Raw genomic sequence first — 144,179 nt, forward strand, 5'->3', positions numbered from 1 at the left:
TCACCCTCAACATCTCATCCTTAACACCTCACTCACCCTCACTCATCCTCACTCACCCTCAACACCTCACACTCACTCACCCTTAACACCTCACCCTCAGTCACTCTCAACACCTCCCCCCCTCACCCTCAACACCTCACCCTCAATGACCCTCCCTCACTCACCCTCACTATCACTCACCCTCACTCACCCTCAACACCTCACCCTCACCCTCAATAACATTCAACACCTCACCCTCACCTTCACTCAACATCACCCTCACTCACCCTCAACGACTCACCCTCAGTTACCCACACTGACCCTCAAAAACGCAACAGCACTCTGCCTCTCCATCATTCACACACTATCCATCATTCTCCCACTATCCATCATTCACCAACTCTGCATCATTCACCCACTCACCATCATTCACCCACTCACCATCATTCACCCACTCTCCATCATTCACCCACTCTCCATCATTCACCCACTCTCCATCATTCACCCAATCTCCATCATTCACCCAATCTGCATCATTCACCCACTCTGCAGCATTCAACCACTCTGCAATTTTAGGAATGTTAGGCCATTTTCATACACATAAAAAAATTTCACAACGGAAAACAAGGGGGTCGACGGAGTACTGCATCAGATACGTTAGACACAAAAAATACTTAACATAATTGACCTAAAAGGATGCAAGGATGTTAATCAGGCTTCGGGCCAAAAAGTAAATCTAATTCGTACTATATTACAACAATATTACTACACAAAGGAAACAAATACAAATATGTGGCAGGAACCGAGGACGAGGATGTACAAAGACACAAGTGAAACAGCCAACTTTTTCGTGGGGCAATAAACAAGCACTATTCATCCGGAGAATGGGACGGATTAAAGACAATAGTCAACAGTTACACTAAAAACAGTACGCATACAACAATAGCACTTCTTCACACGGAATTCCATCTAATATAAAGAAAATATTACGAAAATACAACTATTCGGAAACAGTCAACTTTTTCTGAGGGCAATAAACAAGAACGATTCATCCGGAAAATGGGACGCATTAAAGACAATAGTCGACAGTTACACAAAAAGCGATACGCATACCACAATAGCAGTTATTCAGACGGAATTAGTTCTAATATAAGAAACATATTACGAAAATAGAACTATTCATTCACAAAAAGCAAACAAAAAATACATTACATCACTGTACATGTAATTCATACATTGCTAAGAATACTAAAGTCAGCAAAGAGACAAAGTTTCATTTCATACATCAAGTACGTCAATAACATATTATCCGACTACTTCAGCATCACACGAAAAGAAAATGCAAACACAACTTACATCAATATATTAAAAGAAATTTAGCACTTCAAAGTTCAACAAACAGCTTTTGTACGTCGAATTGCCAAAAACAGCAAAAAAAAACATTACATTACAGTTTAACAAAACATATGCATTACATATCGCCAATAAAAAACTAAACTTTACGTTACATTACACACATTTACAAATATTACGAGCGAAATAAATACATTTCGCAAGTATTTAACTTAAACATAGTATATATACTACATTACATTACATTAAAAGAAACTTAGGATTACATTCTTACCTGTCAAACGACGCAGCAACACCACAGGAACAAGAACACGCCTTCCGCGCACCAACATTCTCGATCTCTGGGGAATTCCACGGTTGACGTATGCAAATCGGAACGCTACGTCAAAAACGTCGCGCTCCGATTGGCTAAAAATAAACGTAAACAAAAAACACACACAACTCAAAAAAAAACTAGACCGCTAAACATAGCCTACGTCGACGTGACGCAATACGTCGGCCATTTTGAAAAAAAAACAAAAAAGGGACTCCACAAACACGTTAACAAAATAACACACAGTTAGTACAAAACATACACACTTACATTACATACTAATATACACATAAGACAGAAGGAATACAAAGGGGACATCTGACACCTTTTGTTAAAAACAACACATTACTTAATTAATATTAACATACACACACTCATAACATCACCCTCACACAACAAAACTATCACACTCCTTCACACACGCTCAATAACGCTAACACAACATCTCCCTCATACACCATCACACACCTTCAGCCTCACACACACTTACTCACCCTCACACTCACACACTCACACACTCACACCCCCTCACCCTCACACCCCATCACCCTCACACCCCCACTCACTCCCAATGACTCAAATTCACCTTCACACACCCTCACCCTCACACACCGTCAAACACCTTCAGACACACTCTGAATAACAACTCCTCACACACCCTCAATCACCCTCACACACACACACACCCTCATCCTCAAACAACATACCCTCACACAAACACGCTCCCCTACAAATCATCACAACACTCTCACACTCACGACACTTCACACACTCTCTGACTCAAACAACATCACTCATCCTCACACCCTCACACCCCCTAACACTCACCCCCTCACACTCACCCCCTCAACCTCACCCCTCACACACTCACACTCACTCCCTCAACACCCCACCCTCACCCCCCTCACACCCCCTCATTCACCCTCATTCACCCTAACACACCCTCACACTCGCACACACCCTCTCACACACCCCTCACACACCCCATCACTCACCCTCTCACACACCACCTCACACACTCCCTCACTCACACTGTCACACACTCCCTCACTCATCCTCTCACACCCGCTCAGTCTCACCCTCACTCTCCCTTACACTCCCTCACCCCCTCAACATCCCTCACTCTGCCTCCCCTCCCATCACACTCACCCTCACCCCCTCACCCTCAAATCCCTCATACTAACACCCCTCATACACAACACCCTCAACACTCACACCACTCACCCACACCCTCACCCTCACCCCCCTCACCCACCCTCAACATCTCACCCTCACTCAGACTCAAAGACTCACCCTCACTCACCCTCACTCACCCTCAACCCCTCACACTCACCCTCACTCATCCTCACCCTCACTCACCCTCACTCACCCTCACCCTCACTCACCCTCGACACATCACCCTCACTCACCCTCACCCTCACTCACCCTCAACGACTCACCCTCAACCCCTCACCCTCAACACCTCACCCTCAACACCTCACTCACACTCACTCTCAATAATCCTCACTCAACAACTATCAACAACACTCACCCTCAACACCTCACCCTCAACACCTCACCCTCACTCACTCACGCTCAATGCCTCACCCTCAAACACTCAACCTCACTCACCCACCCTCAACGCCTCACCATCACTCACTCACCCTCAACACCTCACCCTCACTCACTCACCCTCACTCACCTTCAACGCCTCCCCTTCAACTGCACACCCTCACTCACCCTCACTCACCCTCAACCCCTCACTCACACTCAACACCTCACTCACCCTCACCCTCACTCACCCTGACCATCACTCACCCTCAACTCCTCACTCACCCTCAACACCTCACTCACCCTCAACACCTGACTCACCATCACTCTCACTCATCCTCACTCACACTCAACACCTCACCCTCACTGACACTCACTCAACCTCACTCACTCTCACCCTCACTCACCCTCAACGCCTCACCCTCAACGCCTCACCCTCAAATCCTCACTCACCCTCACTCTCACTCATCCTCACTCACCCTCAACACCACACACTCACTCACCCTCACTCACCCTCAACACCTCACCCTCACTCACTCACCCTCAACACCTAACCCTCAACTCCTCACTCACCCTCACTCTCACTCATCCTCACTCAACCACCCTCAACCTCACTCACCCTCAACGCCTCACCCAACACCTCACCTTCACTCACCATCAACATCTCACCCTCACTCACCCACAAAACATCAGCCTCAACGCCTCACCCTCAATGATTCACCCTCAACCATTCACCCTCACTCACCCTCCCTCACCCTCAATTCCTCACCCACACCCTCAACACTTCACCCTAAACACCTCACTCATCCTCAACGCCTCCCCCCCCTCACTCACCCTCACCCTCACTCACCCTCAACACCTCACCATCACTAACACTCAACCCCTCACCCTCACTAACTCTCAATCCCTCAATCACCCTTCCCCTCACTCACCCTCAATACCTCACCCTCACTAACACTGAACCCCTCAATCACCCTCACTCTTACTCTCACTCACACTCTACACCTCAGCCTCACCCTCACTCACTCACCCTCAACCCCTCACCCTCACCCCCTCAAACCCTCACCCCCTCACCCGCACTCGCCCTCACCCTCAACCCCTCACCCTCAACCCCTCACCCCCTCACCCTCAACTCCTCACCCTCAACACCTCACCCTCACTCACCCTCAACCCCTCAACCTCACTCACTCACCCTCAACACCTCACCCTCACTCACTCACACTCACTCACCCTCAACCCCTCACCCTCAACACCTCACCCTCAACCCCTCACCCTAAACACCTCACGCTCAACACCTCACCCTCAACACCTCACCCTCAAACACTCACCCTCAACACCTCACCCTCAAACACTCACCCTCAACACCTCACCCTCACTCACCCTCACTCACACTCACTCACCCTCAGTCACCCTCAGTCACCCTCACTCACCCTCACTCACCCTCACTTGCCCTCAACCCCTCACTCACCCTCACTCATCCTCACTCACCCTCAACACCTCACCCTCACCCACCCTCACCCTCAACCCCTCACCCTAACTCACAATCACCCTCACTCACCCTCACCCTCACTCACTCTCACTCTCACTCACCCTCAACCCCTCACTCACCCTCAACACCTCACTCACCCTCAACCCCTCACTCACCCTCACCCTCACTCACCCTCAACACCTCACCCTCACACAGTGCAATAGGTCTCGGAGGATTTTTAGTTAAAGCTTTTACAATTGTTTATGGCTTTTTTTATTTGTAAATCTTTAGCATTGGCTACAAGAAATAAAAATGCTAAAGATTTACAACAAAAAACCCATAAACAATTCTAAAAGCACTAACTCTAATGCTGCGAGACCTATTGCATTTCTAATGCTTGTTGTTCAAGTTGGTAGGTCTGTAATGATTATGGTATGTAATCTAGACATTACAGTCCAGGTGAAGTTCTCCTGAGACTCACTTTGCGGTCCCATTAGTTGACACGTTGAGAAAGCAGTCACTTTGCAGACACAGCATGAAGAACCAACCTTCAGAAAGAAGCATCATGTTGTAGATGAGAGAATGACATTGTGTTCATAGTATTCTTCACAATATCTTTTCATACTTTGGAGACACAGCGTGGAAAGGCACAGAGGAGGCGGGTAAGAATGAGGTGCGGACGGAGCAAGAACCACAAGGCCTTCATTACTCATGTTCAAATAAACAGAATATTCCAGATTCATTGTGCGTGTACGGTGGTAATGCAAGGATGTGTTTTCATTAAACCTTCTGTACCGAGGAGCCCAGAGCAGCCTGGAGAGTAAAGGAGAGGCAAAGGGAAAACACACAAAAATGTGGATGTAAAAATGTGAGTAAAAACACTGATAAACCGCAAGATGGATGGTTTCATAATCAGAAAAGTAACTCCCAGGGCAGGGAAAGTCCGAGGAGTGAGAGGAGTGAACAAAAGTTCCAACAGCGCCTTTATTTGCAGTAATTGTGGTTGGTGATCGGCGGGCGCATAGCTACAGAGCTCGAGGTGGGGCAGCGCCGCGGGGCGGGGGTTTCCACCCCAGGTGATGTTGCAATCTTGCACATATTGATTCTGCAGAACCGTACAGTATGCGTGCCCTGCTGCCAGTGACGTCAGAGCTCCGAGTGCTGCAGTAGGCGCTGTGGACGCAGGGGGCGCTGCTGCCCCGACCATGCCCACAGGAGAGCGCCTACAGCACCGGAAGGCGGAAGCGAGGCGCTGCAGCCGGAGTCGGGGTGCACGGGAAGGAGAGGGGCGCAGGACGCGGCGGGTGGTCGCCCTGCAGCATGGTGACGTCCAGGCTCGCCCCTGCAGCGCTCACCCTCAAACAGGTACTGTGTCTGTCTGTTTGTCCGGCAGGGACTGCGGGGCTGTGAGAGAACGAAGGCCTCAAGGCGCTGCTAGAAGTGCCAGCTGCTACCTCTTGGACACCCTCTGCTACCCCCTGTCACACCTCTGCTACCCCCCTGGCACACCCCTGCTACCACCCCTGCTACCCTCCTGGCACACCCCTGCTACCCTCCTGGCACACCCTGCTACCCTCCTGGCACACCCCTGTTACCCCCCTGGCACACCCCTGCTACCCCCCTGCTACCCCCCTGTCACACCCCTGCTACCCCCCTGTCACACCCCTGCTACCCCCCTGTCACACCCCTGCTACCCCACTGTCACACCCTGCTATCCCCTGGCACACCCCTGCTATCCCCTGGCACACCCCTGCTACCCCCCCGGCACACCCCTGCTACCCCCCCCGGCACACCCCTGCTACCCCCCCCCGGCACACCCCTGCTACCCCCCCGGCACACCCCTGCTACCCCCCCGGCACACCCCTGCTACCCCCCGGCACACCCCTGCTACCCCCACGCACACCCTCTGCTACCCCCACGCACACCCTCTGCTACCCCCACGCACACCCTCTGCTACCCCCAGGCACACACTCTGCTACCCCCAGGCACACACTCTGCTACCCCCTGGCACACACTCTGCTACCCCCTGACACACACTCTGCTACCCCCTGACACACACTCTGCTACCCCCTGACACACACTCTGCTACCCCCTGGCACACCCTCTGCTACCCTTGGCACACCCTCTGCTACCTCTGACACTACCCCTGGTACACCCTCTGGCACACCCTCTGCTACCCCTGGCACGCCCTCTGCTACCCCCGGCGCTGCCAGCCCCGGGTCTCCCCGTTTTTAGGGGGTCACTAAGGCAAGAACAACAGAGGGGCCTCCAGGCTTTTTGTAAACAGGCCAGCCATCTTGATATGGCGAGGCCTCCATGTTACTAAAGGTTCTAATGTTAAGTGTCAGTGCATGTTGTAATACATGAAGACACCACACGAGGAACATGAAAATCACCCAAGCCCATGTGTGATGAGCTGTGAGTCCTGTTTTTTTTTTTGCTGTGCATTTTGGGACTTGTAGTCATATCCCCTTTACTTCATCACACGCTACTACATTCTCTGTGACTTCCGCCTTGTCAGTATTATGACCACTATTTATCCCCTTCACAAACAGAATCACACTGGCAAATGGCACACATGACCATTTCTCTGGGCGCACTGCAGAGATGCGTGAACTTGTTTTTAAAATTTTTATTTCAAAACTTTTTATTGAGATTTTGTATAAGCCGGATAAATTAACCACACTAAATGCACTGGGTGGGAATATTGTGATACTGCCTAATATTTAACATTGCAGGGATTGCAACCTCAGTGTTTTCTGAGAGAATCAGTGTGTTTTTGGCAAAGGCAGGAGTTTTTTGGGTGGCTGAGCTAAACTTAATAACTTTTATGTCGTCAGAATTGTTGAGAAGTGTCGATAAAGGATCATTGGCCAACAGGAACAGTAAAGGAGAAAGAGGCAACCTTATCGGGTGCCCTGGTGGAGCGGGAAGAGATCCGAGAGGAAGCCACTGATTTGAACTCTCGCTGGCGGGGTTTCATACAGAGCCATAACTATGTTAATGAAAAAGGAATCTAGATTGTAAGATTGAAGAACCGCTGCTAAATGAGGACAAGATACTTTATCAAAGGCCTTCTCGGCGTCAAGGGTGATAGTGGCTATGGGAGCGGTGATGGTTTTGGCCTTTTCAATAACATGGCAGGCGGCGCCAGCAAGTCGTCTTTTAGAAGTCCTGATTGGGATTTATGAACCAATCTAACGGTAATCGGCTCCAGGCATTTAGCTATGCTTTTTGCATATTTTTTAGCTCTCAAGTTAATGAAAGAAATTTGGTAATTTTTTTTACATCTGTGTGATCCTTGCCCTCCTATGCTAGCCTCTGCAGTAAAAGAGACTTTACCATTTAGTGCCGAATAGCTCAGAGCGGCTTCAAGTGGGGATAAAATGTAAATCCGTATTTGTAAAGCGCGAACTACTCACCCTTACAGGTCTCTAGGCGCTGGGGGCCGTCGTGGAAATTAAGTGAGCTATTGCCCAGAGTCACATGGTGCTGGGCTGAGCTGCGTCCGGAGCCATGGATCGAACCATGAATTCTGGGCTCCGAAGTCAGCCACCCTGGCCGCTGCGCCACACCTCTCCACTCCAGAGTGTGTCAATCATAGTTTTGTAGAAGACCTTGGGTAAACCATCTGGTCCAGGCGCCTTTTCAGTCAGGATGGGTCTAACTGCTGTGGCAATCTCCTCCCTCATATTGGGTCTATTGAGCGTTTCCCCATCAGAGAAGGAAACCGCATTAGGAGGCAGGTTATCGATTAAGGAAGTCAAGCCCTCGTCTTTGAGGAATAAGCGCTAGCTTTGGGTTTAGAGGTGTCCAGAATTGTGGGGTGCCTGCGTTTGAGACCATAGATATTTACAACATAGAGATCGCTTTCACCATGCTAGGTAAGGGTCAGCGATCTTTGTTGTCGTGTTGATACAAGATGATTGATTAAGCCAGATATTTTAGAAATGAGATTGATGACCTCGTTTTTCTTTAGCGGGCTATGTCTTCTACCCAGCCAGATCTTGAAGAGACGGTATCTTTATTGGTGATTTTGGTTTCCCGCAACATATGATTTCCCCCTTAAGCTTGTTACAATTTCCGCACAACCAGGAGTACCGGGTTGGAGTGAGTGTGAAGAACGTTTTGTGGCAAAAAATACGATTTTAACTGGACGAGAGCCCATTATTAAAGGGATCTATTAATAGTGTGGGAACACGGCCAATTTAAAACTCCCCTTAACTGGACGAGGAGCTGATGCTTACCTTGGTGTTCATAATTTACGCACCAATTTCAAATTACAATAATTCCTCCATTCACAGTGTTGTTGACTTTCTATCCACACTGTCATAACTCTAACTCTTCCATACAATCAATCAATCAATCAGTGACACTTATAAAGCGCGCTACATACCCGTAGGGTCTCAAGGCGCTGGGGGGGGGGGGGGAGCCGCTACTGCTCGAACAGCCAGGTCTTCAGCTTCTTCCTGAAGGAGAGGTGGTCTTGGGTCAGGCGCAGGTCGGTCGGGAGGGAGTTCCAGGTCTTGGCGGCCAGGTAGGAGAAGGACCTTCCTCCTGTAGTCGCTCTTCGGATGCGGGGGACGGCGGCGAGGGCGTGGTTGGCTGATCGGAGGTGGCGTTTGGGAGCGTAGAAGTTGACTCGGCTGTTGAGGTAGCTCGGGCCTTGGTCGTGTAGGGCTTTGTGTGCGTGGGTGAGGAGGCGGAAGGTGATTCTTTTGTTGACGGGGAGCCAGTGAAGGTCTCTCAGATGTCCGGAGATGTGGCTGGTTCGTGGGATGTCGAGGATGAGTCTGGCTGAGGCGTTCTGGATCCGCTGGAGTCTCTTCTGGAGCTTGGCGGTGGTACCGGCGTAGAGGGCGTTGCCGTAGTCCAGTCGGCTGGTGACGAGGGCCTGGGTGACGGTCTTCCTGGTCTCGGTGGGGATCCACCAGAAGATCTTCCGTAGCATGCGTAGGATGTTGAAGCATGCCGAGGAGACGTTGTTGACTTGCCTGGTCATGGAGAGGGAGGAGTCCAGGATGAAGCCCAGGTTGCGTGCATGGTCTGTCGGTTTGGGTGCGGTGCCCAGGGCGGGAGGCCACCAGGAGTCGTCCCAGGCGGAGGGAGAGGAGCCCAGGATGAGGACCTCCGTCTTGTCCGAGTTCAGTTTCAGGCGGCTGGTCGTCATCCACTCGGCTACCTCTTTCATCCCTTCGTGCAGGTTGGCTCTGGCGGGGTCGTTGGTCAGGGAGAGGATCAGCTGGGTGTCGTCGGCGTAGGAGATTATGCTGAGGTTGTGTTTGCGTACGATGGCCGCGAGGGGGCTCATGTAGACGTTGAAGAGGGTGGGGCTCAGAGATGATCCTTGGGGGACGCCGCAGATGACTTCGGTGGCCTCTGACTTGTACGGTGGTAGGCGGACTCTCTGTGTTCTTCCGTCGAGGAAGGAGGTGATCCATTCCAGCGCCTTGTCCTGGATTCCGACGTTGCTGAGGCGCCGTACTAGGGTGCGGTGGCAGACCGTGTCGAATGCCGCGGAGAGGTCTAGGAGGATGAGGGCCGCTGTTTCTCCGTTGTCCATCAGGGCTCGGATGTCATCGGTGGCGGCGATGAGGGCGGTCTCGGTGCTGTGGTTGGCTCGGAAGCCGGACTGTGAGGGGTCGAGGGATCCGTTCGTCTCGAGGAAAGCGGCCATCTGCTTGTTGACGGTCTTCTCGATGACTTTGGCTGGAAACGGGAGGAGCGAGATGGGGCGGTAATTCTTGAGGTCGGTGGGGTCCGCTGTTGGTTTCTTGAGTAGAGCGCTGAGTTCGGCGTGTTTCCAGCTCTCAGGGAAGATGGTGGTGTCGAAGGATGTGTTGATGATGTCTCGCAGGTGGGGTGCGATGACAGCGTCGGCCTTGTTGAAGACGTGGTGAGGGCAGGGGTCGGTCGGTGATCCGGAGTGGATGGAGTTCATCGTGCGGATGGTGTCTTCGGTGCTGATCGGGGTCCAGGCGTGGAGGGTGGTGGTGGGGGGTGGTTGTTCGGTCATGGTGTGCGTTGGTTGGTTGTTGAAGCTGTTGTGTATGTCCGCGATCTTGTTGTGGAAGTATGAAGCGAGGGAGTTGCAGAGGTCTTGCGATGGGGTGATGTCGTTGTTTCCTGCGCTGGGGTTGGAAAGCTCTTTCACGATGTTGAAGAGTTCCTTGCAGTTGTGTGCGTTGTTGTCCAACCGGTCCTTGAATGCTGTTTTCTTGGCGGCGCGGATCAGCTGGTGGTGTTTCCGGGTGGCAAGTTTGAAGGAGGTCCTGTTGTCCGGTGTCGGTTCCCTTCTCCAGACTTTCTCGAGGGCTCGGCAGTTCTTCTTGGAGCTCTTGAGTTCGTCGGTGAACCATGGGGCTTTCTTGCTGCCGGGTCTGCTGGGCGGGGTCCTCAGTGGGGCGAGTTCGTCCGCGCAGTTGCTGATCCACTTCGTGAGGTTGTCGGCGGCCTGGCTGGGGTTCGCTGAGCTGGCAGGAGGGTGCTGGCTCAGGGAGGTGGCGAGCTGGTCTGCTGTGATCTTGTTCCAGCTTCTGCGGGCGGCCTGTTGCTGGTGGTGGTGGGTCGTTGTTTTCTTGAAGGTGAAGTGGACGCAGCTGTGGTCCGTCCATTGAAGCTCTGTGGCGTGGCTGAAGTCGATGTCCTTGCTGGATGAGAAGACAGCGTCGAGTGTGTGTCCGGCGAGGTGGGTGGGGATGGACACCAGTTGCTTGAGTCCCAGGTTGGCGAGGTTGTCGAGCAGGGTGCTGGTGTTGCGGTCGTTGTTGTTCTCCAGATGGAAGTTGAGGTCTCCCAGGAGGATGTAGTCAGCGGAGGGGAGGGCATGTGGGCTGACGAAGTCGGCGATGTCCTCGCTGAATTGTGTGCGTGGTCCAGGGGGTCCGTAGATCAGGGTGCCTCTGAGGGTGGTGTTCGGGTTGGTGTGGATCTGGAAATGCAGGTGTTCGGCGGTGGTCAGGGAGTTGTCGGTGCTGGTCGTGAGACGGATGGTGCTCCTGTGGATGATGGCGATGCCTCCTCCCATCTGGTTGGCGTTTCGGTCCCTCCGGACGATCTTGTAGCCCTCTGGGATGGCGATGGCGATGTCGGGAGCTGAAGAGGCGTTCATCCAGGTCTCCGTGAGGAAGGCAACGTCTGGAGCTGTGGTGTCGAGGAGGTTCCAGAGTTCGATGGCATGTCTGTGGACGGAGCGGGTGTTGAGCAGGATGCACTTGAGGTGGGTGCTGCTGGTGTTCGGCTTGGTGGGTGCTGGTGCGAGGCAGGTCCGGATGCAGGTGAACTTGCAGGCGTGGCAGCTGAAGGGTCCGTGGGTACGTCGTGGAGTGGCTTGATGGCATTCTGGGAGTCGGCCGGTGTTGAGAGCGGTGAGGGTGGCGGCGGAGTACGTCAGGCGGGTCGGTCGGGGTCTTCGTGGGCCAGGGGTCCTGGCACTGGGCGCGGTCCAGGCGCGGACGGGCGTAGACGGGCTTACCTTTGGCGCGCCTTCGGCGCACAATCGGCGCGCCCGCTGCGCGTGACCGCTGCGCGTTCGCACGGTCGCCATTTAAGGCGAAGTGCGCGGGTGGGCGGAGCAGCTGGGAGGCGGGAGCGGGGAGGGTACAGAATAGAAAAAGGGGCGGGGAAAAGCGGCGGTGGCGGGAAGGGAGGGCGGCGAGGTAGGCGGACAACAAGGAAGGAAACCACAACACGGGGGAAATAAAAATTAAACAGAACAGGCACAAATTCTCGACAAAACAAGGAAAAAATCAGTTATACAAAACAGGCACAAATTTTAGACAAAACAAGGGCAAAAACAACCGCAGCGGCGCCAGCCGGCAACCGGCAAACGAGGCAGCAGCGAGGCAGAGGGCAGGCAAGGGGCACACGCAGCAGCTGGTGGCCGTGCGGCGCGGGGGTGTCCCACAAGTGGGTCACACTCACCTGCGTCGCACGGTCGCCATTTAAGGCCAAGTGCGCGGGTGGGCGGAGCAGCTGGGAGGCGGGAGCGGGGAGGGTACAGAATAGAAAAAGGGGCGGGGAAAAGCGGCGGTGGCGGGAAGGGAGGGCGGAGGGCGGCGAGGTAGGCGGACAACAAGGAAGGAAACCACAACACGGGGGAAATAAAAATTAAACAGAACAGGCACAAATTCTCGACAAAACAAGGAAAAATCAAAGTTATACAAAACAGGCACAAATTTTAGACAAAACAAGGGCAAAAACAACCGCAGCGGCGCCAGCCGGCAACCGGCAAACGAGGCAGCAGCGAGGCAGAGGGCAGGCAAGGGGCACACGCAGCAGCTGGTGGCCGTGCGGCGCGGGGGTGTCCCATACACACAGTTCTCACAAATGATGTCATTTGAGATGTCATCAGTGTTGCTATGAATGTCAAAATTTCACGTGGTATAACTGATGGAATATGAAAGGGAATAAGCAGTGCATCCTAAAGGTGAGATTTATAGTAATTTGAAGGTGGTGCGTACATCTATATCTATACTACTATTATAAAGAGAGACCTGTGACCTTTGAGCCAGGTAAACTCGAAAACTACACCACCAATCCAAACACCCAATACATGTTTGAAAACGTCAGGACAAGCAGGAGGACATAGGCTATATAATAAGGTATATATATATATATATTTTATATAGCCTATGTCCTCCTGCTTGTCCTGACGTTTTCAAACATGTATTGGATGTTTGGATTGGTGGTGAAGTTTTCGAGTTTACCTTGCTCAAAGGTCACAGGTCTCTCTTTATAATAGTAGTATAGATTTAAAAAATTTACGGTTCAAAAAAAGTAGTCCCTTGGAAGTAGCGCCGGCCGGCCGCGACGTGCGTGCTGACATCAGCAGCGCGGGGAGGAGCGGCGTATAGGAGCCTGAGGAACAGCGGTGGACAGAGCGCGGGGAGGTGCGGCGCTGAAATGTCTCCACAGAATCAAAAGGGAGGAGCGGTGAGCGCGGGCGGGGGCCATGAACACGGACAGCTCACAAGCCTTTTGCTCCCGGACAACGTCGGGACGGGCTGCTATTCGTTTTTAAAGCGCATAAAAAGCACCGACGGGCCTCGGGTGTATTAATCAGGCAGTACGAAGAATTAAGCTAACTTTGAAGTGATTTTAAAAGTAACTTTTTGAAGGTGTTTTAAAGTCCTGGTAGATGTATTGATGTCAGTCCTTTCGGTTGCAGCCAATTTAGGGGCACGGAGGACACACCTTTGAATCCCGGCGGCCAGACTCATGCTTTCATCTTCACAGAGACAATGATACGGGCACTATCGACCTGAGTATTTATAGCACCTAAAACAACAGAGCGTGTAACTATGCACTATATGAAGTCACTGCTCTTGTGCGTCTTTCGCCCATAAAGCGCTTCATGGACTTTTAGGCGCTTCAATTTAATGAAAAGTACACCTCTCAAAGAGACCTGTTTTCAAACCCCCTCTGAACGCAATCTGTCTGCAAGTAAAAGCAAGGTTTTCTTTGGACACTGTAGTAAGTTGCGATTCATTTAAGTGCAGGTAAAGTGCAGCAGGAGCCTTCCACCGTCGGGAGTCCCTGTGGTAAGTGTCTGTCAGTGATTGACAGCCCCGTTCCCTGAGTGGGACGGAGAGCGCCAAGAGTCCTTGCGCAGCGCCCAAGCCCTGAATCTGCCTGCAGGAGGTAGGGGCGTGTGTGGGGGGTGGGGGGAGAGAAGGCAGGAGGGGGGCGACTGAGGGGTCCATGAAAGAACCACAAAACGCGCAGAGATTCCTGTGATGGTGTGTATTCACAAGCATTGTGAACGGGTCTCCTACCTTTTCAACACAAGTCCATCTATTCCTGCCGTTTCACATCCAGGAGTTACTTCTATAGCGCTTGATATCACGGCTTGTCGTTTTGGTGGAATGTAAACCAGAACCTCCTCTTCCCCCCCCGTGTCTGGGACACCCTCCCCTCTCTCACTCGCCCCCTATCGGCGATACCGACAGTGAACGCAATCCATTTATATTGGCTGAAATTCCAGTCGACCAGTTACAAGTGGTTCCGAGTGGATCCAGGTGCTGAGCGTGGAGTGTTCGAAATTCTGGCGCTGCGTGTCAACAGAAAAGTACAATAAAGTTGTACTCATGAAAAGCAAACATTGATAGTAAAAACACAACTGAGAGGTTCGTAATAATTTTAATAGCAAAGCGGGGTGCTTAAAAAGAATAAAACGGGACAGAGCAGGGACGCCTCCGGACCCCGGAGGGTGTGAAATGGGGGTTCGGCTGGGGCAGTGGGGACGGGGTGGGGAGCGCCCTCCAAAGTGGGTGCTTTCTGGGTCGACAGAAGTCACGGCGGGGCCATCATGGGGGGAGGGGAGGGGTGTTGCAGTGAAGAGACGGCAATAAACCCTGGCTGCCAGGAACACGGGCAGAGGCACAGTGAGGCTGCCTTGGGGACCCTGGTGCAAAAAAAAGGACAGTCTGGGCCCCGGTGCCACTGATCCTGCCGCACATTAATTGGTTAACACACATAGAAGGAAGTGGAGGCGAAAGCAGGCCGTGAGCTCCTATTTACGAGGAACGGGACATGATGGTTTTGGAGGGACGTGTGTCATAAACAACAAACATTTGACTCGGAGCCAGAACCGACTTTGAGGTGACTTCTTGGATTTATGTCACTAAACCAATCCCTTGGTTTCATAAAACTATAAAAAGAGTGATTTTTCTGCATTTGCAGAATTCAGTCAAAGCTTAATTTTCCCCGGCGGCTCAGCAGTGAGCCACCCTCTTCTTGGGGCTCTACATAACCACAGCTGAAACTAGCCTATGCAGCAGTAAGCCTAATGTAACCAAGAAGGCGCCAAGAATCAATGTACTGCCCTAGCATCACTACTGTACTGTAATGGAAATTTTCTTAATAAAAACTCTTGAAATCAAAAAAAGAAGTGCTGCTTCCACCCTGGCTCTCACTGGCACCGCCCCGAGGATTGATAAACATGGAGGGACACGCCTGCTTCGGGGGAGAGCAGACCAGCGGGATGCTAGCGCCGAGAAGCCCTGTGACGAAGGATGCGCCTACCATGTAATCAGAGGTCGAAGTGCATTAAAAAGTACGGGAAGTGTGGGGGTGGAGTGAGTGAGGGGCAGGGTCAAATGCGTGGGTTAAAATAACAAACAAACTATTCCATAACGTTTTTCTTTTTTTAATATCCCGGGGTGTACATATAAACTAGCGCACAGCGTAATCTATACTACTATTATAAAGAGAGAACTGTGTCCTTTGAGGCGGGTAAACTCCAGAAGTACACCACCAATCACAACACCCAATACAGCGTTGGAAAGGGGAGGTCCAAGAGATGGACAAAGGGTATACATCACCACACCATATACATTAGGGCGGTGGGGGTAAGAACGTTAGGGGAAAAGTAGTCCAGGCGTATGCATACAGTGATAGAACGCGGCTAGGCGTGTGGGCGTGGCGTTAGGTAAACGCGACGTCATGGGCGTGTGTATACAACGCGGCCAGGAGTGCGGAACCGACACCCGACGGAGGCGTGTGGCCGATGGCTTCAGGACATGGGACCTGCCCAGAGGTAAGAGCGGCCAGGAGCGCGGGGAGGAGAAGGTTCTGAGAGGCACCACGGCCAGGGGCGCTAAGGCACTTAGGAGCAAGCCACGGCCCGAAAGTTACAGTTATGCCCGCTAAAGTAAAGTTATGCCGTGTTTGAAAGTGAAAGCCGGCATGGAGAGTAAAACACGTCAGCCCGCAGTAGGAGAAACCCCTTTAAACAAGACTGTGGGTATTTATGCGCTAGATGCAAAAGGCACGCTCTTCTAGGCGAAAACCAGGCACAGCCACTCAAACCATTATTATACGGGGGAGTGATTCTGATGTCCGGGCTGGAGGGAGGGCCCGAGCGGGGAGACGCAGAGTGCTGGTATCACTACCCACCGCTTTCACAGACACACGGCTCAAGGCAATAACATGATTTCAAATAATCCTTTTGCAGCAAAATGGCAGCCGTGGCCGATCCTGATGACACTTAGCACGGCTTTGCGCCTTTTAAGGGAAGCCGTCAGTATCTGAGCTTCACAGGCAGACCGAGTCCGGGGTGCGCGATGCTGGTGAATACCTTTCACCTCGCAAAGCCTACCCGGACAACGTCGGGACGGGCTGCTAGTTATAAATTAAAGGTATAACTATAGCCTTAGAATCCTTAACGTTTGTGTAGTTTTAAGATTGGTTTGCATAGGAAAAATAAAGTTATAGTAATTAGACGGTGATGTGTAAATTATAAGCTTAAAGTATAACTATAGCTTTAGAATTTCTATTGTTTGTAAAGTTTAAGTTGTGGTTTGTATAGGAAGAACAAAGAAAGTTATACTAATTTGAAGTTGGTGCTAAAATTCAAAATTTAATATGCAACTAAACATTTCTAATGTTCGTGTAGTTTAACGTTATAGTCCGTTATAGAGAAAAAACCTTAACTTACAGCAGGGTCGAGTCCATAGGGCCTACCATCGAGTAACCCCTGCGATGCTGGCCCAGGCCGCCTTGGATCACCCTTGTCCCCTCTCAGGCGACCTGGAGAGGGATCTGGAGGCCTTGCAAGTATGGCTGTTAGACAGGCTAAACGACCTTGCCCCGGAATTGACACCCCGTCTGACACCGAAACGGGTCTCCGCGTCTTGGTTCACCGTAGCACTGTCGGCTTCGCGGCAGCAGTGTAAGGTGGCCGAAAGAGCCTGGCGGGCACAATACGATACTGCGGCCAAGCTGACCTATAAGACGGTGGTTAAGGCCTATCACCGGGACATCCGCCTGGGAAAAAAAGCCTACTTGGCAGGGAGAATAGAAGCCGCTTCCAACTCCTGTAAGGAGATTTTCTCCATTGTGAGAGAATTTATATCCCCACGGTCCAATACCTCTGATGAGAGGCCATCTGCTTCCTGGGCTTCGGATCTTGCTGATTTTTTTACTAGCAAGATCCAACTTATACAGGATTCTTTTCCTTCGGCTGTATCTGTGGGCCTGTTTAAACCTGAGGCCAATTTGTCCCTTCTGGCTTCGCCAGGTTTGACGTTGGGCGTGTTCCCACCTATCTCGGCCCCTGCCTCTTTAGCACTCATGGGCAATCTCAAATCGGGCTCGCCTCTGGACCCGTGCCCCGCTAAATTTCTGGCTAAAATTGCAGAGGTGATTAATCCGCTAGCGAACCCGCTATTGAATCTCTCGCTGAGCCAGGGAGTGGTTCCGCCGGCCTGGAAGCAGGCGATGGTAATTCCGCTGCTTAAGAAACCTGGTCTAGATCCGAAGGCCCCAGTCAACTATAGGCCGATCTCTCTGTTGCCGGCTCTCACGAAAATTGTGGAAAAGCACGTTCAGACGGTGCTCTCCAATTTTCTAGAGACAAATGAGATCCTGCACGCCACCCAGTCGGGTTTTCGTCCACATCTCAGCACAGAGACCGCGCTCCTTGAGGTATCAGAAACCATTAAAGGGGTTCTGGACTCTGGGGGCAAAGCCATGCTGGTGATGCTGCATTTGTCGGCGGCTTTTGACACCGTCCCCCATGATGGCCTTCTCGTAAGACTCTATGAGATAGGTCTGCGGGGGACGGTGCTCAGCTGGTTTTCCTCCTTTCTAGCTGGCCGCCGGCAAACGGTCTGGGCCTCGCCAGATTCCGCCGTGATGCCGCCTGTGGGAGTCGGGGTCCCACAGGGCTCTATTTTGAGCCCAACCCTTTTTAACATCTTTATGACCCCTTTGGCGGCGTTGGTGGAGTCGTTTGGGGCCCAGATCGTATCCTACGCGGACGACACCCAGCTCCTCTTCTCGTGTAAGAGAGGAGGAGACTTTGACGGGGAGAGTATCCGGAATTGCCTTGGGGCTGTTTTTCAATGGTTCCAACTGAACAGCCTCAAGTGCAATTCCGATAAGTCCGAGGTACTCTTCTTTGGGTGCGACGCGGAGCCAGATTGGCAGGCTTGGTGGCCCTTCAATATGTTCCCTCCGTCTGGTTCATCCCCAATTGCTAAGAACTTGGGGGTCAAGATGGACAAGGGGCTAACGCTGAATCCCAGATCCTTGGGGTGTCGGGCACCTGCTTCGGCCTCCTTAGGATGCTGCGGAGGTTTCTTCCCCTCTTGTCTGAGGAGCATAGGAAGCTGACTGTGCAGGCCCTGATCGGTTCCAGGTTAGACTATTCGAACGTTCTGTACCTGGGCCTGCCAGAGTATCTGCTCCAGCGGCTCCAAGTGGTGCAGAATGCTGCCGCGAGAGCTATCTTTGGTTTGAATAGACGTGCTAGTGCAGCGGGCCTGCTGCAGACTTTGCATTGGCTTCCAATCTGCAAACGGATCGCCTTTAAGGCTTTGACTCTGGCCTATAAGGCCCTCCATGCGGTGGGAGCAAAGTACCTCCAAAAGAGACTTGTCTTTTATCATCCGGCTCGTTCTTTGAGATCGGAATCCCTGTTCCTGGCGGTTGTCCCGCGAGTGAAGAGAGCTCGCCAGGGAGGTCGCTCTTTTGGACTACTGGCGCCACAGCTGTGGAATTCTCTGCCGCTCACACTTCGGGGAGCCACCAGCCTACTTGCTTTTAGAAAAGGTCTTAAAACCTGGTTGTTCACTCAGTAGGACGCTTTTTGTGTGCCCCCTCTGCCTTATGTCCTCTTTTTTTTAACTGTGTTATGTTATTGTGTTGCAGCCCTCCTTACTTAAAGCGCCGGGACACTCTTTTTGAGTAGCCGTGCGCTATATAAAAGCTAATATAACATAACATAACATAACTTACATTAAAAAAATAGAAATTAAAAGAAAAAGCAAAGGTTAAAGGGACATTATAGTTAGGTAAAAATGACAGTCAATGTGGCATTTGAACTTTAGAAAATGGTGAAATTCGCCAGCTGTATTTCAGTGACCTATAATTTATCCCACCATGCACTTAATTGTCTAAACTTCCCTATGCCTCCTCTAACCAGGAGAAGTGTGGCTCACTGGTTAGAGGAGGCAGACCCGGACGCTGAGATCAGACCCGGGACCAGGGTTCAATTCCCGACGCGGCAGGGTCTTGAGCCCAAAATGTCCACGGACTCGGTAATTCTCGCTTCGGTGCCTACTCGAATCACAGGTTCACACTCTGCAACTCTGGGCATTAAGCTTGCTTAATCTCCACTACGGCCCCCCGCGGCGGGATGCCTGGCTTTCACCTTGGGGATACCCAGTAGGGGCTATCTCACAGGGAAAAACCAGGACGGGTTCCCAATGCAAAGCGCTTTGAGACCTGGCGGTGATATTGCGCTATATAAAAACCTATCCATCCATCCATCCATCCATCCTATGGAAATTGCATGGGGGGGAAGCATTTGGAGACCTCAGTTTTTCCTCGGCCCCCGCTTGACGAATCTCCCCAAACCTTTCAAGTACGTATCTCATCTGGATGAACATTTTGTTACATTTTCCATGAAGATTCGTTAAACAGGACCAAAGTTTTATTAGCCTTGGTAAAATAATAATAAACCAGTCCCACGATACTGAGTACTTGTACTGTGGGACCCTTTCACAGGGTGCAGGCATGCCGTTGCTGAGAATCTGAGCTCTGCTGGAACACTGCGCTTCGATGATGCGGGAGCTTACACGGCCAGTGGTACACCGCGTTTAGTTGACCTCAAGAACGGACTCGAATGGGTACATATGGTTCATCGGAAAGATTTGACATTTTCTGATATGGGGCACTAAATTCGATCATTGCTTGGTGAATAATTGGATGGTAATCATACAACACCTCCCACTAACATTGCACACTTCACAGAGTGAATGACTCATTGGCTCACTGCGGTCACCTACCCTGAGCCTGTTTTGTAACTTTTACTGGGACCTTAACTCTGACTCAAAGCCCTGAGTGGCAGGTGTAAGAGCCCTGTTATCTAGTGTGCAGTGCCACCATTTTATGCTCCTGAATCTCTATTTAGAGAAGGTTTTATCTAAGTCTACACCACTATCAGCAAGGTCACACCATATCTCAAGGTATATCTGTTGGACTTGGCCCTTTTTGGCAAGTGCACCCCTAAACTTTTTGCCTTTTCTGTGACCTGGTGTTGGTGGCTTTAGGCCTCTGAGCACTTTAGCACTGTGGTCCAGTGTAAAGTGCATGCGCACTCTGTGTTATATTGGTGAGACTGGCCTCCCATAGGAATGCTTTGGGGATTCCCTGATCAGTGGGCGTCATTGGTAATTCCTGTTATGAGAGGAGCAGTGTGGTCAAGTGTGGTATGGTTGGAATTGTAATAATAAATGCTGTGCAATGGTGTGCGCAGATTTAGTATGACCATTTGAGAAATGCCACTTTTAGAAGTTGCCATTTCTGTGTGCTATGTGTCTGCCTGTCTGATGTGAATTGCGTGTTTGGCTTTTGAGTGACAGGGGCTGGTGAGGTGTGTGTGGCTCCAGGAGGGGCAGGGTGAGTCAGCACTAGGCCGAATGGGACATCTACATTTGGAGTAGGTGGGAGGAGAAGTCCCTGAATAGGATGGTGCCTGCCCTAGTGAATGCTGGCTCCGCCCCCCTGGGGTGTGTCTAATGAAGAGCCTCCACCTAATAATGGGGAAGAGGAGCCCTGTCAACAGAGTGCTCCAAATCCCCCCTGAACCAGTTGCATCTGGTTCCCCCAAAGCTCTGTGTTGGAGCAAACAAAGAGAAATGGTGTATAAATACTGGGGCTGTGAGCCCATGAAAAGGTGCTGTACCTGACTTGGGGGCGTGCTGCTTCTGGGGCCCAGGAGGAACTGCCATAAGGGCTTCCCTCCCTACTGGAGGGCCCTGCGTGCTGGCCTCCCTGGGCCCAGCTGTGCCCCTGGACCTAGGGGAATATTTTGCGTGGGCTTGTTCTTCTCCAGGACCTTCAGGACTTTTGGTTGAGGAGCTGTGACATCCTGCGCCCTGTGAGCGCTACGTCTTGATGTTACCCAGAAGAGGAGTGCATAGGTTTTTGCAGCGCTGAGCTGCTCGTCCTGATGGAGGGAATCCCGGTGTTAGGGATTCCCCCTAGATGCCTAAAGCGGCGGGTGCCCACCCGCTTATTTGATATTTAAATAGTGGGTGCCCACCCCACGTGGTCACTTTTTGTTTATTTCTGATGCGGGTGCCCACCCCGCGTTGCTTACCTTAGCGGTAGCACACCCCGCGTTCTACTTTTGAAAATCACCAAGCGGCCCGAGCCGCTAAAGAAATCTTCTCCGGGCCGCTGCTCATTGCGACCCGGAAGTCAGGCGTTGCCTTTGCCTGGTTGTGGGCGGGGCCTCATGGTGCCCGGAAGTAGGGAGTCCTGAGCCTCGCAGGCTCCACATCCAAGCCCAGGGGACCCGTGTGAAGTGAGGACAGGCGGCCAAGGCCGCCAATTGCAGCGCGGGGCTCCCGTGAATGAAGCCACGCGTGCAGGATAAATGCTGGCGTTGGTCGGCGGGGCTCTCGTAGCGAAGAGAGAACCCTGCATATTGCTGAGCCAGCGAGGGAGGCGACCGGGAGGGAAAGGAAAGCGGCGCCTGCCTGAGCAGGGCTCCCGTGTGTGGTGGGAGCCCTGCCTGTTCCCAAAAGGAGACTGAGACCCGGCAGCAGGAAGGAGCCCATGTTCAGGCGTGCAGGAGGACGGGAGCCTAACCCACCTCCGCGAGCTCCAGGCAGATTTCCCGTTCCCAGGAGAGGTACTGGGTGAAGAGCAGAGTGACCACCAGCCAGAGGAGCAGGGTCCTCCCCCAAGAACCCCGGTGAGTGGTGGGATCCCTTTGGGAATTGCCTGCACGGAGCCCCAAGGAAATGGAGCTGGGGCCATTTGATTTGCAAAGTCATGGAGTGGGGCTTGGGGGCACTTTTACCTGTAACCAGGAGAAAGGGAGTGTGTCGGGGCACATTGTCAGTGCCCTCCCCCTGGGGTCGTCCTAGGGCACAGAGGTGCCCGTGCCTCTGTTTTCTTCACAGCTGCACCACACCAGCGCGGGCAGCTGCAACGTTTTGGGCACATTGTTTTCAGGGCCCCAGAGGGGGTCCAGAGGTCACGTCAGTGCCAGTGCTTCCCTTTTGGTTTCTCAGTTGTGCCACCGTAGTGGGCAACTGCAACGTTGGGGCACATGTTGTTTAGAGAATCCTAGTGGGGACCCAGAGGGCGCATTGGGTGCCAGTACACACATCTTTGCCAGCACAGCTGCACCGCAATTAGCGGCAGCTACCATGTTTAGGCCTACGCAATTGCACACTTTTGGGATTCTGCTGCATTGCGGCCAGCCCTGACAGTTTGGGACAGAGGGCATTTGAACCCCAGCGAAAGGCCAGTTGGCCTAGGGGTCCGTTGTAGGTTGGTAGGGCGCAGGGCCCTACTGTGATTTATGTATGATGTGCCAAATGTGATTTATGCACCCCGATTTATGCCTCTGATGTTTAGGCTCATGAGGTTATTGCATAGTGTATTTATGCTGGTGAGGCCTAATGCGTATTGTGTTTATTGTTAGGAGGGTGTCTAACGCTAATGTGATTTATTGCCTAATGTCATGTTATGATAGTTTAGGATGGTGTCTTATGCATAATGTATTATATGCCATGTGATAATGCTTAGTTCATTATTGTACCAGTAGTTACAGGTTGTGTTTTACATTTACTTACCTGCAGCTTGATGGTTCTGACCGTGGCCCGATTGACCCTGTCCTGTATATAGTCCCCGGTGAATATTGCCCATGCCAGTTGGCACAGTGTAAATGTGTGATTATGTTTCTAATGTGTTTATGAGAATACAAAGTCTATTTTTTTTATATAACCTAGTGTGGAGTTTTTTTTGTGGTGTGCCTAGTGTGTTGCTGCTGTGTGTGTGTTGCTCAAACGCTTTACACATTGCCTCTGGGATAACACTGACGGCTCGTGCCAAGCTACCAAGGGGGTGAGCAGGGTTTATCTTCAGCGTGTAACTCCCTTGCCCTGAATAGAGTGGTGGTTTCTGCCTGGCTTTGGCGCAAGCCTCTGCCAACCAGAAATCCAATTTCTAATAATATCCAGCTATGGACAATGGTGACTCTCAGTGAAAGAGTAGAATATAAACTTTTGTATATTCTTAAGAGCTAAATGCAATTTCTCAGAAATCAGCTCATGAGAAGGTGGTGCACATCTATCGTACATCTACGTATGTATTGTAATTGCACTTATATTGCGCTTAATACCCCTGATGAGGTGTCCAAATGCTTTTTCGGCGAGTAGCATGCTAATCTCGAACTCATAAAGGATTAGTCGTGAATTTATATAATGAAATATGAAAGTAATTTGAGTGATGGATATGTTAGTCTGTTTTTGGTTTGAGAAGGATAGTGGAGGGATAGAAGAGGGAAAAGGTTTGCATTTATATAGCGCTTGCTACCCCTGATGAGGTGTTGAAGTGCTTTTTCGGCGAATAGCACGCTTCTCCGGAACCCATAAAGGATTAGTGGTGAATTAGTATAGTGAAATATGAAAGTAATTTGAGTTCTGTTTTTGGATTGAGAAGCATAGTGGAGGGATAGTAGAGGGAAAATGGTTGCATTTATATAAAGGTTGTATTTATATAGCGCTTGCTCCCCCGATTAGGTGTTGAAGCGTTTTTCGGTGAGAAGCACGGTATCTGGAACCCAAACGGGATTAGTGAGAATTAGTATAGGGAAATGTGCAATTAATTTGAGTGGTGGATATGTTAGTCTGTTATTTGGATTGAAAAGGAGTAGTGAAGGGATAAAAGATGGAAGAGTCTAGAATTTTTTATGTGGAGTTTATAGCCGTAGGAAGGGGTTTGGATGAGGGAAGGGAAGGTGGAGGGGGAAGAGTCAGAGGGAAGGGGTTCGGAAAGGCTTGTGTGGGAGATCTAAATAGTAAAAGTGGGGTGAGGTGATGCAAGGAGGGGTAGAGTAGGAGAGAGTCAAGAAAGGGTTCTTTTGGGGATCATAGTAGTGGTATGGGGTTTGGGATGAATGAGAGAGTAGAGGTAGAGGATATATTGATAGAGGTACCTGGTGAGAAAAAGGGTAGTGCATCGGAAAGAGTAGTAAAATGAGGTTTGAGATGAGTCAGAGTTGCAGATAACGTCTGAACTGTTAAGACGGCCATAACATTGCAGTTGAACAGTGCCAACATCAAAGAGGTTTGTTATGGAAATGTTGGAGAGGTGGGGGTTGAAGAGGCAGAAAGAACTTAGTGATTGGTTCATAGTGACAAATTCCACTTAAATATTAACCCTCAAATTAACACCCAAAGACAATAAACTTGTTGCTAGCCCGGCCAAAACGAAACAAAATGTGACCAGGGACTCTGCATATCAGTTGTCTAAGTGTCCAAGAGGGGGAACAGGCCCAACAAACTGCCCAAGGTAAGAAAGGAGAACGCTCAAAGCAGGTAGTCCTTGAGGAATAATGACTGAAACAATAGCGACGCATATTTTAAGCAGATACTGGTCCGAGGAATGGATACACCCAAAGCACTGTCACCTACCAGCCACCGCTTCTTCCCCTTTGGAACACGGATAGAAATGGACAGGTCGCTTTCGGTAGCATTCAGTATTACCTGGTTTTCAGGGATCACTACACTCATGCAGCCATAACCATGAGGGCGGAAAGTGGCGTTCGAAAGACCTTGCAGGTTCGACCGTGTAACTAAAAGATAGCACAACTAAATGCCGAAGGTACGTTGACTGATGCCTTAAGAGTCCCCTAAATTTACCTATGCATGTATGTGCAGAATCATTAGCCTATTTCCAGAAAGGATCTTGTTATTTGGATAAAGTTAGATTTTAGCTCCTTTTCACTCTTTAGATGTTTGCTAAACAGTAGAAATGGCTTTGTGTTGGAGCAGCTTTTGTGACAAGTGAGTAATTCAGAATTGATTTCTGCATAAACACATGGGTACATCCTGCTAAATTGGGTGAAATTAACAATAGTTTATCTAAATCATAATGTAGTAAGTCTGTATTTGGTGGTCTGAGGCAACTCCCCTGTGACAGAAGTGGTTATGTCAATAATCTGGCTTGTAGAGTATCCGGAAGCAGTTGGGAGTGGCCTTGATCGATTGAGCGAGGAGCAGGGTGCAGTGGTGGCGGTGAGCGATGAGGTCCCGGACAGCCGCACGGGATAGCAGCACCAGCCAAGGATAGCCGACCCGAGTGGCGGGTTCGAGGTAACCTCAGCGGGGTGCCAGCTCTCGACCTTGCATCCACGCTGCGCTTGTGGGCTGCATACCATTGTCACCGCCCCCCTCGCTGCTCCTTACTCCGCTCTCCTCTCTCTCTTTCAAGTTGTATCGGAGCATTGATTTGGCTCTTTAGTCCCTAGTGAAGCCAATTGGGGCACTAAAGTGACTTCGTATAACGAGACATTAGGCTGCAGTCCTCTCGACGGTGGTCCAGAAGCAGTCGGCAATAGGCCAGTGTGGCTTGCACTACGCCGAGTGGCTGGCGCACCCATACGCTTTCCTCTGCCACTGCATTACTGCCTCCTGCAACTTTAATTAACCACCTTCTACAACAACAATCATTTTAAACTTTGAGCAAGACCTGCCTACATTGATCGCCTGGTGCGCTTGTGCCCCCTGTGACGTGACTCATGGCATAAGGTGCATACAGGTAGGTAGCACTTGTGCTGCATGGATAAAAGCCTTATTTAATTAAGCTGTACTATTTTATTCTTTTTTTTTATATTCTTTTTATTGAATACACCACAGAAAACATAACAAAATCTCAGCATTACAGCAGGTGATAGGATAACTTGTAGGGTACATCACGTGTTCATTGCATTGGGAACTGCCCTTCTGGACATTTCCAGCTTCAATGAGTCTCTCCCTCCCTGCACGCTGGATCTCGCGACCCTTCTTCACTTCTACACAATTCGATAGTTGGAGACCGACAGATCTCACCCCGATATGCATTCCACGCCGCCCACTTTCGATCCCACTTTTTGGGGCATCCCCTATTTTTAAAGACGTCTTATTCTGCTGTCATAGATCTGTCCATGTCAGCCACCCACCTTCCCATTGTCGGAAATTCCTCAACACCCCAGTTTTGTGCTATGTTGCGTTTGGCTAGGGCCAGTCCCAGGGTAACCTCAGGATTGTTCAGTGGTAGTGAGATCGGTGGCCTCTCATATATTCAATAAGCAGAGCTTCGGGCAGGCGGTGACCTTTTTTCCATCCACCCTTTCCAATTTGGAAATCACTCTTACCCAGTAAGTCTGGATGGTTGGGCAATCCCACAGCGTGTGGAAAAGGGTTCCCTCGTGTGAGCACAGTCATAGGCAGTGTGTGTCTGTTCTGCTCCCCATTTTGACCAGGGTTCCTGCCGCTAGATAGGCTCTGTGCAGGATTTTGAGTTGGACCAGGTTTAGTCACGAGGGGAGGCCAATGCGGCTCGCCAGTCTTCTTTTAACTCCCCCACATCTACCTCCCATTTTTGCTTAAGACGCGTTAATGAGCCAGGTCTGTTGCTGATCAATTTTTTGTAGATGAGGGATATGGCATTCTTGGGAATGGGATCAAGTAGCAGTCTGTCTTCTAGCGGTGATGCCTCTGGGAGTCTCCCCCACGGGGATTGCGGCCCTTAGGGCATGCCTGATTTGTAAGTATCTAAAAGTTTCAGACTGTCATAATTGGTACTCCTTTTGCATGTCACCAAAAGAGATGAGCCAGTTCTTCTTCCACAGGTCACCCACCGATGAGATACCTATCAAATCACACTTGTCAAACCAAGGGCAAGATCCCAATCCGCCGGGCCACTCCGGCTCCCAGAGAGGTGTCAGCTGTGTGATTTTCTTGTTCCACCCTAATTTTTTGTTTATCGCGTGCCAGATTTCTACAGTACGGGCAATAGGGCCGGGGAGGTTGTGGTGCTTAGGGTTCGTATATAGAGCTTTGCGGTACCCACCCTGCCCCATTAGCCAAATATCCATCCAGTGACCTGGATCAGTGTGGGGGCAGTAGACCCAGCACTTTTTTACAGTCAGCTGGGATGCCCAATAGCACAGTTTGAGATCCTGCCGTCGTACCATCCCCTGGTCAATTTTTGCAGTGCGAGGCGACCTCCCATCCCACAACAGAGCCTGCACTGCTCTCTCGATATTTGAAAAATAGGAGTCTGGGACTCTGAAAAGGGTATTTTGGAGTGCGTACAAAATAACAAGGCAGTGCTAGCATTTTGAAGAGGGCTGCCCTTCCGAGGAGAATCAAGGGAAGGGTCCGCCAGTGGCAAACATAGGCATGTAAGCGCGTTAGGAGCCCTTGCAAATTGGCCTCATAGAAGAGAGATAAGCTTGGGCTCACATAGATTCCCAGGTAACGGAATCCCTCTGTTACCACAGGGACCTCGCATCTCCTAAGTAGTGTTTGGTTTTGGACCATGTATGAGAAACAGTATTTGGCCCAGCTTATGCTATACCCTGAGTGAGTGGTTGCCTAATATGCGGAATATGTGGAGGATGCAGTGGACTGATGCCGTCGCGGCCGCAAGGTATAGTAGTATGTTATCTACATAGAGGGATATTCTGTCCTCATGGTGTTCTGTCCATTTTAAACCCCTTATAAAGGCGACAGGGGGCAACTCTGGCGAGTTTCCCCTACTCAGTTGAATGGTTCGAGACATGTGGCAGTTCATTACTATTTGCGCTGTGGGGTTTGTATAAAGGAGTGTTATCCATTTCATATATTTTGGTCCGAAACCCTTGTTTTCCAGCACTGCGAACAGGAAGGGCCACTCAATAGTGTTGAATGCCATTCTGGCGTCGAGCGAGAGCAGGGCCGCGTCTTCCTGTATTTTGTCTGCTCTATCCATCACTCCATGTAGGCGGCTGAGGTTAACAGCTGTATTGCGGCCTGGCATGGAGCCTGATTGATCGGGGTGTATCAGTTTGGGGATTACGAGGATCAGTCTGTTCGCCAGTACTTTGGCAAGAATTTTAGCCTATGCGGTAAGCAATGAGATTGGTCGGTATGACCGCATTCCTCAGTTGGCTTGCCTTGTGTTTAACCACTATTGAGGCAAGTCTGATCCCTTTAGGTAGTATGCCTTTTTAATAGCTATCTAGCTACATTTCACGGAGGTTGGGTGTCCCCTTAGTGGCCATGAGTTTAAAGAGCTCAATAGGGAGCCCATTGAGTCCCATGGCTTGCCCGAGCAAATATCCCGGATTGCAGCTTGCAGTTCTTCTTCAGTTACGTCTCCCTCCAGAGTCTCCCGCTCCTCGGGTGAGAGGACAGTGACTGGGATTGTTGCTAAGAGCTTTTGGGGCTCGTGAGCGTGGGGTGTGGTGGTTGATATGTAAATTGATTCAAAGTGGGTAGTGAACGCCTCCATTATCTCCAGAGTGTCTGTCAATTTCCTCTATTGACCCTCTCAGAAAGCGATACTATTTTTTATTGCCATCTGCCCCGGCAGACAAATTGCTTCCAGCCCTTTGGGTGCTCCATCACCCGCCGGTGTGCTCATGCCTCCTCTGACCCATGCATGGTGCCGCTAGAGGAGGCTTAATTGGCTGACAACTGCTGATGGCATTTTCTTCACATCGAAACCATTGTTTGGTGGGCCAAAGGTGGGGTTAAGGGGTCAGACAAGCTCGGTGGAATCAATCCTCTATATTGACATAATTTTAGTGCTAAAAGCTTTGGAATACTACAAAAAATGGATGGTTGGGTATCGATTGCGCAGAGTTCTGATGTAGTCAAATTCAAAGTATCTGGTTGCTCCAAGGATAAGGTAATGGCCACCCACCAAATACCAGAAGTGTAGACCAAATCTACACCATTTATACAAAAGACAGGAAATATATCTTGAGCATATTCCACAACAGTCAATTAAAGTTCTTAATGAGTCAACACCGATAGTCTTCTTTATCTTTTTTTATTTCTTTATAACTTCTTCAAGAACAGTCCTAGCCGTCAACACGTGTTTCTTCTCTTTGTGGTGTAAGCCACAGACTTCCTCAGGGCTAATATTTCCCAATGTTCCGAAAGTAGCAGCAAAAATTCGAAATTTTAATGAGTGTACATTTGTCATGTTTCCAAGAACTAGCTAGATGCCGTACTGCAGGAATTACTTTTGACCACGCTGCTTTTCTATATCGGCTACCAGATGGGTTTTTGACACAGAAGAGAAGTTGGATAGACTTCACTTTTTGTCTCGAGGATCGGGTCATTGATTAGTTCTTGGAAACATGACAAATGTACACTCATTAAAATTTTCGAATTTTTGATGTTCCTTTTGGAACATTGTGAAATATTATCCCTGAGGAAGTCTGTGGCTTACACCACAAAGAGACAAAACACTCGTTGGCAGCTATAATTGTTCTTGAAGAAGTTATAAAGAAATAAAAGAAGATCAAGAAGACTATCGGTGTTGACTCATTAAGAACTTTAATCGACTGTTATGGAATTTGGCTAAAAGCTTTGGATACAAGATCTGAACCAGGTTGGTGTGACTACAGCATTAGTGATCATTGCACTAAGGTCGAGCAGGTGCTGCGTTGGGCGCCTGTCTGACACAGTCTATCAATAGCAAACACTCAAATATCCCTTCATTGGTTGTTCCAAATAAGGATCTATACGGATTCTAAATGTTCTGTTTTGCCCTCCTCCAGCTTAGTGGCACTCGTCCAACAAACTTGTCCAACTATGGTAGTTTGTGCTGTCCAGGATAGATCGAAACTCCATCTCAGTCTCAATAATAGTGACAATTCGGTAATATGTCTGCACGATATTCTACCAATTCAAACATCTCATAAGAATCTAACGATACCAAAGCATCATCTCAGTATGTGTGAAAATAATAGCCCAGTTATATGTTTGGATGTTAACCAACAAAACTAAAAGGCCTCTGAGAAGCTGAAGCTTAAGATATCACCAACAAAGTTAACAAACAACGTTAAGGAACATTGAACCTCAAGCCCAGACAAACCTATCGATCATACAAATTAAAAAAACGAAATGGACCCCTTCAGTCCAGTGTCTACAGTAAGTTTCAAACACTTCAAATTAAAACGAACATTAATACCACAAACATTGATTTTAATAATGTTATAGCAACCGACCAATTCCCCACAAAGTTAGATCAAATGGATAATTCACTAAACTCTGCTGATCTTTCCTTTTTGGATAAATATGATGCACTTAACTTTGAAGAAGTCAGATCCCCCAAAGACCAACGCTCTTCTGATGCAGGAGTTTGGGAGAATTTATTAGGTACAATGGATGCTTTATCATCTGCTTTAAACTTCCGCTCTGACAATATAAACATCCAGGCAGAGTTATGAAATGCATTTGCCTTGTATGTTGCGGAATACTAAACTTCACAATCTAATTAGTTTGGTCATAAGAGCTCAATCTGATGTAAACAATCAATGAATAAACAGCACTTGTTTACGTATACTAGACAATGTCTTAGAACTTCCAACTATATTAGGTTCCTTAGTTGATGAGGTATAAAAACTGGCTCCACAACTAAGGTCTGAGTTACCTACACCATGCTTACCAAACTCTGGCCTGGGAATAGTCGAGGGCTGTGATAAAAGAAACCCAATGTCTCAAACACTTCAACCTGATACTTTTGAAAATGCTCAAAATAAATAATCTGTTGATGTACCAGCACATTGTAGACAAAAATCAACTGGGAAGAGCGAACAAACCTTGGGGTCAGATGTTTTTGACAGTGAAAGTATCCAAGTTTTAAATACTTCAGGTCCCAGCAATGGTTCTGACTCACAACCTCCTCCCAACAGAAAGAGCTAAGAAAAGGTTACTCAAGACAAGGAACAAAACGCAGAAGGCACCAGAAAATGTAATTGAAATGAAGCCTATGGATTGATTTCCAACTTTAAATTAAGCGGTCAGCCCAAACAACAGTGGGTGCCACCATCAATGGATACAGGGGTGTCCACGGTAGAGTATAGCCACTTAATCAGCCTAAATCTTAACCCTGTCCGCAGTTAATGGAGCTTCGAAAGATTGACGTACAGGTAACATCAAGTAATAGAGAGGTCTGCCAATTACAAATTCCTAATGTATTAGCTGTGAATATTGAGACGGTGAATGCACTGCACATTGACCCCCAATGCTATTAAATATTCTACCTCTGGGTGCAGGTTGGATAATGGAATTAATCCTGCAGTTAATATGATTAGTGTTTTGACCAAAGGACTCCAGGATAGTCTAGTGGTGGATTCCCCCAATGTACGAATCCTGCGGAATGCATGACATTTTGAACCCGGGACACACTTCTATCCCTGAACTGTGCTTTATCCCGTCAGTGGATCTTCTGTATGTACAATATAAACACGTCTCACCTAACTCTCTAATTGAATCTACTATTTGGTGCAACAATAAAATTGCGTTCAAAATATTTGCCTACACCTCATTTTTTATAGAATGAGGCATTCAGGTTAAGAAATCTTCCCCCCCCTAACGTCCAACCATACACCCAGAACGCACACAAAGAGCGAAATGTGGCACACTCTAGACAACTACTGTCCTCACACAAACCACCCTAGGATGGCAATCGCGAGGCCAAACACACCCTTCCGCGTCACAGGCGGAACAGACCGGGACCAGACTAATGTACCCGAACCCATGCAAAGTGTGTGACAGACCCTGCACAAGACCTTCTTGTTCCTCCTTTCTATCTTTCCTTTCTCACCACCGAGGGGGATACAGACAGCGGCTGCCATGTTTTAAAAAAAAAAAAAGGCCGCATGTAACCAAACCGGCCCACGAGTTCTTGTTGTACTTCGCTATGCCAGGCCTCCACCCGGGGGCTTTTGCTAACTGTACCCCCTGTACGCTGTGCCCTGTATACATAAATCTCTTTTTCAATAAAAAATTACTGAAATAAAAAAATTTAAAAAAAAATCTTACCCCTCAAAATATCCTTGTGTGCTGGAATTGGTAACTCCAAAACCAAAGGAAGTTATACAAGATATGCAACCACTAAGAAACTAACTCCCCTTCTTCGACAAGCGAATAGTCGCCTTAACAATCCAATAAATGCCATAGGCCTCTCAATCTCAAATTCTTTAGGAGTTCGCACCCGCGAATTACTCACTAAAAATAAAGTGACATAGGGAGATTGGGCTTGGCTTCTGGATACTCTTACTAAAAAAACATCTGGCAGTGGGGACTGAAGCTTGAATAATATCAACAAGGAAAATACGCAAATTCGACCCTGATCTTGGAATGTTCATGGTCTAGCTCGGTTGTTGACTGACCCAGATCGATATCCTTTTAAAAAACCTTTGAAATCTTAGTGTTTCCGGAAACGTGGAAAGAGCACGATACTCCATTGACCGGTTACAAGGAGTTCGACCTCATAGCCCCGCGTGCAACTAATCGCGCCAAGGGCGGCCTCTCCGTTTACATTGCAACATAATTGAGCATTCATGGAGAAGCTATTGACCTCCAGCTGCCATGGTTACAAGGGGTGCTTTTACAGTTTGCTTTCCAGTTAATCATATTAAACATTTCATTACGTAGGAGAAGAATCATTAATATGACCCAACTGTTTACTTTATGGGACACGGTTAAAACTTTGGCACTTCCCGCAGGTTTAATCATCTCCGGTGATTTAAATATACATCTTGTGTTGCCCAGATCATCAGATAAGTCAAGTAAGGGGGTAGCCAAGTATTGTTGAGATAACTTTCAGCAGCTAGGCCTAATAACGCTCAATGAGTTCTTTCCAGCTAAACTGAAAGATAAAGCCACATTCAAAGACTCGAAATATGGTTCAATCATTGACGACAATCTTATAACAGAAGGATTGGGCCCAAAAATGACTGACTATAAAGTCATTCCAAGTGGTAAAAGCAATCCTAACCCTCAGTCACTATTGCACATCTGCAGGTATGTTGTTCGAAAAGGCAATGTGCTTGATCAGCCTGTCCTTTTGGCTTATATTCTGACAATGCTGGTCTGGCTCTCGGATAAACAGTCCGAAATATTGGAATTTGCTGATTTATTAACAGCAGTAGTCCGGGCACGTCAAGTGGCGTATGTATGGTGGATAAGGGGAACATTATTTCCACAACACTTGTGGAAACATTTACTGCAAAAAAAATCAAAGTTCGACTGCTAACAAGAGTTAGACCCCTATGCCATTAATCAATCTATCGCCCCCTTAAAAGGTGAGGTCATTAAGTATGACCCAACAAGAAGTTTGCAAGGTGAAGGTACAGTACCAAGAGGTGCTATTAAATGCCACCAAGCCTAACCATGCTAAAGCTTTTTGGGCAGTAATCAATGAATTGGGAAAAAAAGGAGGTAATAGAGCCCACAATGTCAACATAACTGAGAATGTATGGGTTGAGTTCATCATTCATCTGTATTAGCCCAACCCAATTGACCCAGCAAGGAACGATCCCCTTGTGAAGAATAATGTGACGCCAGAAATAAGTTGCCATAGTCAACCTTCGTCTATATATAAGTCTGAACCTAGTGGCCCAAATGGTCGTCACAATGCTATATTTCGAGCCAATTCTGATCTGTGAGTAGAAGTCGTGACTCCCCTGTACAATAAAGTTATAGGGGACAGGAGTTGGCCTAATTGCAAGGGCGGTCAACCTCGAATCTGAGGAACCGGTTTCGAGTCTCGGCAACGACGCTCCACATCCTGGTATTCTGGGCAAATCACTTAATCTCCCCGTGCCTAACAAAAATGAATGTGTCCTCATGTAATGCAACTGGTGCCATGTAAAGCGCTCTGATATCGGTTTGCGCTATATAAAACTCTGTAAAAAAAAATAAATAATAATAATCATTCCAGAGCCCTGGCAAGGAAGCCTCCTGCAACCAATCTACAAAGTGACTCAGTAGATAACCCTTCAAACAATTGGTTAATCGCTTTAACTGATGTTAAGGCAATGGATTTTGCTTCCTTTTTACTGGTCGGCTTGAAAGAATGAGCAACAACACAGGAGCTAATTCAAATTAACCTTTTGGGATTTCAAAAAAGCCAATCTGCTATCGCTCATTTACTGACATTCACCCTGTGGGCAGAGTGAGCTGTTGTAAAAAAACAAAATGTATAGATCTGTTTTATAGATTTAAAAGCTGCATTTGATTCTGTTCCATAAGCTATACAGGGGGATTCCCTAAAACCTTTGGGAATCTATCATACTGTTGTACTCAAATACATTTGTACAAGTTAAATTCGGGGATGGCTTCAGTCTGTCTCAGTGAATTAAAACTTGTAACGGCCTTAAACAAGGTGGTGTATTGGCCCCTTGTCTTTTTAATATTTTTATGTTAGATTTGTTTCAGCATCTAGAAGCCATTAATGCTCACCCTCCTAAACTCGCCAATTTCCCTAAAAAATATTCTCAGTATTCCAATGATATAATTTAGCCAAATCCCTGTAGGATTACAACGGCTAATCCCTGCTTTTGATGAATAAATTACAGCAAACCGTTTGGAACCGACTATAAAAAAAACTAAGGTAATCGCAATATGTTCATCGACTTCTAAATCTCGAACCTGGCGAGCTAGAGGAAGGCCAATTGAGATTGTACGGTCATATAAATATTTGGGCATCCTATTTGATAATAAAGTTTAGTTTAAAAGCCATTTTAATGTATGGAGAGCGAAAACTTAATCTGTGATATTCACTTTTAAGTCATTACGAGATTCTGTAAAATTCAAATCGTATCGAATTCAAATCGTATCGTATTAGAATGGGGCTTTGCAGGGGGTGGCCGACCGGAGGGAGGCTCGCCCCCCCGGGGAGCTTTGGGTCCCCGGGAGAGGGGAGGGGGGGTTGACTGGCAGGAGACCGGGCCGGGCTGTTTTGGGCGGGTTTGGGCTGGTTGGGCTGTCTTTGGGCGGTATTTGGGCTGGATTTGGGTCCTTGGGCTTGTGGGGGTACTTAACCGGCCATGTCAGGTCACTGTCCACCATTTTAGGGACAATGACACGGCAGCCGGTGTTTAGGCAGGGGCGATTTTGCCCACCCACCCTCCCTATATCGCAGCACTTTGGGGGAGTGTTTGTGGTTTGTTATTCGTCTGCTTTTGGCGGGTGATAGCGGGGTAGCGGGTCCCGGGGGAAGGGGTAACTGTTGGGTGTTTTTCTTGGGAGCAGGTGTGTCCGAGGGCAGGTGGTAAGATTGGGTTTCATGTCGCTGGAACAGGTGCTGGTGGGATGGTTGCTTTAATGGCGCTTTTTCCTAGTCTAGGGGCGAAGGGGTCAGGATATGAGGACTGAGGTGTTCCTGGACTGAGGGGGGGGAGAGTGTACATATGACAAGTATATAACAGTTAGCCAGGCATGGTGCAGTTAGCAAATTATGTGTATGTTGTTCTTCGGGGGGAACCATTTTAGGGGAGGGGGTGGGGGGTTGTCAGGTAATGCATATTTAGTTAGGCCTAGTTTTGTACGGCACAGGCCAAGGGCTTTGGGCATGTTAGGATGCACCTGCTTCCAATAAAGCGGCCTTTGTCACACTTTAAATTGGTCTCCGGTTGGTTTGTACCCCCCCCTTTCCTGATGGGCCCCAATCTTTTCATATTTATCGCAGCCAAGTTGCTCCTTACTATTTCCGATGGCTCTCCTGTCATTAAGGAAAAGAATGCCAAACTATTGGACATATTGATAATAAAGGCCTACAAGTCGGTTTTTAAAATTCCAAAAGCTAATGGACAAGCTGAAATACGTCAGGAATTTGGACTCCGAACACAAACTATAGTGAGCCAGGGGTCGTTCTTGAAATGTATGCATTGTTCTTTTTTTTATCAGAAGTTGGTTCTTTAACAAATAATTTCTGGTAAGAAATTAACCATTCTGAACATGCTGGGGCCTGGAATTCTTGCCTGTCATGGTGCTTCCAAAGCTTCGATCTACAGTCGGGGTTCCCTGATATGAATAAAGCCATATTTTAAACAGTTCCTAAACAGAAGGATAAAAGTGAATTGTCTCTAACAGACTTGAATGATTTCCATATGGCGCCTTGATGCATTGTTTATCTCTGATCAATTTCAATGTATGGCACTGTTGGACAGGCCCCAGAAGGGGGCTCGCTCCCTCCCCGCATGACAGAGCCAGGGCACCAACCCTCCAGAAGCCACCCACAGAAGCCACCCTTAACCCGTCCCGCACGGGACGCCTGCCCCCGAACAGCTCCATATCACCGGCCTGGGCATCCACCAGCACCATTGCCCGGGCCCAGCCGCCATCTTGGACACTGCACCACGAGGCCGCGTGGCCTCAGCTCGACCCTAACCCTGGGCCTGGCCAGGCCCCGACATCCCGGCACCACCATCCACCCAGGAGGTGAACGGACCACTTGGCAGGTCAATGGGAGAAAGAAGTGTCGATGGCTCCCCCCCCGCCAGGTGCCGATCGCCCCCAGCCTCCCCGGGCGCTGGCTCCACCCCCCTGCTGGGTGTCTGGACTCCCTCATCCCGGACCTCCAAGTGCGAGGGTCCGGACATTAAAGGGCGCCAGACCTATAACTGGGGCAGCTCCAGAGCAGGAAGGCAGTTGTATCCTGGAGTCGAGAGACACCGCAAAGAACTCATCCTTGACGGACTGCTGGCGCTGCCGCAGCCCTGCCTTGTGAACTGTCGTCCTGCCCGCTGGCGCTGCCGCGGCCCTCTGCAACCTCCATCCTCGTCGGGACCTGCTGGCGCTGCCGCGGCCCGTTGTAACTACCATCTTCGTCGGGACCTGCTGGCGCTGCCGCGGACCGTTGCCACCTTCGATCTCCTCGGGACCTGCTGGCGCTGCCGCGGCCCGTCCTCCTAGAACGCCGAGCTCGAGGATTGTGAGCTACCCATCATCTCATCGCAACTGCCAGATTGGTAACAAGACTGTCCCGCTACCCCCTTTTCCCTTCCAAGAGACTAGAATCGAGGGGACCCCTGAGTCCTGACCTCCTTGTACCATTCTACCGTACTTCAAGATTGCTTATAAAGAACGTTAAACCTTATCTTTGTGTGGTGTCCATCTGTGGGGGGGAAGTTACTTGTCTGTACGATCGCTGGAGACGGCTCTCCCCGGAGACCTCTCCCCTTGTCCTCGGCCGACCCTCCAGGTCCCGTCTAACATTGGTGGCAGCGGTGGGATCCGAATCAACGCGTACCGTACAGAGAGTAACTCACCCCACGACTAAACCACGATGACAACCAAAGAGAGCGGATCCACAGAGAAATTCCAGATGGAAAAATTGGAAGAATACAGCCATCGAGACTTAAAACAGTTCTGCATAGAACTAGGCATTGCTACCACCGGTCTGAGCACGAAAGACTACTTCAAGCACGCCATAGAATCTTGGGCGGAAACCGGGGCCGTCAGACCCCGGGACCAAAACGTCGAAGCATCAAAGACCAACACCACTTCTCCCGAAGAACGGAGAGCGGGTCTCTCACAGGAAGAGATCCAAGAGAGAGAAAAAAAACAGACTCCACGAATTAGAGTTGGCACGGCTCAAAATGGACGGAGAGCTAAAACTAGCGGAACAAAAACTGAACTTAGAACACTTACGGCTCCGAGAAGAGCGGGAAGAAAAGCAAAGACAAAGAGAACTCGAAGAAAAGAGACTGGCATACGAACACGAGCGCAAGCTAGCTAAAATCGAACTACGAAAACAAAACCAAGAACTAGGGGTGCCCGAGCAACCGCGCACCCCGGGCGCTACGGAACAAAAAGTCCACATCCCCAAGGACGTCGTCCGAGAATATTATCGGAACGACATACAACAGTGGTTCAAGGCCTATGAGATCGCCATGACCTCCCACCGGATCGATCGAAGTGACTGGGGAGCCGGTCTGTGGGGGAGGTTCGTCAATGAAGGTCGCGATGCCTTGCTACAGCCCCCGGACCACCAGATGACGTCCTATGATCACATGAAGGCCGCCCTCCTCACTCGATATGGACTCACACCCGAGATGTACCGCCAGAGGTTCCGCGACTGCACCCGGATCCCGGGTACAACTTGGGTGGAATATGTGAACTATTTTAGCCGAGCCTTCGAGGGGTGGATCAAGGGCAGCCGAGTCACCACCTACGAGCAACTCTTCAACCTCATTGTATGGGAGCACCTCTCCAACAACTGCTTCGTCGAGCTCAGGCAGCACCTCCTCGACAGTAAACTGACTGACCCTCGGCAGGTCGCCGCTGAGGCTGACCGTTGGGAGAGCACCCGCGTGGCCCGGAGTGGGCCAAACGAGCAGAACCGGAACAACCAAGGTCACCATCGTCCCCGAGGAGGAGGAGGAGGAGGCCAGGGCCGGGGCAAAGATGCCGCCCCAGCAGCTCCCGTCAACAACACCCCGCCCCCGGCTGGGCGGGGGAAACCCCCGATGCGCCCAGGGTTCCGAGCCAATGTCACGTGACATCGGTGCCAGCGGGTCGGACACTATGCCAACAACCCGAACTGCCCCAAGAACCAGACTCCCGGGCCCCGCCAGGTTGCGGCCGCCGCCCTAGGAGTAGAACAGACTTTCAAAGAGCATGAAGAATACGACCAGGAGCAGCCCGAGTGGGAACCTGCCGCCATGGTCCTGGCTTGCCTAGGGGGGAGAGACATGGTCCCGCGGGTCCCCCTACCCGCCAACAACAGAAAATACAGCCAGTGGGTGAACATCAACGGACGCAAGGCCGAAGCTCTGCGTGACACCGGGGCCAGTGTGACGGCCGTCCGCTGTCACCTGGTGACCCCAGAACAAATCCTGCCAAACGTCCTTTGCCCTGTCCGATCAGCGGACAATTCTGAGAGCCTATGTCGAATGGCCTGTGTGCCCTTTGAATGGGGAGGAGTGTCCGGCATGCTGAAAGTGACTGTCCGCGATGATGCCCCCGTGGACTGCCTCCTGGGAAACGATCTCGAGAGTTCCCCGTGGGCGGCCGTTGAGAGAAGAGAGCACCTGGGGATGCTGGGCCTCCCAGACTGGGCATGCGTAACAACCCGGTCCATGGCCGACCGTGCCATCCCCAGACCCGAAGAGCCCGTATGGCCAGCACCTCCTCCCCCGATCACTCCAGAGGAAGACGCCGGCCGCCCTGACCCCCCAGAACAAGCCCCGGAAGAGCCCGCTCAGCCTCAGGACCTTCCCGACCTGGCTCAGTGGCGTCAAGAGGGGGGGCCCACCCAAGAACAATTTCGGCAAGAGCAAAAGACCTGTCCCTCCCTCGAGGGACTCCGACAGCAAGCCCTCGCCCAGAGCGCGGGAGACCCCGCAGGGGCACACTGGATCTACTGGGACAACGACCTATTGTACAGCGAGCAGAGAATTGCAGAATTGGGGGCCAGTCGGGTACTGGTGGTACCCCTCCGTTTCAGAGACTTCCTTTTAAACTTGGCCCACGATGTCCCCCTGGCCGGGCACTTGGGGCAAGATAAAACCTACAACCGCCTGGTGACACACTTTTACTCGCCCAAGATGCGAAATGACGTTTCCAACCACTGCCGGGCCTGCCCCACCTGCCAGGCCAGCGGCAAGAGCGGCCGAAAACTCAAGGCCCCCCTGCAACCATTCCCCGTTGTCACCACTCCGTTCGAACGAGTGGGAATAGACATTGTGGGGCCCCTAGACCCCCGAACAGCACAAGGGCACCGATTCATCCTGGTCCTGGTGGACCACGCCACCCGTTATCCCGAGGCCATCCCCCTTCGAACAGTGACAGCACCAGTGGTAGGCCGAGCCTTGATGGGGATCTTCTCGCGAGTGGGCTTCCCCCGGGAGGTCGTCAGTGACCGGGGCACAAACTTTATTTCGAAGTATATGAAATCCCTCTGGCAGCAGTGCGGGGTCACCTACCGTTTCACAACCCCCTATCACCCGCAAGGAAACGGACTGGTCGAGCGGTTCAACCGCACCCTCAAGGGAATGATTATGGGGCTGGAGGAACCCCTGCGCCGCCAGTGGGACGTGCTGCTACCGGTGCCTCCTCTTCGCCTACCGAGAAGTCCCCCAGAAGTCCTTCGGTTTCAGCCCTTTCGAGCTCCTGTACGGGCACCCTGTCCGAGGTCCCCTGAGCCTAGTAAAAGAAGAATGGGAGATGGCCCCCCTGAAAACCCCTCCGGATGTCTACAAATACCTCCTGACCCTCCGCAACCAGACCAGGCGATTCAGGGAGATCGCTAAAGCCAACCTAGAGGCCAGTCGGGAGGACATGAAGAAATGGTACGATCAACATGCCTCCTCCATTGAGTTCGAACCTGGTCAGCAGGTGTGGGTGATGTCCCCCACCGAACCTTGTGCCTTGCAAGATAAATGGACAGGACCCTTCAAGGTGGTCGAACGCAAGAGCCCCGTCACCTATCTCATCGACATGGAGTCCCCCCGAAACCCCCTCCGGGTCCTCCACGCCAACAGACTCAAACCACACTTTGTGCGCTCGGAGCTCAGCCTCCTGATGGCTACAGACAGTGGGGCGGAAGAAGACTCCAAGCCCCTCCCTGACCTACTGAGGACCCGTGAGAGGGATGGTTCCGTGGATGGGGTCCGACTCTCCGATGCCCTGACCCCGGAGCAGCGCCAAGACTGTCGGACCCTCCTGTTGCAATTTGCGGACCTGTTTTCCCTCACCCCCGGGGTCACCCCCTGGTGCCTTCACGACGTGGATACTGGGGACAGTCCCCCTATCCGACACCGGGCCTACCGAGTCCCGGACCGGGTGCGCGCCTGCATCCAAGAAGAGGTCACCAAAATGCTCGCACTCAGGGTCATCGAGCCCTCAGACAGCCCCTGGGCCAGCCCGGTTGTACTGGTACCCAAAGCAGCCGTCCCGGGCACCACCCCCGAGCTCCGGTTCTGCGTTGACTATCGGGGTCTGAACGCTGTCACCCGGACCGACGCTCATCCTATCCCCCGAGCAGATGAACTGGTCGACCGCATGGGGGCTGCCCGCTACCTAAGCATCTTCGGCCTGACAGCGGGCTACTGGCAGATCGGCCTCACCCCCAGGGCCCAAGAACGATCTGCTTTCTCCACCCCGGATGGGCACTACCAGTTCACTGTGATGCCCTTCGGTATAAAAAACGCTCCAGCCACTTTTCAAAGACTTGTGAACCAGGTATTGGCGGGCCTCGAAGACTTCAGCGCCGCCTACCTGGACGATATCGCAGTATACAGCCGCCACTGGTCCGACCACCTCTGCCACCTCCGAGAGGTCCTACAGGCCCTTCAGCGAGCTGGCCTCACCATCAAGGCCAGAAAATGCCAAATCGGCCAAGGGTCCGTAACCTACCTTGGACACCAGGTGGGGAGCGGTCTGGTGGCCCCTCTCCAACTCAAGATCGCTGCCATCCAGTCCTGGCAGCCCCCCGTCACCCAAACCGAGGTACGAGCCTTCTTGGGGCTCACCGGATACTACCGGAGGTTTGTGAAGGACTATGGCAGCATTGTGGGGCCCCTCACGGAACTCACATCCAAAAAGCACCCCAAAACGGTCAACTGGACCCCAGACTGTCAAGCGGCCTTCGAGAAACTGAAGGCCGCCATGTGCACCGCCCCGGTGCTCCAGGCCCCCGACTACAGCCGTGAGTTTATAGTCCAGACCGATGCCTCGGACCATGGCATTGGGGCCGTCCTCTCGCAGCTCAACTCCGAGGGGGTCGATCAGCCAGTGGCCTTCATCAGCCGACGCCTACTGGCCCGAGAACAGCGGTGGAGTACCATCGAGCGGGAGGCCTTCGCCGTGGTGTGGGCCCTCAAGAAACTCCGGCCCTACCTCTTCGGTACCCACTTCCGGGTACAAACAGACCATCGCCCCCTGCAATGGTTAATGCAGGTGCGGGGGGAGAATCCCAAGCTGCTGCGATGGTCCATCTCCCTGCAAGGGATGGACTTCACTGTGGAGCATCGCCCTGGTCAGGATCACGCCAATGCGGATGGCCTGTCACGCTTTTTCCGCCTCGACAGAGAGAGTCCCCAAGAGGATGGGTGACTCTCCCCGCCTTCAGCTGGGGGGGACGCATGTTGGACAGGCCCCAGAAGGGGGCTCGCACCCTCCCCGCATGACAGAGCCAGGGCACCAACCCTCCAGAAGCCACCCACAGAAGCCACCCTTAACCCGTCCCGCACGGGACGCCTGCCCCCGAACAGCTCCATATCACCGGCCTGGGCATCCACCAGCACCATTGCCCGGGCCCAACCGCCATCTTGGACACTGCACCACGAGGCCGCGTGGCCTCAGCTCGACCCTAACCCTGGGCCTGGCCAGGCCCCGACATCCCGGCACCACCATCCACCCAGGAGGTGAACGGACCACTTGGCAGGTCAATGGGAGAAAGAAGTGTCGATGGCTCTCCCCCGCCAGGTGCCGATCGCCCCCAGCCTCCCCGGGCGCTGGCTCCACCCCCCTGCTGGGTGTCTGGACTCCCTCATCCCGGACCTCCCGACCTCCAAGTGCGAGGGTCCGGACATCAAAGGGCGCCAGACCTATAACTGGGGCAGCTCCAGAGCAGGAAGGCAGTTGTATCCTGGAGTCGAGAGACACCGCGAAGAACTCATCCTTGACGGACTGCTGGCGCTGCCGCAGCCCTGCCTTGTGAACTGTCGTCCTGCCCGCTGGCGCTGCCGCGGCCCTCTGCAACCTCCATCCTCGTCGGGACCTGCTGGCGCTGCCGCGGCCCGTTGTAACTACCATCTTCGTCGGGACCTGCTGGCGCTGCCGCGGACCGTTGCCACCTTCGATCTCCTCGGGACCTGCTGGCGCTGCCGCGGCCCGTCCTCCTAGAACGCCGAGCTCGAGGATTGTGAGCTACCCATCATCTCATCGCAACTGCCAGATTGGTAACAAGACTGTCCCGCTACCCCCTTTTCCCTTCCAAGAGACTAGAATCGAGGGGACCCCTGAGTCCTGACCTCCTTGTACCATTCTACCGTACTTCAAGATTGCTTATAAAGAACGTTAAACCTTATCTTTGTGTGGTGTCCATCTGTGGGGGGGAAGTTACTTGTCTGTACGATCGCTGGAGACGGCTCTCCCCGGAGACCTCTCCCCTTGTCCTCGGCCGACCCTCCAGGTCCCGTCTAACAGGCACCTTGATGTAAGATGTTTTTTAACGATTCATGATTTTTATGTATATAATGTTTACCCGCGCCGGGCACTTTGTATAGCTGTTTGTGGGCTCCTATAGATGCAGCTTTATTTTTATCGTGATAAAATCTGTATGTATTGGTATTATTGGACTATTGAATAATTTCACGTGGCACTTTGATGCATCGCTAACTTTGATGAACGTTTACGCATATAATATCTATAAGCACTTGCCACTTTGATGTAACCTGTATGGTTTTTTTATGGGCTAGAACAAATGTAGCTTTATTTTTGTATGGTTCATACAGGAATATTATATGTTTAATCATGTAAAATGTATTGTAATGTATCTCTTTGTGATGATTTTAATTATTCAGGCAATACATTTATTTGATTTCATAATAAGGTAAGGGCATGGGACAGCAGGGATTTTGTTAACTGTGATACTGTTCTTTTAAAGTGTCTTGTGGATTGAAGGATGTGGGTTCATGTGGCCTTAAATTGAAAGAACAACATATGGAACTTCCTCAAGGGCAAAGAATGGCCTCCTGGTTCGGAAACCGCTGCTCCCTGCGGGATTCCAATGTTGGTGATCTGAGAGGCTTGATTTTAGAAACTGAAGAAGGACTAAGAAGGAGGCATTATCGAATAAACTCAAGGGCAATTAAGAATTGAAAGATGTTTATTAAGACGCTGTTTTAGAGGTTTTGTTAGTGTCAAAAACTGCACCTCTTATTTTTAACAAAGGGTTGATAATATTTTGAGCACTGTTCTGTACTTTGTCTGCTGGTGGAATATAATATTGAAGTACATTTAAAAATAAATTAATTCTTGGTACTCACCGTGCCTACATCCCTGGGATATTAAATAAATAGTTGGTACTCACTGTGCCCACATCCCTGGGATATTAAATAAATAGTTGGTACTCACTGTGCCCACAACCCTGAGATATTAAATACATAGTTGGTACTCACTGTGCACAACCCTGAGATATTAAATACATAGTTGGTACTCACTGTGCCCACAACCCTGAGATATTAATTACATAGTTGGTGCTCACTGTGCCCACAATCCTGAGATATTAAATACATAGATGGTACTCACTGTGCCCACAACCCTGAGATATTAAATACATAGTTGGTACTCGTCGTGTCCACAATCCTGAGATATTAAATACGTAGTTGGTACTCACTGTGCCAACAACCCTGAGATATTAATTACATCGTTGGTGCTCACTGTGCCCACAACCCTGAGATATTAAATACATAGTTGGTACTCACTGTGCCCACAACCCTGAGATATTAAATACATAGTTGGTACTCGCCGTGTCCACAATCCTGAGATATTAAATACATAGTTGGTACTCACTGTGCCCACAACCCTGAGATATTAAATACATAGTTGGTGCTCACTGTGCCCACAATCCTGAGATATTAAATACATAGTTGGTACACACTGTGCCCACAACCCTGAGATATTAAATACATAGTTGGTACTCACTGTGCCCACAACCCTGAGATATTAAATACATAGTTGGTACTCGCCGTGTCCACAATCCTGAGATATTAAATACATAGTTGGTACTCACTGTGCCCACAACCCTGAGATATTAATTACATAGTTGGTACTCACTGTGCCCACAACCCTGAGATATTAATTACATAGTTGGTGCTCGCTGTGCCCACAACCCTGAGATATTAAATACATAGTTGGTACTCACTGTGCCCACAACCCTGAGATATTAATTACATAGTTGGTGCTCACTGTGCCCACAACCCTGAGATATTAAATACATAGTTGGTACTCACTGTGCCCACAACCCTGAGATATTAAATACATAGTTGGTACTCGCCGTGTCCACAATCCTGAGATATTAAATACATAGTTGGTACTCACTGTGCCCACAACCCTGAGATATTAAATACATAGTTGGTGCTCACTGTGCCCACAATCCTGAGATATTAAATACATAGTTGGTACACACTGTGCCCACAACCCTGAGATATTAAATACATAGTTGGTACTCACTGTGCCCACAACCCTGAGATATTAAATACATAGTTGGTACTCGCCGTGTCCACAATCCTGAGATATTAAATACATAGTTGGTACTCACTGTGCCCACAACCCTGAGATATTAAATACATAGTTGGTACTCGCCGTGTCCACAACCCTGAGATATTAAATACATAGTTGGTACTCACTGTGCCCACAACCCTAAGATATTAAATACATAGTTGGTACTCACTGTGCCCACAACCCTGAGATATTAAATACATAGTTGGTACTCACTGTGCCCACAACCCTGAGATATTAATTACATAGTTGGTACTCACTGTGCCCACAACCCTGAGATATTAATTACATAGTTGGTGCTCACTGTGCCCACAACCCTGAGATATTAAATACATAGTTGGTACTCACTGTGCCCACAACCCTGAGATATTAAATACATAGTTGGTACTCGCCGTGTCCACAATCCTGAGATATTAAATACATAGTTGGTACTCACTGTGCCCACAACCCTGAGATATTAAATACATAGTTGGTGCTCACTGTGCCCACAATCCTGATATATTAAATACATAGTTGGTACACACTGTGCCCACAACCCTGAGATATTAAATACATAGTTGGTACTCACTGTGCCCACAACCCTGAGATATTAAATACATAGTTGGTACTCGCCGTGTCCACAATCCTGAGATATTAAATACATAGTTGGTACTCACTGTGCCCACAACCCTGAGATATTAAATACATAGTTGGTACTCGCCGTGTCCACAACCCTGAGATATTAAATACATAGTTGGTACTCACTGTGCCCACAACCCTAAGATATTAAATACATAGTTGGTACTCACTGTGCCCACAACCCTGAGATATTAAATACATAGTTGGTACTCACTGTGCCCACAACCCTGAGATATTAATTACATAGTTGGTGCTCGCTGTGCCCACAACCCTGAGATATTAAATACATAGTTGGTACTCGCCGTGTCCACAATCCTGAGATATTAAATACATAGTTGGCACTCACTGTGCCCACAACCCTGAGATATTAAATACATAGTTGGTACTCGCCGTGTCCACAATCCTGAGATATTAAATACATAGTTGGTACTCACTGTGCCCACAACCCTGAGATATTAAATACATAGTTGGTGCTCACTGTGCCCACAATCCTGAGATATTAAATACATAGTTAGTACACACTGTGCCCACAACCCTGAGATATTAAATACATAGTTGGTACTCACTGTGCCCACAACCCTGAGATATTAAATACATAGTTAGTACTCGCCGTGTCCACAATCCTGAGATATTAAATACATAGTTGGTACTCACTGTGCCCACAACCCTGAGATATTAAATACATAGTTGGTACTCGCCGTGTCCACAACCCTGAGATATTAAATACATAGTTGGTACTCACTGTGCCCACAACCCTAAGATATTAAATACATAGTTGGTACTCACTGTGCCCACAACCCTGAGATATCAAATACATAGTTGGTACTCACTGTGCCCACAACCCTGAGATATTAATTACATAGTTGGTACTCACTGTGCCCACAACCCTGAGATATTAATTACATAGTTGGTGCTCGCTGTGCCCACAACCCTGAGATATTAAATACATAGTTGGTACTCACTGTGCCCACAACCCTGAGATATTAATTACATAGTTGGTGCTCACTGTGCCCACAACCCTGGGATATTAAATACATAGTTGGTACTCACTGTGCCCACAACCCTGAGATATTAAAAACATAGTTGGTACTCGCCGTGTCCACAACCCTGAGATATTAAATACATTGTTGGTACTCGTCGTGTCCACAATCCTGAGATATTAAATACATAGTTGGTACACACTGTGCCCACAACCCTGAGATATAAAATATATAGTTTTTTTTTTGAAAATTCTTTTTATTGTTGCATCAGACGAATCATAATTGCAAAAAAAACCAAGACATCGCGGAGGAGCGTCAACATTCCGCTCTCCCCGTCATTTCGCAACTTTTTTATATCAAGACACATCGTATTCATCATGTTGAACTTATTTTGCATTTTTACCCGAAACTCCCCCCCCCACCCCCCCATCAACTGCAAGAAAAGACGTCAACTGTGGAACACCATTTTGAAGACCCCCCCCGCCCCTCTCCTCCCCCCCCAAGTAGCGTGTCACCCTTCTCCACCACCCCAGACCCGCGAGTCCACTTCAGCCCTCTATTTCTATGCAACATTTGATGTAGTCAATCCCGTGGCCCGAACCCTCTGAGAGTAGTTATACATGCATCACTAGGAAAACGCACCACCCCGATATCCCACCCGACATCCCGCCCTCCATTCCTGACAGTTTCTAGCCTCCTACTCCAACCCATGGTGGTGCCTCCACTTGGCCCATATTTTTCGGAATTTTCGAGGGCACCCTCTAGCTTTGTAGGTAACCCGTTCAGCTGCCATGTACAAATCCAATCCCCTTCTCCAGTCTTCCAAGTTAGGTTTCCCAGGCGCCCCCCAGAGTCTCGCTATGTCTCTCTTCGCGACTACCAGAGCCAACAGCAGGAAAATGAGTAGGTGGCGTGTGAGGTCCACCTCTGTTGACATGCCCAAAAGCGCCAGTTTGGGGTCCTTATGCACATCTACCTCCAGTATCGCACCCAATTCACTGAAGACCTCATCCCAGTATTCCTGAATCACTTTACACCCCCAAATGATATGGAAGAAATCGCCTGTTTGGTGGTGGCATCGTAAGCAATTAGTGTTGGCGATCCTCCCCATCCGAAAGAGTCTCACCCTGTCAAAATAGGCCCGATGAAGAACTTTAAACTGTATGAGACGGAGCCTCGATTTTATGGCCACTTCTCGCGGGTGCATGAGGATGAGTTCCCAATCCAGGTTCTCCAGGGTGCCCACATCCGCCTCCCACCTCTCCCTAAGAGCCTGCAGATCACCCAACATGTTATTCGTCAGTGTTTTGTATGTCATAGACACCGCCCCCCTCTGTATCTGTTCCTGCAGTAAACGGCCCTCAAGTGGTGCAAACTGTGGTATGCCTGTGAGAGATATGTTCTGTGCCCCCCACGCATGCCGAAACTGTAGGTATTTGTAGTATTGGGTTTTCTGGAGGCCAAAGTCGTTCTGTAGTGCCTGGAAAGTTTTTAATTCCCCCCTTGCTATTACATCCCCTACTGTGGAGATGCCGATATCGTCCCACCTTTGAAAGCCTCTCAGTTTGTTCAGCTCAGCCAGCCACCTACAAGACCATAGTGGTGTTTGGCGGGTGGGCCTCTCATTCCAGCCCATTCTTACAGTTGCTCTGCGCCACGCCGACAGGGTAATCCTGGTCGCAGGGAGGAGCTGGTGGCCCCCCTTCCCCCCATACAAGAAATGCAGCACCGTCTTATTCCCCCATTTGGATCTCTCTAGTGCATAGGTAGGGTGATCAGCCGGGGCATGTATCCAATCATTGATCGGGGTAAGGTGTTCTGACCAGTAGTAGGCCTCCAGATTAGGAAGCGAGATTCCCCCACTATATTGGTGGCGCTGTAGAGTCGTGAGCGCCACCCGGGGCTGCTTCCCCAGCCACAAGAAGGAGCGGAGATCGGCGTGAATTTTGTTCACGGTCATGGCGGCAGGGGATAATACTCATTTTGGAGTGCATACAGGAACTTCGGTAGCAGGATCATTTTATAGAGGGCAGCACGGCCTAAGATGGTGAGCGGGAGCGGTCTCCACCGATCCATCTCCGCCTTCGCTGCCACCAATACTCTATTGACATTGTCTGCGTAGGAGCGTTGCCTATCTAGGGTGATAAAGACCCCCAAGTACCGAAAGCCTTCCGTGGTGTGTATGAGTAACTCAGGCAGGCACTCCCCCCGTGGAGCACCCTGCGGGTCGTAGAGGACCGATTTGTGCCAGTTTATAGTGTGTCCGGCTACTGCCCCAAAGTCGCCTAGTTCCTTGAATAAGGCCGGGATTGTCCTAGCCGGGTTTGTCACGTATAGCAGCACATCATCTGCATACAGCGAGATCTTCTCCTGGTCAGTGTCCGAGTCCCCCCAATGAAATCCAGCTATAGCTCAATTACGCCGGATAAGGATCGCAAGGATCTCAATCGTGAGGGTAAAGAGGAGTGGGGATAGCGGACACCCCTGGCGGGTCCCCCGCTCTATCGCGAACTCTCTCGACATTCGCCCGTTGACCCGCACTCGAGCCCTAGGGTTCGAATATAAAAGCCGCACCCAATGCTGGAATTTGGGCCCAAACCCGAAACGTTCAAGGGTCCCCGTCAGGAAGGGCCAATGGACCGCATCGAATGCCTTCTCTGCGTCCAGGGAGAGGAACCAGTGCGGCTCACTTCTTTCACAAACTTCCTGGAGCCAGTTGTGGGTACGCCGTAAATTAAGTTTGGTAGCCCTGTCCGGTAGGAAACCGGACTGGTCCGGATGTACTAATTCCGTGATGACCTGCCGTAGGCGTCTCGCCAGGATAGTGGCCAGAATTTTAGTCTCAATATTCAGAAGGGAGATCGGGCGGTAGGAGGAACAGTCCTCCCTGGGCTTGCCCTCCTTGTGGATCGGGACTATGGTAGCTAAGACCAGGTCCGGCGGGAGACTCCCTGAGTCATACGCATCTGTGTAGAGCGACTTCAAGTGGCGTGAAAGGAGGTCTCCCGTCCGCTTGAAGAACTCCGCCGGAAAACCATTGGGTCCCGGGGATTTCCCCGGTTTCAGCGCAGCCATCGCCTCCGCGATTTCATCCAATGACAGGTCGGCTTCCAGAGCCTCACTATCTTCGGTAGTCAACTGCGGGACTTCCATGTCGCCCAAGTACGACTGCACCACCTCGCAATCCCCCAGGTCCCTAGCCCTGTAAAAGTCCTCGAAATAGGTCGCAAATGCGTCTGCTATGGTGTCATCCGATGACGCCCGCGCACCGCCAGGGAGCTCGATCCAATCCACCCACCTGGCCGCTCGCTCCCGCCTACTCAACCATGCCATGAGTTTCCCGGATTTGTCGCCGACATCATACAGGCGATGTAGGGTAGCCAGCGCCTGTGTACGCGCTCCGTCCGTGATTAGTTCCCAGTACAGCCTTTGAGTGTCCAGCAGTTTTCTAAGGCGTGCCTCCCCCTTCATTCTGTGGTATTCGGCCTCTCAAGTCAAAATGCTTGCCTCTTCATTTGCTATTGCCTCAGTGCGTTTCCTTCTGGCCTCCCCCACCCTGGATTGGAAGCGGTCCCTCAACACGGTTTTCATGGCTTCCCACAGTGTAGCCCCGGACTGCACCGATCCCTCGTTTTCCGCCATATAGACTCTTATATCCGCTCTAATGCCCCATAGAATCTCAGGAGTTTGTATATCCCATGACGACACATGCCACTGTGCCTGTCCTCTCCCCCTTTCCCGCCCAATGTGTGCGAACAGCGGGGAATGGTCCGAAATACCCCTCGCCCTGTACTCTGCTGAGTCCCCCGCCGAGAGTTCCTGTCTAGAAGTGAATATATAATCTAGCCTAGAGAAGACTTTGTGGGCCCCAGAGTAGAAGGAGTACGCTTCCTGCGTAGGATGGAGCCACCGCCACACATCGGTGAGACCGATGGTATCCATTCTACGCGCCAGAGCTGTCTCTGCACCCACTGTGTGAGGGTTCCCAGATCTATCACGTGTCGTGCACATCACATCATTAAAATCCCCACCCATGATCTGAACCGTGTCAGCCGTGTCTAGAAGTATGTTCGTGATCTCCTGCATCGTTCGTGATTGCAATTTGGGTGGAGCATAGACTGACAACAGCGTGTACCTGCGCCTCCTCCATGTCCCCTGTACCCCCGCAAATGTACCCTGTGGGTCCAACCATGTACGTGTCACTGTAAAGGGCGTCGTTTTCCTAATGAGAATTGCGGTTCCCCGGGAGTCCATAGTGTACCCTGCGTGTGCCAAGACCATGTACTGCCCGCGTGCTATAAAAGCACAGTGATTCCCCCTCAAATGGGTTTCCTGGAGGAAAATGATGTCCGGTGCTAAGCGCTTAATATAGGCAGTAACCAGGCTTCTCTTAATTTTGGAACCCAGGCCGTTCACATTCCAAGTTAGCGCCGTAACCCCAGCGCCATTCAGGCGTGGTTCAGCTAGTGTACTTGCCATTACATTTTACGAGTACCATCGAGTACTGGACCCCAGGGCCAGGGTGTTAGCAAGGGCAAACTGTTTCGAACTCGCTGCTTCACACACAACTTTCTTTCCCCCCTCCCCCACCCCCCCCCCAACTTCCCCGCACCCATAAAATACATAGTTGGTACTCACTGTGCCCACAACCCTGAGATATTAAATACATAGTTGGTACTCACCGTGCCCACAACCCTGAGATATTAAATACATAGTTGGTACTCACTGTGCCCACAACCCTGAGATATTAAATACATAGTTGGTACTCACTGTGCCCACAACCCTGAGATATTAAATACATGGTTGGTACTCACTGTGCCCACAACCCTGAGATAGTAAATAAATAAGTAGTTGGTACTCACTGTGCCCACAACCCTGAGATAGTAAATACATGGTTGGTACTCACTGTGCCCACAACCCTGAGATATTAAATACATGGTTGGTACTCACTGTGCCCACAACCCTGAGATAGTAAATAAATAAGTAGTTGGTACTCACTGTGCCCACAACCCTGAGATAGTAAATACATGGTTGGTACTCACTGTGCCCACAACCCTGAGATATTAAATACATGGTTGGTACTCACTGTGCCCACAACCCTGAGATAGTAAATAAATAAGTAGTTGGTACTCACTGTGCCCACAACCCTGAGATAGTAAATACATGGTTGGTACTCACTGTGCCCACAACCCTGAGATATTAAATACATGGTTGGTACTCACTGTGCCCACAACCCTGAGATAGTAAATAAATAAGTAGTTGGTACTCACTGTGCCCACAACCCTGAGATAGTAAATACATGGTTGGTACTCACTGTGCCCACAACCCTGAGATATTAAATACATGGTTGGTACTCACTGTGCCCACAACCCTGAGATAGTAAATAAATAAGTAGTTGGTACTCACTGTGCCCACAACCCTGAGATAGTAAATACATGGTTGGTACTCACTGTGCCCACAACCCTGTGATATTAAATACATGGTTGGTACTCACTGTGCCCACAACCCGGATATATTAAATAAATAAATAAATTTAAATATTTGGGAGTCGCCGTGCCCACAACCATGAGATATTTGCAGGATAGCTCCAGCTGCTATTGAACAGAATAAATGTAAAGTGATAATTTAAGCAGTGGGGTTTCTACTGATGTGCTGAATAGAGTTAAAGTCTACACAATCTTGTTTGGTGCGCGCAAGCAGAAGTGACAAAGTTTATGTTTTGTGAAAAAGTCTTGAGATGAGTCGGCATTAGAATTACTTTGGCAGGGTCGGTAGATGGTCACGAGAAGTGAGTCAGTGACGGTGGATCGAAAAACACTATAAAGGTAAAGGATTTAGAATTAAATCTGTGTTTCATAAGTTGAGAAAGATAATCAAATTTGTCTCGGATATATTGTCTAGCGGGCATTTAAATGACCACAAGCAGATAGTGTCTTTCAGCTGCACCTTGTCATGTGGTTATTGACAGGAAGTGATGTAAGCAGCGTGTTGGTGCAGTTCATACATCATCAATGCTGGACGAGGCGCTATGGCAGTGGGAAGGGAAATGACGCAGTGTTGCTGCTGGGCTGGTTATCTGTGTGGTTTTAACTTTCTTGTGTTTCTTTCTGCACTGTAACAACAAAGAGTGATTTGATAACATGAGGTTTGTTACTGTTGGCATTGGTGCACATGAACTAGTTTAAGGTTTCTGCCCTTCTGTTCAGAGTGATTACAGGATGAACCAAAATCCCACTCCTTTTGAATTTACGCGGGTCCAGTCCCCCCCACTTCCTACCCAGACGAAATTGCTCCTGCAGCTTTGTGCTATGAGTAATTAGTGTGTGCAACAAAACATTCACACACCTTATTCCGAACTGGTTATGGGAAAAGACATCCAATAACGTGCACATGTGCCAGTGCTTAGTTTGTAAAAATATTGTCACTTCAAACTGCAGCTTACATTTGAAGGTTTATAATTTAGAAAAAAAAAAAAATATATATATATATATATATATATATATATATATATATATATATATATATATATATCGTTTAATGCTTCACCAATGAACCTTGCTTGAAAATACGCGCACTGCGCCCAGAAGTGGTGGTTTCTCAGAAGTCTGTGCCACTGTTTACAAATAAGTGCTGGTGCTCAGCAATGGAAAACACCGGCACAAATTAAGCACTGCGTGTGCCACTTATGAGGGTGTTTTTTTCATTTGTTGTAACTGGACAACTTGGACTAAAGCTCTTTGCGGTGTCAAATGTTGGAGATTTTGAACATCATGGCCCCTCCAGGGGTCTGGCCTACTTGAGTTGAGTGATAAATGTTGGTGTCTCTGGAGCTAAACATCTTCTAGGCGTGCACTCAACTTACAAGATCATTTATACAAGATACCTCAATGTTTGGATTGATTTGACGAGCTGCGAGGTTGTTGTTTACCTTTGAGAAGAGAGTCACCCTTCCGCCTGTACCCAAGGTATCTCTGACGTCACCCCAGCATTCTTTCCTTTGAATACCCCTCAGCTCCCCATGAACAGCTGCGCCGGCCCATATTTTATGGGTGTGGACCCTGCAGGTGATGTCCGGTTATTTGAATTCCCACCATGTTGCACCCCCCACCGATTCCCACCAAGAGCACACAGACAGTGGAAGTGTGCTTTTCTGTGCATAAGATACAAAATGTTTACTCACTTGGAGACTTTTCTACAAGTATTAAGTTGGGTCTGGAGGCTTAGTGGTCTAGGGGCCTGTTTTCATTCTCATTGTCACTGGTTCAAATCCTGGCGGGTCCACTCAGCTTGTCATCCTGATGAGCTCGATAAAATAAGTACCTTTGAGTTGGGTAACAGTTAACATCTGTTATTCAGCGCCAAGATACCCTTCGTGTTGAACGAGCGCTTTACAAATAATACACGTCTAGTTATGCTTTGTGTAGTAATTATTCGGTTGAAAGTGAGACTGACTCAGTGAAAATGTCAACCACGAGGGTGTCATGTTTGTTTGAGAAACTCATGACAAAGTCTTTGCAGTGTGTTCTCTCCACCTGCAGCATATTTTCTTGCGTTTTTACCTTCTATAGCATTAAATACTCTAGCATCCCTTGTAAAATAAATTGTCCATCCAACAACACCTTTACATTTATAATAATGACCGGGTTTAATTTAAAAGGATCAGCGATTTATAAAATGTTACTGGAATAACATTAGATAATATATAGCGTGGTGTTTAAATACAGTCACCAGAAATCTCTGGGTTGCACAGGCGTTGCAAACATGCAAGGAATGCACAGACATACAGGAAGTGCTGAGAAGAGAGAGTTTGCTGTTTCCGGTGGCATCAGTGCCAAGAAAGTTTTGAGCACTTGCCAGCTGTTGTGCAGCACAGGAACGAGGAGTTGTTAAAGGACCGAGGGGTCGGGGGAAGGGGGCTATTACAGAGGGCAGAGAGGCGTTTGTGCAGGCCTCCGAGCCTGCTGGTCAGGGGGCTCGCGTTGTTTCCAGAGAGGGGACGGCCACATGGACTACACGTGCGTAACTTCACTAATGACTCATAGTCGTTAAAATGTCACTCATAATTTCACTGAGATTATGAAAATGTCACACATGGCAATCTGAAACAGTGGCAGCTATGTCTTAGATACGAGGTGTGATGTGAGTTCAAGAAACTTTGCGGAAATACTGATTAGACGCCACTTGGTTATCTAGATTTTCGGAAGCCATAAAGGCGCATTCAATACAGGCCAGGCAGGAAGTTTCAACCGCAACTAAAGAACTGTGAGACGGTCTGATATTAGGCAGGGCCACTGAAATTATGCGGAAGGGGAGGGACAATGTATGCGGCATTGTTGAGTAAATTATGCGGCTAGAAACGCCAATTTATACGGCGTAATGCTGCACATTTTTTTATTGTATTACAAAATTAGTTTTATCATTTTTACACTTGTTAACACTGTCCGGGCTTCGGTTGCACCTCATTTGCTCCAGTTTAACACTCGAATATAACAATAAGTAACAGAAGGGTTTCCCAGCCAAACTTTGACACGGGCCTTCCACTTCGCGGCAGCACGTGTCACCGCGCTGTTATCAACTTATAAACGGTTTGAGAAAGAAAATGTTTTTTGTGTCAAAATCGGCAGATTATGCAACAGATAGTTGATTATGAGGCAGCACGTTTATAATTATGTAAAAAATGACGCAGCTGCACCAATGCATAATTGCAGTGGCCATGTTCTTAGGCCACTTCTTTGTATTTCATTTAAGCTTCATTTTTAGTCGCTTTTTTATTCTTGCCTTATGATCGATCCTCTTTTTTTGGCTGCTGTGAGTTTGTGTGCGGTTTATTGTATACTGTTATTCTTATTGTTTTATGTTAACGACAGGTGTGTTATATCCTATTCCCACCATCCCCACCCATCCGGTGGCTGCGAGGGGGGTTCTCGAATGGAGGGGGCATTGTGAGGGCCCAGGTGGGGCAGAAAGAGACTGCGGTTGGCAGCAGAGTGGCTGTGGCAGATCTGACATTGTTACCATTGTTATTTCAATACTCAAGACGTTCCTTTTTCCTTCTGTGTAACCTTTTTGCTGTTTTCCTCTTTTGGCCACTTCTTCCTCTACCTCTGGCGAATTAGCAGTATTTAACGTGGGGACACACTGTTCTTTGTGTATGTAGCCAGGCGCTTTAAAAATGTTTTTTTTATTATTATTCTTATTATTAATAAACTCCAGTTACCCACACGCTGCTTTCATTTTCAGAGCGGCTCCTTGGAAGGGAGTTTCCAAAACGCGAGAGGTGTAATCTCTGTCACAAGACCTGCCCTGGCCACGCGTCATCCGGCCATGACTGCCAAGGGACCATTATAGGTCTAAGGAAATGCTGGCAGCTAGGAAGTTTAGTCACTGTACCTCTAAGATAATCACACGCTTAACACCAACTGATCATTGCACGCCTCAAATGCCAAGCTGCTAATTGTTCACATATTAAGTCATTAAAAAAATGAGAAGCAATTAAGAACTACAAAGTCGTATTCAGATTCTTCACTGAAGTTTGAAAAAAGTCGATTTGTGCTTGAATTTTTCTTTTTATTATTTTCTTTCTTCTCAAGACAGATACACGCAGCCAACACGTTCCACCCAACACATAGGCTTCTTCAGGGCTGCCTACTATCAAAAACATAATATATATAAATGAGTTATCTAAAACATATATGAAGACATTAAAAATAAAGATTTAACATTTCAAAAGAGCCAAACCCAACACCAAGTCCATATACGTAGAGAGAATACACATTCAGTGTATCCATTTTCACGTAAAAGGCACATTTCATTAGAAAAAGACAGTGGGGGTGAGAAACGCCTTATCTACACATTTAAATGACAGACTAACATGTTGACCCACATTTATACTATGAAAAAACAGAAAACCCAAACAGAAAAATCACTATTCAGGTTGAATCCACTTATTTCTTTCCTCATTCTTATATTTAAACTCCTTATTGCAAAAAATAATTGTTTAATAGCAGATACAGAGAAAAGAAAGTGTTTTTTACTAGAACACACTTGAAAAACTCACGAGCCCCAAAGAAAACCAGCATTTAAAAGGCTTGAAAAACTCACGAGTCCCAAAGAAAACAAGCATTTGCAATACAATGGGTCTCGCATTTACACGAGTTTAAGCTATTGAAATTGTAAATGGCAATGCCTATTATTTTGGTTTTGTCTTTTTTAACCGCTTAACCACAGCGGCAATTCCGTTTTACTGAGTGGGCGGGGCCGTGTCGGCCAACGGACATGCGCAGCACTACAGAGGTAATGCTCGCGACGGGTGCATGAAAGGAGTTAAAACATAAATAAAAGGCATGGTCACTTACAATGCCAATAGCTTAAACTTGTGTAAATGTGAGACCTATTGCATTGCAAATGGTTGTTTAAGCACCACTTCTAGGACACCGCGCTCGGTTTTGTTCTAATTTCTTTTTTTTTTTTAACTCTTAACACTGAGCGGTGTCCTTGAAGCGAGCGCCGCTCTCTGTGTTAAAGTAAAAAAAAACACAAAAAAACAAGTGCGGTGTCCTTGAAGTGCCGCCGTGCTCAGTTTTAAAGTAAAAAAACCAACAACAAAAAACGGAGCGTGATGGCCCTAAAGCGAGCACACGCTCACTATGAAAGTAAATAAAAAAATGAACAGACCGTTGTGTCCCAGAAGTGGACGCCGCGCTCAACATGAAAGTTAAGTAAAATAAAAAATTTAAATGATTGCGGTGTCCTTAAAGCGGGGTGCGCTCATTATGCAAATACCCAAAAAAACAGCTGCTATTGTCCCCATCAGTGCCAATAACAAAAATAGTGCTCAGACGTATTCGAATAAAAACATGCAAACATCTGGACCCAACACTAGGTGGCAGGAGTATGCAAAGCATGTGAATCTACAGCTCTACATGCCAAGAATAGATGCATACTGGGTTTGTAGCATTTTCCTTTCTGGAATCCTGTAATGACTACAGAGTCTTCTCATGACTATAGAGTCTCACACAAGCGCAGTGTTTGCGCAGTGCAGTCAGGGTTATAGAGTCTCCACTTGACTATAGAGTCTCACACAAGCTCAGTGTTTTTTCAGTGCAGTCAGGACTGCAAAGTCTTCAAATGACTATAGAGTCTCGGACAAGCGTAGTGTATGTGCAGTGCAGTCAGGATTACAGAGTCTCTGCATGACTAGAGAGTGTCACACAAGCTCTGTGTTCGTGCAGTCAGGACTACAGAGCCTCACATGACTATAGAATCTCACACAAGCGGATTGTTTGTGCAGTCAGAACAGACTGTGGAGCCTCCATATGAGTATCGAGTCTCACACAAGCGCAGTGTTTGTGCAGTCAGGATTACAGAGCCAGTTAAAAAAAAAAAACAGGTTTAGAAAAGGGACAGGGCAAATACACACGAAAACTAGAATCCCTAATTAATATTTAAACTAATTTGGATCATGGGCATTACACAGTACTGTGACTTGAATCAGAGTCAAGAATACATATAATCATACAATCTTCAATTACAAGAGTCAGTAGCACATGGAAAAACAATAACAAGCTGAATGGGACATATAAAATGTATTCCATAAAATTGCACAAGCAAAGTTAAAAACATTTCATATTAAAATACAATTTGCAATCATATTTATCACAAGAAAAGAGTTGGTAATCGTTCACCTTCTTCGGGATAGTTTTCTAAAATAGGAGGTCGCTAGGATTTAAATTCACTAGACATTTGTAGAAGCGATCTGCGTAAATGAAGTTCGGGGTTTGGAGATAGCTCTCTTTGTATTTGGTATTATTATAACAAACCCTTATTATAAAATCAATTGATATTTGTGAGGTTCGTTGGTGCCACCGATATGTATTTGTTCATGAATTAAGATACGATACGGTGCCCCACCAACTACTCCTTTCTCGCCTGTCAAATATAGGCATTGCTGGCTCCGCCTGGGACTGGATCAAATCTTTCTTAGCAGAGCGATCCCAGCAGCTTTGGATGCCTCCATTTTCATCAACTGCCAAGAAAATGCTCACTGGAGTCCCTCAGGGCTCTACTTTGAGCCCTATGTTCTTTAATATCTATTTGACTCCTTTGATTTTTCTGGCTGAGGAAATGGGTGCAAAAATAATTGCATATGCTGATGACATCCAGCTCCTATTTACTTGGAATGACTCCGACCTGACAAAAGAAATTGCTCGGAATTGTCTCTCTGCTGTGTTTAGGTGGTTGGCTGACGCCCAACTGAAATGCAACAAGGACAGGTCTGAGGTCCTTTCATATGGTCAGTTCCTGCCCGTCTTTAGAGAGTCTTTATGGCCTTCAGACTCTCCCCGTCCTAACTCGGAGGCCGCTCCCGCAAAAAACTTGGGGGTCTGGTTCGAAGAGGACTTGCGGTTTGCAAAGTAAGAAACTCACTGGAGTTTGTTTTGGCATCCTTAAGTCACTTCCAAGGTCGGCCAAGGAAATGGTCGTGCGGGCTCTCATTCTCTCCCGCATCGATTATGCCAATGCTCTGTATGTGGGAATTCCTGGATATTTACAAAAAAAACTTCAGACCACATAGAATGCCGCGGCTAGACTTCTGTTTACCATCTCAGTAAGAGCTAGCATAAATCAGCACCTACGTGAGCTACATTGGCTGTCTGTGCTCCAGAGAGTGCAATTTAAGGTTCTTACTTTGGCACACAGAGCTTTGCACGATCTCGGACCACTGTACATTAGGAGGCGCTTTGCTTTCTATGCTCCCAACAGACCGCTGCACTCAGCCACCCTTCGACGGATGGCGATCCCACGTTTCCTCAGAACGCGGTTGAGGGGGCCAGTCTCTGTCCGTCAAAGCAGCTATTGCATGGAATTCCCTGCCCCTGGAACTACGGCACATTCAGGACCTCAGACTTTTAAAAAAACAATTGAAAACCTTCCTTTTCAAGCAGTCAGGCTAAAGCTCTCTTTCCACCGGGTCACTGTTATTCTGCGCGCCAGGACACTTGTGAGTATTTGTGCGCGGTATAAGTCCATTATAACATATAACATATAACATATCAAGAACAAGGTCCAGCAAACATTTGCAATGCAATTGGTCTCGGATTTGTGAGCATTAGAGCTATTGGCGTTGTACATGACGCAGAGCAGGTGCGTGTGCCTAGCCCTGCCTATGGTAGGATGGATGTGTTACATTGTGTGTATTTGTAAAGAGCGCGATCACCAATGAAGGTATCCTGGCGCGGACCAGGTGCGTGTGCCTAGCCCCGCTTATGGTAGGATGGATGTGTTACATTGTGTGTATTTGTAAAGAGCGCGATCACCAATGAAGGTATCCTGGCGCGGACCAGGTGCGTGTGCCTAGCCCCGCTTATGGTAGGATGGATGTGTTACATTGTGTGTATTTGTAAAGAGCGCGATCACCAATGAAGGTATCCTGGCGCGGACCAGGTGCGTGTGCCTAGCCCCGCTTATGGTAGGATGGATGTGTTACATTGTGTGTATTTGTAAAGCGCTCGATCACCAATGAAGTTATCCTGGCGCTGAGCAGGTGCGTGTGCCTAGCCCCGCTTATCGTAGGATAGATGTGGTACGTTGTGTGTATTTGTAAAGCGCGCTATCTCCAATTAAGGTATCCTGGCGCTGAGCTGGTGCGTGTGCCTAGCCGTCTATGGTAGGATGGATATGTTATGTTGTGTGTATTTGTAAAGCGCATGATCACCCATGAAGGTATCCTGGCGCTGAGCTGGTGCGTGTGCCTAGCCGTCTATGGTAGGATGGATGTGTTCCGTTGTGTGTATTTGTAAAGGGCGCCATCACCCATGAAGGTATCCTGGCCCTGAGCAGGTGCGTGTGCCTAGCCCTGCCTACGGGATATGTTACGTTATGTGTATTTGTAAAGGGCGCCATCACCCATGAAGGTATCCTGACGCGTTGAGCAGGTGTGTCTGCATAGGGTAGGTTGGTTAACTAAAAAGCCAGGCCTTCAGCGTCTTGAAGAACTGAAGAAGACAGGAGGAGGCTCTGATGTGGATTTGGTAATCGATCCAAACCCTAGGAGGGATAGAAGAGAGTGCCCGTCCTCCAGGGGGTATATTACATAAAGTGGCCCATTGTCGCAACGGGGGTTTGCGCCTACTTTTAGCTTCCCAGCATAACTTTGGTATTACAGAAGGGGCCACAGACGCTTGTGCAGCCCCTTCTGTAATACCAATTGCGCTGGTGTGCATAAAGCACCAGCGCTATCTTCAAGGGGGCGTTCCCTCACTTGTATGGGGGTGTGCACCATGCAAATGAGGGAATCCCTTTGCCTCTGCACCGTCGCCATATTACGGACATGTGTGCAGAGGTAAAGAAGCCTTCAGGAGGCGCACAGACAGTGCACTATCTAAAAGGAGGGGCACTGTGGCGCACTGTTAGTGCACCTCCTGACAGCAGGTCTCTGCAGAGGGTAAAGGGGGCCCTATGGAACCCCCAGACATCCTTTTGCAGGCGGGTGCAGTCACTGACTGTACCCATTAGCAAGGGGATCGCTATTCCCCTTTAAAAGTGAAGGCGGGTTGCCCTCTGCAGGGTGAAACACAGAACGGCTTTAAAGCGGCCGCTCCATATTTTACGTGACTGCTCTGCCCTCAGGGCAGCACGCCTTTTTAAAGGTGCGCCTGGCGCAATGAAGAAAAATGCACTGCATGTGTAATGCAGCCCCTGATCTGCTTGTTTTACGCTTGGAATGTGGGAACTAGGAGTCCTGGGGAGCAGGGGTGCCTGCAACTGTTCAAGTAGGTGGGGCCAGAGTTGTGTAGTGCCTTGAATGTGTGTATGAGGAGTTTAAAATTAGCACCTTTATGTTTCGGCTGCCAGTGGAGCTCCCTGAGGTGTTGTGTTGTGTGATGTGAGTTCTGAGTTAGAAGTTGAGGATGAGTCTGGCTGCTTAGTTCTGGATGGTTTGTAGTCTTCTGGTGAGTTACTTGGTGAGCCTGGCATAGATTTACATAGTACAAAAAAGCAGTGAGTAGGGTGTGAATTATGTTTTTCCAGTGCTGCTTGGGATGCTGAGGAAGATCTTCCTCAGCATCTTCTGGGGCTGGAAGGAGGGTACAGTGACCACGTTGACTTGTACGCTCATGACTAGTTAGATGTTGAAAATGATTCTGAGGGTCCTGGCATGGATTCTGGGTGTGGCTCTTAGTTCGGCCGGCCACCACCTGGAGTCTCATGGTGAGGTGTTGTTGCCGAAGATCAGTACTTAGTACGAAGATCAGTTGCCAGAGAACCTGCCTTCGCCAGCGTGCTAGTCCCTGTTCCGTGCTGCCTGTCCTACTGGCACCTTCCTGGGGCTTTGTCGGAGACGTGTGGGTCGTATTTCCCCGACGGAGCCGGCTTCTAGACTGCCGCAACACGGCAACCCTTATCACCAATTTTGTCTCCATCGCCTGCACCGGCGCCCCCGTCACCTTTGCGAACGGTGAATCCTTTTCCAGGTATGAGGGTGCGGGTGCCATGACCTGCTGATTGCCTTTATCGATGCCACAGTGGTCCCGAGCCTGCACGCCTCTTCTACCTTTCACCCTCTTTTATTTCTGGAACTGCGCTCCCACCCTTTTGACTTTGACTTTTTTGCACTTTTATCCTGCTTCCTGGCTTCACATCTACGGACTGTTTGACTCTTTGAATTTTGTTGATGGCCATCATCGATTGCCCGGACCCTGACCCACCATCTTGTTCTTTCCCTCTTGCCTCCGTTCTACCCCGACGATCCTCTATCGTTTTTCTCCCGCCTTCTAGTAACTGAACGTTTTCTCTTCTCGCCCAACTGCCTATACTCACTCCCTCCTCAAACTCCCTCTCCCCACCTATTCTTTTACTCCTATTCCTGTCCCCCTTTCCTTCTCTGCCTCTTTTGATTAGTCATTTATTTTGTAATTTCTGTGGGAAATGTTTAATTTATTATTCGTGTAACTCGCTGTTGGCCTGTTTTTATTGACATCTTTGGTGCTTTTTCCATTTTTGTTTCCCTCTCTCTTCCCTGTCCTTATCTGCTTCCCTTACCCTTTCCTTTCTGAGCTCCCCCTCCTTTTTCTTCCCCTGCCCCTTAGGCTGTTTCTTGCCGCCGCTTAACCCTTCACTTTGACTATTATTCCTCTTGTTGTTTGTTGCCTCATCATTAGTCTTCTCATTGCCATCCTCGAGTATTCTCAGATCCTTAACTCATGTTCTTTTTTTTTCTTTCTATTGTGTAATACTGTGTAATTGTTTATGTAACTTTGTGTTAATTGCTTCGTGCTGATACTCTGTAAAACGCTCTTATACCTCTGGGTCTAGACAGTGCTATATAAAACTCATAATGAATAAATAAGTACTTCTGTCTTGTCGGTGTTGAACTAGAGGGAGTTGGCTTTCATCTGGTAAGCGCCTTTGGACATGCAGGAGGTGACCTTGTTTCTTATGTTGGGGTCTTATTCGTATGGGTTGCATGTCTTCAGCGTAGGGTAGGATGTTGATGTGTGCGCCGGTGATGTTGACCAGAGGGATCATGTATGCTTTGAAGAGGGGTGGGCTGAGCGATGAACCTTAGACACTCCTCAGATGAGTTTGCGGTCTTTCGAGGATTAAGCTGCCAGGCTGACGGCTTGCATTCTGTCCGTTAAGAAGGAGCAGATCCAACAGAGTGCGGGTCCTTAGATGCCAATCTTGAGAAGCTGAAACTAATACGAAGCTGCCCCTGTCAAGGGGGAAGACTCCTCTGTGCACTGCTTTGAAGACTATGTAGTCTTATTCGCTTTTCTGAATTTGATAAAGTTTTCTGTGTTCACAAGAGGTGTGGGTTCAAAGTTTTTTTTATTGTTAATTCAACTCATTATCTTCATGGTTGTAACATTGCATCCTTGTACATTTCTTCAAGATCTCAACGTTGCCGTTATATCATCCTCCCTGTTCGCTATTCCCAATGCATTTCGGGCTTCCTGTCAGCCCTTCGCCAGGGGATTACTCTACAAGTAAAAAAGTGGGTGCCCGTCAGTGGTGGTGATCTTGAGGGTTACGGGTACGCAATGCACTGTTAAACGGTTGGTGATACTGGTTACAGTGTGCCTCTGTGACGTGCACTGTTCTATGCAATCAGTGTACGGATGTGAAACCTGCTTCAGATTAACGTCTAAACTCAAGTTCATGCATTGCAGTGACTAACAAGCAGAGCAACTGTGATATGTGTTAATCGTGATGATGTTAAAAAGTGTATCGTGTCTAGTGCTCGATTTTACTTTCGTGCGTGCTAATGAATGTAAACGCCGCTTTAAATAGGTTAAACAATGCGGTTCACTCACGGAGAGTACGATATATCCCGGTAAACCTGCAACGATATCAAAGTTTGTGCTCGGTATTAAAAATCGATACTACGGTTGTGAGACCATAAGCGGGTCCTCATAAGAGGTACTTACTGGATTGTAAATAAATTCCGCTGAGTAACCGTGCTTCGGAGTGACTCGTGGCGTGGCGTTTGGTGTGGAAGTGAAACTGGATGTTTAAACCGGCGCGTTGGTTAGTGGACACTAAAAAGGGACTATGATACCAGCGGTGCATGTGGTCGCCATATTAGAGTGGTGAAATTAAATAGTGGGGTTAGTCAATTGTGCTTGAAATACTAGAAACTACTCAGCAATGAATTGACCAGCTTGGTGAAAAAAAGGTCTGATAGCTGTATGAATAGAATTGAGATAGACAACATCATGATGTGACAACATCATGATGTTTAGAACAGTGACTAATTCAACAACATTGCAGCCCAAAAATACAAATAATACATTTTAAAGATAACATTGAAATTCCATCCTATCATTCAACCCTTTCGGTTGCTTTGTGGCCATGTATCGGATCCAATAGTTCTCATGTTTCAGAAGTGTATTTTTGTTGTTTCTGGTTGGTTTGATCTGTTCCAAAACAAGGTATTTCAGCTGTGCCACTGTATGCTGATTCTCAAGAAAATGTGCTGCGACTGAAGACTTCATGTTTTTAGTCCGAATATTGCTCTTGTGTTCGAGTATACATACTCGTAGTTTTCTCTCAGTATGTCCTATGTAGCATGAACCACATGGACATTTTAGCATGTAAATGACATTAGCTGGATTGCAAGTGGCATTGACTTTGAGTCTGACTTTATGGCCTTTCATGGGATGGTTGGTATAGTTCCCCGGTATGATATTGTGGCAGTTACTGCAATTGTGGCGAGGCAGGAGTCCTTTATATGTCTCTGGTTGTTGTTGATCACTTGGTCTCGTTAAAATTTCTTTGATGTTGCGTCCTCTGGTATACGCAAAGATGGGTGAATGTGCAAATGCTCCTTGAAAGTCTGGTTCTGTACTCAATAGAGGCCAATGTTTGGTTATGATTCTCTTGAATTGGTTGCTAATGACGGTATATTTGGATACCACCACCATGCATGTATTCTCTGTTTTTGGTTTGACTTGAAGTAAGTCTTTGCGAGTGATCTTCTTGCAGCGGGAGGCCGCTTTATCTAATATCTCTTGGGGATATCCTAGTGTCTTAAATCGATCTAGCGTGTTGTTGAGCTCTTTTTCACTTTCGTTGTCTGAAGACACGATGCGTTTAATCCTCAATAATTGTGAGAACGGTAAGTTGTGTTTAAGACCTGGTCGGTGGAAACTGTTAAAATGTAAGATCGAATTGCGATCTGTAGGTTTTCAAAAGATGGTGGTGTTTATTTTGCCTCCTTGCCTCTGTATTTCCACGTCCAAAAAGTGAATGCAATCCTTGTCATAACTCCAAGTGAATTGGATCCGTTCATTGATCTTGTTCCAGTTATCCAAAAACTCAAGGAGAGTAGTGGTAGTGCCTGACCATAAGGTGAATATATCGTCTATGAATCTTAGGTATAGTTTACCATGTGTCAGCCAACTTGGGTCATTCAGAATGTGTGTCTCCTCAAATAACTTCATGAAAATGTTCACATAGGAAGGAGCTAAGCAATTTCCAATGGAAGTTCCACATAGTTGGTGGAACCAGTTGCCATTGACTGTGAAGTAACTGTGATACAGTGTGAATATCATTAGCTTCATGAGTAGAACTTTCAAATCCGTGTCCAGTGTGGATCCTGAAAGTACCTGTTTTACGGCTTCAATGCCCAAATCGTGGGGTATCGACGTGTATAAGGAGCACACGTCCACTGTACATAACAGTAGTTCTTGATCTTCTAACTGGTTGGTGCATGCGTCGAGTTTTACTAAAAAATCGATGGTGTCCCTGATGTATGATCCGGTGGGTAGAACAAACAGTTGCAAATATTTATCAATGAATTTGCCGATGGCTTCATGTATTCTCCCTTTGGTCGACACTATAGGTCGTAGCGGAGGTCGGGTAGGATGTTTGTGTACCTTGGGTACCATGCACAAAACCGGTGCAGATGGATTATTGGGTGTCAGGTATCGTCTAGCCCTATCGGTGATAGTGCCATTTTCAAATGCCTGGTTGATGATTCTGTTGAGTATGCTGGTATACTCATTGGTGGGATCCATTTGAAGAAGAGCGTATGTGTTCTTGTCAGCTGTGTGAGCATCAACTTGTTCTTGATAGTATGTCGCATCCATAATTACTAATGCTCCCCCTTTGTCGGACGTTTGACAAACAATCGATTTGTTGTTAGCCAATTTCTGTAAGATGTTTTGTTCCTTTTTTGTGAGATTCCCACGTTTAGTTTGTCGTTGGAATGGAAGGGTAGCTATGTCATGTTTGATCAAATTCTCAAAAGTGTCTATGATCTTGTGGCTCTGTGGAGCCAAAAATGAAACAACAAAAATACAAGCACAATTGACTAACCCCTCTATTTCATTTCACCACTCTAATATGGTGACCACATGCACCGCTGGTATCATAGTCCTTTTTTAGTGTCCACTAACCAACACACCGGTTTAAACATCCTGTTTCACTTCCACACCAAACGCCACGCCACGAGTCACTCTGAAGCACGGATACTCAGCGGAATTTATTTACAATCCAGTAAGTACCTCTTATGAGGACCCGCTTACGCTCTCACAACCGTAGTATCGATTTTTAATACCGAGCACAAAATTTGATATCGTTGCAGGTTTACCGGGATATATCGTACTCTCCGTGAGTGAACCGCATTGTTTAACCTATTTAAAGCGGCGTTTACATTCACTAGCACGCACAAAAGTAAAATCGGGCACTGGACACAATACACTTTTTAACATCACCACGATTAACACATATCACAGTTGCTCTGCTTGTTAGTCACTGCAATGCATGAACTTGAGTTTATACGTTAATCTGAAGCATGTTTCACATCCATACACTGATTGCATAGAACAGTGCACGTCACAGAGGCACACTGTAACCAGTATCACCAACCGTTTAACAGTGCATTGCGTACCCGTAACCCTCAAGAACATCACCACTGACGGGCACCCACTTTCTTTACTTGTAGAGTAATCCCCTGACGAAGGGCTGAAAGGAAGCCCGTAATGCATTTTCGAATAGCGAACAGGGAGGATGATATAACGGCAACATTGAGATCTTAAATAAATGTACAAGGATGCAATGTTACAACCATGAAGATAATGAGTTGAATTAACAATAAAAAAACTTTGAACCCACACCTCTTGTGAACACAGAAAACTTTATCAAATTCAGAAAAGTGAATAAGACTACATAGTCTTCAAAGCAGTGCACAGAGGAGTCTTCCCCCTTGACAGGGGCAGCTTCGTATTAGTTTTTGTTATAATTAATGCTGTGTGGATCAGACAGCGATTCCACTGGAGCACGCCAAAGACAATATATTATAGAACACAAGAGAACAATGTGAGCGGTGCAAGTCCCACCCACTATTTTTGTCAATCTCGTGAAGCTCCCTGATGTGGATGGGGTGCGTGGCTGTGTCAAATGCTCCAGAGAGGTCCAAGAAAATGAAGGCCGCCAAGGCTCTCTGTTAAGGATCATGATGATGACGACTGTGTTGGTAGTGACTGCTTTTTCTGTATGTTGGGCCTGAATCCGAATTGCGTGGCATTAAGGAGCTGGTGGTTGCTCATGTGGACACAAGAATACACCTTCTGCTCAAAACATCATAGAGCAGAGCCCAAAATGCAAGACGTTTTAAAGTCAGTTGAGGGTTCTATGGGGGTACTGGAACACAAAATGGACATGATAGCCATTGACTTAAATCGCCTGAGGGCAGACTTGCAAAAAAATTTGGGTCGGTGAGAAAGGTGAAGTGCAGGTCTACCGGTGCAGCTGCTGAACCAGCTTGCAGCCACTCTCCCTGAAAGTGACCGCAGTCCAAGATGTCAAAGGCCGCTCGAGACAAAGTAATATGCACGTTGTTGGAGTCTCAGAGAGAGCAGAAGGTCCAAGTCTCAATCTATTTGTGGAACGCTTAACCCTAAAGATCCCAAAAGGCCTCTTAACTCTTGTGGAAAGAGCACATTGTTCAACAGTGTCACTCCAGAACCTGCAGCCCTACCTATCCTGATAGAGACACTACCGTGTAGGTGGCACAGCTGCTGGGGGTGGATGAACCCTAGCTAACACTTTTTCCCCAATCTCATACCAGCTTTTCAACAACAGAGACTAACATTTTTTAATTTAAAGAGAGAATTATAAAAAACTGTAAGTAAATACGTGACGTTATATCCTGTGTATCTGCGGGTGGTGGCAAAGGGCAAATCTTGGCATTTTTTGTCACTAGAGGATGTCTGGGCCTGGAGGAAGGTGCCCTGACAGGAAGTGGTTAAAATCGAAATGGCGTAAATATTAGAAAAACCAGAAGGACAGAAATATTAACGAAAGAAAGATTGAAAGAAGGAAGTGATGGGACCACATTTGAGCAGGAGGTGACTCAGCAAACTAGGTATGAAAACGCTGAATGAGAAGCAGGAGGACAAGAGATGATGGCAATGGCCAAGCTGACTAAGGAAGCGGAATTAAGAATTATTCAAGACGTATAGCTATATATGGAACACAATCCAAAACAGAGGAGGATAAAATAGGTGAAAGTCTATGGGAGTGAAAAGAAGATAAGAGGGGACTTGAAGTCTAATGCACTGTGGGAAAAGACAAAGTTATGAAAGTCTCAGATGTATAACTATGTAAAGAGATGCCGAGGGAGGAGGTAGGCCTTCGCATAGCCAAAAAATCCAATTTGCTATTTAGGTCTTTGCGAGGCGGTATTGTCAGCTTACACTGGGCTTCGAGATAGCCATTGGTTGGCTTCATGAGCACGCTCATTTGCTTGCTTTTTATTGGTTAACTTCATTTGGCTTTACTTCCCCTTCGTATGTTTGTCCCCCTAGAGGATGGATGCATTACTTTTCTCCTTCCCCTACACTTTTGAGGCACTACTTTTTTTCTTTGTGATGTTGCACTCCACAAGAGTGTGTGTGTTTCTCTTCTCCTCCTTGTTTTTTTCACTCGTGATTGTCACCCACTCACCTCCGTGATACACTTGCCCCTGTGTGCTCCCCATCTCGCATTGCTCTCTCGCCTGTGTGCTTCTACCCCCTCCCAGCTCGACATTGCTTTATCTCTTCCCGTGCCCTCCATGTTGCTTCCCACATCCTCCATGTTGCTTCAGCCCCCACATGACCCTTGTTGCTTCTGCACCCACCCTACAATGATTCTTCATCCCCAGCCACCATCAAAATAAAATGTTTTTGCGCTTTGTTTCTTTTTATTTGCCAGTCCCCGTTGGATCAGCAAATTAAAAGAAGAAATAAATTTGTCTCGGTCATTCTATAGGCTCATTCATACATGGTGCACATGCTTACAAAAGGATATGCTAGCCTTTTTTTTAGGTTTTGCCTGTACAGTGCTTGAGAAATCTATTGTTTTTAGTATAAACCTAACAGGACTTACAACCCGCCTTGTCTCTCTCTCTCTCCTGGCTCCTCATTGGCTCCTGTGGGTACCCCTTATCTTTTCTCCATTTCTATTATTTGTACATATTTTCCTGCAGTTACCAATGCTTGTTCCTCATCTGTTATCAGTTTCCCGCCACCGAAATACTGTTAATATCTGCTTTGGTGGAACTATATTTTCATAAAGTTTTTTGCCTTTTACTATTGCAGCATATTTATAAAACAATTTATCACCGGGAGAGATTGTGTTTTGCATTGAATCACCGGATGTTGTACTGCGCCGCCGGGACTCAAACTGGGATTCCCAGCTCTTGAGTCAGCAGCTCTGGCCTCTGCACCACATCCTACCCTTTCCTGGTTTATCTGTCAGGGAGCTCTTTATTAACTATATAGGCGAAAAGATGCATTGCCAAGGATTGTCTTATTTAGCCATGTTTCACTGCTGTACAACATAGATAAAACCACTGACAAAACCAAGAGTTTGATATGATAGCACAGGCAGTTCAGGAATAGAGGAAGCGGATAGGTTCAAACCTGCAGCGCACGATTGTAACGATGGGCGAGGCTGGGGCGGAGTTTTCAACACAGATAGAAATTCTACAGGTTACAAGTGACGAGTACAAACCTTCACATACAAATATGTAGCCATGAAACATAAGGAAGAGAGAGAGGGACAGAAAGAATGGAAAACAAAGGAGGACGTCTAAAGGTGCTAGCCTGCAAGGAAACTGGTGAGGCAACAAAATTAAAAGAAGAATTGTGGCGCAAATGCTATGAATAGTATCAAATAACGATGTCTCACCTGGTAACAGCTGAGCAATTAAATCAAGATAACTTAAGTATAAAGAAGAACATAGGGCACCAGGAAATAATGCAGATATATTTTCAAAGACTTTGGCCAAACATTTTGAAAGCAGCATCAACACACCTTAAGAATTGTGTATTAAGTGCGTGGTGAACACACAGTTCTTGTGAAGAGACAATAACCGGTACATATGGAAACACGTGAAAGTGAAAAAAGTAAGCCGGCGAACGGAAAATACTATTGTACATGAATATTTCTATGTTCATTGTTATTTTTAACAAAATCATGTCATTCATTACAATCCGGAAGTGAGCTGGCGTTGTCGACGGTGTTTCAACCTTCACCATGTGTGTAGTCCACAATTCCTAAGTAGTGTTGACGCTTCTTCCAAAAATTGTTACCCGGTGAGACATTGTTTGATACTATAATCCACCCTGGTCTCAAGTGGGTTTATGGGTCCCTCCTGCTTGTATTATACAAATGCTTGTAAGGAACTAACTAGATATTGTGTTCCTTCAGTAAACCTACATGGTGGGCACCCAATGTCACTTCATTGGGAAGAACACTATTTCATCCAGAAGAGTGGTTCTTAATCTGTGGTCCAAGGACCCATGGGTGTCCGCGAGGCCTTTACAGCGGGTCTGTGACTGTTTAAAGAAATTACATAATAGTAAAATGAATGTCAAATTAAAAATAGTTCACAAAAAACCTAACAAAGTGCCCAAATCTACAAAACAAAAATTGGCGGTACCAAAGGTGAAGTTCTGATACAACACTCCTGCCACATCAAGCTCCACCGTGGTCAGCGCCTGCCCCCGGGCCCTATCGCGCCGTTTATCCCCAGGGTGCTGAGCCGGGCGTGCCTCGTGTGGGCGGGATGGCCCTGTAGGTGTAGAGACAGAGACAAAATAAAAAGCAGCCCTTTTCTTGGTGGTTTTCCTTGTGACATATTTTTCACTCCTATCTTCCAACAGTTTGGTTCAAGGATGGGGGAGATTTTGAAAATTGCATGAATTTTCCCACTTGACTTATATTGAACGAATTTTAGCCGGGAAGCAGCTAAAATAGAGCCGTTTTTTGCTTCACAAATCGGGAGTCTCTTGCCTGAATTGGGTCTGCTGGCATGTATGGTTCCTGCATTTCTACCATATGGCACGTCTGTGGCTGTAAAATTGTTTATCCCATTAAATTATGTTGAAGGTAAAGCATTTTAGATGGCTAGAACCAGGGGTGGTTTATGTGTTAGGTTGGCTGGGCATTGCCCCACTTATATTTATTATAATTATTTATAACATAAAGTCAGTCAGAGCATCATAAAGTATATATTTACTTTTTTTAAATCCTTAGCCGGCGACACGTTTCAGTAGTTGGTTTGGGGGTGGGCCTGGGGCAGGCTTATGGACACCGTCACGTGACGACGAGCCAGGTGCACTGTCAGCAAATTGAGTGCGCATGTTAGTTTGGCCAGCTGCCTTTACCTGGCCAAACCAACATGCGCACTACCAGCTTCTCTGTATGCACATTGAGTGATAGGGGTTGCTAAAAATCGCAGATCCCTAGTCACTAACTGAGCGGCTAGTTTATCTGCTCACGCCAATCCTAGCGCTGCTCTCTGCAAGAGAGCAGCGTTTAGATCGGCTGCAGTGCAGAGCGCGGTTACCAGTCTAGTCTCTAGTGTAGCACTAACAGGCCTTCTTCTAGAGTTTCTATACGCATGGCACGGGGGTGGGAGACTCCGCCCAACGTAGCAATGGGCAATCATTGCAATGGCTTATCGTTAAGCCATGCAGTGATTGGTCATTTTTGCCATTGCTGGGCAAATCGTCCACCTTTCTGTCTCTCCCTTTCACTCCGCGAGTAGAGCGAGACTGACACACAGGCACGGGTCCGTAACGACACATCGATTAACAAAATCCAGCCTTTGGTTCCAGGCACACTTCAACTGGAGTAAAATTAAGTAGTGGCACTGGCAACTGCTTTGCTGAGAGTGGAAAAAATGCAGACCACAGTTAAAGTTGGGGGGAGGAGCCGCTCGCAGGCACTTTGCGCGCCTTTTTGTGCTACTGTTTCTGATCTTAGGCTTATTCTGCATACTGAAAATCAGGGGTAAAAAAAACTGCTTTAAAAAGTATGGGCACGCCAGGCCCCTCTGATTCCGCCCACTCGACCAATGATTATTTTGCTGTAGGCTATGTAAAGCCCTGATGAAGAAGCAAAAATGTCACCGAAACACGTTGGTTGTATGGCCCTTCAAAAATGTGTGATTGTTGCTGGTTATCATTGTTTGTGTTTGCCGAAGAAATAATTGCAAAACTGGCTTTGAAAAGATACACTTAATGGAATTAATTAAATGCAAACGCTGCCGTTCAAAGTTTGCGGTTGTTGTTAGGTGAATAAAAAAAGCCTACGTGCTGGTGACTCGCATTGAGTTGAGAAAATAAAAAACAAAGAGTAAAAAATGAGTTAAACAAAATATAGTTTTAACACCTAAGACGACTGCCTCCTAGAGGCAAGAGTCCTCCAGTTCTTCCATCAATACAACGCAATAGCATTTACATCTGACAAGTAAAAGTAAATGTGTAAACATTTTAGAGTGTAGAAAAGATATAAACCTTTCTTTTGAATAGTATCTGGAAACCTATGGTACCTTTTCTCCTTTGAACCCGGAAATATACGGTTACTTTTCGCTGTAACCATATTTCACCTGCTGTGTTAACTAAATGATTTAGCAAAGGGGGTTGTTGTAAATAGTGTTAATTAAATGGCATCAGAGAACGGAAACAGCCCTCTTCTGCCTGGTTAAAGAGAGTGTCAGACAACGTGGCGACTGAGCAGGTGTTTCGTGATGCAACATGTAAGGGCCAGGATGTGGTCCATCCATTTCCTTCCTCTGGGTACCAAAGCATGCTTCGTCATAGGTGTAGCTGTGCAGCAAGGCCTGGCTGTAGGCTGCCACTCTGAGATTAAAAAGTGTTGGTCAAACATATGTCTTCGGGTCAGGAAACGGGGCCAGGCTTCAGGGTGCTGTCGGCATCTCTCCCCAGCATTATCTGAGAAGTGGAAAGGATGCAAACCTGGCAGCTCCTAGCCATTGGTTTCTGAGCTGAGCCTGGCCCTGTTGAGCTCTTCTCAGGGTTGAGGAGTCTTGTGGGTGGCGAGGTGATGGTAGGATGTGTTGTGGGACCTCCTACTGCTGTCCCAGCAACCTGGGATTGGTTCATCCTTCCCTGTGCAAGCAGGTCCCCTGCACAGGGTCTGCTCCCTCTGATCTCCTACCAGGAGAGTAGCCTGGGCAGTGGGCACATCCCCTATGAGTGACCCCCACAGCCCCCAGCAGGGGGCAGCATCCCTGGGCTGGCTTTAAGCTAGCGACTGGGCGACTGCAGGCTGTAACGTGGTGAAACCCCACTCAGATGCCCTGTTGTCAATAGCTGCTTTATTGATTTCTATTGTTAAAATATTTTTTATAACATATTTGACAAAGACCATGGACGCTTGCCAGGTCATAGCAAATAGCGCTGTGCATAGAAGTGTTTCGCATTTCACTCAGTGCTAAGCTCAGACAGTGTAAGTTAAAGTACTTACCTGAGCACAGGAGGCTGTCGGGCCTGGGGTGAAAGCAGTCTCTTTTGCCCCACGTGCCCTGACAGTGCTCTGGCCTCTCATCCTTGTTGCCACAGATCAGGCCCCCCCCCCCCCCCGGCACCGCGGGGAGGACCCCTGCTGAGTGATGGGGGTGTGAGACAAAAACCACGACCAGCCACACTTCAGGCCCCTGCAGATCAGGTTGGAGGTCGTGGTATCCAAATTCTGGTTGCAGACGGTGCCCTAACCACCGCTGTACCGCACCCCCACTCTCCCACCACATCTGCTGTAGCCGCCCCCCTAGTCGGAAGGCCAATGAGGCTGCAAGGAAACATGCCACCGTCACAGGAAGTCCAGCACCTTCTGTCATCAGCTCCAGGGCTTTACGTGGGATGAAAAAACAGAGGGGTCACTCAAAAGGGCGTGGCCAATGTAATTAAGGGCGTGGTTTAAACACATAAAATCTGTGCTTAGCATAGTGGCCCGCCCGCCTTGTTTTTAGTTGTTTCTGTCATTTAATTCAGATATATAATACAAGTAACATCATACCTACAACAAGTCAGGACCATGGGCTTTGTAAATGATTGTTAGTTGCTTAAGATAGATAAGCAGCACATATGGCTTGTAGATAATATTGAAAAAGCTTCCACTTAAAGCCCTGATGACACAACTACAATGCTGCTGCTCCTGAGTTTCAAAAAGAGAAGGGAAACCCAGAGAGAAAATGACTTTCTTTAAAGGATTTCCCTTCCCCTACAATGCTCACCTGGCATGACGTCATGCCATAACTTCTCCACGAGTGAGCAGTGAGAGCTTGTGCACATCGATGTGCCTGCTGTCACTGCAGCACGTAAAGAAACGGACTGCGCGTGCCAGGGCACAAAACAGAGCCCGATAGAGAGCCATTTCGAAGCCTTCTTTAAACAAGCATTTACAATGCAATGGTTTTGCCTTTGTTAAAGTTAGAGCTATTGGCATTGCTCTTGACATTATTTTTATTTATGTTTTTTTTAACATAAATAAATGGCATTGTCATTTACAATGCCACTAGCTTTATCTATCGCAAATGACACACAAACACACACAGAGCCCCCCCACACACACCCCCACACAGAGCCCCCCACACACAGCCACTTAGAGCCCCCCACACACACAGAGCCCCCCACACACACAGCTACACAGAGCCCCCCACACACACAGCCACACAAAGCTTCCTACACACACAGCCACACAGAGCCCTCCACACACACCCACACAGCACAAGCAGGCAACAGGGGGACACGGAGGCACAAGCAGGCAACAGGGGTACACAGAGGCACAAGCAGACAACAGGGGCACACAGAGGCACAAGCAGACAACAGGGGCACACAGAGGCACAAGCAGACAACAGGGGCACACAGAGGCACAAGCAGGTAACAGGGGCACACAGAGGCACAAGCAGGTAACAGGGGCACACAGAGGCACCTGCAGGCAACAGGGGCACACAGAGGCACAAGCAGGCAACAGGGGCACACAGAGGCACAAGCAAGCAACAGGGGCACACAGAGGCACAAGCAGGCAACAGGGGCACAAAGGCGAAGGAGGTGAGACGCATGAGAATCTATGAAGGATACCAGTGCTGCAGAACAGCACTTACAGGCCTGCAACATTTTTCTGTTAATCAGAAACGGTAATTAAGTTACCTTGGAATAATAAGGTTTTGATTGAAGAGAATTAAGATTTCATAGGAAGGGGAGATGACATTTTGGTGGAGGGTGGTTACACCAATGATTCGGTAAATATAAGGACCATTAATCTATCCCACCACCTCAAGTGTAATGACTTCAAATACAGATTTAGCACTAAAAACATTCTGCAATTGAAAAAGGAAGAGGCATGCCAGAAACCGCATAAGTATAAGTATCAGTATGAAAGCTCAGCGCAGAAACTAGAGACTATGTCAGGAGCTTGAAGAAGTGGGGAAAGTAGCCAGCTACACTAGGCTAAGAATACCCACTTAAAATATCAACGTCAGACCCAGCAATGTTGGAAAGGCAAGGAGTCCAAGCAAGAGCACGCACTTGTGTCTTAGACCATATCCCTCACAGGAAGAAAAAAACATTTCAATATATTAAGAAAAGCTTTCCAGTCCCCCCCGGATCAATAGGCAGCTGACTTAACATTTGCTTTCCATCCCACACCCGATTTGTGACCTCCAACAGCTTGACCACAATATGACCTTCGATCTCCTACCTTCCAGACTTGGTGAGGACGATAATGGCTCCACTGGAGCATTTGAAGGAGGCCTCCACAGCTCCAACAGCAGTTGCTTCAGTTGGGTCACAAGTTAGGGGTGATACCCGCCGGAGTTCCTCAAACAGCTGACGGTGAAAGATGGCAGCTTCTGCCTCGCGGGCAATCTACAAAGCAATACGTGTGCAGGGGAGGGGGATGGAAACAAGTCAGTCAGCACATGGTGGGCACAGGATAGAGGCAGCCTGAGAGGAGACCACAGCAGAATTAACAAGCGTGTCATGCCTTGTAGAAACCATTACAAAGGATGGTTCGATATACACTGATGCACTGTGTAACAAGTGCACTTTGCACAAAACTCAATTAAATGAATGACATTCCTATGGAATGGTTTCACATGGTCATGCTAAAGTTTTCTGCCGAGTCATCCAAAGACCTTCCTCCTTCCAGTGTGCTAATTCGGGTGGATGCCTGTGGAAGGAAAGACTCACATCTGTACTGCTATCACTTAATGAAACTGCTAATTTGAAGCCCTACCTGCCGGACTCTGTCAGAACTATCATAGCGGCAGCTAAGCTCTTAAAGGAGGCCTCCACAGCGCCTATCGCTACCGCCTCAGCCGGGTCTCTGGAGCTAGCAGTGACACGGGACAGTGCTTCGAACAGCTGGCGGTGAAAAATGGCAGCCTCAGCCTCACGAGAGATCTGCAGGTCGGAGATGAGGGAGGGGAAGGTGAAAGGGTAGGCAAAAACATTTGAACAGAACAGGGTAGGCATGAAAGAGGAGTGAACAGACAGGGGATACACCAAAGAAATAAAAGAAAAGTTATGATCATAAGTTATGAGGCTAGACTGTACAGCAAGTCATGCACACCACACGGGAGGGGGGAGATAATGGAATTAAAGTGCTGCTCACAAGCTATTCAGGCAGGGTGATAATTGATAGACCTGGCGAGGAATCACCGCAAGAATCAGAGGCGGAGCGGGTGTGAGCTTGTTTAGATAATCAGAGGTGAGGATAGGTATATACGTAGAGTGAGATGTAGACTTTGTTTAAATGTAGGGAAGCTGCATATTATTATGTATGTTTACATATGGGGGCTTAAGTGTGCTTCATTTTAAAGTTGACGATCACAGTTTTGAACGCATGTAGTTGGCTCTGAGAATTGTTTACACGGGCTGGCTGAATATCAGTTACAAACAGAGCGGGCCACGCTATCACACGTTGGGGGTTCTCGTGTTCTCGTTACACCGTGGGATTAGTGCATTTTGCTTGCACGAGCCCGCGGGATATTCTCTGTCTTGTAGACGCGTGGAAGGACAGAGAGAGGTCCTGCAACTCAGCAAGGTACTTGCAAACGGTAACAGTGCGGTTACATTGTAGCTACTGGGTTCACGTCAGCAGTCATTCCTCGTGGATCGGATGTCAGTCAGGGCTGTGATTCAAGGGCCTCGGGGACAAAGCCGAGGACTTCGAATATTGGCAGAACAATGGGGCGGGGTAAATGCAAAAACGTACGCGTCGTTATGGAAGTTTTCCAATAGACTACTGAATTTAACTTAAAATATAACAGTTGAAAGCGAACACGAGTCTTAATTGGAATGTAAAGGAGGGTGGGGCTGGGAGGGGCGCAATACGAAACTAACCAAGGCGCACGTGGCGCTAGAGTGAACAGGATCCAAGACGTAGGGCCGGCCAGGGCAGGCAGCTAAGCGTTCAGCGGAGGTGCACTCCTCTGGTGGATCCCACCCAGAAAGACCCGAGGTGCAGTACAATTTTGAGTGGGACAGCGGACATCAGAAATATGGATTGCTACATACATTTGAGATCGCTTGGGCACAACCCCGCGGGCGCCGCCATACTGCTTGCCGTCTTCCTCTCCTTCTTCCCCCGGGCTGCGGGGGGCGGGCACTTCCGGCCGGCCGCGCTAGGATTGGCCGGCCGGCCAGTCACGGGGCAGGAGAGACGCAGAAGTGCCGGCAATGCCGGACCAGACACGGGGGCGTTCCCGGCGTCGCGTGACGTCGGCAAAAGCCAAAGAATGTCGGGAACGCCCCCGTGTCTGGTCCGGCTTTGACGGACAGGCCCCTCGTCCAATGGCAAGGCTCCGTTTACGGAGCCAGCCAATCAATGACGAGGGCCGAACCAAAGCCACACTACTGTTCTCATCAGGTTTTCGCCTGCGCCGAAAAAGATGCGCAGAGCGCATCTTTTTGGCGAGGCAAAACCTAAAAACTGCTGGTGCTCAGCACCGCTGAGACCCGGCCCTCTTAAGCCCTGATCCGCTCCCACTACGACCACTAGCCTTGATTGATACCTGGAGATCATGTCTGCAAACCTGCGATCCCTGAACCCTCTGTAGAGTCGCTACGCAGTGCCTGCCTCGCGCTGGAAAGTTGGCTTCTGCCTCAGGTTACAGCCTCCGCACCTACCTCAGAGTTGGACAGTTTACATTTGGTGTCATTTGCGAGCCTTCACCGCTATTAAATTCCTTTTTGGAAGCCAGAGTGAGTACCGTTTGCATCTCTCAGTACATACTGTACGTAGGTGCCAATTCAGTTTAAGCCAATAGGAAGTATGATGATGCTAGGGTGTGGGAGACGTATTAAATACGAGAGGGCTGGAGAAACTGGAAATCACAAACCGCAACCCAAAGATAGTTCCTGATCCCCCTAAGGGTTTGGTGGTCTGCTCTCATGTAATTGACCAAGTCGATATTTCTCATCCATCACAATCAGCCTTAGTAGGCGGTGAGAGGCACAATGGCGACTCAAGTACCTTGCTAGCAACACCGGCTAGCGCTGTTTTTGGCGGTGGGGAGGCAGATATACCTGCTCAAAACGCACATGCACTAAGAATGGTCTCATGGAACATCGCAGGCATTGAATCAAGAATTTTAGACGAGGCCTGGCTATCCTATGTTAAGATGTTTGACATTATCTGTCTCCAAGAACATGGAGCCGGGATGAGGTGGTTATTGATGGGTTTTGTTCATCTAATGTCCAGGCAATTCCGTCTGTTGCAGGGACGGCAAAGGGTGGCTTAGTGACCCTGATCTCTGTAACATTTGGATCAATAAAGACAGAGAATATTGTGGACTCCCCCTGGTTTCAGATTATTTTAATCTCAAACCTAACTGATGTCCCAATATTGCTGATCAACTGGTATTAGAAGATCTTTGACCATAATGAATGTGGGGTCATTAATAGTCTAAATGAGGAGATCAATAAGGCTGTGGCTAAATGCTTTCCTGTATGCATAATTTGGCCGGGGGATTTTAACTGCACTTCATGTCAGTATAGTACGCACATGGTTTGTGGGGTGCTAGACACCGAAAATCAATCTCTCTCCCATTATAAACACACTGCGCAGGGTGAAGCCCTAAATGATATTATTGTAATCAAGGATTTATGTTTTGTCGATACTCTGGTCTGTACTCCACTTAAACAGATTCCAACATTTCAGGGGGGTAGGGTAAATACTATAGATTTTATTCAGATTTCTAGGAAATACTCCCACTTGGTGGATAACTTTGCGGTGGATCCCAATCCCTCCAGTGATCATAACCCTCTGGTTGTCCGCTTGCAAATAAGGCATTGAAGGGCATTAGTGATGATTACCCTTTGAATTACAATCCTAACCAGGGGGGTGAGATTAAAATGGAGTAAAATAAACCCTGTTAAACTTGAAGAGACCATTGTGCGATCTAACATGGACAAGGTCATGACATGTTTATCTGGCGCTTCTAGCCCGGAGCTGATACTACAGAGCTTCGAAGAGATCTGTAAAGACGTGGCTATTAATCTGACTAGATCTGTGAAGAAAAAAGAACCACCGGACACAAAATGGTTTAATGCTGCGTGCTCTAAGGCCCAAAAAGACCCTAAAAAAGCCTTGCATATGGTCATCCGTGCTGGAGATTTAATTAGGAAAGCAAGACAAACTTACAAACGTAATTTTCAGAGAAAGGACGAGTTAAGAAGATTTGCATGGTCATATTTGGGTAAAGCTAGTGCCCTAATGGATTCTAGAGGTTTCTGGAAAGTGATAAATCGCCTCTTTTTTCAAATGAGACTAGGAATATGGAATCGTTAATAACAGGGATGCCTGGATAGCCCATTTTTCGAAGATATTTAATCCCAAAGGGGTCTCATTGCAAGACCAAAAAGAAGACATAGCTGTTAATCTTGTAACTGCGAACCAACTTAGCTTATCCAATTCTATTGCTGAGGTTGAAGACGCATTGTTGAAGGGTATTCCTGCAAAGGCCCCGGGGCCAGATGGTGTCCCTTTGGACATGTTTAAAGGCAATCCACTCTTATGGGCACCGTTACTGGCTAATGTTTTTAAATCAACAATAGTAGGCCGCATCCTGTCTCATGGAAAGAGGCCGTGGTGGTCCCGATATACAAGAAGGGCAGCAGGAACGATCCTGTTTGCTAAAGGCCCATCTCCTTAATTGATGTGGCGTGTTAAGTCTTGGGAGGGTATTTCTTGCCCGTCTTTAGTCGTGGGCATATGACTCTGGCCTGATATCCCATTCACAATACGGTTTTAGAAAAGGAATCGGCACGAACGAACAATGCCTTAATCTATCCTTAGTCATGGGTAAGTACATGAAGGCCAAGAGAGGATCAATCCACTTGGCCTTCATGGACTTATCCAGTGCATTTGACGCAGTTAATAGGGGAAAGCTGTGGTTACTTATGGAAAGGTTGGGCTTCGAGGAGGCACTTATCACCCTTTTATGTAGGATGCATTCATCTACCTCTGTTTCTATACGTTACGGACCATGAGGTGAAAAAAACTAGGCCTATCGCGTCCACAGAGGGTTTACGCCAGGGATGTATTTTAGCCTCATTTTTATTCCTTTTATACACAAACGGGGTGGAGAAATTCCTAATAGAACAGCAATTGGACTACCCGACTATAGAAGGGAAGCCGGTTCCCCTGTTGTCATATGCTGACGTCACTGTACTGATGACTTTGACAGCTAACAGTCTTCAAAAAGCCCTGACCGCGTTTACTGATTTTAGGACGGCATTGGATCTCAAAGTCAATTTTAGCAAGTCCTTTATTTGATTTGTGGCCCTAAAAACACAAAGACGAGGAAATTTGTGTTTAATGGAAGAACCATTGAAAAGGTACCTTCTTTTACATATTTAGGGAATGTTTTCAATAATAAATTGAATTGGGACCACTCGATTGTAACCAGGGCCCAACAGACCAGTAGAATCATAGAGGGCTTGTTTCTGTTTGCCTGCAAACTGGGACATAAGCCAGTGGCAGAAATTGTAATCTTATGTAAATCAAAATGCCAGTCAATTACAACTTATGGGGCAGGAGTAAGGCGAAGCCAAAAAACCAGTTGGTTACAAATTTTGGAAAACAAGTTTATAAAAAGATTGTTGATGGTTCCCGTCAGTTCTCCCACAAAATTCTGTCATTCTGAACTGGGATTGGACTATGTTGAAGATAGAGTTAAAATTGCCCCCTTGATTCTATGGGGGAAAGTGTGGTCGTCAGACGAATTATCATTTACCAGAGCGATTATAAGGGATTGCTTAAGTTTAGAAAATGTATCGTCCATTACCTGGCTTTGCTATGTTAAAAATGCCTTTAATAAGATCGGCCTGGGCAATTATAATGAAAACCCGGATGGTATACAATCTAATATGAAATTAACTATCAAAAATGCTTAGTACAGTGAGCTAAGAAGATCTAATCTGGAAGATGAGACCTCAAATTATGGGCTGCTAAGCCATCAGCAATTTTATCTATCTTTTAGTATCCATACACAATCTTGCTTCCTCCTGACCCGGTTTCGTCTCTGCAACTGCACTTTTTTGTGGCTTTCCCCATTCAGGTCAGCTGGTGTGAGAAACGGACTCCTTGCCCCTGTAATAAATTAGCCGAACAAAGCACAATGCACTTTATGCTGTTTTGCACTTTATATAAAGATACAAGGGCACGCTTTATCAGGCCCATCCTGAGGGAAATGTCCCTCTGCTCATACCAGGATGGTTTTAATCACTTACGATCTTTGTCCAATCCCGTCATTTGTTGTGCTGTGTTAAATTTGATTAGAACTGCCTCATTAATCTGGAAAAGGTATGAATCGCAATAAGGAAATAGAGAAAAAGGGCTTTAAGCAATTATAGGGTATGATTTTTATCATGATATCCTTTGACTGATGTAGAATATGGACTTTATGGATAATCATGTTTTGAAATTTTATATGTTGTTTGGATATATTTAATATGTCTAAAATGCTGTATGGAAAGTTTTAAGATCGGTTTTATCATTTTATCTATGTACTTTTATGATTCTTATGAATCGAATAAAGTTTTTCAAACGAAACAAGAGTGAAAGTATGAATGGATAAAAGAATGAATGGATGTATAAGTGCATACGGTTATCCTTCGATGCTCCGGTTCACTGATCATTACCTATAGCTTACAAGTGTGAATTCCTGAGCCTCATAAGGTCTTGTACCGAAACCCACAAAAAACCTGAAAGCCTTCGAGTTTCTTCTTCAGATGTCAGTTCTGTTTCGCGAATTGATTAAAAGTCACTTCCAGTACTTTGAAGTTATGAAAGTTTACGATCATAACAAACTAACCACAATTTCACATGAAACTTGCTCAGGTTTCAGTCTAAACATGAAGAAAAAGCAAGTCGGATCCCTTGAGGCTCACCAGGGTTCTACAACTCATGGAGGTTAGGGGCGGAGAGACTAGACAGAAAACCAACCATTCAGAGAAACTACTGGAAACTTAGCTGCTGCATCAGAAGCCAGAACGCCGGGGGCAATCCACTGAGGTGAGAGGGAGTGGGCACAGCGCGTTGATGCATCCTGCAGCCCGCCTTCCACCCATCCTGCAGCGCGCCTTCCACCCATCCTGCAGCCTGCCTTCCCCCGCCCCGCCCCCCCGCGACCCCCCTGGAGCCTGCCTTCCACCCCCCCAGCCTGCTTTCCACCCCCTACTGGAGCCTGCCTTCCACCCCCCTGCAGCGTGCCTTCCACCCCTCCACAAAAGCACCACGGCTGTGTGGGCTTCTTGGCGCTAATCCAGCCATTGCTTCTCCTCGGAAAGCCTCAGCATCGTGGCAATGGCCCAGTAGGGCTCAGAGACCGCCCTATTGTTAGAGGATCAACCTGCGGCCCCATCAGGTCATTTTACAAGTGTGGACATATGTGTGCTGGTGTGTTGTCTGTGCTTCTGTTGTGCTGTCTGTGCTTCTGGTGAATCAGTTTGGAGCAAACCCAAAGCTTTACTTTTGATTTCGCTCCAACAAGGGTGGAACCGACCTCCGGGAACAAGAGCTGTTCGTTTATGTTTGGATGGATGTAGTGAACAAGAGCGGTTTGTGGATTGATGGATGAATGGATGGATGGAGTGAACAAGAGCGGTTTGTGGATTGATGGATGAATGGGGTGAACAAGAGCGGTTTGTGGATTGATGGATGAATGGGGTGAACAAGAGCGGTTTGTGGATTGATGGATGAATGGATGGATGGAGTGAACAAGAGCGGTTTGTGGATTGATGGATGAATGGGGTGAACAAGAGCGGTTTGTGGATTGATGGATGAATGGGGTGAACAAGAGCGGTTTGTGGATTGATGGATGAATGGATGGATGGAGTGAACAAGAGCGGTTTGTGGATTGATGGATGAATGGGGTGAACAAGAGCGGTTTGTGGATTGATGGATGAATGTGGTGAACAAGAGCGGTTTGTGGATTGATGGATGAATGGGGTGAACAAGAGCGGTTTGTGGATTGATGGATGAATGGGGTGAACAAGAGCGGTTTGTGGATTGATGGATGAATGGATGGATGGAGTGAACAAGAGCGGTTTGTGGATTGATGGATGAATGGATGGATGGAGTGAACAAGAGCGGTTTGTGGATTGATGGATGAATGGGGTGAACAAGAGCGGTTTGTGGATTGATGGATGAATGGGGTGAACAAGAGCGGTTTGTGGATTGATGGATGGATGAATGGATGGATGGAGTGAACAAGAGCGGTTTGTGGATTGATGGATGAATGGATGGATGGAGTGAACAAGAGCGGTTTGTGGATTGATGGATGAATGGGGTGAACAAGAGCAGTTTGTGGATTGATGGATGAATGGGGTGAACAAGAGCGGTTTGTGGATTGATGGATGAATGGATGGATGGAGTGAACAAGAGCGGTTTGTGGATTGATGGATGAATGGGGTGAACAAGAGCGGTTTGTGGATTGATGGATGAATGGGGTGAACAAGAGCGGTTTGTGGATTGATGGATGAATGGATGGATGGAGTGAACAAGAGCGGTTTGTGGATTGATGGATGAATGGGGTGAACAAGAGCGGTTTGTGGATTGATGGATGAATGGGGTGAACAAGAGCGGTTTGTGGATTGATGGATGAATGGGGTGAACAAGAGCGGTTTGTGGATTGATGGATGAATGGATGGATGGAGTGAACAAGAGCGGTTTGTGGATTGATGGATGAATGGATGGATGGAGTGAACAAGAGCGGTTTGTGGATTGATGGATGAATGGGGTGAACAAGAGCGGTTTGTGGATTGATGGATGAATGGGGTGAACAAGAGCGGTTTGTGGATTGATGGATGAATGGGGTGAACAAGAGAGGTTTGTGGATTGATGGATGAATGGATGGATGGAGTGAACAAGAGCGGTTTGTGGATTGATGGATGAATGGATGGATGGAGTGAACAAGAGCGGTTTGTGGATTGATGGATGAATGGGGTGAACAAGAGCGGTTTGTGGATTGATGGATGAATGGGGTGAACAAGAGCGGTTTGTGGATTGATGGATGAATGGATGGATGGAGTGAACAAGAGCGGTTTGTGGATTGATGGATGAATGGGGTGAACAAGAGCGGTTTGTGGATTGATGGATGAATGGGGTGAACAAGAGCGGTTTGTGGATTGATGGATGAATGGATGGATGGAGTGAACAAGAGCGGTTTGTGGATTGATGGATGAATGGATGGATGGAGTGAACAAGAGCGGTTTGTGGATTGATGGATGAATGGATGGATGGAGTGAACAAGAGCGGTTTGTGGATTGATGGCAAGAGCGGTTTGTGGATTGATGGATGAATGGGGTGAACAAGAGCGGTTTGTGGATTGATGGATGAATGGGGTGAACAAGAGCGGTTTGTGGATTGATGGATGAATGGATGGATGGAGTGAACAAGAGCGGTTTGTGGATTGATGGATGAATGGGGTGAACAAGAGCGGTTTGTGGATTGATGGATGAATGGGGTGAACAAGAGCGGTTTGTGGATTGATGGATGAATGGATGGATGGAGTGAACAAGAGCGGTTTGTGGATTGATGGATGAATGGATGGATGGAGTGAACATGAGTGGTTTATGGTTGTATGGATGGTCTTAAGGGTGAATCCGACCACAGTGAACAAGAGCTGTTTATGTATGGATGAATTAATGATTTTGCAGATTAACCACCTGGGGGCGTAGAGTACGAGCAAGTCTTTATTAAGAACGTGATTAGAAAGTATGACACATTGTTAGATAACCAGAGAGGCTTGAACGCCCTGGAGAGGAGGGGCGAGCAAGGAGTCCTTTCTGGCGAATGTGACAGCGACGCATTAAAAGAGAACAAAGATAGCCACTGATATAGACATGGAGGGCTGATGACTGGGGTGTCAGAGACAACCGCAGTGCTCTGGGCTCCGGCGAGTCTAAATGAGATTATTGATCTGTGATCACAATAGACAGGCCGGGGCCCCCAGCAGTCGGCAGGGAGGGAGCCCCCGGGGGCTCGTGCACACACAGGTATTGCATTAATAATTGGACGTTTCACACGGTTAGAGGGCGGTGCATTATCATGCAGAGATAACATTGTTTGTCTTTTTGTTTGTCATGCAAATCTCAATAAGGAAAATTAAAAAAAAAAGAATAATAATTGGACGTTTCAGACTCAAGCCACGATTAAACTTGGATTGTTTTGAGCAGCGGACGAGGAACGAGAGCTCGAGAAACAGCGAATCCGAGGGGCCCTCGAGAGCAGCGAAATAAAGAGCTCACCCCCTTGTGGTTTAAAATACACAGCAAAGTTTCAAAACTAAATGCAATGTCAAGCGCACACAACCTGCAGTAGTACATCAATTAAGTTTGGTAGTCATTCAATGAAAAGGATAAGATCCAACTCCAATGTTTTTAACTTGTAAGATGTTTATTCATCCAATGTAAGCTGGTTTTTCTTGTGAAACTAATACTTACATTGGATGAATAAACATCTTACAAGTTAAAAACATTGGAGTTGGATCTTATCCTTTTCATTGAACGACTACCAAACTTAATTGATGTACTACTGCAGGTTGTGTGCGCTTGACATTGCATTCATGTACACAGAAGGTTGAGATTCCCTCCCCTTCTTTTCTCTGAGACAAGGGTTATCTCAGATCAAGAAGCACCAACCACTTAACTTCACAAACTACCCACTTACCACTACCTGTTGAGCGCCTCCACATTTCTGAACACTCTCATAACCCTTCGCTGAACTTTAAGTTTCAAAACTAACACGTCCGGTGCCAAGTGCCTACCCCCTCTCGCTGAGAGCTGAGAGCTTCCAGTGCCAAATGTGAACCCCCTCTTGCTGCGAGCTGAGAGTTTCCGGTTAGTGCGAACCCTACTTTCGTTAAAAGCTTCCAGTGCCAACTGTGAACCAGAGGCGTAGCTAGAGCTTATGGCGCCCGGGGCTATCCCTCAGATTACCGCTCCTGGGGGGGGGGGGGGGGTGTGTAGCTGGGAAAACAAGCATTGGAAATGCAATAGGGCTCGCATTAGGAAAGTTTGAGCTATTGGTCTTATAAATGTTTATTTTTTATTTATGTGTTATTTTTTCAAATAGTTAAATTAATAGCTTTGTCATTTACAATGACAATAGTTATAACTTTCGCAAATGTGACACCTATAGCATTTGTAATGCAACATGTTTTGTATTTACGTGACTTAGATGTATTGATATTACAAATAACAAGGCTTTTAATTTCTTTAAATAATTAATACTTAAATAATTTGTTTAATTTGTTTTTTATTGTGACGAAAATCCAAGAACAGAAGTGAAACATTAACATCTTTTTGTGATTTGTAATAAAGCGTGAAAGCTTGAAAACAGCTTGAAACATTGAAAGAACATATTTGAACCAGTGATGCTGTGGTTGCGCAGAGTGATGCTGTGGTTGCGCAGAGTGATGCTGTGGTTGCGCAGAGTGATGCTGTGGTTGCGCAGAGTGATGCTGTGGTTGCGCAGAGTGATGCTGCGGTTGCGCAGAGTGATGCTGCGGTTGCGCAGAGTGATGCTGCGGTTGCGCAGAGTGATGCTGCGGTTGCGCAGAGTGATGCTGCGGTTGCGCAGAGTGATGCTGTGGTTGCGCAGAGTGATGCTGTGGTTGCGCAGAGTGATGCTGTGGTTGCGCAGAGTGATGCTGTGGTTGCGCAGAGTGATGCTGTGGTTGCGCAGAGTGATGCTGTGGTTGCGCAGAGTGATGCTGTGGTTGCGCTGAGTGATGCTGTGGTTGCGCCGAGTGATGCTGTGGTTGCGCCGAGTGATGCTGTGGTTGCGCCGAGTGATGCTGTGGTTGCGCCGAGTGATGCTGTGGTTGCGCCGAGTGATGCTGTGGTTGCGCCGAGTGATGCTGTGGTTGCGCAGAGTGATGCTGTGGTTGCGCTGAGTGATGCTGTGGTTGCGCCGAGTGATGCTGTGGTTGCGCCGAGTGATGCTGTGGTTGCGCCGAGTGATGCTGTGGTTGCGCCGGGTGATGCTGTGGTTGCGCTGGGTGGTGCTGTGGCGGTGCTGTGGCGGTGCTGTGGTGGTGCTGTGGCGGTGCTGGGGTGGTGCTGAGGTGGTGCTGTGGTGATACTGGGGTGGTGCTGGGGTAGTGCTGAGTGATGCTGGGGTGGTGCTGAGTGATGCTGGGGTGGTGCTGAGTGATGCTGGGGTGGTGCTGGGGTGGTGCTGAGTGATGCTGTGGTTGGGCCGAGTGATGCTGTGGTTGCGCCGAGTGATGCTGTGGTTGCGCCGAGTGATGCTGTGGTTGCGCCGAGTGATGCTGTGGTTGCGCTGAGTGATGCTGTGGTTGCGCTGGGTGATGCTGTGGTTGCGCTGGGTGATGCTGTGGTTGCGCTGTGGTGGTGCTGTGGTGGTGCTGTGGCGGTGCTGTGGCGGTGCTGGGGTAGTGCTGAGTGATGCTGGGGTGGTGCTGAGTGATGCTGGGGTGGTGCTGAGTGGTGCTGTGGTGGTGCTGAGTGATGCTCAGTGATGCTGGGTTGGTGCTGAGTGATGCTGGGTTGGTGCTGAGTGATGCGGGGTGGTGATGTGGTGGTGCGAGTGATGCTGTGGTGGTGCAGAGTGATGCTGTGGTTGTGCTGAGTGATGCTGTGGTTGTGCTGAGTGATGCTGTGGTTGTGCTGAGTGATGCTGGGGTTGTGCTGAGTGATGCTGTGTTGCGCTGAGTGATGCTGTGGTTACGCTGAGTGATGCTGTGGTTGCGCTGAGTGATGCTGTGGTTGCGCTGAGAGATGCTGTGGTTGCGCTGAGTGATGCTGTGGTTGCGCTGAGTGATGCTGTGGTTGCGCTGAGTGATGCTGTGGTTGCGCTGAGTGATGCTGGGGTGGCGCTGAGTGATGCTGGGGTGGCGCTGAGTGATGCTGGGGTGGCGCTGAGTGATGCTGGGGTGGCGCTGAGTGATGCTGGGGTGGCGCTGAGTGATGCTGGGGTGGCGCTGAGTGATGCTGGGGTGGCGCTGAGTGATGCTGGGGTGGCGCTGAGTGATGCTGGGGTGGCGCTGAGTGATGCTGGGGTGGCGCTGAGTGATGCTGGGGTGGCGCTGAGTGATGGCACGGAGTGATGTAGTTGTGGCGACGAGTGATGCTGTGGCGTTCAGTGATGCTGTGTTGGTGCTGAGTGTTGCTGTGGTGGTGGTGGTGTGTGTTGCTGTGGTGGTGCTGAGTGTTGCTGTGGTTGTGCTGAGTGTTGCTGTGGTGGTGCTGAGTGTTGCTGTGTTGGTGCTGAGTGTTGCTGCTGTGGAGGCCGCGAGTGAAGCTGCTGTGGAAGCCGCGAGTGAGGCTGCTGTGGAGGCCGCGAGTGAGGCTGCTGTGGAGGCCGCGAGTGAGGCTGCTGTGGAGGCCGCGAGTGAGGCTGCTGTGGAGGCCGCGAGTGAGGCTGCTGTGGAGGCCGCGAGTGAGGCTGCTGTGGAGGCCGCGAGTGAGGCTGCTGTGGAGGCCGCGAGTGAGGCTGCTGTGGAGGCCGCGAGTGAGGCTGCTGTGGAGTTCCAGAGTGAGGCTGCTGTGGAGTTCCAGAGTGAGGCTGCTGTGGAGTTCCAGAGTGAGGCTGCTGTGGAGTTCCAGAGTGAGGCTGCTGTGGAGTTCCAGAGTGAGGCTGCTGTGGAGTTCCAGAGTGTTGCTTACATCTGTCTGCACACTCCTGCATGGGTGGTCTGACATTGTGTAGGGCAATGGCAACTTCATAGTCCTTGAAGGGTTTATTTTTTATTAATTATACTGAGCCATAAAAAGAATGCGTTCTTGGGAAAGGAAAATGTCTTAGTAAAATAGGGATGGCAGTGATCGGCAGTTAATATAAATGTCCAGTTTGTTATTACATGCTTAACGCTGCTATCTTACAGATTTTCATAAGGGACTAACTCTGATGAGTAGAGAAACTGAACAGTTTTGCAAATCAGAAACAATGAGGTGGTCATCAGAACGGAGACACTTCAAGATGAATATTCTGTACTTTTAACTTCTCTTTGCAAAGAAGGTTGCCCATGCCGCTTACTGCAATTTAATGTTCCACACAAAAGTTTCAAATACTACAAACTTGTTTTCAGGTCACCAACAATGAGCATTCATAAATCCAAACAGAAGCAACAACGAGTGCAAGCTATTGGAATTGTAAATGGCAATGCCTTTTATTTAGGTTTTCAAAACCAAATCATAATAAAAGGCATTGTCATTTACAATGCCAATAGCTCAAACGTACTTAAATGTGAGACCTATTGCATTGCAAATGCTTGTTTCTATTGGTTAAACAATTAACATAAAACTGTCCAACTGAGAAATGGAACCAATCTCTTGATGGTTAAAATTATTCTCTCCAAGGAAGTAGAGGTTCACACTTCCCCCCTCTAGGGACCACTGCTTGCTTTATCAATAATCTTCCTGGCGGGCGGTAGATGGCCACAGCGTTGGAATTTCAATGGAGTGAGAATAGTGGTAGTCAAAGGGTGATGGAGGGGAGTCCTGCACATATACTGTAAGACATTACTTACCGAGGAGGCAGTCTCTAAACAGTGTTCTATGAAGGGAGTAAAGTTACATTGCTTCCACCTGCTTGCATTTCTCAGTGCTAGGTGCACACTACCTAACTGCCACAAGATTCGATGTTTTCCGGAGGAAAATAAATGACGCTGGAAGCATTTCAGCGGTGCCTAGTAAAACGCTTCACTTCCACTATGTGCTCGTTTTCAACTGCAGGTTTCTATGTGCCTCTACCTCACGAATACTATGATGTTCGGGTGCTATGCTTGTGGTAGATGAACCCCTCCTTAGGGAAGTTGTAGAGCAGAAAAGACGCAAGGCACGCTGAAGCTTAACTAGGTATGCTAACTACAGCAATCTAGAGACTGAGTCCCGTTAGAGAGTGCAGCCTGTACACAATAGGTCTATTCTAACAGCTGTGAAGTGAAGGGAGCAAATCACAAAGCTCAACACAATTAAGTGAAGCCTTGAAAACTACAAGGCACTGTCAATCAGAAATGAGTAGCAAACATGGGGAAACTGACGGGATTGCAAAAAGGCAACAGCCAGTGAGCGTGACACTAGGCAAGCCTTGTGTGTTGTGATACTGCAAGTCCATATCCAATGTTGTTGTCACTCATGGGCAGTGGAGCAAAGTTAGGCTTCACAAAGATGCAACGCCGACTGATCGTGGATCCTTAATGCTGTATGTATCCATGGAAACTCTCTTTCGGGCTGGTAAACACTGCAATACATTGGTTCCTACAGTGACACGGCATTTCTGCGATTAGAATTCCCCCAGAGACATTTTCTTGCAGAGAATCTTCCGTGTTTAAATGAAAAAGCAATAAAACACACACGCAGAGTGAGTGATAGTTATCTGCGCCAACAAATGAACTACTGCTACATTATCACTTTAAAGCAATCAAGCGGGAAGCCGTGCACATTTTACACGGATTCAAAACGCACATTACAAAATCATTTTAAGTCTGTGTTTTCTATCAAAATCTAAGACATTTTCGGAGCGTGAATGTTTTTTTGCCACAGATTCCATAATTTATATGCCTGGATTCTAGCTTTGACTTCAGCTAAGCAGATGTATTCCCGTGTGGTCACAAAGCGTTAGTTCTTCAAAACAGTCCTATTTTCAACTAGGTTAAGATGACTAGCTTTTGAGGTTCACCATCAGTATGGAACTTTAGTGTAATTACATTTAAAGGACTTCAAAAAAGGGCAAGAAAATGTGCATATCCCATTAATTATATACACTACTAAATGTAACAATGACATACACTTACAGGAACAGAGAACTGAACAAGTGAAAAGCAGTTTATATTATAAAACCCAAATCGTGTGAAACGCTAAGGAGACACGGCCATGGGGGAGGTGAAACTGAAAGTATGGCCGGCCGACTGGCCGGCCGTGAATAATTAGAGAAGCTGTGGGAGGGAGGCAGGGCTGCCTTTAATGTGGTAATGCGAGGTAGGCAGGCAGGCGGATGGTGGCATTGTGCACGCGCTTTTTAGGGCTTGCGCTTGCGCAAAGACCTAAAAAGCACATGCACTTCAAGAAATCGCCAGTGGAATCGCCAGTGGTGGTTAAACACTGGATAAGCCACATTAGAGCTTCGCCAGCGATGCGCAGAAGCGCATCAGCAGGCGAGCCCTAAAAAGGACAGCGAGCACTTGAAAGAGGTCCGAGAGCCACGTAGTATCGCTGCTAATAGTTCTTCATCATACGCACTGTCAGGCTCTCATATCACCATTGATCAGTGAAATCTCAGGCTGTGCAACGCCTTTAAACCTATCAGCAACTCATGGCTTTAAGCAGAGCAGCTCCTAAAACTGACTTTGCAATGGATCACTAATGGGCACTATAATCAGCTCCTTAAATTTCAAGGCAAAAGCGTGGATCAATATCTCAATAATGCTCAAAGTGTGAACAAAAATATATACACCTTTCTCAATAATGGCCATAAAAAAAAAAAATAATCCATGTCAGCAATGCAGTTCCTGTTTACAGCACAGAACGCCGTGTCAACGACGTAGATGTTTACAGTTCATCTTCATTACATCTTTCATTACATGAGAGCATTTTCTATTTTTCGATTTATGAGCTATATCGTTCCTAGACAACAAATTAACTTCTATTCAAATAAGAAGGCATCCTGTACCTTTCTTCTGACTAATAGAATTGAGTCTACACACATTTGTTTTAAAATAAGATTGAAGTAGAACAAACAAAAAAGTCCCACAGGACAATTGATGGAATATAATACATTTACCCTGCTTCTCGCTGGCATATAGGGTTCTCCATGTCCTGTTCACTTGGAAACAGGATAGGGGGAGCTCTGGGGAGTATAAAGTTGCATACTGCTTATGTTGCATGTTTTACATGAGATCTCTATCATTATGTATATGTGGAAGAATACTACTAGCTAAGCTCCGAGACACCCCTGCCTGCTACTGTACTGGGCGAACGATAGTGCAAACAGACTGGGGTCAGCACTAAGGAGTAGTGTGTGTGCATGCTTTTTATGGAAAAACAAGGGTACCATTTAGTGTGTATGGAAACATGCTACTGGCTAAGCTCTGAGTCCTGCCTGCTGCTACCCTTAGAGAAAGAAGGTTCACACAAAATGGGAGTATGCCTCTAAATAAGAGTGTCAAGGTAGAGGTACCATCTAGTTTGTATGGGATAATGATAATGGCAAGGCTGAGAGACATCCCTAACTAGTACTACCCTGAGACAAAGAAGATGGAAAAAGAATGGGACATCATAGGGAAGTTGTGTGTGTGTGTGTGTGTGTGTGTGTGTTTGTACAGCATATGGTGCACGCCTCTACATGAGTTCTCTCACAGCAGAGGTACCATCTAGTATGTATGGAATCTCATACATTATTGTGCTTTATGCATCAGCATGCATTCATTGGAAATGCATGCTAATTAACTTTCTCCAGTGCATTTTCAGCACCCTACCCTTTGTCAGACACAGTCCCACCTTCTTTGCATGTGCTGCCCACCACACTTGCTGTCAACAAACATAGCGCCAAGAAACCGCAGGGTGAACGTAGCGCTTTACAAATATTTTAAATTCAAATTAAATTAAATTCAATTCAATTGAAGGCGGTATGACATAGTGTGCCTAATAGGGAATCTTGTGTGAAACATCCCTCATCAGTAACAAACATCCTATCTAACAGCCAGAATGCCCAAAGGCTTGAATGCTTGCTTTACAACTGCAGATGTTACAGTCCGCATTTAAAAAGGACTCCATTAATCCCTGCTCCTAAAGCAAAACCTTTCCACATTTTTCAAAAGCACACATCCAGGTCCTTTGCAGCAGGCGTATTACAGGCTTGCCAAGTACCATGCATCAGGGGTTGGACTAAGGCATTTTCGTACTGATGTCCGCATCACCGCACTAAAATGTTTTAGTCACGCATACTATAGCTCCTGGAAGAATCACAACACGTCGCTTCATACTATGATAAAAGCAGCCACTGCCAGCACCTGCTGCGCTACTGGTTGTCCAGCGCCGCAATTAGGAGCTTATAACCGACTAAGCTTTGGCTTTTAGGGAGTAGCGTTGTGACCTATTGTGTCAAAACTTCTCTAAAAACACACATATACTTCTGCCCTGCAGCTTAAGTACATTTGCACCAGGCCCGGCCCTCCACCTGCTCGTCTAGTGTCACTGCAGAGCATAAACACAGCCAGGATCCGGCACTTCTGTACCATCAACAGAAAGTCTGCAGCGATAATCCCAGCCACTGGCTGCATTTTGGTTTGTTTTCCTGTTACCATGCTCACCACGCAAACAGCATTGTGAGACTCCCACAGCGTGCTCTCTGATTGTGCTGCTGGCAGGCAGCTGGCACCGGAACAGTGTGGGAGGATTTTTCTGCTGTGAACAGCCCAGAATCTGCCCTATGGACGGTTTGCCTAAAGATAGCAAGCAACTTAGCCATTACCAGTGCCTGCCCTTCGATCACGGAGGGGTCCCTGTAGACCGTCCAGTGGGCAGTAGCGGGCGCAGTTTAAAGGGGGGACTGCTACCTAGTGTTTAGGAGCACCTAGTGTAACAGCAAGGGACAGTGACTAAGAAGGTCAAAGAGTAGCCTTTCCTGGCAGGCCTTGGGCCTTTAGGTAACCTCAGAAATGTCTGCAGACCGGTCCACCACACTGGGTTTAACCACGCACTCTGCAGGCTTTGCCCGGCAACACCTTCAGGATATTACAGGTGAGTCCAGCGCACCTGATCACTAGACTAACTTGAGTGCTGCAGCTGGGGCAGTACCAGGCCGGAGGAGGGGGAAGAGGGTTGGAGAACAAAATAGGTTTATTCAGTCACTAGTTTTGATTGTCTTCACCTTCAGGCAACAGCATTCAAAATAAAGGCACACTGTATGTTTAAAGATAAATCCAAGTTAAAGTAGTCAGTAGGAAATGCATTTGTTTGCATTATGAAATCTTATAGATTAATTCCGTCACTGCAGATGAATGTAACCAGACAGTAAAGGAACAGATTTTTGGCTGGCAGGGAGGTAAGGAGTGGTGGTTAACGATTTCTGTATTTATAGTGCTACGATGTCCAAGCTTATGACTTAAAGCACAATGAATATACAACTCGTTATTTTAACACAGTATAATGTGGTTTTGAAGTGTTACATTTCCTGTGGAATGTCACTCATTAGTCACTGCAAACATGGAATGTCACATGAGCAGTGATTCGCAGCAGCTACAATATTAACTCTCTGAAAACTGCCACTAGACGCAACTCCCATCTCTGTCCAGCAGGTAAATTCTTCACCCGAGTTAACTTGACACTTTGTTTGTTGACCAAAACTGCTCAATATACAAGGAACGTTCTTCTGCTTTAAACACAAATAAGGGGGTGCCTTGAAGGGGATGCTGTGAAGGGTGTGTGGGGGTGCTGTGAAGAGTGTCCTGTGAAGGGGATGCTGGAAATGCTTGCTAAATTGCTTGTTTAAAATTATTCAGTTTTGCATTTCGTACTGCTTGTGAAGTTTAGATAAACAAGGCATAACATAGTCAGCCAGCTTATTGTGTACCGGTCCTTTCCACTCCTCTTTAGAATCCAGTACATTTGCAGCAGACATGAGCACTCGCCTGACCCTAGCCACAGGGGGCGCTCTCGACCACCCCGGACGTGCTGGACGCAGTCCTCAAAACGTCCCTCGCTGGCCCTGACACTCTCACTGTAGTGAGCCGTCCGCCACTAGAACACTTTGATGCATGTTACAGCCTCTGGGCCGGGCTCGGTCCGGAGGTAATAAAGGTGCAACCAAGGCTCGCGCACGGTGTCCAGTGTCTGTCCATGCTCCTGCGCCTTGGTCTGTTATGGAAGGGCGCCCATACAACCCGCCTCGGGTCTCCCTCGCATGGAGTCTGTGGTATTGTGCCCACAATCTGTTCACAGGAAATCCAAGAACCGGCTGAGTGGCGAACTACACCGCTACAAAACTGCAAACTAGTGTTCCATTACCGAAGAGAAGAATAATTACATGTGCAGGCCCATTTAAAACACTTCCCCTGTTACTGTGGAGGTTTGTCCCGTGTCCCTGCTACACACTCTCTCTCTCTCTACACATGACACAAAAAGCACTTCTATTCAGTGCGCTGTCCTCCTTTCCCTAACCTCACCCCCAGAGTGACGCGCATTTTATCTTTTTAGAAGTGCCACCTCCAAAAAGCAGTGAATAAACTAGGGGGAACACGTACTTGTTGTAGCTTGAATCTCCCAACGATCTGCACGCACCACAAGGGGAGTCGAAAGTAAAAGTATTACTCTCACACGACCTGCCCCCAGCCAGACGCCAATCAAACATGAAGGTACAGTACACTTTTAAAATAAGCTCAGGTGGTGCATGCAATGCAGTAGCATTTACACACACTGATCAATTAAGGCGTAGTTATGGTGCGCAGCGCACTTCGTGTCCAATCACTAATCAGGGATGGGTGCCAAGGATGGTTTAGTGTCGTGTTGATTACGATACTGCTGAGGTGCGGCCCCAGCTTGTAGAAATGCGCACAACGCGACAACGGGCCAATAAACACCCAAATGAGGACTGGAGCATTGAGAGAAGTGCATTCTTGAGAAGGGGTGTGGCCTCACAGAGACATTACTTCATGTAAGCCCAGTGCTGCTGAAAATAGCCGATGAGTTTTTGTCTCAATACGAAGACTCTCTGGAGCATAGATTAGAAAATTGGAATATTGAGAGCTCTATTGAAGCCAATCAAGTGGGAACCAGTTATTAATACCATTAGAGGCCCGCTGGCATGAAGATCGCAGCACCTGATGTAATCCCTCTCCTCTACTCCAGATAGATGACATGTTTCAGGGACGGTGGAGATGTGGAGAGATTCATCAACAGCCACAAGAGGATGCTTCTTCCTCCCCTCAGCTTCCGCTGTCACTGTTCTACAAGCTGGATCCATGGAGGGGAATTCTCCATAGCATCTGACTGACCCTCAGGTCTGTCAAACTATGAGTGGAGCAGTGTGGAAGAGCCAAGGGAAAGGGGTGTCTGCAGTGGTGTCTCCTTCTCTTCTTCAGCTGTCTGCGAACAAACAGCAATAGCTGCTGCAACTGCACGCCGGCATGAACAGCTGCACATTGGCATGAACAGCTGCATGCCGGCATGAACAGCTGCATGCCGGCATGAACAGCTGCATGCCGGCATGAACAGCTGCACATTGGCATGAACAGCTGCACATTGGCATGAACAGCAGCATGCCGGCATGAACAGCTGCATGCCGGCATGAACAGCTGCATGCCGGCATGAACAGCGGCACGCCGGCATGAACAGCTGCACATTGGCATGAACAGCTGCACATTGGCATGAACAGCAGCATGCCGGCATGAACAGCAGCATGCCGGCATGAACAGCTGCATGCCGGCATGAACAGTTGCACATTGGCATGAACAGCTGCACATTGGCATGAACAGCTGCACATTGGCATGAACAGCAGCATGCCGGCATGAACAGCTGTATGCCGGCATGAACAGCTGCACATTGGCATGAACAGCGGCACGCCGGCATGAACAGCTGCATGCCGGCATGAACAGCTGCATGCCGGTATGAACAGCTGCACGCCGGCATGAACAGCTGCACATTGGCATGAACATCAGCATGCCGGCATGAACAGCTGCATGCCGGCATCAACAGCTGCACATTGGCATGAACAGCTGCATGCCGGCATGAACAGCTGCACATTGGCATGAACAGCTGCATGCCGGCATGAACAGCTGCACATTGGCATGAACAGCTGCACATTGGCATGAACAGCAGCATGCCGGCATGAACAGCTGCATGCCGGCATGAACAGCTGCATGCCGGCATGAACAGCGGCACGCCGGCATGAACAGCTGCATGCCGGCATGAACAGCTGCATGCCGGCATGAACAGCGGCACGCCGGCATGAACAGCTGCATGCCCGCATGAACAGCGGCACGCCGGCATGAACAGCTGCATGCCGGCATGAACAGCGGCACGCCGGCATGAACAGCGGCACGCCGGCATGAACAGCGGCACGCCGGCATGTACAGCTGCACGCCGGCATGACCAGTTGAACTCCAGCATGCACAGCTGTATGCCATTGTGCACAGCTGCACATTGGCATGCGCAGCTGCATGCTGGCATGCACCGCTGCCTACTATCTTGCATATTTGCAGTTGCACGCCTGCACACACTGTGGCAGCTGCACGCCGGCATACACCGCTGCAAAGCGTGCACAGCTGAAACTGCATGCCGGCATGTACAGCCACAGCTGCATGGCATGCCAGCATGCACAGTCACGGCTCCACTCCGGCATGCACAGCCAACGCTGCACTCCGGCATGCACAGCCGCAGTAGAAGCTGGCATACACTGGCAGCGGCTTCCACAATAGGTAGGAGCGTCTCAGTAGTTTCTAAACCAGTTGTATCTCCCTGGGTTCTTTTATTCCCCTTTGGTCAATGCACCACTGTATGGTAGTATTATGTAATCGTCTCACCGTCTGTCGCAGAGGTCATTTCTATTGGCCTTCGCCTTTGGTTCGGGCCAGTAACACTTTACCAGGTCTTTCATGACCGGTGTGGTTAGATAAAAGACTCTAGCATGGAACTGCAAAGTTTAATAAAGACAGAATAGCTGTCATTGTCATTAATCCTAACTAGGCTTAAGACAGACTGCCACCCAAGGAACCATCTTTTTATGCATGCTCCTTGTAAAAAGACACCAATCAATTCTGCTCACTTTTACTGAGTACTTTGGGCTAACCTTACAAGGGAGATAAACATGGCTTTTATCAGCGTGATTTGTGTTACGGCGATGCAGGCGAACCTGCTGTGGCCATAGAGTTTCTGCTCGTTAGATGCTCTAAATGATGGTTTGAAATGTCTTAACTATTACACATTGAAATTAAATGACAGTAAGCTTTTTCTGTAGTACTACTGCTCACGTTTAAATACAAGTTGCAAACTTCGACAGACAGGCAGAAGATGTCTTTCAAGGGGCAAAGGAGTTGCGTTGGGTAGGGTAGAACACTCCTGGGAATGAGGTGGGCAGAGGGGGCAGTGTGGGTCGCATCTTATGGTGGTACTCGCTGGTTACCAGTATCAATGGCTTTCTTTTGCAGTTTCTAAGGCGGCAACAGGTCCTTGGCTTGTACAGAAAGATCTTACAGACTGCCCGCCAGATACCCAATGAAGCCGACCGCCAGTACGTGAAGGAGTGGGCCCGGGAGGAGTTCAAACGCAACAAGGACGCCACCGATGAGGTAGGAAGAAGAATCAGCTAAATGTGTCCGGACTATAGGTGGAGAGTGAGAGCCTGTCATCGCAGAGAAGCGGAGGGCAAGCCAATGCTGGGAAGAAGTTGAGATTGAGTCAATGTTGGGAAAAAACTTGACATTGAGTTGATGCAGGGAAGAAGTTTTGGGTTGAGTCAATTCTGGGAAGGAGTTGAGATCGAGTCAACGCTGGGAAGTTGATAAGAGTGAATGAATGGTGAAATAAGGTAAGAGCACATGGATGCTGTGCTGAAGGTGATATTATGGTGATGGGCAGTACTGCAGAGGGTTGGTGAGGGGCAGGCGGGCATAGGAGAGTTAACGATAGGGGATGGTGAACGCCCACGATGGCCAGTGTGGGCCTAGGGTCTATGAGGGTAGGTGGTGTTGAATGGGATTATTGAAAGAAGGCAATGGTGAACATTAGCGGTGCCCCTTGTTGGGGATGGTCGATGAAGCACAGATGGTGTTGGAGTTAGAAGACAGAGGGCGCTGGCAACCTTCATATTGGACCATGTTGTGGCGTGTCATTGAGGGAGAGATGGTCTTGGGTCAATCATAGATGGTTGATGAAGAATTGGGATGGGATTGCGTTCATGAGGAAGCCAGCATGGGGTAAAATGTTTGCATTATTCGGATTCTCACGGGGTAAGGGCGGATGTGGCGACAGTATGATTAAATTCTAAGGGTATGACAAAGCATTTTGATAAAGCAACCACACGTTAATCCCTGCCACACTTCCTGTTTTCAGTTGTAACAAGTTATGTAATGAGGAATAGTTCCCCTAATCGTCCTGCTGAGTGTCGTCATTCAAAGCAGCAGTTCATGTAGTTTGTGTCGTATTTTCAGCAAAGCATTTTTGTACTATTTTCAGTTTGTCTTAAAATTCCTGTGGCATACAATAAGCCAAAGCACATTGCATAATAGTGAAACAGCATTTGTGTTTCCGTATTTCAATTTATAGTCCAATTCCAGTGTAAAGTTATTTTGTGAATAGTGTGGTGTTTGACGACCCAATGGTCGTTAGTCGAGTGATGATCAAGTGTGGACCAAAAATACACACTAGTAATGCTAGTAACGTGTTAACATATGCACAAGGCACTTCATAACAGTAAATCCTACATTGTATCCAGACATAAAGGTATTTATCCTCATTACGCCTCCCCTCGGGAGGCCTAAGGGTTTAACGCTTACCCAGGTTTACATGATTTTGTAAATCTGGGGCAGCATCAAAATCCATCGGTGTTTCATGGAAGCACCCACGCAACGCCCATGGAACGCCTCCCGGGCACAGTGTAAGGCAACGCATCGATTTTCGCTGCGCCGCCTTACTCTTTATGTTTGAGGCCGTTCAAAGCCATACAGGGTGACTTTGCCTGGCTTCATAAATCTGATTCAGAGCCCTGTTTCAAGCATGTGCCACTTTACGTCCTGCCCAAATCCATCTGGTGACGAAGCAGGTGGCTGTGACCAAAGAGTTAAAGAAACTGTTCCTACAAATATAGATTGGACTACGAGCTCATGGGCGCTGCAGGAGATGGAGCAATGAACTTCCTGCTTTGAAGGGCGGTGGGGGGAACCTTCTTATCGGAATGGGACGGGCCGTAGATATTTGGCCATGGACTAAAATGGAGCTGATATGTGCCGAGGTCCTCAAGATGCTGGAATAGTATCTCATGAAGGTTCCCATTGGCAGGACTCTGGAGCAGCCATGGAGGACCAAACCATCTGTTGGTCTCTGAATAGGGGTGCCTGGGCGAGTCCAATTGCTCCTCTTTTTGTTGGATCCATCTGTATGAAAACTTCAATAAAAAAAAAAATATATATATAAACCTAAAGAGAGAGAGAGATGAGCTTTTGCTGTCCATAGTTATGAGGAGGCAGAGACTTTGTACCTTGGGGAACTAAGTTTGAGTCCCGGCTCGGCTCAATATCCTCTGATTCTGGGCAAATCACTAATCTATGCGTGTCAATAAATCTTTGTAATGTAATCTGGTGCTCATGTAATACGTGTTAATGCTGTCTGTCTAAGTTGTTGCCGTGTAAAACTGTATTTTAAAAAAGCATATGCCTCAGGGACCGTTTCTGTTTGTTGCACCTTCAGCAGGTGTTGTGTTTTCTACATCGTTGCATTGGCTTTTCAATAATCAACAAACGGTAGTGGTGGTTTTAATGGTAGTACATCACTCTTTCAGTCTAATGGGGATTGGTATGCAGTATTGGTGCCCCTCGAGGTTAAGAACTTACACCCCAGTGCCTCAGGTGTCAACCCACTGTGGTTCAACTGAACCCAGTGTACATGTCATATAAACCTCAGCACTCTGACCTGTTCAGTTATTCATTCGTGAGAAGTTATCCTCTTCTACTTATCTCAGGGGTCCCACCTTGCCTCCTGTGCCCACTGTGTGCTGGTTACAATGGGACCTTTCTTCCCTGGCTCATTTCTTTATCAGATTGAAGTCTTCTTTATCACCCTGTCCCAGTGCATCCTTCTCACCGATGCTCCTGTTTTCCAGGTGGTGATCCGAATGATGGTCACGCAAGGGACCATACAGCTGCAAGAGCTGGAAAGATCCCTGCAGTTGGCCCAGTCGTAGCCATGTGAGGATGAAGGAGAGGTCTGGACCCCTCTCGGCCAATTGTTGACGAGGAGAGAGACCAGTGACTCTTCGGCTGCAGCTCCAGGATCTGCCGAAGATGGAGCGAGACAATACTAGACATCCTGACGTGTGTCCTAGACAGCGTCTGTGTCCTTCCATACTGCACGAGGATGCTCATTGGACAGTTGTACAGTTTTAAGTTTAACAACATAATTTAATTTAAGTTTAATAAATTGATAACATTCTGCTCAACACATATTCTGTTCTATTCAGTGAATCTTATAAAGCGCATAGCTATCCGAACGCCTGCCAGCACTAGGAGAAAATATAAAATGCACAGTGGTTAATGTGGTCTCCGAAGATTTCTTTCGTTGGATGTCATCAGTATGTCAGGGATGGAGTAAGTGTGTCCTGTGTCCAGGAGAGCAGGGGCTTCAGATCTACTGTTCATGATCTCCAAGAGAGGCCACTCTCTACAGGCAATGGGACATTGTGGACTCAAAGTCTTGGAATCTTCCACCCAAAATGTGTTTCAGCCTCCATCCATGAGCATGATTGTCTTAAAATCTATTTTAAATGTTCCAGCAAGGACATCCTGCCAGTTTTGTAGTTTTTGTAGTTTACCGGAGCCCAAATGTGCACAAAAAGGCTTTGGGAGGCTGTACAGGTGGTGAAGTAAAAACGGAGACTAACATGTAGTAAACTTCAACTAGATAAAGAAACACTGTCAACCTGAGATGACGTGACTAATTTGAAATTTACATTGTTGAAATTTGTTGCCTAGAAGCCTCTGGTGACGTTTTCCACTGAAATGGCTGCACCTTGAGTTCCGCCTCTGGACATTTGCTCTACGCAGAATGAGGGACCATGCCTAACTTGCATCGTCAGATGGGAAACTGGTCTTAGACAAACCATATCATACTAACTATGACCGGACGTATCATATCATACTATCCAACAAAGTCCCCCTCACCTCCCTTTAATGGTACTCACCGACCCCTAAAGTCACCCTCACCTCCCTTTAATAGTACCCGCCGACCCCTAAAGTCACCCTCACCTCCCTTTAATAGTACTCACCGACCCCTAAAGTCACCCTCACCTCCCTTTAATAGTTCTCACCGACCCCTAAAGTCACCCTCACCTCCCTGTAATAGTACTCACCGACCCCTAAAGTCACCCTCACCTCCCTTTAATAGTACGCGCCGACCCCTAAAGTCACCCTCACCTCCCTTTAATAGTACCCACCGACCCCTAAAGTCACCCTCACCTCCCTTTAATAGTACCCACCGACCCCTAAAGTCACCCTCACCTCCCTTTAATAGTACCCACCGACCCCTAAAGTCATCCTCACCTCCCTTTAATAGTACCCACCGACCCCTAAAGTCATCCTCACCTCCCTTTAATAGTACCCACCGACCCCTAAAGTCACCCTCACCTCCCTTTAATAGTACCCACCGACCCCTAAAGTCACCCTCACCTCCCTTTAATAGTACCCACCGACCCCTAAAGTCACCCTCACCTCCCTTTAATAGTACGCGCCGACCCCTAAAGTCACCCTCACCTCCCTTTAATAGTACCCACCGACCCCTAAAGTCACCCTTACCTCCCTTTAATAGTACCCACCGACCCTTAAAGTCACCCTCACCTCCCTTTAATAGTACCCACCGACCCCTAAAGTCACCCTCACCTCCCTTTAATAGTACTCACCGACCCCTAAAGTCACCCTCACCTCCCTTTAATAGTACTCACCGACCCCTAAAGTCACCCTCACCTCCCTTTAATAGTACTCACCGACCCCTAAAGTCACCCTCACCTCCCTTTAATAGTACTCACCGACCCCTAAAGTCACCCTCGCCTCCCTTTAATAGTACTCACCGACTCCTAAAGTCACCCTCACCTCCCTTTAATAGTACCCACCGACCCCTAAAGTCACCCTCACCTCCCTTTAATAGTACCCACTGACTCCTAAAGTCACCCTCACCTCCCTTTAATAGTACCCACCGACCCCTAAAGTCACCCTCACCTCCCTTTAATAGTACCCACCGACCCCTAAAGTCACCCTCCCCCCCCTTAATAGTACTCACCGACCCCTAAAGTCACCCTCACCTCCCTTTAATAGTACTCACCGACCCCTAAAGTCACCCTCACCTCCCTTTAATAGTACTCACCGACCCCTAAAGTCACCCTCACCTCCTTTAATAGTACCCACCAACCCGTAAAGTCACCCTCACCTCCCTTTAATAGTACGCGCCGACCCCTAAAGTCACCCTCACCTCCCTTTAATAGTACCCACCGACCCCTAAAGTCACCCTTACCTCCCTTTAATAGTACCCTTCGACCCTTAGTCACCCTCACCTCCCTTTAATAGTACCCACCGACCCCTAAAGTCACCCTCACCTCCCTTTAATAGTACTCACCGACCCCTAAAGTCACCCTCACCTCCCTTTAATAGTACTCACCGACCCCTAAAGTCACCCTCACCTCCCTTTAATAGTGCTCACCGACCCCTAAAGTCACCCTCACCTCCCTTTAATAGTACCCACCGACCCCTAAAGTCACCCTTACCTCCCTTTAATAGTACCCACCGACCCTTAAAGTCACCCTCACCTCCCTTTAATAGTACCCACCGACCCCTAAAGTCACCCTCACCTCCCTTTAATAGTACTCACCGACCCCTAAAGTCACCCTCGCCTCCCTTTAATAGTACTCACCGACTCCTAAAGTCACCCTCACCTCCCTTTAATAGTACCCACCGACCCCTAAAGTCACCCTCACCTCCCTTTAATAGTACCCACTGACTCCTAAAGTCACCCTCACCTCCCTTTAATAGTACCCACCGACCCCTAAAGTCACCCTCACCTCCCTTTAATAGTACCCACCGACCCCTAAAGTCACCCTCCCCCCCTTAATAGTACTCACCGACCCCTAAAGTCACCCTCACCTCCCTTTAATAGTACTCACCGACCCCTAAAGTCACCCTCACCTCCTTTAATAGTACCCACCGACCCCTAAAGTCACCCTCACCTCCCTTTAATAGTACCCACCGACCCCTAAAGTCACCCACCCCTCCCTTTAATAGTACCCAACCACCCCTAAAGTCACCCTCACCTCCCTTTAATAGTACCCACCGACTCCTAAAGTCACCCTCACCTCCCTTTAATAGTACCCACCGACCCCTAAAGTCACCCTCACCTCCCTTTAATAGTACCCACCGACCCCTAAAGTCACCCTCACCCCCCTTTAATAGTACCCACCGACCCCTAAAGTCACCCTCACCTCCCTTTATTAGTACCCACCGACCCCTAAAGTCACCCTTACCTCCCTTTAATAGTACTCACCGACCCCTAAAGTCACCCTCACCTCCCTTTAATAGTACTCACCGACCCCTAGTCACCCGCACCTCCCTTTAATAGTACCCACCGTCCCCTAAAGTCACCCTCACCTCCCTTTAATAGTACCCACCGACCCCTAAAGTCACCCTTACCTCCCTTTAATAGTACCCACCGACCCTTAAAGTCACCCTCACCTCCCTTTAATAGTACCCACCGACCCCTAAAGTCACCCTCACCTCCCTTTAATAGTACTCACCGACCCCTAATGTCACCCTCACCTCCCTTTAATAGTACCCACCGACCCTTAAAGTCACCCTCACCTCCCTTTAATAGTACTCACCGACCTCATAAAGTCACCCTCAACCTCCCTTTAATAGTACTCACCGACCCCTAAAGTCACCTCCCTTTAATAGTACTCACCGACCCCTAAAGTCACCCTCACCTCCCTTTAATAGTACTCACCGACCCCTAAAGTCACCCTCACCTCCCTTTAATAGTACTCACCGACCCCTAAAGTCACCCTCACCTCCCTTTAATAGTACTCACCGACCCCTAAAGTCACCCTCACCTCCCTTTAATAGTACTCACCGACCTCATAAAGTCACCCTCAACCTCCCTTTAATAGTACTCACCGACCCCTAAAGTCACCCTCACCTCCCTTTAATAGTACTCACCGACCCCTAAAGTCACCCTCCCCTCCCTTTAATAGTACTCACCGACCCCTAAAGTCACCCTCACCTCCCTTTAATAGTACTCACCGACCCCTAAAGTCACCCTCACCTCCCTTTAATAGTACCCACCGACCCTTAAAGTCACCCTCACCTCCCTTTAATAGTACTCACCGACCTCATAAAGTCACCCTCAACCTCCCTTTAATAGTACTCACCGACCCCTAAAGTCACCCTCACCTCCCTTTACCTCTACTTCCCCCCAAACCCTCAAGTCACCAGTAGGGCACTACAGTGCTGCCATGATGTTCCGTCTCTCCATACCTCGACATCAGCGAGCCGCCACATCTCCACATGAGCCCTGACACTTTCCTGGTCGTTTGCAACCAAATTATCTGCCTCGGTGGAGACTCGGCCGCTTTTTCCAGCCCATTGCACCGACAGTGCGTCATTTTATTTATGCACCGGCAGCGCAATGGGCTTACCCATATTTTACAAGGCCACGTGATGTCATCCTGCGTGACTATTCGTGGCTTTGTACATATGGGTCCCCTTCATGCATAACTCTTTGTGGAAGGGTCATTCATGGGTGTTGCTGTGGTGTTCACACGCTACGCCCGTGGAATCTGAAGCATTCCCAGATTTACAACATTTTGTGAAACTGGGAATGCGCACAATCCTACACCTCTCCAGGGAAGGGGTAGAAGGGGCGCAACGAGGAGAAATACTATTATTTCTCCTCATTTTTTCCTCTTTCTATGTGTGCTGAGAAAGAGGAAAACGTCATCAATTATTCTTTTGTGCAAGAAGGGTTCTTTTCCTGCCGAAAAACAATAATCCCCACCAAGCAGGCCCCCTTGCCGCATGATGCACGGGTGTCTGTGCTGGCGCTCAGCTGCTGTTTGTGCGTCGGCGCAGAGGAGAAGGACAGGAATGCGCTGTATCCTGTAGATATGGTGCATTGCTGCCTTTTTATTTTGACGCACGGCTGTGCTGCAGGAAGGCTTGCTGTGCTGCCGTGGTAGAAAATATAGTAAATGAGGACCTTAGCCTTGAGGTGAGAGTTCAAGGAGACATGATCCGCCCCAGCGAGAAGCTTGAAGCGCCAGGTAAGTGACCAACGAGATGGTTAATGGAGATGGATTAGAAAAGCTCCTACTTCTCGAAGTCAAATCCACATTTGCCATTCCTACCAAGAACTAGACTGGGTTTAGGCTGAATTGGGTGGGACATGGGGAGGGGTGAGACTCTGGTGATGACATGTCCTAAGGCTCATGATGAGATATAGACGGAAGGCGCGCCAAAGGCAAGCCCGTCTGCCCCTGACCGCCGCCAGCCACGCTGCCCGTTTGGGGAGTTATTTCCCCCCATGGCTATCATACAATACTCTAGTAAGGAGTTGCATTTCCTAAACACAGCACTCGATCATAGCAAGATAGCCCTTTCCCCGCATCAACTAATGATGGCACCTCCTTCCTCAAACCCCTCTTAATAGCAAACCCCCGTCAGCCAGAGATGTTACCAAACTCAGCCATATTAACCAGGCAGCATCCAATGATAAACATCTAACGGGGCTCTATTGTATTGTCCGTTCTCTTCCAAAGCATGCCATAGAAATCTGGTCCTTACTGGATATTGAGAAGCCTGACTTCTTTCTCATTGCAGAGACCTGGCTGCACAAAACCTCACAACCTGACATAGCCATTGCCATCCCTTAGGAGCACCAACTATGCAGACTGGACAGAAAGGATAAAAGAGGGGGTGGGATCGCCATTGCTTTCAGGGCCAATATTAAAATTCACATCGTAGAGACGTCCCAGGCAGAATGGGGCGAAATTTGTATTTTTTCATTAGAGAGTACTAACTACAAATCTTGGCGGGCGCTCTTATTTATCGACCCCCTGGCAACAGAGCTCATTTTTCCAGCAATCTTATAGAGGCTTTTGCCCCTCATATCTGGCTGCAAACAATTTCCTCTTAGTAGGGGACGTTAACTTCCATGCGGAGCTTCTATCCGACCCTTACTCAAGTGACCTTATAAACAGTCTTAACACCTTAGGACTCTCTCAACGAGTTGTGGGCCGTACCCACACGGCAGGACATACTCTGGGTTTACCCTTAACCAATTCCCCCCTACTAGAAATCGACCAAATTTTCCCTATTCTATGGTCAAACCATTATGTGAGAAGGTTCTGCCTGCAGGATTCATTAAGTTACCCCCACCCTTTATTAAAATCAAATTAAGTCGACCTTGGAACAAGATCAATCCAGAGTCCTTTGCTGCCAACTTCTCCCCCATCTCTCTGTCTGAACTGGCCAATCCCAATCATGCCACCAGAGATCTCGATCTTGCCATCGCCACTACTCTTGATCTCATTGCCCCCAAGAAACAAACCAAATATCCCATTAAACTCTCCCCCTGGTTTTCCCCTAAACTTAAGATTGACAAACTTGTCGTCAGGAAGGCAGAACGAAAGTGTAGGCGCACTAAAAATAGTAGTGACAAACAGTAAACTACTCATCGGCTATACATGAATCATATAGCCGAGGCCCAAAAAGAATACTTAGGCAATAGAATCCCCCTTGCAGCTAATTCGCAGAAGGAACTTTACAATATCATCAAGGAATTCACCAACCCTCCCTCCTGTCAACAACCGCTAATTGCTTCCCAGGAGTGGGTGAATTCCCTTTCCACCTTCTTTGTCGAAAAGATTAATGATATTCACAAGCTATTTCCCCAATCATCTGATATCATACCTAGTGGGAGTAATCTTGACTCCCTATCTTTCCACACTGTCCCCCTCACTGATTTCCGTACAGTTTCAGAGGACGAAGTACTGTCCACTCTTAATCGTATCAAATCAGGGGCTCACCTACCGATCCCGCCTCTGCACAAGTTCTATCCATAATTGGCCCTGTTTTCCTCCCCTACCTTACTGCACTATTCAACCACTCCCTGTCGCAGTCCATGGTCCACACCCTTTGGAAAGAGGCCATTATCAGACCCATCTTAAAAAAGCCGCCTTCTGATCCCAAGCAGCTATCCAATTACCGACCAATAACCCCTTTAGCATTCTTTGGAAAAATACTGGAGTCTCTGGTTAATAGCCAACTCACCCATCACCTGGAAAATAATAAACTACTGGATCCCTCCCAATCAGGATTTAGGGCATTCCACAGCACCGAAACGGCCCTACTCGAAATGCTCGACAATATCAGACTTTCCTTGGACGCCAGACAATCAGCTATACTGGTCTTACTTGACCTGTCGCCTGCCTTCGACACCATCTCGCATGGCACCCTCCTTGATCGCCTGCGTGTATCTGGTGTCGAGGGCACAGCCCTGAACTGGCTCATGAGCGATCTGATGGACCGCTCCTCTAAAGTTCAAATAGGAGACTTCTCCTCGGATAGCTAATTTATCGACAAAGGTGTCCCACAGGGTTCCATCTTGAGCCTGACGTTATTCAATCTGTACGTGTCACCCTTAGCCAAACTTATTAAATCCTTTGTGTTTCAAATAGTGTCCTACACAGATGACACTTAGGGCCAGATGTATCAAAGGGTTTTACCCATTCTGTGTCTATGGGAAAAAGTGTTTGTCCATAAGGCCCTTAGTTGTTAATCACTGTGGGATCTGATGTCCCGAAGACTAAAAAGCGCTTCAAACTCTGTATGATAGCCATAAATAACTGGATGACGAACAATCACCTTCTCCTTAATGCCAACAAAACGTAGATTCTGCTCTTTGGGGACGCAGCCAAACTATGGAACAACGACTGGTGGCCCTCTATCCTAGGACCATGTCCTCCACCCAAGACAGCTGCGTGCAACCTTGGTGTAATTCTAGACTCCAAACTGTCTATGTCAGATCACATCAACAATCGGGTCCGCATTTGTTACGGACTTATGCATAGTCTCCGAAAAATATTCAAGTGGATCCCACTTTCCTTCCGGATGCCCCTAGTACAGGGACTAATTATTACTCGCCTGGACTACGGTAACTCTCTTCTTGCCTCTACTAATGTAGAACTCTTGGCCAAGCTCCAGGTCATGCAGAATACAGTGGCCAGATTGGTCCTTAATCTGCCCCTGCGTTCTCCTTCTGCACCCAGTCTAAGGACCCTTCACTGGCTTCCAATCAAAAAGAGGATCCATTTCAAACTTTGCTGTCTGGTGCATAAGACACTTAATAACAAAGGACCTCATTACCTAGTTAAAAAACTCTCTATACACCAACAGCCAAGAACCCTTAGCTTCCATAGCAAAAACCTTCTAACAGTGCCAAAGGTCCGCACCGCCAGAAATGGTGGTAGATCCTTCTCCCGGGTAGCACCCGAAACTTGGAATAAACTGCCTTTATCCCTTCGCTTGGAAAAAGATCACAAGAAGTTCCGTAGACTCCTCAAAACCTGGCTATTCTAGCCCAATCCTCTCCATCTGGCTGTCGCGTTAACCTGTCTGTCTTGAGTACTAGCAAGCGCATTGAGAACTTTTTTGGTGATATATGCGCTCTATAAATACCAAATACATACAAACATACATACCCAGTTGTACCCACCCTCCTCTGTCTATACCGTTCGACTCTTCCCCAGTTTTCTCTTTCTATATCCTCTGCCTATAGCCAAGCCTATAGTGTGCTGTAAGTGGCTGCAGCAGTGGCGGCCAGCATGGTTTGGGGGGGCGAACAGTTGCACAGGGAGGGTGCACAATGCTATTAAAAAATAAACACTTACCTTGCCGCTGGGTCCCATGTGTCTGCTCCTGCTCTTCTTGTCGGACTCCAGGAACAGGAAGCACAGTCGGGCTCCCCTGACCAATCACAGGTCCTCCGGGGTTTTACCAGTCCCGCTGGGCAATCCTTTATTGCGCGCAAATCTGTCCATCATGGTGGTCTGAGTCCCACCATCGTGAGTCGCATTCTTGAGGGACCGCTTTTCACTTTCAGACTTGGCCGCCATGGTGGGTTGTGCGCCCCTCAGGGGCTTTTGGGACCTGGTATAAATGGCTCTCCACAAGGAAGAACCACGAGAGACTGAAATGCAGGGCGTCAGCGAGGATATGTCAAGCGACGGCGCTCACAGGCCAGCTTGGTCACTAGGCAGCCACCTCCAGTCTTCGTGGCCAGAGAAAACGAAACCGAAAGTAGACCCCGGGTAGCCGTCCCCTACCACAGGCCGTTGTTGTTCAATTACTTTTGGGGTGCTCCAGATGCCCAAGTCCCGGGATGAGCCACGGTGTAGGCCTCCAGGCTTCAGGAAAGAGTAATTCGGGCGTCCGGCATCCGATTCAAAATCTGAAAAAGGCCTTTCAGATCAGGAGAGTCTTAGCTATTTGAACCCGTCGTCAGAAACAGGATTTACGCCAGGATAGACGGTGGAGGCGGCAAGGGTCTCGGGAGCTCACAGCTCACGCGACCATCTTGGATGCGCGCTAAGCTCCTCCTCCCCGATTATGGACACTATTGCCTTAACATAGGCAGACTGTCGGATACAATTTAGGAGTAGCCCTTTTAAAAGCGACTTGACCTTTTTTGATCTGTTTGATAAGTAGAGCCCAATAAATTGGTTGCAATAAATATGGCTCCAAATGAATTTTCCATAGAAAAGCCTAGAACACTAGAACTACATAACAATGGATGACTCGTGGTCCACTAAATTAAGCAGCTAGGAAAAGCGAATGATGTGGCAAGAAAGGCAAAATTTGCAGCATATTCTGTTAAAGGGAAATTATGTAGCCCGCTCTGTAGTATTATCATCTAGTGGTTGTTGTATTTTAACACAGTGATTCAAAAATATGAACCCTAAAAATATATTTTAAAAAAATTCTTACGAGGAAAATGTAAATATATTAACTACAGTGAAAAATATTTGCAATTAGTGTTATTCTCGCATGAAAGCCAGGAACGCAAGTTTATGAACCCCGTTCTTTCCACCTTCATCTAGAGAGTAATAGCCTGAGAGTAACATCTTGAGTGGAACATCTGCAGTGTTGCATTCAGCAGGAAAACAAACCTACATGTACTTTGTCTTGCATTGAAATGTGTCTGTCTTATTCTGCTTTTTCACTCTTTAAGTCTGGGTTGGAAACAACTTTATATTTTTCTCAACCCAGTTTTTAAAAAAAACCATAACCTACGGACATGCAAACAAATACAGAGGGGCAGTGGGTCAGACCTCTTCATCCCTGAGTCTGTTAAATTGTCATTGTTTCTTTTTTTCTTTCACCCACCACTGCATAAATCATGCGGTACTGGTTATAGCCCACTTCCACTTTTATACATTTTTAGGTCTCTCCTGCGTAGACAGTGTAATCTGTCGGTTTGCGAAAGACCTATTGTGAAGGTTGATTGGGGTGAGAGTCCACCTATTGCTTGCCATTAGCCAGTTTTATTGTTACTCCCATTTGCTTACTTATTTGGAAGCTTATGTGTTTTTCTTCCTCTTCATGTGTTTATTCCACCTCTGGAGGATGGCCTCATTACTTGCGTCCTTCTACTTCTTATATTTCAGGCACTACTTTTTTTCTCTTTGTTGAAGCAATCCATGAGGGTAGCTATGTTTTCCACCCCCTTTGCTGCACTCGTGTTGCTTTCTCTGTTCCATGTTGCACTCTCCCTTGTGTGCTTCTCCACCAGTGTTTTCTTGTCCGTTTATCTCACATTTTAATACTCACACTTTACCACTCCCACTTACTTACTCACTCTTTACTACTCGTTCCTTACAAATTACACTACACTACTCACACTTTAGAACTTTCACTTACCTACTTACACTTTATTAATAACTATATAATACGCGCTCAACTACTCACTCTACTACTCTACACCTCTAGGCAACCATACTAACTCTACTACTCATTCTATACTACTTACTCTATTTAACACTTACTATTACTCTAATCACACTCTACTAATAACTCTCTACTATCTACTACTCCATATCTAGAACTATAACTCTATACTAATTCTAATAATCAATAATATCAAACACAATAAGACTCTAATACTCACTACACTACTCTTTACTACTTGCTCATATTAATCACTCATTAATACAGACTCCTTACAAATCATACTTTACTACTCACACTTTACTACTCACACTTTCATATTCCCTCTCTAATACTCTCTATACTACTCCCACTAACTCTCTACTACATACTCTACAAATATCTAATACAAAATAAAATTCATACTCCCTCTCTAATACTTACTCTGTTGACACATTTTTACAACTCTCTAAACACAATACTAATAACTTTCTACTATTTACTACTAACAACCTACAACTCTAGCTCTATATTACTCATTCTAATACTGTACTACTATACTCACTAATACTCTATACTACTCACTACACTTAACACTCCACTACTCACTATTTACTACTCACTCTTTAATATACACTAACTACTCAAACTTTAATACTTGCACTTTAATACTCACTCTATAACTCACTAAATTTGCCTACTCACTCACCTACTTTGTACTCACACTACACCATTTACAATAATACATACTAACTACACTACTGTACACATCACTAATAATCACTATTACTAACTTTAGTAATGTATATCTAAATATAATACTCTTACACACTCTCTACTATGTGCACTCTAACAATAACTAATCACTATTACTCACTAATACATTAATACTCGCTTTCTCATACTCTTGACACACTATACAAAACACTCTCTACTCTCTACAACTATAATAACTCTATAATACTCACTCAACTACTCACCAGCACTCCCTACTACTGTACGCCTCATTCTATAATACTCACTCTCTAATACTCTACCATCAAATACCTATAATACTAACTCTGTACTACTAACCCTACTACAACTCTTCACAATTAAAAACATTAAGTTATTGTCATTATCAATTACAAGCCTTTTACTCAATAGATTTCTATAAGAAGATATATAAGACAATTTGTCAAAAGCAATAACAAAAGCTCTAACTTTTACAAAAGCGAAACCGTTGCATTGTAAATGCTTGTTCCCCTAAGTCTTCAATTTATATATTTGACCCTAGTGCGCACCCTGAACAGAAAGCAAGTCAAACTGTACAATTATGCAGATGACATGCAACGGACTATTAAACACTCCGGAATCGAAATCATCCTTTTAGGATACAATGGTATTCAATCGGGATTGGATGAATAACAATCAACTTAAATTGAATTCAGATAAGACTGAAATTGTTGTCATTGGTAAGCAACCCAACCTGTGGAACGCTGCCTTCTGGTCGCCCTCAATGGGCTGTCCTTCGCAGCCCAAGAAGTCAGTCAAAGGTCTCGGAGTTGTGTTTGACTGTAAGCTTCCAATGAAACCTCAAGTAGGGGCTGCAGTCTCAGCCGGCTTTTTCCAACTCCGTAAAATTAAAAAGATAGGTGGACATCTCTCCCTTGAGGCTCCTACACAGTTCATCATTGCAATGGTCATCTCCACAGTCAACAATGCTAATTCCTTCTACTTGGGCCTTCCAAAGGGTCTAGTTGGCAGACTCCAACTAACACAGAATCCGCTGCCAGGCTTCTGCACCAACAACCTTGGAAGTGTCACATTACACCCCTGCTGCGGGTATTGACTTGGCTAGCTGTTGAGCAACGCTCTGTATTTAAGAATGGTTGCATTATTTTTAAATCTTTACAGAGTCGCAGTCCGGCCTTCATTCCGGCTCGCATCCACAAATATACACCTTCGGGTCCCACCTCAGGATCCGCTCATGTGAACCTTCTTCCTACCCATTCTCTTAAGAGGACGACGCTGGGTGGTTCCAGATAATAGTTTACTTGTTTATTTGTCACTAGGCAGGTTGAATGACTACATCTTAGGGGTTCAAATCAATTTAGAGGGGTTTCAAGTGGACAATCGTGCCACCTATGATTAAACCAATCGATTATCACCTAAGCATACAAATTGACGCAGATCTATCTCGGAGCTCTCAGATAGGCTCGTTCACTTCCTCCTGCTTTTTCCAACTATAGAAATTAAAAAAATAAGATTTTTCAGCAGAGGCCAGCATTCAAATTATTATCGCTATGATCCTGTCAAAAATTGACTATGCAAATGCAATTTATCTAGGATTTCCGTGCAATCAGAAATATCGACTTCAGCGGATACAAAATCAAGCTGCTAGACTCATATACCAACAACCCAGAAGACGTCATGTCAGGCCGGTGAGGAAGGAGCTCCACTGGCTTCCAGTGGAGCAGCGATCCATGCTTAAAACAGGCTGCATCCGGTTCAAAGCTACTCATGGCGCAGGCCCCAAGTGTATATCTAGGATTCACAGATACCCCTGTAAGCACCCTCTTAGATCTATGCGTATGAATCTATTGGTGGTCCCCAGATTTAGACGCAAATGGACACGAGGGTCACATTTCTCAATACAGGGACCGCAATTATGGAATTCTTTGCACACCACTGAGACAAGAAACAGACTGCATGCGCTTTAGGAGAATGCTGAAAACATGGCTCTTTACCCAAGCTTTATAGTTAGACATGGACATCCTCAAATGGTGACTTCGTAACTCAGCACCAAGGCCCAGATGTAGGTAAATCCAATTTACCGACTCAAATACCGAATTTTACCGATTCGGTATTTATGAATCGGTAAATTTGAAGGAGGCAGATGTAGGTATGAAGCCCATAGGAATCAATGGGAAATACCGATTCTGTATTTACAGAATCGGTAAATACCGAATCCTGGCAGGGGGAACGGGGTGTCACTTTGACACCCTGTAGCACCCCAATTGCAGGCTTGTGTGCCATGTGGCACACAGACATGCCCTTAGGGCATGTCTGTGTGCCACATGGCATAGGTGTACATGCACAGATGTGCATGTACACTGGAATTCGGTATTTTACCACCCAATAGGATTGGGTGGTAATATAAGAATTTCTAAGAACCTGTGGCACTGAAAACTGTGCCACCTACATATGGATTTACAGATTTGGTATATTTACAGAATCGGTAAAATACCGAAGTGGTAAATTTAACGAATCGGTAAATATACCGATTCTGTAAATTACGACCCACCTACATGTCAAAAGCCAAATACCGGTCGGTAACGGCCGAATTCGGCCGTTACCGACCGGTATTAGGGCTCCTATATCTGGCCCCAAGAGTTTTGTTGGTGTACGTGCACTTTAGAAATTTTCTAGATCATACCATCTCTGACCAGATTTGATACCGTTGGAGGGGGGCACACCGGCTGCCCACCATCCTTGCAAGGAAAGGCCCTGCTCTTCTAGGAGGAGCCCCAACCAGCTCCAGATGCACGCTGTGGTGTAACACCCACACCCTTCGATGGCTCCCTCATTACCTACAGGAATGGCTTTTATCACTGAACAGAGATGAGGGCTTAACCCCCCTTGTGGATACAGCAATGTGCAGAGAACTCAGGGGCAGATTTACAAGCCCCTTGCGCCACTTTTGCGTAATTTTCCCCATGTTAAAAATGACGCAAAAGTGGCGCAAGGGGCTTGTAAATCTGCCCCTCAGAGAGGTGTCGCAACTCAGGCGCCTTCATAGACTGAACCGCCCAGAGGGGAAAACACACATGGATTGGGCCCTGCAGGCAACTGCGATCACAGACAGGCTGCATCTCGCGAGACTGGAGTTCTGGACTTTTTGGTTCCGTCCAGAGGTGTCAGGGTACAACACCCAAAGACCCCGGAGTTCCACCTGCCTTGGTGCGCAAATGAACAGAAACACGGGCTTCTCGATGGTGGCGTCAAAGACCAAAGGTTTATTACTGCAGGGACACAGAAGTCACAGAAACCACACATGGGCAGATTCTAGGAGCCTGTTCAATTTGTACAAAGAGGGTTGCTCCTTATATACTAAATTTTAAGCTGGGGGCGAATTCTTTACATGTAATACATTCTCAGAACCTTTGTGTCTAAAACAATAAATATTTGGCGTTACACAGGAACCATCGATAATATCTGATGCCAAACGTTACGAAGAGGGGTTCCCACTAGTTCATCACAATCCCTTGTCAATATTGCATTCAAGAGCCGGACCGCCTCATCGTAAATTTCGTTACCTCCCCCTAATAAAGATTCAGAAAGAAAGGAACGGAGCCAGGTGTGGAAGATAGAAAAGCGGGATAAGAGATGTTTGTGGGTTGTAAACGGGCAAGGCTACCGGCTTCGGCCGCCTAATCATGATCGGGACAATGGACACGAGAACCAGTTCAGTTGGGCTGGCCTCGGGCAGAGGAGGCAGCCTTTGTCGAGTCATGCAGCTACAGCGTGATCTGGTTTAAGGTGCACGTGTCATGAAAGAGGTGAATCTCCGGCTAAGGCTACGTGTCCTTATTTGGAATGAAGTGATCAGAGGTTATTGCGTATGTGAGGGCAAGAAACACAAAATGGCTACCATGATCTAAGATGGATGCCGTGGGTAGATCAGAAATGTGTTCATAACAGGAGTGCTCTTGCTCGTAGTATAGCGAAAACACCAGGATGTGCTAAATGGATCATTTGCGGTTCGCTGATACCAATATTATGTATTTCCGACAATATTGAAAACACGGGTTCAAATCGTCACGGAACCTCAGACCCTCCTTTTGCCCTTACATAGGCAATTACTCAGTCTATGTCAGAATCTAATTCTATGCTCATCAGGTCAGTGACATGTTGTTGTATCATCATCCTTTCTCGCGCCTTTTCTCCAAACGCAGGTGGTTTCCTAAAACAGGTTGCAGCACAAAGGCTACACAGAGCTGGACCACACTGGATAATCAGGCAGCATGAGAAGAGGAATACTAAGATGACACCAATGACCATTAGAACCTTCCATCCCCACGCTGAGATTAGAGTCCAAAACCACTCCATGAAGGACCAGTTTCCCTTGTCTACATGAATAGAGTCGGAAATCTTGTGTAGCTTAGAGATCGCCTCGTAGACTGTTGGAGCATTATTAGGAATAAAGACACAGCAGCTCGATTGGATCATTCTGCATACCCCACCTCGATCTGCAAGTATAACGTCTAGAACCATACGGTTCTGCAACGTCATGAGTCTATCTGCCTGAAGCTCAGCTGTCAAATTGCTAAGGGCACCAGCAGTTTCAGTAATAGTAGATTCAACTACCCGTGTTAGCTGACGTATGTTTCTACTATTGGCCATAGGCCCCCAGAACGGAAGGAAGCCTTTGAAGAAGTCTCCAGCTTCCTGACCAGCGGTATCTTCCTTGCTGAAGACACCTCTCGCTACTCTGGTCTTGTGGTAGTCAGATGAAGCAGTGTATGTTGGAGGCAACAATCGAGCAATATAACATGACCCTGAAAAGTCGGCAGGCAACCATGTATAAGCTCTGTCTCGACAGATGAAGTAGGTACCCCTAGCAGTAAGAAAGGCAGGGGAAGAGTTAGCCGGAAACACATAAGTCTCTACGCACTCACTCCTCCCTAGCTGAGCTCTCGGATTTCTCCCATTACCTTGCAAACAGACCTGACCTCGGTGAGGTACCACCCAGATTGGAGTGGAGCTTTTACGCTTGCTTTCTCCCAAACTAAGGCGATACTCTGAAGAGTTCCAACTCAAATATATTCGCAATTCGTCTCTAGGGTAAGATGGAGTATTATTGACGTCCTTGATCATGTCAATAATTCCCTGGACTAAAGCTTTGTTGGCAGAGTTATATTTAATGGAACGTGGTGGACGCGGAGGATAGGTTTCAAGGGCATAAGCAAAGATGGTTTGAAGGGCCTGAAACGATCCATTGTAGCTGAAAGGCAAAACCAGATAGGGAATACCTTTATCCATAGTGTGGGGTATCAAGCCACACACCCAGCAGTCTGTAGTGTTAACCACCAGTTGGTGTTGGTGCAAGAGCTGTACAAAAGTGTTATTAATGAATTCTGAGCGTCGAGCTTGCTCGTGTTCAGGAAACGAGTGAAAAGAGTGTATAGAAGAAACAGTAGAAGTAGCAGGATCAAGGGGAGATACTGTAGTTACTGGCACAAAAATCAAACTCATACCGAAAACGATTCCACCCACCAACGTTATCAAAACAATCAAAAATGTAATGACACATTGTATTAAAAAACATTTGCTGTGAAGAATTCTATAAAGTCTGTTTCTGCGAACATAGATCAAATTTTTCCGTTGCAGCGCAGGAAGCTCCATCTTCTACAATCCGCTCGCGACCACTGATGATGTGTACGCAGATGAAAATGCCTCTATCAGCCCTGGGAGTTCCCAGAACCAACAGAAAGATCGACCTTGTGTCAGATCCCCGCAGATTCAACTAGGCACACAGCCACGACCCTACGGCTACCCAGACGGCAAGGCAATTTTAAAAACAATAAAACAATAGCAAACTTCCTGGCTGAAGGCAAAAGTTCAATATTTCAAAATATCACAATAGGCAGTTGCCTGCTTTATTTGTCCATTTTACGAGGTCGTAAATTGTATCTTTGCTTTGCAGGTACTGTTTGATCGGCAAATAGCGTATCACTGATAGTTATTGCAGTGTTCAGGTTCGCAGATGACAGAGTTTTTTCTGATGCAGAGGACAAATGTTCAGAGTTCAGAGGAGTCTTTTCAGGAGGAGAGTCAGAGTTTGGAGTGTCAGTGATCAATTCGGCATCGCTGAAAGGGATGAACTTTGGCGTGTGTTCAAATTCGGAGGCACCAATTCCCTTCTTCACCCAGTCGTCGTAAGGAAGTGGCAAAGGTACACGCTTAACATGAGATGCGTGCACCCAATGCTTGCGACCAGCTACACGAACTGCTGTTCTCGTTGCAAGCAGGACCTGGAAGGGGCCGACGTATCTGGGCTGAAGGTTCTTCGTCCTCGCGAAGTTTCTTATTACCACTTGATCGCCGGGTTTCAGCTGATGTCCTGGACTCTCCGGTGGCTTTGGCAATGCATCGAAAACCTGTTGGTGAATAAGACTCAATTTAGCAGTCAAGTCGTAAAGGTAGTCTATCAACATAGGATATTCTAGAGAACAAAACTCCTTTGGCCTCGGCACACCCCAAATATTTGCCGGGCGGCCAAAAACGATCTCATAGGGGCTAAGCCCCACTCTAGAATGTACAGTTGCTCTCGTTGATAACAAAGCCAGGGGAAGTGCGTCTGGCCAGGATAAACCTGTGGAGGCTTGAATTTTGGCTAGTTTTAGTTTGAGGGTGCCATTGTAACCCTCCACTAAACCAGCAGACTGGGGATGGTTCGCACTATGAAACTTCTGTTTTATGTTCAGACCGGCACACACACTCTGCATAACTTTCCCTATGAACTCACTTCCGTTATCTGACCATACAATCCGTGGCATACCAAATCTAGGGAAATATTCTTTGAGAAGAATTTTGGCAGTTGATAGGGCAGTATTGTCCTTTAGTGGGTATGCTTCGATCCACCTGGAAAAAGCACAAACTACCACCAGGACGTATTTCAGATTATTACAGCGATCCATGTGAATGAAGTCTAACTGAATCACTTCAAAGGGGCAGGAAGGAGGAGCGAAGTGACCAGCAGGAGTTGGAATTCCCTTGCCAGGGTTATGCATCAGGCATACCATACAATTTTTCACCACTCTCTCTGCACACTTATTGATCCCATCATTCTTCCAGACTGGAGCCAACATCTTACAGATTCCTTTAGAACTTATATGCGCTACTCCATGCGCCATCGTCACCACTGCAAGCACATACGCATCAGGCAACATCCAACGCTGCTGTTCTGTCAAATCAATCCAACACCCATTTGAATCCAACTTGCCCGTACTTTCCCTCCATACACGTTTTTCCTCCTCAGTTGCCCCTTTCTGAATCTCTTTCACACTTTCCATTGTATCCTCACACATTCCAGACTCAGCAGTCCACCTTGCAGACGTAGCAACATACATTCTGCTCATCATATCTCTAGCTGTCTGTTTAGCGGTTTCATCAGCAAAAGCATTCCCACGACCAACATCATCCGTGATTGCTTTATGAGCACTGCACTTCACAATCGCAACTTCAGTCGGCAAGGTTAGAGATTCCAACAGATCGTTAACTAGCTGACCATGTTGAATCTTAGTCCCATGGGACGTAATGAAACCTCTTTCTCTCCACAAACGGCCAAAACTATGGGCCACGCCAAATGCGTACTGACTATCTGTAAAAACATTCACTCTCTTTCCCTTAGCTAAAACACACGCTCTGGTTAAAGCTATTAATTCTGCAGCTTGGGCAGAATTCTGACTCACTCTTGCAGTCTCCACAATCGTCTTCAAAGTCGTTACTGCGTAAGCAGCACTCACATCACCATTCTCCAATTTAAAACATGATCCATCCACATACAGTGTGCCATCTGGATCTGATAATGGGGTGTCCTTTAAGTCAATACGTCCTTTTGTCTCTTCCTCTGTTCTAAAACAACAATCATGTGGTTCGGAATCACTCGACTCTTGATTAGCCGGCAACAACGTTGCTGGATTCAATACATTACATCTTTTGATCTGAATATGACTCGCTAGTAATGTCAGCTCGTAACCAGATAGTCTCGCACTGGTAAGGTGTTGTGTCTTAGTTCGGTTCATGAGTGTATCCACCGCATGAGGAACCATGACCACTAGCATGTTGTTCATCACCAAACCAGCAGATTGTCGAATGGAAGCCGCAGCTGCCGCTGTAGCTCTCAAACAACTAGGTAACGCTCTAGCTACCGGATCCAATGTTGATGAAAAATACGCACAAGGGCGTTGTTTATCACCAAATGTCTGTGTCAGAACACTCCACGCACAACCTTCTCTTTCGTGAACGTAGAGCGTGAATGGCTTGCTGTAATCGGGTGTACCCAATACAGGAGCTGAACACAATGCTTTTCGCAACTCAGAAAAACTCTCTTGACATTCATCAGACCAGGGCACCGGACTCGGAACACCTTTCCCAGTCAAAGCTACCAATGGTTTCGCTAAAAGAGAAAAATTTGGGATCCACTGCCTACAGTAAGAGGTAATACCTAAAAAGGCACGCACTTCTCTCTGCGTGCGAGGAACACTCATCTGCATAATTGCTTTTATTCTCTCTGGGGTCAACTTCCTTCCCTCCTTTGACAAGAGATGACCTAGGTAGGTCACTTCTTGGCAGCAGTATTGCATTTTTGAAGGTGATACCTTGTGATTCAAATTGGACAAATGATGCAATAACGAGATCGTAGCTGCCTTGCAAATTTCCTTGTCATCGGCAGCCACTAAAAGATCGTCTACATACTGCACTAGAGCAGAGCCTGTAGGAAGGACAAAGGAATCTAACTGGCTTTTTAATGCTTGACTGTAAATAGATGGGCTCTCACAGTAGCCCTGTGGAGCGCGTTTAAAACTGAAACTGCGACCTCCTAGACAGAAGCCGAAAATATCTCTGCTTTCCTCGGCTATCGGAATGCTGAAAAAGGCATTTTTCAGGTCAATGACTGAAAACCAAGTAGCTGTAGCAGGAATCAATGTTAACAAAGCGGTAATGTCTGGAACTACAGGAAACTGCGGGATCACAATCTTATTAACTTCTCTGAGGTCGATGACGAACCTATACACTGGAGGCTTCGTAGGATCAGTTCGTTTCAAAATCGGTAATACAGGACTGTTACAAACATTTCCTCTAGTTTCCTCAACCACACCTTTCTTAATCAAATCTTGCACAATCAATAAAAGTGCACGCTCACCCTCACTAGATATTTTATATTGAGGAATTCTTGGAAATTTTACATTTGCTTTCAAAGTTACTACATATGGTGGTATTTCTAAGAGGCCTACATCATTAGGACCAGTCGCCCAAAGAGAATCAGGGAGTGAACGCAGTTCTGGCGGGAGTGCATCCATTGACAAGTACATTGGAGAGGTGATTCTTTTACCCAATGTAAGCTGTACTCCTTCCGGAGAACAGTACAATGTCGCATATAGTCGTTTTAACAAGTCTAAACCAAGCAGATTTTCATTACAACCTGTCGTCAAAATCAGTGGTGCTTTTAATTGGCACGGTCCAACAGAAATAGACAAAGGACCAGATATGGGGTTGTAAACAGGGGCGCCTGAAAAACCTACAGAAACATTTGTTGAGCCGGACAAAGGTGCGCCAGGGAGTTTCGCATGAATGATAGAACTTTTTGCGGCACCAGTATCCAACAGAAACGGTTCGACTACACCTGATGTTGCTACTGCGACATAAGGCCCACTCTGATCCACTGGAACTGATACTACTCCCTCTCTCTGTCCATGGCTGTCCTAGTACCCATTTTGCTGAAATCCCTCATCTACTTCACAATAGTCTTCAACAAGATACTGTTGAGATCTATTTTGCTGGGCAGACTGTCCATTTCGTTGATCAAAGTGATTGGAAGGACGATCATTCGTCTGTGGAGGCATAGCACCTCGCCCTCGACCTCTAGAATTCTGCACAAAACCACCACGACCTCTCTGAGCTGCTGCTGCGTTATTTTGCGCTAAGATCGGACACTCATTCTTGTAGTGACCCTCTTTCTTACAGTACGCACACTGGTTCCACTGATACTGAGGTCTAGGTGAACTATAATCTGTCCTTTGATACGAACCTTGCTGCGTGTTAGTCTGATTCATGCGAGGCGGATACGCCTGTTGCAAAAGAACTTTAGTCTTTAAATCTTTCGTTTTCTTGTCTGATTTTTCTTTTTCTTCTTTATCCCTATTTTCATAATACTGTGCAGTTGCAAGTATTTGCGCAGTTGTAGAAACAGCCCACGCACTTTCGGAATCCTTTAATTTATTGCATAACTCAGGCAACAAATTATGCACGAATTTATCGACAAACAGTCTCTGTCCTCCTTCTGTGCTCATATCCTGACCACTATGATCTACAAAAGTCTCTTCGAACCTCGTGAAGAAATCGGAGACACTTTCGTCTTTCTTCTGCCTGCATGCGGACAACTTGTCCCAATTAACACGCAATGCGGGCATCAGAGTCTTCATTAAGTCAATTATTCTCCCTGGAAGATTAGCAATTAGGGGTTCGGGTTTTGCACCACCTGTTTGCTGACCATCCGTTGCAATGATAGCTGCCCAATCACCACCTAGGGCAACTGGATGATTCTCTTTACGAATTTTAGCCCAAATTGGTTGCGGAACTACATTACCAAATAACATATCAATGTCCGCTAAGTTCATTATACAAGCCTCAACTGTTTGCGTCAGTTCTTTATAGTATCCAGCAGGGTTCTTACGCAGGTCTGGCAAGGCCTGCTTCACTGCTAGCACTTCGGCTCGCTTCCACGGAATGTGTATCCATACCCTTTGGAATTGGGCCGGGGCAGCTACAATACCATTGACATTATCAGCTTGTACAGCATCGCGCCAAATCGGAGGAGCCTCCCTCATTGGATATTGGTGATTTAGCTTCGTCTTACCTTTCTCTAAATCTCTTGGTGAACGAAGAGATGGATCATTTCTAAAACTTAAGATCAGTTCCATCGCTTCTTCTATATTTTCACCTACTATCATACCTGCAGCAAACTCTTTCTGAATCTTAATTAAGTCTTCTAAATTCGATTCAATATCATCTTCTTCTATCTCCTCACGTAACAGCGAGCACATCTCATCAAAGACATATCGTTGTGTTGGTTCCTTCCACTGCATAAATGTATCTAGCACGTCTCTCGTACTATATCTCCTACTCTTCGAAATCCATCTGAGAGCCGTGGAATCTAAAATTCCCCGTTCCTCAGTACTCGGATGCTGACTGCGTCTCTGAACAGAGTCAGAAGTAGGAGTCTTAATTAGAGTTTTATAGAAAGGAGACAGAATGTTAGAAACAGAATCAGTGATTCTTCGACGAACAGAAAGTGGAGTCAACACACTCGCAGACGTAGAGAACACAGTAGAGGTAGGAACAGATAGCGGAACAGTAGGAGTATCGAGGAAAATACTTTGTGGAACAGTAGGTGTAAGTGAGACAGATACAGGTATAGAAGTCGGCAACCCAGGAGGAGGAGGAGCCGTAGGTACATTCACATTAACCACAGGAGGTACAGGAACTTGATTCTGAGGGGCAGGAACAGGAATACCAGGTTGTCCAGCAACCGGCAATTGAACATTCGGTAAAGGTGGAGCCGTAGCACCTTGTGCATACGGTGGAGGTGACCGTAACAGATAAGACAGCAGAGGATCGTTTTCGGGATCCTCCAGTACCTTAGCTGTTTTCGATGGCAAGGCAGGATAGCACTTGTCAATCGCCAAATTATGCTCTCTAATGGCTACCTCTATGGCCTTCTCACACTCGTTATCTTGCAGCTGCTTAGCCGCTTGCTCCAGAGTCAATTCTTCTTGCTCTTTCTGTTCCTTCTTTAACCTCTTCATTTCTCTCTGTTTGGATTCTTTTCGCCAGTAACGGAAAGAATCAAACATTGCCGGCCGGGCTTTCTTCCTAAACAATTTCGCTTCTAAATTATCAAGAATTTCGGGTTCAAAACTACCATGCAGTGGCCAACTAAGGACACCATCTTTCTCAGTGTATCGGACCCACACCTCATTATAAGATATAGGACCCACACCATGTTTACAGTACAAGTCATATAGGGGAGTCCCAATCGGAGGAACCAGACATGAGTCCTCCAATCGTGAGTCACTGTTGCAACCAAAGCACGACAACATACAATTTCTCCGACTTAACATTTTTCAGTCTGGAACACAAAACAAACAAAACACGAAACAGATATGTGCACCTGAACCAAGAACTTTTAGGCCTACCAAAAGCGAACTGATGTATCGATACCCAAACTAAACCAAATAGATTATCGTAACCAGAACAACCAATGATAATCTTACGAAACCAAACCAAACCAAGAACCAAAAAGGATTTTAACAACCCTCACGAAGTAACCAACTAGCAACCACTAAATACTTAACTGAGGCACTGAAGACGTCACCAAGGAGAAACCCGTCACGTTTCGCCGTACTAAGGACTGCACCTCGGGTCCAAGACAGGGCGACGGTCAAGGCAACGGCCCACTGCAGCCGTCCTGAATGGGAACCCTCGTGGAAGAGAACTTCGGGCCACTTTTGCGATATGCCGGGATCGATGAAGTGGGGCGCCTCCCTCAGGAATCTTCACACGAAGCTTCTCGAACTCTTCAGGCTTTTGGACCGGTACCGAATGACGTCGCCCCACGTGGGGCGCCAATTGGAGTTCTGGACTTTTTGGTTCCGTCCAGAGGTGTCAGGGTACAACACCCAAAGACCCCGGAGTTCCACCTGCCTTGGTGCGCAAATGAACAGAAACACGGGCTTCTCGATGGTGGCGTCAAAGACCAAAGGTTTATTACTGCAGGGACACAGAAGTCACAGAAACCACACATGGGCAGATTCTAGGAGCCTGTTCAATTTGTACAAAGAGGGTTGCTCCTTATATACTAAATTTTAAGCTGGGGGCGAATTCTTTACATGTAATACATTCTCAGAACCTTTGTGTCTAAAACAATAAATATTTGGCGTTACACAGGAACCATCGATAATATCTGATGCCAAACGTTACGAAGAGGGGTTCCCACTAGTTCATCACAATCCCTTGTCAATATTGCATTCAAGAGCCGGACCGCCTCATCGTAAATTTCGTTACCTCCCCCTAATAAAGATTCAGAAAGAAAGGAACGGAGCCAGGTGTGGAAGATAGAAAAGCGGGATAAGAGATGTTTGTGGGTTGTAAACGGGCAAGGCTACCGGCTTCGGCCGCCTAATCATGATCGGGACAATGGACACGAGAACCAGTTCAGTTGGGCTGGCCTCGGGCAGAGGAGGCAGCCTTTGTCGAGTCATGCAGATACAGCGTGATCTGGTTTAAGGTGCACGTGTCATGAAAGAGGTGAATCTCCGGCTAAGGCTACGTGTCCTTATTTGGAATGAAGTGATCAGAGGTTATTGCGTATGTGAGGGCAAGAAACACAAAATGGCTACCATGATCTAAGATGGATGCCGTGGGTAGATCAGAAATGTGTTCATAACAGGAGTGCTCTTGCTCGTAGTATAGCGAAAACACCAGGATGTGCTAAATGGATCATTTGCGGTTCGCTGATACCAATATTATGTATTTCCGACAATATTGAAAACACGGGTTCAAATCGTCACGGAACCTCAAGACCCCGCTTCTTGCAGATGGAAAGCATTTTATTTATCGCCCCCATCCATAGTGACAATGTCTCTCCCCACTCATGTTTGGTCCACTCTCACCTCTGCTGTAGTAAGAAGCGTTCACTGCCTCCCCAGAACTTACAACCCCAGGGTCCTTGGAAAGTCTTGAAAACTGAGTGTAACTCTTAACCTAGAGTCAGTAACCTACACTGGAGAATAGGTGAGTGAATCACTTGGAACCCTGTTTACCAGTGTATTCTGTTGCACCCTGTCTCCTGCAGGCACTTTAAGAGGGTCACCACCACTGTGTGGCTCTTCTGGTAACCCTACTTTGGTTTTGGGCCCTGGTTGTACAAGTAGGACCATTTACAGTGGAAAAAGTACTTGACAAAAAGAAAAAAATTTGCATTACATGAACTAATTAAAAAAAAAAATTCATAATCAACTGAGTTTGAAAACAATGACACAATGATGCGCAGTACAAATGTGCACGGTGTAGCCCACATCGATCGTGCGAGGCTCAGAGAGCAGCCCCCCTTTTTTTTACAGCATGACAGAGAAAAATCAAATGTGAGACAACAGTAGAGACAATTGAGCATTTTCAGCCCACCAGATCCAGCCATTTACCCCATATTCGATCATATTTGGCCGGACAACCTCTCGCGTCATATACAGGCTTTTCCTGCATTGTGCCCCAGTCCGGCCCTCTGTGCCATTGTGTAAGAGGGATTTGTCTTCCATGGTGGCTTTACCCAGAAAAGGTCCGTCTGCCTGAGAACCTCACAAGCCCTCCAAGACCCCCAAAATAAGGACCAGGGGAGTGAGTGGGACTTCCCATGCATGGACCGCATTTAGCTCATTCACTACAACCAATATTTGTTTAAGACGGTGCAGGACCAACTATTGTGATAAAAGTCAGTTGGAGCTTCTGCACATCGCAGACAACTGGGGGTCAGCATGATGCAGTCTGACCGGGGTGAGATGGGGGCAGTGAAGATAGTAGGTTTGGATCAGTCTCAACCTGGATGAGATAGCAATCGCTCTGGGGGGGCCATAAAGGCGTCTCGCCAGTCTTTTGTCTTCAAAAGGGCTTAGCCACCACTTCCAACGCGCTCGCAGAGGATCCATGTGGTTGGAGAGTTATTAATAAGAGAGCAGTAGTTCTGGAACACCCCTCCCTTCCCAAGAGTACCAATGTGGAGTTTGGCTTCCATTGGACTGAACTCAGGGAGTGTAGTGTTGGTGGGAACGTGAAGGGTGATTGCATGGGTGAGTGGGAGAGGTGTGGCATAGCGGGCAGGGCGGCCATCTCCGGAACACGGGGCTCACGGTTCGATTGCCGGTGGCAGGTTAGCCCAGCACCATGTGACTCTGGGCAATAGCTAGTTTAATCTTCCCGATGGCCCCCAGAGCCTTGACACCCGTGGGGGTAATTGTTTGCGCTTTACAAATACCGGATTACATTACATGCATGAGCTGCAGATACTGTTAAAATTGAGTGGAGTTCAGGGAGTACATGCCCTATAGGTCTTGGAAGCTGCATAGGTGGCTCCCTGCCCAAACATCCCCAGCTGCATAATACCAATAAGATACCATTTCTTTAACCCCTCCAGTGCAGCAACCTCTATCAGCCAGGAGCCATGCCATAAATGTGTCTGAAGTGTGTTTAGTATCCCAGAGGGTGTGGCGGACCGCCATGCCAGGAAGACCATGCGAGTAACCACAGGAATAGTACGGGGAATCGGAGAACCGTAGAGCATTGCCTGGATCTGAGGGAACCCCAGAGAAATAAGTTCCAGCCAATAGGCTGGGTCCGTCCATTCCCCGGAGAACCAATCATTAATCACCAGGAGGTGAGCCGCTAAGTACTAAAGGAAGAGGTTGGTCATCCCCAGCCTGCCGTCATAAGGGGCCCGTTGGCAGGAACAAGGGCCAAATACGGCTGTGAATTACCCCAGAGAAATGCTGTGGCCGGGTTGTGTAAGGTGTGGAACCAATGGCGTGGGAGGTGACATGGTGGATTCTGCAGTGCATATAAGAACCAGGGAGTATCATCTTCTATAGGGCGATCCTGCCCATTGGATCCAATGGGAGGGGTTTCCATTTACAGAGTTCCTTCATGGTCTTCTTTACCAGTGGGGAGAGATGAAGGGACCAAGTTAAGTTCAGGGTGAAGCGCCACCCAGATCCCCAGATAGCAAAAACCAAGGTGTTGGATTGGTATGTTGGTTTGCCCCTCCACCCAAACACGAGAGATGTGTGGAGGGGAACTAAGATTTATTTGACAGGGTTAATTTGCAGACTGGATACGTCACTGAAAAGCTGGAGGATGTATAGACAGCGGGGGCATGTCCGAGCGGGGATCACCATAAAAAGTAGGACATCGTCCGCATAAAGGGCAATGCGGCGATCTTGGGAATCACTGCACTGCCACCCTCGTATCTGTGCGTCACATCTGATGAGTCGGTCAAGGGGCTCTATTGTTAGGGTGAAGAGGAGAGGGCATAGGGAGCAGCCATGTCTTGTTCCGTGACCAATGGAAAATATGCCGTTAAGGGCACCATTTATTAAAACTAGGGCCAAAGGGGTAGAGTAGAACAGACGTATGAGTCCCCAGAAGGCCTAGCCAAAGCCCCTTCTCGCAACCACATCCTCCAAGTATCGCCAATCCATCGTGTCCAAGGCCTGCTCAAAGTTAATCAATAACAAGGCCAAATAAGGTGAGAGAAGGTGACGATTGGCCAATGCAACGTGAAGGCGTTGAAGGCAGTGTCTCGTGCTACGGCGGGGCATAAGGCGTGGTCGGAGTGAATCAGGGTATAGAGTACCAGTTTAAAATGAGTTACTAGGATTGTGGTGTAAATTTTGACGTCGGTGTTAAACAGGGAGATCGGACTGTAGTCCGAGCCGGAGGATGATGGAGGGTGTGTTGAATTACCACGATTGTGGACTGTCCTAGTCTCAAAGCACTGGTCTTTTACAGGCCGGCGCGAGACCGAAGTGTTAATTACATTGGGCCTTCACAAGACATAATCAGGTCGATCTCTCTGTGACTTACCAACCTGGAGCAGGACTCCCTTCCTCCCCAATTTCATTGGCTCGGCCGCCGAAGGTCAAATTTACGGCAACTGCTAAGACAGCTGAGGCATTCAGCAGGGGAGGCCGGAGGTGCAAAAGGCAGCACTGCCTGCGAGCCGTGATCATGATGATGCATTCGAATTTTCCGCAAAGAAGGCCAGCGCCTTGGCCTACTGCCTCCCACAAGTGAACTTTGGAAGCAGGATGTGACGTCAGGTCCAAGCGAAGCCTACATCAGTGTTTAACATAGCCTGACTGGCAGTGTCATGTCTCGGTAGTAGCCATTGGGCACTACCTCGACCTGACATCATCAGAAAACCGCGCCGCAAATAATCTCGGAGGCGAGAATTCAACTAATGATACATTGTGGCATTAAGCAGCAATGCGAGTGCCCCAAGCCTTTCAGAGCAGCACACACACACGTCACAGAGCGCGCTGCAAGCTGCCAAGTGACTTCACAGTTTAATTTGGCAGCCGAGTGCTTAATAAAACAGCATGTCTTCCAGCTGAGGCGCTATGAATTATGCGTGACAATGCATTTCAGTGCGGTGTTGCGGAGCACCACACTGAAATGCGTTAGTGTCACGTTTGATGCGTGACACTTGGCAGGACTGCGTGGGCACATCAATGTCCGCTGGGAAGGTACCTTTCTTCGCCGCTATTGTCTACAGGGAGTGCATTCGTGGAGACAGAGCGACCTTTGACCCTGCCTGCAGGTAGGTCGCCCCCCCCAGTCACCACACGGTCCTGCTGTGACGCTGTCCCCCGGTCGCCTTGCTCCGGCCGCCTGCCTACTGCTCCGTGAGCCCTCCTAGGTCTCACCTCTTGCCCTGTGCCCCTCTCCCCCGCTTTTCCTTCTCGGTGACCACTTGTGCCGTTTTCCTCCCTACTGTCCCCCTGGGCCCCTTCTCCCCAGTTTTGACTTCTGTGCCCACCTGTGCCGTTTCTCCCCCTTGTTGTGCCCCTGTGCCCCCTCTCCCCCGTTTTTGATCTCTGTGGCCGTTTTTTGCTGCCTGCTTCTCTTTTGTCTTTTGCCTTCAATTTCTCTGCCTTTCTCGCCGTTATGCCGCCTGTGCCCTCCCCCCTCCCGCTCTCCCTCTCTGCCAGTCTCTCCCGCCGCTGCGCCCTGCCCCCCGCTGCTCCCATTTGCCACCCCGCTCCCGCCTCCCAGCTGCTCCTACCTCCCACAGCCCCTCATGGAGGCTGCGCAACGGCCGCGCAGCGGACGCACCGAAGGCGCGCCTAAGGCAAGCCCATCTGCGCCCGTCCGCGCCTGGACCGCGCCCAGCGCCAGAATCCCAGGCCCCCGCCGAAACCATGGAACCCGACTGAGATATGACTCCGATGCCCTCAACGCACTCAACACTGGACGCCGACCCGACTGCTACAGAGCAACCCCAAAACGAACCCAGGGACCCTTCACCTGTCAAGCCTGCAAATTCACCTGCCTCCGAACCAGCAGACCTCCCACCGGACCCAACATCAACAACAACCACCTCAAGTGCATCCTCCTCAACACCCGCTCTGTCCACAAGCACGCCATCGAACTCTGGGACCTCCTCGACACAACAGATCCAGACGTCGCCTTCCTCACGGAAACCTGGGTGAACGCCTCCTTGGCCCCAGACATCGCCATAGCCATCCCAGACGGCTACACGATCACCCGGAGGATCGCGTCAACCAAACGAGGAATCGCCATCATCTACAGGAACACCATCAACATCACGACCAACGACGGAGACACACTCTCTGCCGCCGAACACCTACACTTCCAGATTCACACCGACCCCAAGACCACCCTCAGAGGAACGCTCATCTACAGACCCTCGGGCCCGCGCATACAATTCAGCGAAACCATTGCAGACTTCATCAGCCCGCATGCCCTAGCCTCACCAGAATACATCCTCCTCAGGGACCTGAACTTCCACCTGGAGAAAAACAACGACAACAACACCACCACCCTACTCGACAACCTCGGACTCAAGCAACTGGTCAACATGCCCACCCACATCGCTGGCCATACGCTAGATCCCATCTTCTCCGCCAGCACCCACATCTCCTTCAGCCACTCCACCAGACTATACTGGACCGACCACAGTTGCACCCACTTCACCTTCAAAAAGAATACATCCCACCACCGCACGCAACAAATCCCCCGTAGATGCTGGAACAAAATCACCACAGACCAGCTCATCTCATCGCTGAGCCGGAACCCGCCAGCCAACACCACAGACACCAACAACGCAGCCAACAACCTCGCACAGTGGATCACCAAATGCGCTGACGACCTCGCACCACTGAAGAACCGCCCAAGCATGCGCCAACAGGAAAACTCCATGGTTCACAGACGCCCTCAAAGATTCAAAGAAATCCTGCCGAACTCTTGAAAAAACCTGGGCGCCACGAACGAACAACAGAAAACTTGTCTGCCCTCAAGATCGCCACCCGCGAACACCACCAGCTGATCCGCACCACCAAAAGGTCATCCTGCAAAGAGCCACTAGACAACAACACCCACAACAGCAAGGAACTCTTCAACATCGTCAAAGAGCTCTCCAACCCCAGCACCAGCAACAACGACATCACACCGTCACACGAACTCTGCAACTCCCTCGCCACGTTCTTCCACCGAAAGATCGCAGATATACACAACAGCTTCGGACCCCAGACTCCGCCTCCAGCCACCGAACCAGCGACCCCCACCCTCAGCACCTGGACCCCCATCAACACGGAAGACACCACCGTCATGAACTCCATCCACTCCGGCTCCCCCTCGGACCCATGCCCCCATCATATCTTCAACAAAGCCGACACCATCATCGCACCCCACCTCCGGAATGTCATAAACACCTCGCCTTTCTGAAGAAACCCACAGTGGACCCCAAAGACCTCAAGAACTTCCGCCCCATCTCTCTTCTTCCCTTTCCTGCCAAAGTCATTGAGAAGACCGTCAATAAACAGCTGACTACTTTCCTCGAGGCAAACAACTCGCTCGACCCATCCCAGTCCGGTTTTCGAGCCAACCACAGCACCGAGACTGTCCTTATCGCAGCCACCGACGACATCAGGACCCTGATGGACAACAGAGAAACAACCTCCCTCATCCTCCTGGACCTCTCGGCAGCTTTCGAGACCGTATGCCATCGCACCCTTATAACCCGCCTTTTCAACACTGGGATCCAAGGAAAGGCCCTAGACTGGATCACCTCGTTCCTCTCCGACAGAACCCAGAGAGTCCGCCTCCCTCCCTTCCACTCGGTAACCACCGAAATCATCTGCGGCGTACCCTAAGGCTCCTCGCTCAGCCCAACCCTCTTCAATATCTACATGAGCCCCCTCGCTGCCATCACACGCAAACACAACATCAACATCATCTCCTATGCCGACGACACCCAGCTGATACTCTCCCTCACGAAAGACCCAGCCACCACCAAAACCAACCTATAGGAAGGAATGAAAGATGTCGCAGAATGGATGAAGCTCAGCCGCCTGAAGCTGAACTCAGACAAGATGGAGGTCCGCCTGGGACGACTCCTGGTGGCCATCAGCACTGGGCTCCGCACCGACACCCTCGGACCACGCACGCAACCTGGGATTCATCCTGGACTCCTCGCTCACGATGACCAAGCAAGTCAACGCTGTCTCGTCATCATCTTTCAACACCCTGCGCATGCTCTGAAAGATCTTCCGGTGGATCCCCACCGAAATCAGAAACACGGTCACCCAGGCCCTCGTCACCAGCCGACTGGACTACGGAAACGCCCTATATGCCGGAACCACCGTCAAACTTCAGAAAAGACTACAACGCATACAGAACGCCTCTGCACGACTCATCCTCAACATCCCTCGCCACAGCCACATATCCGCCCATCTGAGAACCCTGCACTGGCTCCCCATCAACAAGAGGATCACATTCAGGCTCCTCACCCCCGCACACAAAGCGCTCCACGACATGGGCCCCGAATACCTCAACAACCGCCTCTCGTTCTACACTCCCACCCGCCAGCTCCGCTCTGCCAGCCTCGCCACTGTCCCACGGATTCGCAGAACCACCGCCGGAGGAAGATCGTTCTCCTACCTGGCAGCCAAAACATGGAACTCCCTCCCCGCACACCTACAAATGACCCAGGACCATCTCACCTTCAGGAAACCCCTCAAGACCTGGCTTTTTGAGCAGTAGCAGCACCCCCTCCTTTTCCAGCGCCTTGAGAACCTCACGGGTGAGTAGCGCGCTCTATAAATGTTTTGATTGATCGATAGAACACCCTGCAGTATTTTGTGTTGTACCCATCGGGGCCCAGAGTCTTCCCAGCCACCATTGTGGGGATAGCCGCACCGATCTCATCCAGTGAAATTTGGTTGATCAAGTATTTGTGCCTCGGCTTCTCCCACAGAAAGCGGGGGTTGGGTTCCGAGTCTGCGTGTGGGGCAGCCGTGTAAAGGTGCCTGTAGCAGTCGGCTATGGTCTGCACAATGTCGACGTGGAGCGTGCTGAGCATGGCCTTTGCCGTGGACAGTCTCTGGGATTATCCAATTTGCAAAGGGGCGAGAGGCAAGCCAGTAAAAGAGTTTGACATTTTTGTCTCCCCAGCCATAGACTCCGGCCGTGGAAGTTCTCTACATTTGCTTTACCATATCCAGGGAGATATGGTGGATTTCTTCCTGCAAGAGCTCGAGTTGCCGGGCCTGCCGCCTTAGTTATCAGTGGCCAGGGCATAATCCAGGCGGAGGGCTTGAGCTTTAAGCCAGGAGAGACAATCATCTTGGGCCATATGTTTCCTTTTGAGATAGCCTTTAGGAAAACCCCTGATGGTGGCCTTACCAGCCACCAAAAGGGGTCCCAGGAGACTGGACCGTGCCTTCATTGTGTTGGAAATCAAGCTTAAATTCCTCTCCCAAGGCCTGTTTATAGTCCCTGTCCTGGAGAAACCAGGGAGGGGATCCCAGTAGCGTCGCGGTCAGGAGTCAAGATTGCATTAAATCTCCCTCAAATCACCATCACTCCCTGCAGGAGGGCTAACCATTCCGAGAGATCTCAAAGGGAGGGCCCGAGAGTCGCCGGGGGCACATAGATCGAGACAAGATTGAGTGTATGCCCATCCATTTTTCCAGTGAGGGCTACAAATCACCCCAAAGGATCCATAGTATCCCTTCTTACCGTGATTGGGAAGGAGCGGCATAAGAGCCTCATGCAAACCCCACATGTAAGTCTCTATCGTACCCGAAGCACATAAAGAACGGGCAGTGATTGCTTAGGAGATGTTTCTCCTACAATAATAAGGCGTTGGGGAGGAACCGCTGTGCGTATTTTAGGCCTGCAGTACGTTTCACGTGCGCTATGAGCTGTTGATGTTCCACTATAGGATCTGAAGCGGCTCTAAATCCAGGTAGGGTGAGGTCATGATCGTGACTGGCGAAGAGAGTGGCTTTGCCTATCTGAGGCGCGGGTAGGCCCTCGGGTGCCGGGCTTAGGAGAGAGAAGTGGAGGCAGCTCTGGGCTAAGTGGTCTGTAGGTACGCAATACAAAAATGTTATCACAAGCTGAAAACAAACAGAAGAAATGCAACAACAACCTAACAGTTTCCTCAACGTTCCCCCAAACCAACACCCCTAATCCATACCTCCTTCCTGGAAACATCTGTTGCCCTAAAAAGAGAACCAAAAGCAAACACAGTGAATGTGGGAGTGGATTGGTGGACCCCTCCATGTTGCAGAATCATGAGAGTTCAGGAGTGCGGTTCTGTCCGTGAGTGCAAGGCATGTATGGGGCCTCACCTGCAACCAAGGTGTTGCATCGCATTGTGTTCTCATGCACCTGTTGTGTTTTTCTTCTGGTTCCTGCATTCCATGGGAGTGTTCCTATGGAATGCTGAGAGCCAGTTCAGTTAGTTCAGCAGCTTCAACCTGTCAATATCTTCTATATCACTTACTTGGATTTTGTACACAAGGTTACCCCACTCTCAGATCACAGGGCTCCGTGAGATGTCCGTGTCAAACTGTCTGCAGTGCTCACCGGAACTGGACTCCGGGTTCTGCGTCGATCGAGGCGGAAAGGCAGACACAGGAGACCCGGGTGCTTTCCACACAGCTAGAGCCAACAATGAGGAAGCCACCCTTCTGGCATTGCGTCCCCTGTGTGAGCGATTAAGTCTCCACAGAAATTTAAGAGTTCATCTGCTGTAGAGCATGTGTGCGATCATAGGGGGGAGGATATTTATATTTATATTCATATTTATAGTATTTATGAAGCGCTCTGCAACCCTACGAGCATCCTGGCGCTGTGTACATATAGCTGAAACGCTGTGCATCAGGGGTAAAAGGGATATCATTTGATTCTGGGTAGTTAGAATTTAGGGAAAAGCCATGTTTTCACCTTTTTTCGGAAGGCCATCAGTTCATCTGTTTTCCTGATGACAATAGGTAGTCTATTCCACAGATGAGCTGCCGCTATGCTGAAGGCTCTGCCACCATAGGTGGCTTTCCTGATCCTGGGTATACTGATGAGATTAGAAGAGGAGGATCGAAGGGTCCGAGTGGGTTCATACCATTTGAATTTGTTTTGAAGTGGTCGGGGGCCCATCCCATGCACTGCCTTAAAGACAGTGCATAGGGATTTAAAGAGGATCCTCTGGTGTACAGGTAGGCAATGTAAAACAGCCAGTGCTAGGGTAGTAGAGGATCTTCGCCCTCGGGAGAGTGCCAATTTAGCTGCAGCAGTAGCAGAGCATTACAGTAATCCAGGCGGCTGAGAATGGTACTCCTAACTATGGTGGCTCTAACCTGTGTTGGTAAAAGGGGCAGCAGCTTTCGAAGTCCTCGCATTAAGGCGAAGCAGCTACTCACCTGCTTATTAACATTGCTCTCTAGACTCAGACTGTCATTGAAACTGACTCAAAGGTTCCTCACTGATTTCACTGGGGTTAATAGCTCCCCTGGCTCCAGGGGCCAGAAGTCCGTGGGTAGACTTCTAGTGATTCTACCTACTATGCAATGCATTATTTCGGTTTTGTCACTATTAAACTGCAATGAGTTCTGATTTAACCAAGATGTCATTTCCAACATACAGGTGTGGAAGGTCTCAAGTGAGTCTGCGTGGGCACCATCAAGAGAGATCATCAGCTGCGTGTCATCCGCATAGTTGATCACGCTAATGCCGTGAGCCTTGATGATGCCCATCAGGGGTTGCATGTATATGTTAAAAAGTATCGGACTAGGGGGAGGAGCTACGACACCAACCAAGATGGCCGCAGTCTCCCGGCTCCGCTGACCTCCGTCCTTTGCTCTATCATCCTGTTGCTTATCCTGATTACCTGCACCGGATCTGTGTGTGTGATCCGACCCGCACTCCAGTGGTGCAATCCCGGAGTTTCTCCGCCGTTGTGGAGCGGAGCTACGTCGATGGTCGCATTGAGGCCTAACCCAGCAGAGAAGCCGGGGTCTCGAGTGCTGGCTCTGCCGGGTCCGAGTTGAATAACAACGGACTGCTGAAGGTGATTGGGTCCGGTCTCTGGAACACTCTGACTTTTTTGATTGTTTTGCTGCCATCGGCTGCCTGGTGCCCTACAGAAGGTGAGGTGACGAGTGACGCACGGAGCTGTGTCGCGGGGGTCCCTGACCGGGGGTCCGGCATTCACATCGCCGTTCCCCCGGGTCAGTGCCTCGCTGCGTACTACTGATCGCTAACCGTCAGTCCCTCATGGCTTACTCCTGCTCCGCCTAATTTTGCCCCGGAGAAGGCGCCCCTCCGTGGGGTCCACCATGTTGGAGGACGAAACGAATCTAGCGGAACAGGCTCGAAATGGCCCGTCACTGCCTACGGTGCTGAAGGCACTCATGGCACTTAAGGGAACTATTGAAGTCCGGACTTGCAGTTTGTTGTCTGCGACGGATGGACTCACAGGCATGAGACCAGATCCTGACTCGACGCCCGCGACCCGGCAGCCAGCCCGCTTTTCAATAGATGTCTCGGAGGTGTATCTTGACCCGGCGATGGAAGCAGTGTTTGCCCCTATTGAAGTGGATCTACCTGACTGTACTGTGCCTGGTCACCCCACGGAACCGTTGGAACCCCCGATTGTGTATCCCCCGGAACATTTACATGTCGTCTCCATTTTGGATCCTTCCACTTTCTATCCTTTGCTGTTTCGGACCGTGTCGACTCCCCTCCCCTGTCGGTCTTTCAAGATGGCGGATGGGGTAAAACTTGGCTTCGGAGGCAGGGAGGGTCAACATTGGTACCAGTCATCTACATCGGGACCTGCCGTTCTTTTCTCATCTGTGTACTCCTGTTCGGTAGACTTTGATAGTACTTTATGGGAAGTGCTTTCCTTAATTGATGACTTCAGTGAATTTGATCGACGGGGCCAGGGTTGAGATTCTTCTCCGAGTCTCTCATTGTGGCACTATGTTTAACGGGATTGTTTATTATTGACCTAACGGAGTCCGGTGCGGGGCTGGCTACGACGGGGGAAGGAGACCGGGAGCTCGTAGAACTATGCCCTCCTCCGATTTCCCTCATTGTGTGGGGTTCTTTGCCTTTTCCTTTCTTTCCCTTCTACTATATTTCGGGTTCTGGTTACTGGGCGACAGGCACGTTGCGAGGGGGGTGGCCGTAGTCATCAGCAGGGGTGCAGGGTGGGGGGGTGTGGGGGTGGGTGTTTCGTTTTTATTTTTGTTCTATGGCCTCTTTTCTTCTTTCTCTTCCCTTGCCTTTTCTTTCTTTTTCCTTTTCCGGGTTAGTGTAGTGGGTTCGGCTTTCCTTACATCCTTGTTTCTACATCTGTACCTTGACTTTTCTGAGGTTTTGGTGCTGTGGGGCGGACAATAATGATGGCGTAGACGAATAATAGTGTGCTACTTATCCTGATGTCGTATGTCTTAACGCCGCTGACCTACATGATAGCAAACTTATTTTGGACACGTTGTTCTTTTGCTCGCCCCCTTCTGTGATCCGAGACACTGTACGACACCTGATCCTTTCAACTTTTTATATGTAAAATGAAAACCTCTTATCCTGTTTCCGAGTTGAACTGCTTTTGCAACCGATGTGCTTTGTGGATGGAGTTCCTATGCTCCACAGGGAGGATGGGTCTGTCGTTGGATTGTAGTAACGTACTGAAATGCTTAGCGGCCAGCCCTGGGGGTTGTAGGCCCGTGTCTGTATTTGATTGCAATTATTAAATAAAGGTTAAAAAAAAGTATTGGACTAATTGCAGACCCCTGTGGGACCCCATGTGGAACTGTAACAAACTCTGACTGGTACGGAGGGATTGTTACTGCCTGCCATCTGTCCGTCAAATAGGAGTGAAACCAGTCGAGCGCAACTCCCCCAACTCCAATGCTCTTCAGTCTTGTCAGCAGAATGTCGTGACTCACCGTATCGAATGCGGCGGACAGGTCCAGCAAGATTAAGATTGCTGATTCTCCCCTGTCCGCCCTCATTCGTAGGTCGTCCAGAACCGTCAGCAGAGCTGACTCGGTTCCATGAGCTGGTCTGAAACCGAATTGCTCCTCTTCAAGGATGTTTTTAGTTTCCAGGAAGAGGGCCAGTGACCTGCTGACCAGCCGCTCCATGATCTTAACTGGGTATGGCAGGAGCGATATAGGTCGATAGTTTTTATGGCAGTTCGGGTCTAGATTTGATTTCTTCAATAGGGGGGTGACAACCGCCAATTTCCAGACTTTTGGTACAGTGCCTGTGTTAAGAGATTGATTACACAGTTGTTGAAGTACTGGAAAGAGTTCGTCCCCGAACTCCTTTACTATTTTATGAGGTAGAGGGTCCAATGGGGATCCTGATGTTATATTGAGGGCTATTCGTGTAAATTCTTGTTCTGTCGGGGTCTCAAAATTCTCCAAGATGGCCTTTGGAGTGGGGCGTCTTACATTTCCTTCGCTCTTCTCCCTATTCTCTGTATTACAATTATACTGCACTAGAGGGATGGAGACATCCTTCATACCCTCAATGATTTTAGTGATTTTTTCCTGAAAAAAGGATGCCAGACCGTCACATAATTCTTGTGAGGGCTTGATTTGGCTATTAGCACATTCTAGATGGGACAGCTCTTGGACTATCCTGAAGGTGTCACGAGATTTGTTGGAGCTGTTTAATATTAGGTCTGCAAAGTAGTTTGCTTTGGCTATGGTGATCTCTTTCTTATACTGCACAATTGTCTGCCTCCAGATCAGTTTCTCCTGCTCTAAATAATTTTTTCTCCAGTGCCTCTCCGCCTTTTTACAGGCATTTTTCAGTTCTTTCAATTTATCCGTATACCAGGGCACGGAGGGTTTTCCTCTTTTTCTGATTGCTTTCAGTGGTTCAATATCGTCATGTTTCCTGGTTACCTCTTTACATAGTAGATGATAATTTGTGGTAATATCGTTCTCTAGATTAAACGAATTCCCCACTTGACGGAAGTCGAACTTCCCTTCCTCTTTCCTTTTTAGCAGACCCTTCCAGTCACGGCTAATGAAGGTCCTAGTCTGCGTGTTTGTTGGTCCTGTGTTGACCAAAGTATGGATGTTAAATAGTAGGAGATGGTGGTCTGACCAATCTACTGGTAGTGTTGTTCCCATAGTAATGAGATCCTCTGCATCGAATATTAAATCCAGTATGTTTCCTTTCCTATGTGTGGGGATAGTTATCCATTGTTTTAGACCTAAGTTGTTACAGGATTGTGTGATATTATGAAAGGCCGTGTGTAGTTGGCCGTTATCCCACAGGTTAAAATCTCCCAGTACCAACTGTCTGCTATGTGAGATTGACATGTTATTAATAACATTGATCAGTTCCTGCTGTTGTGTTGCATTGATGTGCCCCGGTGTCCTATAACAGATTAAGCCTGTGAGGCAATGGACTGAATCATGTCTGATCGATATCCCGAGAACTTCAGCACATGAGACCATATCAATATCCAATGTTACAATATTTAACTCTTCCATGAAAATAATTCCTATTCCTCCCCCTCGTCCCATAGTCCTGGGTTTATAAACAATCTTATATCCTACTGGACATGCCGGCCCCAGCTCTGATTCCATTCCCACCGCCGTCTATGTCTCGGTTAGAAATAGAATATCCAGGTTATTGGATTCGATCAGTAGCTGTATTTCAGTGGCATGTTTCGGGAGGGATCTAACATTTAGTAATCCACTGATTAATTCTCCCTTAGTAGTCTGCTTATATTCAGCATGCTTTAGTGGGATATGCCTGTTGCCTGGGGTCTGATCAGGTTTAGATAATGATTCAAGTGGGAGGGGATTAATATGTGGCAAACACATTAGGCAGTTGGGGCAGGGATTCTTATCCTCAGATATTATGTTAGGGGCTAGGCGTGGGCAGATAGCTCTGCCAGCCAGTGGATCCCGCAACATCAGTGCTTCCATACTATATCTATATGCCTCGAAGTCCGGAGTAAGTCGGGCAGAGGGGGTAGCCCTGGGCCCGATCTCGGCGCGGACAATCTCGGCGCGGACGAGCGCAGACGAGCTTGCCTTAAGCGCGCCTTTGGCGCGCAATCGTCACGCCCGCTGCGCTCGTCCGCTGCGCTTCCGGCAAAGACACATCCTTTATGGAAGTGGGATAGATGAAAAAGGGGGCGTGGCTGGTGTTAGTGGGCGTGCCTTATGAATCCGGCCAATAGCGTCCAGACTGCAGAAACCACCCGCCCGCGTCAGCGTTCTGTCCGCTGAGCGGGGAATTAGTGCCTTAAATTGTTTAAAAACACATTATTACACAAGTTAAAAACCTCAAGAGTTCCTACTCCCGGCAGTCCTCAGGAGATTCTACTAAGACGCCGCACTCGTAGTCAGCGCGTTTTTTGTATCTGATAAGGGGGCGTGGCTGGTGTTAGTGGGCGTGCCTTATGAATCCGGCCAATGGCGTCCAGACTGCAGAAACCACCCGCCCGCGTCAGCGTTCTGTCCGCTGAGCGGGGAATTAGTGCCTTAAATCGTTTAAAAACACATTATTACACAAGTTAAAAACCTCAAGAGTCCCTACTCCCGGCTGTGCCTCAGGAGATTCAACTGAGATGGAACAGATGCTTGCAGGTTGAGAGGTCATTCTTCTGTAACCCAGGTCCATGCCTCTTCGGGGGTTTCAAAGAAATGTGTTTTGTTGTTAAAGACCACCCTGAGGGGGGCGTGGCCACGATGGCGACCTAACCAGACGTTGGATCGCGAGGCTCCCCGGCCCTGACCCCATTTCAGCCCCTAAATAACGCCTTTCTACCCCTCTGAGCATTGACATATTCCCGGTACCGCAGGGGGAGGCAGCAATCTCAGTTTAGGCGAGCTCCAGTCGCCTGGGCTTCCCTGCCGGAGAAGGAACCGAGTCCTGCCCGGGGCTGCATCGCCTTCCCGCTGAGCTGTGGGAGGGCGCTCACAGCGATCAGCAGCCGGAGCTCTGGTGGGACCCTGGTCGAGGGGTATGCTAACAGGCATTGGTGGCTGGATGCCGCCCTGCCCCGAGACCTGCCGGCCAGTGACGGCATCCCCTGGGGGAAACGACGGGGACAGGCCATCGCGGCACAGCGGGTCGGGAAAATTGAGGCCCCAGCCTCGGGCCTAAACGGAGCAGATCACAGGAGTCCCCGGCGACTCTGGAGGAGCAGAAGACCCGGGCTGAGCGACCCGGAGGATCGATCGACCCCAGCCACTGGTGCGCTGCCATCAGGAGCCTGACATACCTCTTGGAGTGCGCGGAGCGGACTCCCGACTGCGCAGGGCCCACCGTGGAAATCGAGGCCCCGGATGTGTGGCCTAGGGTGAATGGAGCTGGACTGGGACGCGGAGGGACTGCCTGCGGACCTGGGGGCTGGATCGCGCCTTGTGGTGCCGTGCACCGAGGCTGCCTGGGGCTGCTGAAGAACAGCGTGGGCCCCCCCCCTTCCGGTGGACCAAAGCCGGTGGTGGCGCCGGCGGCCTGCCGCGTGAACGCCCCGACGTGTGACCGGCGTGCCCCCCGCTCACCTCCCATGGCTGAAAGGAGGGTTCTGCGGCAAGATCCGACGGGAGACCTCGCTAGGACTCGGCTGTGACTGTGACCGACTGGAGCACACGGTGAACGCAGAGCAGTGCGATGGCCCCGGAAGCAGCGTCCCCGGTGGTGGGCCTATCGAGTGGGGGCCAGTGAGATCAGAGTCCTGGACACGTGGACGCGGCACAGCAATCTGGACATTCCTACTGGCGCTGCCCCCCACTTGTGGATGAGAGCACAGTATGCCATACCGGTGAATTGAAACCTGCCAGGCCTGGCTCAGCCTCTCCGGCGGCGGCCACCCAGATCAGCGCCTTCAGGGACTTGCACAGCATCGCCACGGTGGGCGAGCCCGCCTGACTGCGTGGCCCTGCCCGCCGCCCTCGTGACGGAGCCCTGAGGTAGCGGACCCCCTGACAGCACCTACTACAACTGACTGGCCGACTCTGGTCACCCACAGATAAAGTCCTTACTCTGCTGGACAGCGAGAGTCGCGGTGAGTGGACCCCTCCGGTTATAACCCGCTGCTTGATTCCATCGGGTGCTTCATCTGGCGAGCCTCGTGGGCACGGATTCT

General features: G+C 48.1%; 1 protein-coding gene across 1 annotated transcript; it reads left to right on the forward strand.

Moving 5' to 3' along the window:
- Nucleotides 1–5,636: 5,636 nt before the first annotated feature.
- LYRM2 (LYR motif containing 2) lies at nt 5,637–102,692 on the forward strand. Its single transcript, XM_086964313.1, has 3 exons — nt 5,637–6,008; nt 99,686–99,826; nt 102,355–102,692. The coding sequence occupies exons 1-3, from the start codon at nt 5,964–5,966 to the stop codon at nt 102,433–102,435; spliced, it is 267 nt and encodes an 88-aa protein (XP_086820439.1). The 5' UTR covers nt 5,637–5,963; the 3' UTR covers nt 102,436–102,692.
- Nucleotides 102,693–144,179: the final 41,487 nt, after the last annotated feature.

The sequence above is a fragment of the Lissotriton vulgaris genome, chromosome 3_2, assembly GCF_964263255.1.
Source record: "Lissotriton vulgaris chromosome 3_2, aLisVul1.2, whole genome shotgun sequence".
Lineage (NCBI taxonomy): Eukaryota > Metazoa > Chordata > Amphibia > Caudata > Salamandridae > Lissotriton > Lissotriton vulgaris.

What these genes read in the sequence shown, in the direction of transcription:
- LYRM2 (XM_086964313.1), top strand. Translation starts at nt 5,964, where the DNA reads ATGGTGACGTCCAGGCTCGCCCCTGCAGCGCTCACCCTCAAACAG. An exon ending in CAGCGCTCACCCTCAAACAG is followed by an intron (nt 6,009 to 99,685) that starts GTACTGTGTCTG and finishes TTTCTTTTGCAG; the next exon opens with TTTCTAAGGCGGCAACAGGT. An exon ending in ACAAGGACGCCACCGATGAG is followed by an intron (nt 99,827 to 102,354) that starts GTAGGAAGAAGA and finishes CCTGTTTTCCAG; the next exon opens with GTGGTGATCCGAATGATGGT.